The sequence below is a fragment of the Salmo trutta genome, chromosome 23 (assembly GCF_901001165.1).
Source record: "Salmo trutta chromosome 23, fSalTru1.1, whole genome shotgun sequence".
NCBI lineage: Eukaryota > Metazoa > Chordata > Actinopteri > Salmoniformes > Salmonidae > Salmo > Salmo trutta.
The window spans coordinates 29,991,922-30,110,832 of record NC_042979.1 but is presented as its reverse complement, the minus strand read 5'-3'; the positions used below and the strand labels follow the sequence as shown (position 1 = coordinate 30,110,832).

The 118,911-nt window shown below is 45.2% G+C and overlaps 2 protein-coding genes across 2 annotated transcripts; both read right to left on the bottom strand.

The window, feature by feature from the left end:
* Positions 1–62,607: 62,607 nt before the first annotated feature.
* On the bottom strand, positions 62,608–70,231 carry LOC115159767 (versican core protein-like). Its single transcript, XM_029709806.1, has 8 exons — positions 70,018–70,231; positions 69,324–69,437; positions 69,121–69,234; positions 66,999–67,157; positions 66,189–66,271; positions 64,095–64,239; positions 63,302–63,484; positions 62,608–63,189 (listed from the first exon to the last, which is right to left on the bottom strand). The coding sequence occupies exons 3-8, from the start codon at positions 69,185–69,187 to the stop codon at positions 63,062–63,064; spliced, it is 765 nt and encodes a 254-aa protein (XP_029565666.1). The 5' UTR covers positions 69,188–69,234; positions 69,324–69,437; positions 70,018–70,231; the 3' UTR covers positions 62,608–63,061.
* A 467-nt stretch (positions 70,232–70,698) lies between these two features.
* Positions 70,699–111,839, bottom strand: LOC115160293 (versican core protein-like). The gene is made up of 11 exons (XM_029710656.1): positions 111,654–111,839; positions 108,758–108,829; positions 105,995–106,384; positions 104,266–104,440; positions 104,025–104,152; positions 103,630–103,923; positions 91,776–93,149; positions 74,286–74,464; positions 74,068–74,146; positions 70,914–71,520; positions 70,699–70,747 (listed from the first exon to the last, which is right to left on the bottom strand). Exons 2-11 carry the CDS (start codon positions 108,816–108,818, stop codon positions 70,699–70,701), a joined length of 3,336 nt encoding a protein of 1,111 aa, XP_029566516.1. The 5' UTR covers positions 108,819–108,829; positions 111,654–111,839.
* Positions 111,840–118,911: the final 7,072 nt, after the last annotated feature.

Below are 118,911 nucleotides of genomic sequence, written 5' to 3'. Positions count from 1 at the left end.
CTTTGCTGCACAAACAAGTGGTTTCTCTTTACAGTACTTTGAAAATGTACACTACCGGTCCAAAGTTTTAGAGCACCAACTCATTCCAGGGTTTTTCTTTATTTTTACAATTTTCTACATTGTAGAATAATAGTGAAGACATCAAAACTATGAAATAACACATATGGAATCATGTAGTAACCAAAAAGTGTTAAACAAATGAAAATAGATTTTATATTTGAAATTCTTCAAATAGCCACCGGTTGCCTTGATGACAGCTTTACACACTCTTGGCATTCTCTCATCCAGCTTCATGAGGTAGTCACCTGGAATGCATTTCAATTAACAGATGTGCCTTGTTAAAAGTAAATTTGTGGAATTTCCTTCTTAATGTGTTTGAGCCAATCATTTGTGTTGTGACAAGGTAGGGGGGTATACACAAGATAGCCCTATTTGGTAAACGACCAAGTCCATATTATGGCAAGAACAGCTCAAATAAGCAAAGAGAAATGATAGTCCTTCATTACTTTAAGACATGAAGGTCAGTCAATGCGGAACATTTCAATAACTTTGAAAGTTTCTTCAAGTGCAGTTGCAAAAACCATCAAGCGCTATGATGAAACTGGCTCTCATGAGGGCCGCCACAGGAAAGGAAGACCCAGAGTTAACTCTGCTGCAGAGGGTAAGTTCATTAGAGTTACCAGACTCAGAAATTGCAGCCCAAATAAATGCTTCACAGAGTTCAAGTAACCGACACATCTCAACATCAACTGTTCAGAGGAGACTCCATGAATCAGGCCTTTATGGTCGAATTGCTGCAAAGAAACCACTGCTAAAGGACACCAATAATAAGAAGAGACTTGCTTGGGCCAAGAAACACGAACAGTGGACATTAGACCAGTGGAAATCTTTCCTTTGGTCTGGAGTCCAAATTGGAGATTTTTGGTTCCAACCGCCGTGTCTTTGTGAGACGCAGTGTGGGTGAACAGACGATCTCCACATGTGTATTTCCCACCGTAAAGTGTGGGGGTGCTTTGCTGGTGACACTGTCTGTGATTTATTTAGAATTCAAAGCACACTTAACCAGCATGGCTACCACAGCATTCTGCAGTGATACGCCATCAAATCTGGTTTGCGCTTAGTGGGACTATTATTTGTTTTTCAACAGAACAATGACCCAACACACCTCCAGGCTGTGTAAGGTCTATTTTACAAAGAAGGAGAGTGATGGAGTGCTGTATCAGATGACCTGGCCTCCACAATCCCCCAACCTCAACCAAATTGAGATGGTTTGGGATGAGTTGGACCTCAGAGTGAAGGAAAAGCAGGTAACAAGTGCTCAGCATATGTGGGTACTCCTTCAAGACTGTTGAAAAAGCATTCCAGGTGAAGCTGGTTGAGAGAATGCCAAGAGTGTGCAAAGCTGTCATCAAGGCGAAGGCTGGCTATTTGAAGAATCTCAACTAAAAAATATATTTTGATTTGTTTTAACACTTTTTTTGGTTACTATATGATTCCATATGTGTTATTTCATAGTTTTGATGTCTACTATTATTCTACAATGTAGAAAATAGTAAAAATAAAGAAAAACCCTGGAATGAGTAGGTGTTCCATAGCGTTTGACCGGTACTGTATATTTCTACCTAATTCTATCAAATAATGAACCTAAATTAACCCAATAATTAACCCACGTCTGTGAAATTAAGTATGTCTACAGTTCTCGAAAATGTACTAAAAATAATGTGAACATTGTTAAAATATAGATAAAATCTTGTTTTTGTCTTCATATTGGGGGTTATTATGTAGCTATGTGCAGGTGCACATATTTTCTATCGATCTCAAACATTCAGGAAAATGTTTAGTTAAAGCTTCTCAACCTGCCACTGATGTTAGCCTCAGCACATTCTTTAGGAAGGGTTGCTTCAAAACCCAGATGAAGCCACTCCTTGATTAAAAAGCATTCTCAATGTAGAATCTCCATTGGAAGTGTGTGTTAGTCCAGGAATCGGCCTAATCTGGGTCTGGGAGATCTAAGACTGCAGAGTCAGCATGTATAGACAGAGCAGAAGCTGGACCGCTGCCTCTTCTCCCTACAGACAGTTTTATATGATGTCAGATATTATTACTGAGAAGACATAGGAAACCCACCTAGAAGCACAACTTCTGACTTTGAAAGTCACCTTTGTTCTATGTTGCCAGGTTGCAATACAAATAAAATACTAATTGATGATATCAGTAGACTACAAGAGGGCAGAGCCCCACAATAGGTTATAGACTAACCAACAGCCTGATGCTATCCTACTCACCTAACTCATCAGAGATACAGTATTGTTTTCATTCTATTTTATTTTTCTTCATCCTCAAAATTGTCTGTAATGTAAAAATCTGCAATTTACCTGTACCTCAGATTTACCACACCCATTATCATAGTTTGAATGGGATTCTGAGAATGTTGTATAATTTGATTACAACAATATAGGTCTGCTCCATGCAATATCCACTTCAATCATATGTTTTGTGTCCGTTTTATCAACAGAATAAGGACTTTTCATCTCAATAATGTAATAGTGTATTTGAGTGAAGGTCCCTGGATGATTTAGTTATGTGGGTGCCATGTTGGATTGTGTTCTTTAAGTGAACTTTATAACACTACTAACCACATGGCAGTGGGTCGTGAACTCAGATATTTGGCGTCAGTAGGCCTAATCCAGACACAAGGACGGCTTTCTGAGGTGAATGTTTGGACGCTCAAGGCTCCAGGCAGCAGAAGACAATGTTTCTTACCGGAAGGAAGGAAGCTAACGTAAATAAACATGTATTTTCCCGCACAGGCAATGAAATGAAAAGGTATTTGTATTTTGCAGAACAATATACAGGCTCTTTACTTTTAAACCAGCCTCTGTGGGGTTTGTTTGACTCCCATGACTCCTGTTTGTGTTCCTCCAGCATCTCACAAACTCCACAGCACCACATTCAGACTGCATCTGGTGTACCTGGGCCGTATCCACAAAGCATCTGAAGAGTATGAGTGCTGATCATACTGAATAAGATTATATGGACAGATCCTAGATCAGCACTCCTACTCTGAGACGCTACGTATGTGGATATAGACCCAGGTTTCACTGATGGTTGTCACACAAGCAGACACTCAAGGGAAATGGAAGTTCTGATACACCTCACTCAACTTCTCATGCTTTCTCTCATCCTCTCATCCCCTCACTTACCCTTTCTATCCTCCCTTACCCCCTTTGTCCTCTCACCCTCACTCACCCTGTCAGTCCTCTTTCTCAACCCTGAGAATTGTTGGATATTTCTATTCAACTGTTCTGCAGAGGGAGCCATAACCACAGCGTCCATTACATTACTGTAGCAAAATGACATAACCACAGGAACCGTCCAATACATTACTGTAGCAGTAGGATATAACCACAGGAACCGTCTAATACATTACTGTAGCAGTAGGACATAACCACAGGAACCGTCCACTACATTACTGTAGCAGTAGGCCATAACCACAGGAACCGTCCATTACATTACTGTAGCAGAATGACATAACCACAGGAACCGTCCATTACATTACTGTAGCAGAATGACATAACCACATGAACCGTCCACTACATTACTGTAGCAGAATGACATAACCACAGGAACCGTCCACTACATTACTGTAGCAGAATGACATAACCACAGGAACCGTCCACTACATTACTGTAGCAGTAGGATATAACCACAGGAACCGTCCACTACATTACTGTAGCAGTAGGACATAACCACAGGAACCGTCCACTACATTACTATAGCAGTAGGATATAACCACAGGAACCGTCCATTACATTACTGTAGCAGAATGACATAACCACAGGAACCGTCCACTACATTAGTGTAGCAGTAGGATATAACCACAGGAACCATCCACTACATTACTGTAGCAGTAGGATATAACCACAGGAACCGTCCACTACATTACTGTAGCAGTAGGACATAACCACAGGAACCGTCCACTACATTACTGTAGCAGTAGGACATAACCACAGGAACCGTCCATTACATTACTGTAGCAGAATGACATAACCACATGAACCGTCCACTACATTACTGTACCAGTAGGACATAACCACAGGAACCGTCCACTACATTACTGTAGCAGTAGGATATAACCACAGGAACCGTCCACTACATTACTGTAGCAGTAGGATATAACCACAGGAACCATCCATTACATTACTGTAGCAGAATGACATAACCACAGGAACCGTACACTACATTACTGTAGCAGTAGGATATAACCACAGGAACCGTCCACTACATTACTGTAGTAGTAGGATATAACCACAGGAACCGTCCACTACATTACTGTAGCAGAATGACATAACCACAGGAACCGTCCACTACATTACTGTAGCAGTAGGATATAACCACAGGAACCGTCCATTACATTACTGTAGCAGTAGGATATAACCACAGGAACCATCCATTACATTACTGTAGCAGAATGACATAACCACAGGAACCGTCCACTACATTACTGTAACAGTAGGACATAACCACAGGAACCGTCCACTACATTACTGTAGCAGTAGTACATAACCACAGGAACCGTCCACTACATTACTGTAGCAGTAGGACATAACCACAGGAACCGTCCATTACATTACTGTAGCAGTAGGACATAACCACAGGAACCGTCCACTACATTACTGTACCAGTAGGACATAACCACAGGAACCGTCCACTACATTACTGTAGCAGTAGGATATAACCACAGGAACCGTCCATTACATTACTGTAGCAGTAGGATATAACCACAGGAAGCGTCAACTACATTACTGTTGCAGTAGGATATAACCACAGAAACCGTCCACTACATTACTGTAGCAGTAGGATATAACCACAGGAACCGTCCACTACATTACTGTACCAGTAGGACATAACCACAAGAACCGTCCATTACATTACTGTAGCAGTAGGATATAACCACAGGAACCGTCCACTACATTACTGTAGCAGTAGGATATAACCACAGGAACCGTCCACTACATTACTGTAGCAGAATGACATAACCACAGGAACCTTCCTCTACATTACTGTAGCAGTAGGATATAACCACAGGAACCGTCCACTACATTACTGTAGCAGAATGACATAACCACAGGAACCGTCCATTACATTACTGTAGCAGAATGACATAACCACAGGAACCGTCCACTACATTACTGTAGCAGAATGACGTAACCACAGGAACCGTCCACTACATTACTGTAGCAGTAGGACATAACCACAGGAACCGTCCACTACATTACTGTAGCAGAATGACATAACCACAGGAACCGTCCACTACATTACTGTAGCAGAATGACATAACCACAGGAACCGTCCATTACATTACTGTAGCAGTAGGATATAACCACAGGAACCGTCCACTACATTACTGTAGCAGAATGACATAACCACAGGAACCGTCCACTACATTGCTGTAGCAGTAGGATATAACCACAGGAACCGTCCACTATATTACCGTAGCAGTAGGACATAACCACAGGAACCGTCCACTACATTACTGTAGCAGAATGACATAACCACAGGAACCGTCCACTACATTACTGTAGCAGTAGGATATAACCACAGGAACCGTCCACTACATTACTGTAACAGTAGGACATAACCACAGGAACCGTCCATTACATTACTCTAGCAGTAGGATATAACCACAGGAACCGTCCATTACATTACTGTAGCAGAATGACATAACCACAGGAACCGTCCACTACATTACTGTAGCAGAATGACATAACCACATGAACCGTCCACTACATTACTGTACCAGTAGGACATAACCACAGGAACCGTCCACTACATTACTGTAGCAGTAGGATATAACCACAGGAACCGTCCACTACATTACTGTAGCAGTAGGACAGAACCACAGGAACCGTCCACTACATTACTGTAGCAGAATGACATAACCACAGGAACCGTCCACTACATTACTGTAGCAGTAGGACATAACCACAGGAACCGTCCATTACATTACTGTAGCAGAATGACATAGCCACAGGAACCGTCCACTACATTACTGTAGCAGTAGGACATAACCACAGGAACCGTCCACTACATTACTGTAGCAGTAGGACATAACCACAGGAGCCGTCCACTACATTACTGTAGCAGTAGGACATAACCACAGGAACCGTCCATTACATTACTGTAGCAGAATGACATAGCCACAGGAACCGTCCACTACATTACTGTAGCAGAATGACATAACCACAGGAACCGTCCACTACATTACTGTAGCAGTAGGACATAACCACAGGAACCGTCCATTACATTACTGTAGCAGAATGACATAGCCACAGGAACCGTCCACTACATTACTGTAGCAGTAGGACATAACCACAGGAACCGTCCACTACATTACTGTACCAGTAGGACATAACCACAGGAACCGTCCACTACATTACTGTACCAGTAGGACATAACCACAGGAACCGTCCACTACATTACTGTCGCAGTAGGACATAACCACAGGAACCGTCCATTACATTACTGTACCAGTAGGACATAACCACAGGAACCGTCCATTACATTACTGTAGCAGTAGGACATAACCACAGGAACCGTCCACTACATTACTGTAACAGTAGGACATAACCACAGGAACCATCCATTACATTACTGTACCAGTAGGACAGAACCACAGGAACCGTCCACTACATTACTGTAGCAGTAGGACATAACCACAGGAACCGTCCATTACATTACTGTAGCAGTAAGACAGATCCTCTAAGAACCTTTTGTAGAATCTTTTGGGCTTCATTTTTTAGCTACCCCCCATTATTATTATTCATAATATTACGCATGACAATAACACAATGTTTTAGTTCTCAGTGTTCAGTATTTATTATTCTTACTTCTCAGTGTTTATTATGATTTTAATGGAATAGCAGAATAAACAAATCTAAATATACATTTTTACATTTACATTTTAGGCATTTAGCAGACGCTCTTATCCAGAGCGACTTACAGTAGTGAATACATACATTTCATGCATTTTTGTTTTTGTGCTGGCCCCCGTGGGAATCGAACCCACAACCCTGGCGTTGTAAACACCATGCTCTACCAACTGAGCCCAGCAGAGCCCCAAGTCCAATGGGTTTATCCTCTGGCCTGTTGATGTTAATGTGTTGATGTTGTCCGTATCCATAACCAGAATGATTTTGCAGTGCATGGTGACCGAACATGTTTCCTGTCATATTCATTAGAGGTGTAGGAAGGGTGAAGTCTGTGAATCCCAAAAATAGTCATTTTACAGATGATGCACGCGACAGAAATCCTACCCTGGTTTTGGTGGTCAGTGTGAAAAAAACCCGGACAGGAAGATCACGTCAGTGACTCAACCCACTCAAGTGACGCACCCCTCCTAGAGACAGCATGGAAGAGCACCAGTAAGCCAGTGACTCAGCCCCTGTAATAGGGTTAGAGGCAGAGAATCCCCGTGGAGAGAGGGGAACCTTTTGGGGGCAATTTTCAGTCCTAAGAACCCTAAGGTTCTTTGAAGATCTTTGAGGATCTTAGAAGAACCCTTGTTTAACCCCAAATTTGTGTATCAGCTTTTCATACCGCATCCCACCCACACCCTCTGTCTTAATGTCCGATGCCCACCCGCTACCGCAAGAACTGGTCCTAAACCCAGCAACGTTATTTTAGACGGAAGTGATGCAGCTCACTTGCCATGGTCGCAGCAATTTTGTGCCCTAGAATAGGCTATATCAAATGCCCAAAAATGACTTACATTTTTTTTTAATAACCAGAGATTCTCATATGGTCCATTAAATTAGGTTATCTGTATTACTGGGCTATATCAGGCCATAGCCGTGGGAAGTAGGGGTGCTGAGGTTGCTGCAGTAGTTGACTTCGCCTTTACTAGTCCTGTATTAGCAGACCTTTACTAGTCCTGTATTAACAGAACTTTACTAGTCCTGTATTAGCAGACCTTGACTAGTCCTGTATTAACAGACCTTTACTAGTCCTGTATTAGCAGACCTTTACTAGTCCTGTATTAGCAGACTTTTACTAGTCCTGTATTAACTGACCTTTACTAGTCCTGTATTAACAGAACTTTACTAGTCCTGTATTAGCAGACCTTGACTAGTCCTGTATTAGCAGACCTTTACTAGTCCTGTATTAGCAGACCTTTACTAGTCCTGTATTAGCAGACCTTTACTAGTCCTGTATTAACAGACCTTGACTAGTCCTGTATTAGCAGACCTTTACTAGTCCTGTATTAACAGACCTTTACTAGTCCTGTATTAACAGACCTTTACTAGTCCTGTATTAGCAGACTTTTACTAGTCCTGTATTAGCAGACTTTTACTAGTCCTGTATTAGCAGACCTTTACTGGTCCTGTATTAACAGACCTTTACTAGTCCTGTATTAACAGACCTTTACTAGTCCTTTATTAGCAGACCTTGACTAGTCCTGTATTAGCAGAACTAGTCCTGTATTAGCAGACCTTGACTAGTCCTGTATTAGCAGAACTAGTCCTGTATTAGCAGACCTTTACTAGTCCTGTATTAGCAGACTTTTACTAGTCCTGTATTAGCAGACCTTGACTAGTCCTGTATTAGCAGACTTTTACTAGTCCTGTATTAGCAGACTTTTACTAGTCCTGTATTAGCAGACCTTTACTAGTACTGTATTAACAGACCTTTACTAGTCCTGTATTAGCAGACTTTTACTAGTCCTGTATTAGCAGCCTTTTACTAGTCCTGTATTAGCAGACCTTTACTAGTCCTGTATTAGCAGACTTTTACTAGTCCTGTATTAGCAGACCTTGACTAGTCCTGTATTAGCAGACCTTTACTAGTCCTGTATTAACAGACCTTTACTAGTCCTGTATTAGCAGACTTTTACTAGTCCTGTATTAGCAGACCTTGACTAGTCCTGTATTAGCAGACTTTTACTAGTCCTGTATTAGCAGACTTTTACTAGTCCTGTATTAGCAGACCTTTACTAGTCCTGTATTAACAGACCTTTACTAGTCCTGTATTAGCAGACTTTTACTAGTCCTGTATTAGCAGACTTTTACTAGTCCTGTATTAGCAGACTTTTACTAGTCCTGTATTAGCAGACCTTTACTAGTCCTGTATTAACAGACCTTTACTAGTCCTGTATTAACAGACCTTTACTAGTCCTGTATAAGCAGACCATGACTAGTCCTGTATTAGCAGACCTTTACAAGTCCTGTATTAGCAGACTTTTACTAGTCCTGTATTAGCATACTTTTACTAGTCCTGTATTAGCAGACTTTTACTAGTCCTGTATTAGCAGACCTTTACTAGTCCTGTATTAGCAGACTTTTACTAGTCCTGTATTAGCAGACCTTGACTAGTCCTGTATTAGCAGACCTTTACTAGTCCTGTATTAACAGACCTTTACTAGTCCTGTATTAGCAGACTTTTACTAGTCCTGTATTAGCAGACCTTTACTAGTCCTGTATTAGCAGACCTTTACTAGTCCTGTATTAACAGACCTTTACTAGTCCTGTATTAGCAGACCTTTACTAGTCCTGTATTAACAGACCTTTACCAGTCCTGTATTAACAGACCTTTACTAGTCCTGTATTAGCAGACCTTGACTCGTCCTGTATTAGCAGAACTAGTCCTGTATTAGCAGACCTTTACTAGTCCTGTATTAGCAGACTTTTACTAGTCCTGTATTAACAGACCTTTACTAGTCCTGTATTAGCAGACTTTTACTAGTCCTGTATTAGCAGACCTTTACTAGTCCTGTATTAGCAGACCATGACTAGTCCTGTATTAGCAGACCTTTACTAGTCCTGTATTAGCAGACTTTTACTAGTCCTGTATTAGCAGACCTTTACTAGTCCTGTATTAGCAGACTTTTACTAGTCCTGTATTAACAGACCTTTACTAGTCCTGTATTAGCAGACTTTTACTAGTCCTGTATTAGCAGACTTTTACTAGTCCTCTATTAGCAGACCTTCACTAGTCCTGTATTAACAGACCTTTACTAGTCCTGTATTAACAGACCTTTACTAGTCCTTTATTAGCAGACCTTGACTAGTCCTGTATTAGCAGAACTAGTCCTGTATTAGCAGACCTTGATTAGTCCTGTATTAGCAGAACTAGTCCTGTATTAGCAGACCTTTACTAGTCCTGTATTAGCAGACTTTTACTAGTCCTGTATTAGCAGACCTTTACTAGTCCTGTATTAGCAGACCTTTACTAGTCCTGTATTAGCAGACCTTTACTTGTCCTGTATTAGCAGACTTTTACTAGTCCTGTATTAGCAGACCTTTACTAGTCCTGTATTAGCAGACCTTTACTAGTCCTGTATTAGCAGACCTTTACTAGTCCTGTATTAGCAGACTTTTACTAGTCCTGTATTAGCAGAACTAGTCCTGTATTAGCAGACCTTTACTAGTCCTGTATTAGCAGACTTTTACTAGTCCTGTATTAGCAGACTTTTACTAGTCCTGTATTAGCAGGCCTTTACTAGTCCTGTATTAGCAGACCTTTACTAGTCCTGTATTAGCAGACTTTTACTAGTCCTGTATTAACAGACCTTTACTAGTCCTTTATTAGCAGACCTTGACTTGTCCTGTATTATCAGACCTTTACTAGTCCTGTATTAGCAGACTTTTACTAGTCCTGTATTAGCAGACTTTTACTAGTCCTGTATTAGCAGACCTTTACTAGTCCTGTATTAGCAGACCTTTACTAGTCCTGTATTAACAGACCTTTACTAGTCCTGTATTAACAGACCTTTACTAGTCCTGTATTAGCAGACCTTGACTAGTCCTGTATTAGCAGAACTAGTCCTGTATTAGCAGACCTTTAATTGTCCTGTATTAGCAGACCTTTACTAGTCCTGTATTAACAGACCTTTACTAGTCCTGTATTAGCAGACTTTTACTAGTCCTGTATTAGCAGACCTTTACTAGTCCTGTATTAGCAGACCTTTACTAGTCCTGTATTAGCAGACCATGACTAGTCCTGTATTAGCAGACCTTTACTAGTCCTGTATTAGCAGACTTTTACTAGTCCTGTATTAACAGACCTTTACTAGTCCTGTATTAGCAGACCTTTACTAGTCCTGTATTAACAGACCTTTACTAGTCCTGTATTAGCAGACCTTGACTAGTCCTGTATTAGCAGAACTAGTCCTGTATTAGCAGACCTTTACTAGTCCTGTATTAGCAGACTTTTACTAGTCCTGTATTAACAGACCTTTACTAGTCCTGTATTAGCAGACTTTTACTAGTCCTGTATTAGCAGACCTTTACTAGTCCTGTATTAGCAGACCTTTACTAGTCCTGTATTAGCAGACCATGACTAGTCCTGTATTAGCAGACCTTTACTAGTCCTGTATTAGCAGACTTTTACTAGTCCTGTATTAGCAGACCTTTACTAGTCCTGTATTAGCAGACTTTTACTAGTCCTGTATTAACAGACCTTTACTAGTCCTGTATTAGCAGACTTTTACTAGTCCTGTATTAGCAGACTTTTACTAGTCCTCTATTAGCAGACCTTCACTAGTCCTGTATTAACAGACCTTTACTAGTCCTGTATTAACAGACCTTTACTAGTCCTTTATTAGCAGACCTTGACTAGTCCTGTATTAGCAGAACTAGTCCTGTATTAGCAGACCTTGATAAGTCCTGTATTAGCAGAACTAGTCCTGTATTAGCAGACCTTTACTAGTCCTGTATTAGCAGACTTTTACTAGTCCTGTATTAGCAGACCTTTACTAGTCCTGTATTAGCAGACTTTTACTAGTCCTGTATTAGCAGTCCTTTACTAGTCCTGTATTAGCAGACCTTGACTAGTCCTGTATTAGCAGACCTTTACTAGTCCTGTATTAGCAGACCTTTACTAGTCCTGTATTTGCAGACCTTTACTAGTCCTGTATTAGCAGACCTTGACTAGTCCTGTATTAGCAGACCTTTACTAGTCCTGTATTAACATACCTTTACTAGTCCTGTATTAACAGACCTTTACTAGTCCTTTATTAGCAGACCTTTACTAGTCCTGTATTAACAGACCTTTACTAGTCCTGTATTAGCAGTCCTTTACTAGTCCTGTATTAACAGACCTTTACTAGTCCTGTATTAACAGACCTTGACTAGTCCTGTATTAGCAGACCTTTACTAGTCCTGTATTACCAGACCTTTACTAGTCTTGTATTAACAGACCTTTACTAGTCCTGTATTAGCAGACTTTTACTAGTCCTGTATTAGCAGAATTTTACTAGTCCTGTATTAGCAGACCTTTACTGGTCCTGTATTAACAGACCTTTACTAGTCCTGTATTAACAGACCTTTACTAGTCCTTTATTAGCAGACCTTGACTAGTCCTGTATTAGCAGAACTAGTCCTGTATTAGCAGACCTTGACTAGTCCTGTATTAGCAGAACTAGTCCTGTATTAGCAGACCTTTACTAGTCCTGTATTAGCAGACTTTTACTAGTCCTGTATTAGCAGACCTTGACTAGTCCTGTATTAGCAGACTTTTACTAGTCCTGTATTAGCAGACTTTTTTTAGTCCTGTATTAGCAGACCTTTACTAGTCCTGTATTAACAGACCTTTACTAGTCCTGTATTAGCAGACTTTTACTAGTCCTGTATTAACAGACCTTTACTAGTCCTTTATTAGCAGACCTTGACTAGTCCTGTATTAGCAGAACTAGTCCTGTATTAGCAGACCTTGACTAGTCCTGTATTAGCAGAACTAGTCCTGTATTAGCAGACCTTTACTAGTCCTGTATTAGCAGACTTTTACTAGTCCTGTATTAGCAGACCTTGACTAGTCCTGTATTAGCAGACTTTTACTAGTCCTGTATTAGCAGACTTTTACTAGTCCTGTATTAGCAGACCTTTACTAGTCCTGTATTAACAGACCTTTACTAGTCCTGTATTAGCAGACCTTTACTAGTCCCGTATAAGCAGACCATGACTAGTCCTGTATTAGCAGACCTTTACAAGTCCTGTATTAGCAGACTTTTACTAGTCCTGTATTAGCATACTTTTACTAGTCCTGTATTAGCAGACTTTTACTAGTCCTGTATTAGCAGACCTTTACTAGTCCTGTATTAGCAGACTTTTACTAGTCCTGTATTAGCAGACCTTGACTAGTCCTGTATTAGCAGACCTTTACTAGTCCTGTATTAACAGACCTTTACTAGTCCTGTATTAGCAGACTTTTACTAGTCCTGTATTAGCAGACCTTTACTAGTCCTGTATTAGCAGACCTTTACTAGTCCTGTATTAACAGACCTTTACTAGTCCTGTATTAGCAGACCTTTACTAGTCCTGTATTAACAGACCTTTACTAGTCCTGTATTAACAGACCTTTACTAGTCCTGTATTAGCAGACCTTGACTAGTCCTGTATTAGCAGAACTAGTCCTGTATTAGCAGACCTTTACAAGTCCTGTATTAGCAGACTTTTACTAGTCCTGTATTAACAGACCTTTACTAGTCCTGTATTAGCAGACTTTTACTAGTCCTGTATTAGCAGACCTTTACTAGTCCTGTATTAGCAGACCTTTACTAGTCCAATATTAGCAGACCATGACTAGTCCTGTATAAGCAGACCTTTACTAGTCCTGTATTAGCAGACTTTTATTAGTCCTGTATTAGCAGACCTTTACTAGTCCTGTATTAGCAGACTTTTACTAGTCCTGTATTAACAGACCTTTACTAGTCCTGTATTAGCAGACTTTTACTAGTCCTGTATTAGCAGACTTTTACTAGTCCTGTATTAGCAGACCTTTACTAGTCCTGTATTAACAGACCTTTACTAGTCCTGTATTAGCAGTCTTTTACTAGTCCTGTATTAGCAGACTTTTACTAGTCCTGTATTAGCAGACTTTTACTAGTCCTGTATTAGCAGACCTTTACTAGTCCTGTATTAACAGACCTTTACTAGTCCTGTATTAGCAGACCTTTACTAGTCCCGTATAAGCAGACCATGACTAGTCCTGTATTAGCAGACCTTTACAAGTCCTGTATTAGCAGACTTTTACTAGTCCTGTATTAGCATACTTTTACTAGTCCTGTATTAGCAGACTTTTACTAGTCCTGTATTAGCAGACCTTTACTAGTCCTGTATTAGCAGACTTTTACTAGTCCTGTATTAGCAGACCTTGACTAGTCCTGTATTAGCAGACCTTTACTAGTCCTGTATTAACAGACCTTTACTAGTCCTGTATTAGCAGACTTTTACTAGTCCTGTATTAGCAGACCTTTACTAGTCCTGTATTAGCAGACCTTTACTAGTCCTGTATTAACAGACCTTTACTAGTCCTGTATTAGCAGACCTTTACTAGTCCTGTATTAACAGACCTTTACTAGTCCTGTATTAACAGACCTTTACTAGTCCTGTATTAGCAGACCTTGACTAGTCCTGTATTAGCAGAACTAGTCCTGTATTAGCAGACCTTTACAAGTCCTGTATTAGCAGACTTTTACTAGTCCTGTATTAACAGACCTTTACTAGTCCTGTATTAGCAGACTTTTACTAGTCCTGTATTAGCAGACCTTTACTAGTCCTGTATTAGCAGACCTTTACTAGTCCAATATTAGCAGACCATGACTAGTCCTGTATTAGCAGACCTTTACTAGTCCTGTATTAGCAGACTTTTACTAGTCCTGTATTAGCAGACCTTTACTAGTCCTGTATTAGCAGACTTTTACTAGTCCTGTATTAACAGACCTTTACTAGTCCTGTATTAGCAGACTTTTACTAGTCCTGTATTAGCAGACTTTTACTAGTCCTCTATTAGCAGACCTTCACTAGTCCTGTATTAACAGACCTTTACTAGTCCTGTATTAACAGACCTTTACTAGTCCTTTATTAGCAGACCTTGACTAGTCCTGTATTAGCAGAACTAGTCCTGTATTAGCAGACCTTGATTAGTCCTGTATTAGCAGAACTAGTCCTGTATTAGCAGACCTTTACTAGTCCTGTATTAGCAGACTTTTACTAGTCCTGTATTAGCAGACCTTTACTAGTCCTGTATTAGCAGACCTTTACTAGTCCTGTATTAGCAGACCTTTACTTGTCCTGTATTAGCAGACTTTTACTAGTCCTGTATTAGCAGACCTTTACTAGTCCTGTATTAGCAGACCTTTACTAGTCCTGTATTAGCAGACCTTTACTAGTCCTGTATTAGCAGACTTTTACTAGTCCTGTATTAGCAGAACTAGTCCTGTATTAGCAGACCTTTACTAGTCCTGTATTAGCAGACTTTTACTAGTCCTGTATTAGCAGACTTTTACTAGTCCTGTATTAGCAGACCTTTACTAGTCCTGTATTAGCAGACCTTTACTAGTCCTGTATTAGCAGACTTTTACTAGTCCTGTATTAACAGACCTTTACTAGTCCTTTATTAGCAGACCTTGACTTGTCCTGTATTAGCAGACCTTTACTAGTCCTGTATTAGCAGACTTTTACTAGTCCTGTATTAGCAGACCTTTACTAGTCCTGTATTAGCAGACCTTTACTAGTCCTGTATTAGCAGACCTTTACTAGTCCTGTATTAGCAGACCTTTACTAGTCCTGTATTAACAGACCTTTACTAGTCCTGTATTAACAGACCTTTACTAGTCCTGTATTAGCAGACCTTGACTAGTCCTGTATTAGCAGAACTAGTCCTGTATTAGCAGACCTTTACTAGTCCTGTATTAACAGACCTTTACTAGTCCTGTATTAGCAGACTTTTACTAGTCCTGTATTAGCAGACCTTTACTAGTCCTGTATTAGCAGACCTTTACTAGTCCTGTATTAGCAGACCATGACTAGTCCTGTATTAGCAGACCTTTACTAGTCCTGTATTAGCAGACTTTTACTAGTCCTGTATTAGCAGAACTTTACTAGTCCTGTATTAGCAGACTTTTACTAGTCCTGTATTAACAGACCTTTACTAGTCCTGTATTAGCAGACTTTTACTAGTCCTGTATTAGCAGACTTTTACTAGTTCTCTATTAGCAGACCTTCACTAGTCCTGTATTAACAGACCTTTACTAGTCCTGTATTAACAGACCTTTACTAGTCCTTTATTAGCAGACCTTGACTAGTCCTGTATTAGCAGAACTAGTCCTGTATTAGCAGACCTTGATTAGTCCTGTATTAGCAGAACTAGTCCTGTATTAGCAGACCTTTACTAGTCCTGTATTAACAGACTTTTACTAGTCCTGTATTAGCAGACCTTTACTAGTCCTGTATTAGCAGACCTTTACTAGTCCTGTATTAGCAGACCTTTACTAGTCCTGTATTAGCAGACTTTTACTAGTCCTGTATTAGCAGAACTAGTCCTGTATTAGCAGACCTTTACTAGTCCTGTATTAGCAGACTTTTACTAGTCCTGTATTAGCAGACCTTTACTAGTCCTGTATTAGCAGACCTTTACTAGTCCTGTATTAGCAGACTTTTACTAGTCCTGTATTAACAGACCTTTACTAGTCCTTTATTAGCAGACCTTTACTAGTCCTTTATTAGCAGACCTTGACTAGTCCTGTATTAGCAGAACTAGTCCTGTATTAGCAGACCTTGATTAGTCCTGTATTAGCAGAACTAGTCCTGTATTAGCAGACCTTTACTAGTCCTGTATTAACAGACTTTTACTAGTCCTGTATTAGCAGACCTTTACTAGTCCTGTATTAGCAGACCTTTACTAGTCCTGTATTAGCAGACCTTTACTAGTCCTGTATTAGCAGACTTTTACTAGTCCTGTATTAGCAGAACTAGTCCTGTATTAGCAGACCTTTACTAGTCCTGTATTAGCAGACTTTTACTAGTCCTGTATTAGCAGACCTTTACTAGTCCTGTATTAGCAGACTTTTACTAGTCCTGTATTAGCAGACTTTTACTAGTCCTGTATTAGCAGACTTTTACTAGTTCTCTATTAGCAGACCTTCACTAGTCCTGTATTAACAGACCTTTACTAGTCCTGTATTAACAGACCTTTACTAGTCCTTTATTAGCAGACCTTGACTAGTCCTGTATTAGCAGAACTAGTCCTGTATTAGCAGACCTTGATTAGTCCTGTATTAGCAGAACTAGTCCTGTATTAGCAGACCTTTACTAGTCCTGTATTAACAGACTTTTACTAGTCCTGTATTAGCAGACCTTTACTAGTCCTGTATTAGCAGACCTTTACTAGTCCTGTATTAGCAGACCTTTACTAGTCCTGTATTAGCAGACTTTTACTAGTCCTGTATTAGCAGAACTAGTCCTGTATTAGCAGACCTTTACTAGTCCTGTATTAGCAGACTTTTACTAGTCCTGTATTAGCAGACCTTTACTAGTCCTGTATTAGCAGACCTTTACTAGTCCTGTATTAGCAGACTTTTACTAGTCCTGTATTAACAGACCTTTACTAGTCCTTTATTAGCAGACCTTGACTAGTCCTGTATTAGCAGACCTTTACTAGTCTTGTATTAGCAGACTTTTACTAGTCCTGTATTAGCAGACTTTTACTAGTCCTGTATTAGCAGACCTTTACTAGTCCTGTATTAGCAGACCTTTACTAGTCCTGTATTAGCAGACCTTTACTAGTCCTGTATTAGCAGACCTTTACTAGTCCTTTATTAGCAGACCTTTACTAGTCCTGTATTAGCAGACCTTTACTAGTCCTGTATTAGCAGACTTTTACTAGTCCTGTATTAGCAGACTTTTACTAGTCCTGTATTAGCAGACCTTTACTAGTCCTGTATTAGCAGACCTTTACTAGTCCTGTATTAGCAGACCATTACTAGTCCTGTATTAGCAGACCTTTACTAGTCCTTTATTAGCAGACCTTTACTAGTCCTGTATTAGCAGACCTTTACTAGTCCTGTATTAGCAGACCTTTACTAGTCCTGTATTAGCAGACTTTTACTAGTCCTGTATTAGCAGACTTTTACTAGTTCTCTATTAGCAGACCTTCACTAGTCCTGTATTAACAGACCTTTACTAGTCCTGTATTAACAGACCTTTACTAGTCCTTTATTAGCAGACCTTGACTAGTCCTGTATTAGCAGAACTAGTCCTGTATTAGCAGACCTTGATTAGTCCTGTATTAGCAGAACTAGTCCTGTATTAGCAGACCTTTACTAGTCCTGTATTAACAGACTTTTACTAGTCCTGTATTAGCAGACCTTTACTAGTCCTGTATTAGCAGACCTTTACTAGTCCTGTATTAGCAGACCTTTACTAGTCCTGTATTAGCAGACCTTTACTAGTCCTGTATTAGCAGACTTTTACTAGTCCTGTATTAGCAGAACTAGTCCTGTATTAGCAGACCTTTACTAGTCTTGTATTAGCAGACTTTTACTAGTCCTGTATTAGCAGACTTTTACTAGTCCTGTATTAGCAGACCTTTACTAGTCCTGTATTAGCAGACCTTTACTAGTCCTTTATTAGCAGACCTTTACTAGTCCTGTATTAGCAGACCTTTACTAGTCCTGTATTAGCAGACTTTTACTAGTCCTGTATTAGCAGACTTTTACTAGTCCTGTATTAGCAGACCTTTACTAGTCCTGTATTAGCAGACCATTACTAGTCCTGTATTAGCAGACCTTTACTAGTCCTTTATTAGCAGACCTTTACTAGTCCTGTATTAGCAGACCTTTACTAGTCCTGTATTAGCAGACCTTTACTAGTCCTGTATTAGCAGACTTTTACTAGTCCTGTATTCGCAGACTTTTACTAGTCCTGTATTAGCAGACCTTGACTAGTCCTGTATTAGCAGACCTTTACTAGTGCTGTATTAGCAGACTTTTACTAGTCCTGTATTAGTAGACTTTTACTAGTCCTGTATTAGCAGAATGATTTAACCTTCTGTAGAGCCGCCCCAAAAAACTGAACAGCCGCAATATATCTCAATTTGTTAAATAAATCGTGCATGGATTGTATTGCAATGCTGGCGTGGTAAAATAATCCAATCCAGTTTAATGAATTACAGTGTCGGCTAATCCAAGTGTAGGCTATGACACAATGTAAATGGAGAAGAAGCCTTAACGTTGTCAGCGGCAGATCAAAAAAGCTGCACAAAGTCTCCGGGTGAAGAAGGAGTTGTACATGGTGCTGTCATTCAAGGTCCTTTATTTACCCTGTTTGTAATGAGCACAGGAAGGTTACATGTTGGCTTCTGCTCAGATGGATGAATCCAGCTGGGAAAACATGCAGCATACAGACACCACGGCTACAGATCTACCACAGATCTTACTTGTGGTGGTGTATTGCTACTTTGTTAGGTGAGGGAGCGCAAAAAAATATGTAAATGATGTCATCATTTCCTCAATCAAAGTTTGTACTGACAGATGTTGCCTATTGAATAGCTTATCATTACAGGGCTCTCCAGCCCTGTTCCTGGGGTGGTACAGTGCAGTAGGGTTTCACTCCAACCCCAGTTGTAACTAACCTGGTCCATCTTATAAACTAGTTAAGTATTAGAATCAGGTGCACTAGATTAGGGTTGGAATGAAAACCTACATGATGGCAGCTCTCCAGGAACAGGTTGGAGATCCCTGTTATAAAATATGTATAAGATGCATCCTCCAATTGCAACGTCTGCCTATGCCCACACATGTTGTCTCAAGAAAATGTTATATTTTGAATACCCTTTCTGGACAAAAAGAGTATGGCATGTACTACTATTTATGTCCGGACAGTATCAGATACATGGCCTACATTATAGTAAGACAGAGGGGAGCTGTTTCACTCACTGGGATGCTTTCTCAGGTGAGAGAGTTTCAGCAGAGAGGAAGAGGCGAAGCGTGAGGGCTCACTTTCGACAGAATCTGTCCAGAGTAAGCCAACGTGTTTCTATGAGCATGATATGCAGACCTAAGCTTGTAGCCTGCCTGACACCTTGATCACACCTACAGCGTCATTGCGCAAAATGTTACACAGCATCATCTGGATATGTGTGCAACAAAAGTTCAACATTCTGCTACCATTTCTGTCAAGCCGTCTACACAGACAGTTTGACGCATACATTTGATAAATCCAACGTATGAACAACACAGAACGCACTGCAACTGCCTCCGCAACGCAATGCTGCAAGGCAAACGCAGCGTTCCATTAGAAATGAATGCAGAATAGTGTGGTTGGTGTGATCGAAGCGCTACCCCTTTGGGACAGCTATTCCCACTGTTAGGGCGGAGACAGGAGGATCTCCTCATTATACAGATCTCTGCTTTCAGCTTCTTGTGAATTGGAAAGGAAAGTTGGCGTGTGCACAGTGCACTGTTAGGATGCTGGCTTCCCCTAAAGTACATTGAGGTTTGGACTAAATTATATAATTACTCCAAATAAATAAAAACATTCAGAATACTTCACCAGAGGGCATGTGACTTAGCCACAGAGGACCATTAGCTTATTTGAAAAAAAATCTTCTTGATTGTTTCCACTCACGAGCATGTATGACTGTGCTTATTTGGGAGCCCGCAATTTGGGCAGCGGCGTGGCAATATGTGTAGTTGATTGAGTTGCAGCTGTCAGTGAAAATAATCTAAAATATGTATGACGATAATGTGAGTAATGTGAGTATATCTGAGTATAACTTAAAATGCTGCAACAACAAGAATTTGTTTCATTGTCTGAATTGTTAGTCCTATGATAGATGTTTTAGTTTTTTATCAATTCCCCATTACATATGTCATCAGTAGGCATAGTAAATCTACCTTTAATCACATTTGGTCATTTGGTTACATACATTTCTGTTAATACATGTATTAATTACAGTCATTTACCATTCTCATTTTCAGGGTGGAAACGTTCTTTGCAGAGTTCACAATCTGCTACACTTGATTTCTCTGTCCTGGTAATGTTGAGGGAGCGTGCCTGACTATGCAAAGAAGTAGCCTACCTGGTCTGCTGCTTGTAAATGTGTTAAAGTGCCCATTTGGCAATGTCTGATTGTCTTAACTAACCACGTCCACGACTAATAAGCTGAGGGTCTCAGTCATTTGTTCTTCACCTCACACAGTAAGAACCAATTTATGCTTGAGCACCATATGGTTAGTGTTACGCAATAATAACAACAATTGTGGAGGCACGCAGAGGCCAAATTGAGCTCAGTACAGCATCGCCATGCACTTCTCAAATGTTGTAACAATGTGGAGGGCTCCATATAGCTCTGCATTGACATGATTGGTTGACGGTAGGTGAGGGCGGGAGATCCTGTATAAACACAAACTCACTTCCTTGCCAACTTCCTTCACAACAGCTCTGTACTGCTTAACGAAGTGCTAGTAATAATACCCTGACTTCTGCAGAGACCACATCACCATAAATGCTGCACGGCCAATGTGTGAGAGAGAAAAATATCATGATCTGATGATCCCATATATCCATTGAAACAAACATCATAAAAAACAGCTGCTGTCTCATAGCTCACTGGCGCTGGAATAGGTCCCTGGAATATAATAGCAGATTTGATCCAATGTTGCAAGTTCGCTAGCAATAGCTCAAGTCAAGACAGGTAGAAAGGGAGTCAGACAGGCGGAGTAGAGAGATGAAAGAAACGTCATTTTCATCAGGATATTTTCTACTGTTTTTTGTTGTTGTCGGCTTTAGGCCTGAACAAAAATACAAACACAACATGCAACAATTTCAAAGATTTTACTGAGTTACAGTTCATATAAGGAAATAAATGAATTAGGCTCTAATCTATGGATTTCACATGACTGGGCAGGGGTGCAGCCATGTGTAAGCCTGGCAGGGCATAGGCCCACCCACTGGGGATCCAGGCCCTGCCAATCAGAATTTGTTTTTTCCCCCACAAAAAGGCTTTATTACAGAACCCCCCTGCACATTTAAAGTGGCCTTTTATTGTCCCCAGCACAAGGTGTACCTGTATAATGATCATGCTGTTTAATCAGCTTCTTGATATGCCACACCTGTCAGGTGGATGTTTTGTTTTGGCAATGGAGAAATGCTCACTAACAGGGATGGAAACACATTTGTCGACAACATTTGAGAGAAATATGCTTTTTGTGCACATGGAACATTTCTGGGATTTTTTATTTCCGTTTTTTGAAACATGGGACAAACACTTTACATGTTGCGTTTATATTTTAGTTCAGTCTATTTTACTTAGTTGATGATGGAAGTTATAGGCTCACTGGAACACCAATTAATCTATTTACATGTCCTAATAATTCAAAAGATTGCACAGAAAACCAGGTGTTTTAATCAGTGTATGCTTACTTCGATGATGACCTTACACCAATTAAGATGAGTACAGTGTTAACATGTCCAATAATCAGGTTAATATCTAATTATTAGTGTAAATGTAAATGTGCTCCATGACTATTGCATAATCTGCCTATTGCCAAAATCAGTTTAAAGTCAAATTATTAGTGTGCATGTAAACATATTAAATGAGCTTCCCCAAACTGCATATGGTCTACTAACACTCTTTAAAAAAAACCGAATGTGAACGTGCTTGCACACACAGGCGGTCCTGTGAAAAAAACGTGCCCGTCTATGCAAATCAAAGGCCTATCCAACTGATTCGTTCTGGCGCCGGCCCTGGCTCCCTCCCCAACTACTAAGGGTCAAAGTTTCGGACAGCCAAACAGCCTTCTCAAAGCACAAAGTTCCCTTAAATAATCCTAGAATTTGAAAGGGGACATCTCATAGACATCATAAAAGAAAAGTTACAACACAACATTATGTGAGTGTTAAGGTATTTTATGGCTGTTTTACAGACAGAAAATGTAATCCAACATTAGCACTGAAATGGTATTTATTAATACTGATATTACAATATTGATTGTAGTAACATATACTGTATCTGATACAAAGCAACAACAAGAGACATAATACTTGTGTTTCGCTCGGTCTGTTTGGGTGTAAAATCAAAAGGTTGGAATCAGGTGTTGGGATGGACTGAAGCATTTTGCCCTCATCTTGCTGAGGTCAGGGAGCTTGATGCAGTTATCTAAAGGAGTCTAACCCTAACCATAGCCCTACCACTGACCATAGCTTAACATCCACATCATGTATTTCTTATATATTTTTATTTTCATTAAGTTCATCTTATTTGATTTATGTTTTTATTACAATGTCTTATTTTATTGAGTTCATCTTTTTCCTTTCTTTATTTTCAACAATAAAGAGCAAAACAGAAAATAACAAACACATATGATACAGAACATAATAATTTCCAAACAGTTACACATCCCGGTTTAACCCTAACCCTGGACTCAACCACAACCCTAACCCTGGACTCAACCACAACCCTAACCCTGGACTCAACCACAACCCTAACCCTGGACTCAACCACAACCCTAACCCTGGACTCAACCACAACCCTAACCCTGGACTCAACCACAACTCTAACCCTGGACTCAACCACAACCCTAACCCTGGACTCAACCACAACCCTAACCCTGGACTCAACCACAACCCTAACCCTGGACTCAACCACAACCCTAACCCTGGACTCAACCATAACCGTAACCCTGGACTCAACCACAACCCTAACCCTGGACTCAACCACAACCCTAACCCTGGACTCAACCACAACCCTAACCCTGGACTCAACCACAACCCTAACCCTGGACTCAACCACAACCCTAACCCTGGACTCAACCACAACCCTAACCCTGGACTCAACCACAACCGTAACCCTGGACTCAACCACAACCCTAACCCTGGACTCAACCACAACCCTAACCCTGGACTCAACCACAACCCTAACCCTGGACTCAACCACAACCCTAACCCTGGACTCAACCACAACCCTAACCCTGGACTCAACCACAACCCTAACCCTGGACTCAACCACAACCCTAACCCTGGACTCAACCACAACCGTAACCCTGGACTCAACCACAACCCTAACCCTGGACTCAACCACAACCCTAACCCTGGACTCAGCCACAACTCTAACCCTGGACTCAACCACAACCCTAACCCTGGACTCAACCATAACCCTAACCCTGGACTCAGCCACAACCCTAACCCTGGACTCAACCACAACCGTAACCCTGGACTCAACCACAACCCTAACCCTGGACTCAACCATAACCCTAACCCTGGACTCAGCCACAACCCTAACCCTGGACTCAACCATAACCCTAACCCTGGACTCAACCATAACCCTAACCCTGGACTCAACCACAACCCTAACCCTGGACTCAACCACAACCCTAACCCTGGACTCAACCACAACCCTAACCCTGGACTCAACCACAACCCTAACCCTGGACTCAACCACAACCCTAACCCTGGACTCAACCACAACCCTAACCCTGGACTCAACCACAACCCTAACCCTGGACTCAACCACAACCCTAACCCTGGACTCAACCATAACCCTAACCCTGGACTCAGCCACAACCCTAACCCTGGACTCAACCACAACCGTAACCCTGGACTCAACCACAACCCTAACCCTGGACTCAACCATAACCCTAACCCTGGACTCAGCCACAACCCTAACCCTGGACTCAACCATAACCCTAACCCTGGACTCAACCATAACCCTAACCCTGGACTCAACCACAACCCTAACCCTGGACTCAACCACAACCCTAACCCTGGACTCAACCACAACCCTAACCCTGGACTCAACCACAACCCTAACCCTGGACTCAACCATAACCCTAACCCTGGACTCAACCACAACCCTAACCCTGGACTCAACCACAACCCTAACCCTGGACTCAACCATAACCCTAACCCTGGACTCAACCATAACCCTAACCCTGGACTCAACCACAACCCTAACCCTGGACTCAACCACAACCCTAACCCTGGACTCAACCATAACCCTAACCCTGGACTCAACCATAACCCTAACCCTGGACTCAACCACAACCCTAACCCTGGACTCAACCATAACCCTAACCCTGGACTCAACCATAACCCTAACCCTGGACTCAACCATAACCCTAACCCTGGACTCAACCATAACCCTAACCCTGGACTCAACAACAACCCTAACCCTGGACTCAACCATAACCCTAACCCTGGACTCAACCATAACCCTAACCCTGGACTCAACCACAACCCTAACCCTGGACTCAACCATAACCCTAACCCTGGACTCAACCATAACCCTAACCCTGGACTCAACCACAACTCTAACCCTGGACTCAACCACAACCCTAACCCTGGACTCAACCATAACCCTAACCCTGGACTCAACCATAACCCTAACCCTGGACTCAACCACAACCCTAACCCTGGACTCAACCACAACCCTAACCCTGGACTCAACCATAACCCTAACCCTGGACTCAACCACAACCCTAACCCTGGACTCAACCACAACCCTAACCCTGGACTCAACCATAACCCTAACCCTGGACTCAACCATAACCCTAACCCTGGACCCAACCACAACCCTAACCCTGGACTCAACCACAACCCTAACCCTGGACTCAACCATAACCCTAACCCTGGACTCAACCATAACCCTAACTCTGGACTCAACCATAACCCTAACCCTGGACTCAACCACAACCCTAACCCTGGACTCAACCATAACCCTAACCCTGGACTCAACCACAACCCTAACCCTGGACTCAACCATAACCCTAACCCTGGACTCAACCATAACCCTAACCCTGGACTCAACCATAACCCTAACCCTGGACTCAACCACAACCCTAACCCTGGACTCAACCATAACCCTAACCCTGGACTCAACCACAACCCTAACCCTGGACTCAACCATAACCCTAACCCTGGACTCAACCATAACCCTAACCCTGGACTCAACCACAACCCTAACCCTGGACTCAACCACAACCCTAACCCTGGACTCAACCACAACCCTAACCCTGGACTCAACCACAACCGTAACCCTGGACTCAACCACAACCCTAACCCTGGACTCAACCACAACCCTAACCCTGGACTCAACCACAACCCTAACCCTGGACTCAACCATAACCCTAACCCTGGACTCAACCACAACCCTAACCCTGGACTCAACCACAACCCTAACCCTGGACTCAACCATAACCCTAACCCTGGACTCAACCATAACCCTAACCCTGGACTCAACCATAACCCTAACCCTTTTTCACAATGGGGTTTCTTCATTCAACTACAAACACTGAACAATAAAAAAATGCTTTACTATTCAATCCTTTACTTTGTTAATGTTTAAAAAGTAAGTATAAACATGACACAGTATGCCTGTGCAGTTTGATTCATGAAAATATACAAATAGAAAAAACTGAATGACTGTAAGGGCTGTCGTCGTAATAAAACCAAGGTGCAGCGGAGGATGTGTATTCATTTTGAATATTTAATAAAATGAACCACTATAAACAAAACACTAAACAGCAACGACAGCAAACAGTCCTGTCTGGTCAAAAATGAATGAAACAGAAAACAACCAGAAACAGTTCTGTCAGGAAAACACACTAACAGAATACAATCACCCACAAAACCACAAAGGAAAAGTAGGCTACTTATGTGTGACTCCCAATCAGCAACAACCCTCTACAGCTGTACCTGATTGGAAGCCACACGGCCAAAATAAACGAAACAAACCAACCTACACACTTCTCTTCTGCCACGTCCTGACCCAACTACACCCTCTACTGGTCAGAACGTGACAATAACACATAATACGTGACATAAATAGAATATTGAAACACTTGAAACATTACAGGACATTTTTCATAATGATGTTAAAACCTCTTGAGGATACAATCCCAATAACGGGATTGGTTGGACAACAACCAGTGAGATAGCACGGAGCGATATTCAAAACAAAATTATCTCAAAATTAAAATTCAAGTATTATACGGCATTTTAAAGATACTCTACTCGTTAATCCAATCACATTGTCCGATTTCAAAAAGGCTTTACGGTGAAATAAAAACATTAGATTATTTTAGCATAGCACCTCAGCAAAAAAAAAAGCACGATAGCCATCACAAAACCAGATATACAGCTAAAATGAAGCACTAACCTTTGACAATCTTCATCAGATGACACTCCTAGGACATCATGTTAGACAATACATGCATTTTTTTTTCGATCAAGTTTATATTTATATCCAAATACCCCATTTTTACATTGGCGCGTGACGTTCAGAAAATGTTTTCTCCCCATAACCACTGGTGAATAGGCACATTTAATTTACGGAAGAACTCATAAACATTGAAAAAATATATAACAATTATTTAAAGAATTAGAGATAATCTACTCCTTTATGCAACCACTTTGTCAGATTTCAAAATAACGTTACGGAAAAAGCACATTGTTCAATATTCTGAGTACAGAACTTAGCCTTCAATGCTAAGCTATAAAATGTCATGAAAACAAAAATGTAAATTTCGGAATTTAAACTTAAATTAAGGTTCGGCATAAGGTTAGAAGTGTGGGTTAGGGTTAAAATCAGATTTTAAGACTGTAGCTCAGTTGGTAGAGCATAGCGCTTCCAACGCCAGGGTTGTGGTTTCGATTACTAAATTAGTAAAAAAGTATGAAAATGAATGCACTCACTACAGTGTGTCGCTCTGGATAAGAGCGTCTGCTAAAATGTAAAAATGGGCAGGGTTTGTGAATTTGTTAACTAGTGACGAACATTAGAGGGTTTATGCTATCATCCAGCATGATGCCGTCTTCAAATTTTAGTTAATCATCTCTAAGTTCTAAAACTGTTTCAATTCAATGAAGAAGACCGATCCAGCCAGCAGATGGTCGGGATGTTTTTTAATTATAGTCATATTATTGCTCTCAGCTGTAAAGATTTAACAGTGCGTACCAATATTAGCTTCTCTTATCTCTTTGGACCCATTCCCATGAGTAAAATTGCTTCGATGACAAATCGTCTCAATGCCTTTCCATCCCCCCTGACAAAACAAATGCAGCTAACAGGTTGTAATTTACAGTCTGAGAAGAGAGAATCATTGTCCCCTGCTGGTCAATGTTGGGCACTGCAGTAAATTTACAAATCAGAAAGTCAGACATACCATGTAAGGGGCTGGGAGTAAAGGCTGAGTTTGGGTACAGGGGGACAGGGCTGGGAGTAAGGGCTGAGTTTGGGTACAGGGGGACAGGGCTGGGAGTAAAGGTTGAGTTTGGGTACAGGGCTGGGAGTAAGGGCTGAGTTTGGGTACAGGGGGACAGGGCTGGGAGTAAGGGCTGAGTTTGGGTACAGGGGGACAGGGCTGGGAGTCAGGGCTGAGTTTGGGTACAGGGGGACAGGGCTAGGAGTAAGGGCTGTAAGTATGGGAGGCTGGGGGGCAGAGTTAAGGCGTCTGCATGCGTCCCAGCTGAATTTTTTTTGTAGTGGCTTCCTTTCGTCTTGACCATAGCCACTGCCCAAGCCTGAAGCGGGTTTGTTTCGGACGCATACAGTCCACATTTGAAGTTCCCAAGCGGCCAAAACATTCAATGAGATCCAGGGATATGGTTCAACAAAAATATTTATTCTTCTTATATCTAACAAAAAATGCTTCTCAAATCAACTTAAAGCAGAGATTACTTGATGTGAAAAATACATAATATGGCCTGTTTGTGTTTGTTTGTTTGTGTCTGTCTGGTCAAAAGGCTATACCACTCCCCCGTCCAGCTAGGTCTCCCCCGAAGGTCCAACTTCTTGCCTTTATCCTGTCACTAACACACTTACCACAGTACGATGAATGGGCAAGAGGGGGAGCTAAAAACTAAGTACACTAATAACAAAGGAATATATCTCAATCAGGTAAATATAAATCATAAAGGTATGTACCTAATATTTCATCCTATATATTCATATATTTACACACGTACATGGAGTTCTGTATGTTCTGTCTTTTATAGAAATATGTCCAAATCGGCACTAACAACAATATTTCTGACGTTTAAAACAAAATTTGGGGGGGATTTTGTACGTTTAAAAAAAATGGGATTAACAATTTCCCTGTGTATATTTTTGGTATAGAGATGTAGCCTAGTGTTAATAACTGAGTGTAATTTATTTGGGGTTGTTTTGAAATGAACTATTGTATTTTATACCCAAAGTCTATGATTTGGCTTTGCTAATTCCGGTTCACTGTCAAATTCCTCCCCAGTCCTCTGCATGGTAGTATTGCTTAGTTAAGCTTCTGTAATAGTCACAGTCCCCTTTCCAGAGGGAAGACAACCCTTCTGTTGATCAAATCCACACTATCTTATTTAAAACCATTACAATCTGCAAGGGCACTTACAGACAGTATCCATGTAAGGACCTTAAGTTATTCAAGAGCTTACTTTCCAAAAAAAAAGTTTAAAAAAGTAAGCAAAAAAAAGGCATCACAACCATATACTCTTTTGGTTCAGTTAGCTTTATATTTTGTTTTAGTATGACTATTTTCAGCAAGTTTATACTGTGACATTCTGCACAATTGTGTCATGTGGTAGCCCCTGGCAACAGTGTTTTACCCTGTGCATCCTCAAACCCAAAAAGTATTTTCTGACCCAGCTGTAGATGTGCAGTATAGCAGCAAGACATTAACTAGAGAGATTCTTTTGTAATGTTTTTATTTTGAGTACAAAATATACAAGTGATGCTAATTCTTATGTTTTACAAGCAGATATTTAAAGTTGCATTTGATTTCCACTGTTTGTTTTTAGGTGAATTGCCTGAATTACGACTAGACATTTTTGTTTACAGCTAGATCTGCCATTCTCTATCTAGACAAATGACCATGTCATCTTAGAACAGGGGTGGGCAACTTCAGTCCTCGAGGGCCTGATTGGTGTCATACTTCTTCTCCATCCCTAGCAAACACAGCTGATTAATCAAATTGCATTATAAACTGAAGATCATGATTACGTGAGTATTGGAGTCAGGTGTGTTAGCTGGGGCTGGGGCAAAACTGTGACACCAATCAGGTCCTCAAGGACTGGAATTGCCCACCCCTGTCTTAGAAGGTTACTCCTGATTTGTCATTAACTATTTCGCATTGAGCCCCATTCAGTGAAACAGTTCATTCAGCCTTTCATTTACTGCCTTTAAAAAAAACATAGCTGAAATGGCTGACTTGCTTAAACAAATATGGTTTCTAATGACAATTGAGATGTACAAACTATGACATAAGTGGACGACAAGCGGATAAAATGCAATTCGTAATTTCGATTAAGACATTAATGAGCGAGCTAGGACAGACATAGTCAATATACAAAATGGCACTGATAGAGAGGGCAGCCATGCTTCTAGCCCCGAGGCAACTTTGCAGTGTTATTTCTTACATTGTTAGCCAAGACATTTTAGTGTGTTATAACATACAGCCGGGAAGAAGAAGGGCGGGGGTGTATGTTTCATGATTAACTACACATGGTGTGATTGTGATCACATACAGGAACTCAAGTCCTTTTGTTCACCCGACCTAGAATACCTCACAATCAAATGCCGACCATATTACCTCCCAAGAGAATTATCTTCGGTTATAGTCACAGCCGTGTATATTCCCCCTGTTACACCTGTTCAGTGTGCATATACATATGATATGATCTGGTGCAACCAATTACCTTCAGAAGTCACATAATTAGTTAAATAAAGTCCACCTGTGTGCAATCTAACTGTCACATGATCTGTCACATGATCTCAGTAAATATACACCTGTTCTGAAAGGCCCCAGAGTCTGCAACACCACTAAGCAAGGAGCACCACCAAGCAAGCGGCACCATGGAGACCAAGGAGCACTCCAAACAGGTCAGGGACAAAGTTGTGGAGAAGTACAGATCGGGGTTGGGTTATAAAAAAATATCATAAACTTTGAACATCCCACAGAGCACCATTAAATCCATTATTAAAAAATTGAAAAATATGGCACCACAACAAAGCTGCCAAGAGAGGGCGGCTGACCAAAACACACGGACCAGGCAAGGAGGGCATTAATCAGAGAGGCAGCAAAGAGACCAAAGATAACCCTGAAGGAGCCGCAAAGCTCCACAGCGGAAATTTGAGTATCTGTCCATAGGACCACTTTAAGCCGTACACTCCACAGAGCTGGGCTTTACGGAAGAGTGGCCAGAAAAAAAGCCATTGCTTAAAGAAAAAAATAAGCAAACACGTTTGGTGTTTGCCAAAAGGTATGTGGGAGATTCCCCAAACATATGGAAGAAGGTACTCTGGTCAGATGAGACTAAAATTGAGCTTTTTGGCCATCAAGGAAAAACAAATGTCTGGTGCAAACCCAACACCTCACATCACCCCGAGAACACTCTCCCCACAGTGAAGCATGGTGTTGGCAGCATCATTCTCAGGGGATGTTTTTCATCGGCAGGGACTGGGAAACTGGTCAGAATTGAAGGAATGATGGATGGCGCTAAATACAGGAACATTCTTGAGGGAAACCTGTTTCAGTCTTCCAGAGATTTGAGACTGGGACAGAGGTTCACCTTCCAGCAGGACAATGACCCTAAGCATACTGCTAAAGCAACACTCAAGTGGTTTAAGGGAAAACATTTAAATGTCTTGGAATGGCCTAGTCAAAGCCCAGACCTCAATCCAATTGAGAATCTGTGGTATGACTTAAAGATTTCTGTACACCAGCGGAACCCATCTAACTTGAAGGAGCTGGAGCAGTTTTGCTTTGAAGAATGGGCAAAAATCCCATTGGCTAGATGTGCCAAGCTTATAGAGACATACCCCAAGAGACTTGCAGCTGTAATTGCTGCAAAAGGTGCCTCTACAAAGTATTGACTTTGGGGGGGTGAATAGTTGTGCACGCTCAAGTTTTCTGTTTTTTTGTCTTATTTCTTGTTTGTTTCACAATAAAAATATTTTGCATCTTCAAAGTGGTAGGCATGTTGTGTAAATCAAATAATACCAAAAATCTATTTTAATTCCAGGTTGTAAGGCAACAAAATAGGAAAAATGCCATGGGGGGTGAATACTTTCGCAAGCCACTGTAGCTCCCTACAGAGGGCCAGAGAGGGATGGGGCCTACTCAGGGAGAGGGGGGCCAACACCCGGAGAAGAGGGCCGACCCCTGCCGACCCCCTACCCTCGACCCCCTAGGCGGCATCACTACATCCACCCTGCTCTCTTCACCAGGAAGAAAGGGGGGAGACGGCCAGAGAGGGATGGACAAAACCAGGGAGGGGGGTCAGACCACCGGAGAGAGGGCCCGGCCCCTGCCCGTGGCCACCAGGGGGTTCTACTAAATTCCCCCAGGGAGCCAGAGCCGACCCCCGGACAGGTGGTCCGACCCCCGCTGTAGCCACTTCATCCAGCCAGCTCCCTGCCCCAAGGAGAAGAGGGGAGAGTGCCCAATGAGGGCCAGCAGGAGGCGCCACTTCATCCGGCCAGCTCCCTGTTCCAAGGAGAAGAGGGGAGAGTGCCCAATGAGGGCCAGCAGGAGGCGCCACTTCATCCGGCCAGCTCCCTGTTCCAGCTGTAGAGATGAAGAGTAATGGCATATTTTTATAGGCACTAACTCCGCCATGATTCGTTCGACAGCCTAGGGGTAATGAATGCCGTTTTTGTAGGTTTTTGGGGATTATCGCTGAAAATTACTTATTTGGTAAATACAGGTTTAGGAAATGATTTACACTTTGTTCTATGAGATAATCTTCATCAGCTAATGTCACTTTGAGTGATTTTCTTTAAGCATTTATGCCTATAACGCACATAAAGGCTTCATAATTCCTAAAGGTCATGTTATATATGACTGATATTATCTCGTATAAGATCTCCTAAGCCCGTCTTAACTTCAGACCTTATTTTTGGCATTCATATTTCTACCATTATTACATTTACATTTTATTAATTTAGCAGACGCTCTGGTAATATTTTACTAAATACATATACTGGGACATCTTTTAGCACTTTCCTCACAGTAACACACATTTTCAGTCCTTATTAGTCATATTACACCAACTATTTATTAATTTATGCCCTGAAAAATCTATTCAGTTCCTCCACATTGAAATGAATGGGGCCAATTTGAAAAAAGGCTGTTGTAACTGATTTTACATTAAGTCTATGATGACTCTATGAAACTTTTCCAATGGGTCTCCTTGTTCTCTGGGAGGTTTGGTATCCTGTTGGTCCAATTAACCAATGCCAGTGATCCACATTTAGCTACCTCCTATAAGTGATTATCATACCAAAACATAACCCACAGACATGGACCTTAATGAAAATTGTCATTAGACTTTGCTACGCCAAAGTGGGAAAATGTGTGAAATTTGGCCCTCTGGGCCATGGACTAATTTGGGATGCATACTGTGTCTTCAATCATTTTGTAATCCATATTTGGCTCTTGTAGTGTTTTTTATGCTATTTTTATTATGTTAATTCAGAATGTATTATTTTATTTTCTACTGTGAGCAATAAAACCAAATTCTGTTGTTATTGATATCAGAAAAGGGTCAAACTGACTGATTGACTGACTGACTGACTGACTGACTGACTGACTGACTGACTGACTGCGCTACACAGACTCCGTGTGATGACAAACAAATGTCATTCTAGAGCTCAATGCCACGAATACAGTTGATCTTATTTAATTTCTATACATCAACAATTTTTCCTCTGAAGTAACAAGCTATAAGACCAAGTGAAAACAAATACCTTCCATCGTTTATTCATTATTTTATTGAAACAATATGTTCCTCCAGTCTTCGTGTTTAATAGAGATTTCCTACTCATTCTAATGACACTATACATCCACTAGATGTTTTGTTTTTTACTAAAGTACCTACTTTTCCAAAACCCCATCTGTTTGATTGTTAGATGAATGTATTAATAGTCACTACCCTTTCCAAGACACAAAGCCTGGATGAAAAGATTGTTTCTACAAAGGAATTCATTGAGGAAGCTGCAGTGGAGGAAGGACCGGGGTCATTCCAAAGCCCATTTATTCTGGAACAGAATAATAAATCATATCATATTTATGTAGCACATTTCAGACATGAATGCAACACAATGCACTTCACAGGAAAAAACTATGAAAAAAAACATGAAATATTTACTACACAAGAAACATAAGAGGATAAACAACATCAAAAGAATAACAATTTAAAACAAAAGACTAAAAAAGCACCCCAAGGTAAATGCACACCTGTTTAGTGTGCATTTACAGGTGATTAGAACACTTGTTATTGTAATTTCTCCACGTGTTCATTACACCTGTTCAGCCTATTGGGTAAGGAATGGAGTTTTTGTAGTTGTTTTTTGAAAATTGCTGAAAACAACTTATTTGGAAGCTAACGTCACATTTTGGGATTTTTTTAAAGCATTTATGTATTGAAAAATCGCACATAAACGCTTCATAATTCATAAAGGTATTTTTTTTCATTTTAATTAGCTATCCATAATTTTTCCTTGTCTGAAGTATTAAGGTAAATATCAAGTATATATATATATATATAAAGAATATTTCACTTTCCATCCACCAGATGTCACTATACTTTCCAAACCACAAAGGCTGAATTGAAATGTTTTCTAAAAAGGAATTTATAAACTGTTACGGAGGCAGGACCAGGGTGCACAACATTTGAGATAAATAAGGTTCTTGTGCGTATGGAAAATGTCTAGAATCTTTTATTTCAGCTCATGAAACATGAGACCAACACTTTACATGTTGTGTTTATATTTTTGTTCAGTATTGTATATACATCCGTGTGAAAATGTGATGCAAACTGAGACGTCACCACTCTAGTTGGTAATCCAATGTTTTGAAAATAGCTGCCTATCCACCGATCCAGTACATAACATGTGAAAATGGCGCTGGGGAAGAAGGCTGATGTTTTACGTATTCCTAACCAATTGTGTTTTTTTGTTCGTTTCTTTGCATTGTTTGAAACCATTTTTTTAAAACTTATTTTCTACAAATGTTGCTGCTACCATCTCTTATGGCGAAAATAAATTCTGGACATCAGAACTGCGATTACTCACCACGAACTGGCATAATCCTTTTTTTCCTTTAATGAGTCCGACGAGCCCGACGTGAATGATGTACTTCTTTCTCGGGAACAGGCCCAGATCCCCATCATTTGCGTGAAGAGAAGACGGAGAAAAAGGGTCCGGAGGGCGGGCTGCCTTCTGAGAATTCGTAGGCAATCAAATAAACTCCCCCTTCCTTCCATTCTGCTAGCAAACGTGCAATCTTTGGAAAATAAAATTGATGACCAATGCGGAACATTAAACTACCAACGGGACATTCAAAACTCTAATATCTTATGCTTCACAGTTTCGATGGCTGAACGACGACATTATCAACATAGGACAGCAGCCTCTGGTAAGACAAGGGGCAGCGAACTATGTATTTTTGTAAATAACAGCTGGTGCACGATATCTAAGGAAGTCTCAAGGTTTTACTCGCCTGAGGTAGGGTATCTCATGATAAGCTGTAGACCACACTATCCACCTAGAGAGTTTTCATCTGTATTTTTCGTAGCTGTCTACATACCACCACAGACTGATGCTGGCACTAAGACGTCACTAAATGAGCTGTAGTCTACCATAAGCCAACAGGAAAACGCTCACCCAGAGGCGGCGCTCCTAGTCAGACCGCCTTTACTCCAGACACAGAGACACAGAGAAAGCTCTCCCTCGCCCTCCATTTGACAAATCGGACTATAATTCTATCCTCCTGATTCCTGCTTACAAGCAAAAATTCAAGCAGGAAGCACCAGTGACTCAATCAATAAAAAAGTGGTCAGATGAAGCAGATGCTAAGCTACAGGACTGTTTTGCTAGCACAGACTGGAATATGTTCCGGGATTCCTCCGATGGCATTGAGGAGTACACCACATCAGTCATTGGCTTCATCAATAAGTGCATCGATGACGTCGTCCCCACAGTGACCGTACGTACTGTACGTTCCCATTGACAGACAGTCATCTCTCCCTCAAAGTGCCAGAGTGTCTCTCCTTATCTCTGACTGTGTGTCCTGTCCCCCATGTGTGTTAAGAGATAATTAAATCACTCAAATCCCTAAAATAACAACATCTGTCAGTACAAGCTATTTCTCTCTTTTTGTTTGAGAGCCCATGGTGTAAGCTGGTGAAATGTAAGAGTGTGAGTTGAGCACTGAAGCTTACCTTAAACTCTGCCCATGATATTAGGCTATTAACATGGTAAGAGCATCATAACAAGGTTATGGTTACCTGCACCAAACTCTGCTTTGCACAAACTCTGCTTGACAGATCAGAACATTACAGAGCTCTGAAAACAATACTGTCTGTACCATACCTGTGAGCCAGAAGATGGGCTTTTAGCCAGATTGTTGTTGAAGAACTAAATCTATATAGCATTGTTGAAAGTAGAAAGTCAGGTACCCAAGCTAACATTCAACTACAGTACATAGAAACATCATTCTGGCACAATTGGATATTTCAGTCCGATACCAACAGTAAATCAAGAATACGTTTAATTGATGTTCTGAAGATGACTGACTTTAAATAAACATTTATGAACATTTATAGCTTTCATCAGAAGTAACTACACAAACAATAATTTATTATTATTTACGCTTTCAGTAAATTCCAGCGGCTTGACCCAATCCTAGTCAATTAATCCAATAGACAAATATCCCACTCACTCCAAATGCATAACAGAACACCAGAAGTAGTGATACTGTTGACTTTTCTCTTTATCTCAATGACCTCATTTATATTCCTCATGTCTGTCAAATCAAATCAAATCGTATTGGTCACATACACATGGTTAGCAGATGTTATTGCGAGTGTAGCGAAATGCTTGTGTTTCTAGATCCGACAGTGCAGCAGTATCTAACAGGTAATATCTAACAATTCCACAACAAAACCTAATATCTAACAAATTCCACAACAAAACCTAATACACACAATCTAGTAAAGGAATGGGATAAGAATATATAAGTATAAAATATATGGATGAGCAGTGACAGAGCGGCTAAGATGCAATAGATAGTAAAGAATAAATAGTGAAGGATACAGTATACAGTGAGGGAAAAAAGTATTTTATCCCCTGCTGATTTTGTACCTTTGCCCACTGACAAAGAAATGATCAGTCTATAATTTTAATGGTAGGTTTATTTGAACAGTTAGAGACAGAATAACTAACAGAATAAATAACAAAAAAATCCAGAAAAACGCATGTCAAAAATGTTATAAAATGATTTGCATTTTAATGAGCGAAATAAGTATTTGACCCCTCTGCAAAACATGACTTAGTACTTGGTGGCAAAACCCTTGTTCACAGAGGTCAGACGTTTCTTGTAGTTGGCCACCAGGTTTGCACACATCTCAGGAGGGATTTTGTCCCACTCTTTGCAGATCTTCTCCAAGTGATTAAGGTTAAGGCTGTGCGTTGTGCAGACCCTACCACCGTCTGAAGAGCCCTGCGTTTGTGGGCGGTGCACTTGCCGTACCAGGCGGTGATACAGCCCGACAGGATGCTCTCAATTGTGCATCTGTAAAAGTGTGTGAGGGTTTTAGTTGACTATCCAAATTTCTTCAGCCTTTTGAGGTTGAAGAGGCGCTGCAGTGCCTTCTTCACCACACTGTCTGTGTGGGTGGACCATTTTGTCCGTGATGTGTATGTCAAGGAACTTAAAACTTTCCACTGCTATCCCATCGATGTGGATAGGGGGGGGGGCTCCATCTGCTGTTTCCTGAAGTCTACAATCATCTCCTTTGTTTTGTTGATGTTGAGTGAGAGGTGGTTTTCCTGACTCCACACTCCGAGTGCCTCGTCATTGTTGGTAATTAAGCCTACTACTGTTGTGTCGTCTGCAAACTTGATGATTGAGTTGGATGCATGCATGGCCACGCAGTCATGGGTGAACAGGGAGTACAGGAGGCGGCTGAGCACGCACCCTTGTGGGGCCCCAGTGTTGAGGATCAGCGAAGTGGAGATGTTGTTTCCTACCTCTCAGCCTCCAGTATTTATGCTGCAGTAGTTTATGTGTCGGGGGGCTAGGGTCAGTCTGTTACATCTGGAGTATTCTCTTGTCTTATCCGGTGTCCTGTGTGAATGTAAATATGCTCTCTCTAATTCTCTCTTCTCTCTTTCTTTCTTTCTTTCTCTCGGAGGACCTGAGCCCTAGGACCATGCCTCAGGACTACCTGGCATGATGACTCCTTGCTGTCCCCAGTCCACCTGGCCATGCTGCTGCTCCAGTTTCAACTGTTCTGCCTGCGGCTACGGAACCCTGACCTGTTTCACCGGACGTGCTTGTTGCACCCTCGACAATTACTATGATTATTATTATTTGACCATGCTGGTCATTTACGAACATTTTAACATCTTGACCATGTTCTGTTATAATATCCACCCGGCACAGCCAGAAGAGGACTGGCCACCCCTCATAGCCTGGTTCCTCTCTAGGTTTCTTCCTAGGTTTTTGGCCTTTCTCAGGAGTTTTTCCTAGGGAGTTTTTCCCAGCCACCGTGCTTCTTTCACATGCATTGCTTGCTGTTTGGGGTTTTAGGCTGGGTTTCTGTACAGCACTTTGAGATTTCAGCTGATGTACGAAGGGCTATATAAATAAATTTGATTTGATTTTACCTTCACCACCTGGGGGCGGCCCGTCAGGAAGTCCAGGACCCAATTACACAGGGCGGGGTTGAGACCTAGGGCCTCAAGCTTAATGATGAGCTTGGAGGGTACTATGGTGTTGAATGCTGAGCTGCAGTCAATGAACAGAATTCTTACATAGGTATTCCTCTTGTCCAGATGGGATAGCATCTGTAAAATGTAAAATGTAAAATGTAAATAGGGCAGTGTGCAGTGTAATGCCGATTGCATCGTCTGTGGACCTATTGGGGCGGTTGGCAAATTGAAGTGGGTTTAGGGTGACAGGTAAGATGGAGGTGATATGATCCTTGACTAGTCTCTCAAAGCACTTCATGATGACAGAAGTGAGTGCTATGTAGGCAGCAGCAGTTTTCTTTTTGTAGTCCGTGATTGTCTGTAGACCCTGCCACATACATCTCGTGTCTGAGCCGTTGAATTACGACTTCACTTTGTCTCTATACTGACATTTTGCTTGTTTGATTGCCTTACGGAGGGAATAACTACACTGTTTGTATTCGGCCATACTCCCAGTCACCTTTCCATGGTTAAATGCGGTGGTTCGCGTTTTCAGTTTTGTGCGAATGCCACCACCTATCCACAGTTTCTGGTTAGGGTAGGTTTTAATAGTCACAGTGGGTACAACATCTCCTATACATTACTTATAAACTCACTCACTGAATCAGCGTATAGTTCGATATTATTCTCTGAGATATTATTACTTATTATTGTTAAGGTGTTAAGGATGCCACTTCATGTCTGAGAGCCAGTGTTAGACTTCAACATGCTCGGGGGTAAATATGGAAACATCTGAGGGCTCAGAGACTCAATCCTCTCATGATGGACACTTTGGGCTGCCAAGCTCTTATCAGGATAACAACTAGAGATGCTCAGCGGTGTATAAATTAATACAGTTGTTTTTCAGCCACTAGGGGGTGCTCTGGTGAAGCCCACGGGGGAAAAAATATATTGTTTAAGTGAACTGGGGAGAGGAAGAAAAATGAACAAAAAGTGCTGTAAACTGCTGTTACATGTGCTGACATGACTAAAAGTCAAGGAAACAGTACCTTTCGCATTGTAGTTTATATTATAATCTCTTAGAAAGGGTAACATGCGTCTCTCTGATGTGAGACTGAGTGGCTCCACTATGCCCAGGGTCTGTGGCCCCTCGTCTGACACACACACACACACACACACACACACACACACACACACACACACACACACACACACACACACACACACACACACACACACACACACACACACACACACACAGGACTCTTGTTAAAAGCACCAACGTGGAGGAAACACCTGGTTAAACAAATATTGGAGCTGTGTGTGTGTGTGTGTGTCTGTGTGTGTGTGTGTGTGTGTGTGTGTGTGTGTGTGTGTGTGTGTGTGTGTGTGTGTGTGTGTGTGTGTGTGTGTGTGTGTGTGTGTGTGTGTGTGTGTGTGTGTGTGTGTGTGTGTGTTTTAGCAACAGAAGAACACAACGTGTCCAAGTTTTTCTTGGTGGAGAATCAAGAACAGGAATGAAGGATCTTTTGTGGTTCAGCTTCCACAGCTTCAACATATGCTTTTAGTAGTAGACTACTGCTCCTTTTATTGAGCAAATTAACCTGATTAATAAAATATGGATTATTCTAACATTATTATAACAACATCATTATTTTTTTAAATGTTTTATTTCACCTTTATTTAACCAGGTAGGCCAGTTGAGAACAAGTTCTCATTTACAACTGTGACCTGGCCAAGATAAAGCAAAGCAGTGTGACAAAAATAACAACACAGAGTTACACATAAACAAACATACAGTCAATAACACAATAGAAAAATCGATGTACAGTGTGTGCAAATGTAAAAGAGTAGGTAGGTAAGGCAATAAATAGGCCATAGAGGTGAAAATAATTACAATTTAGCAATTAACACTGGAGTGATATATGTGCAGATGATGATGTGCAAGTAGAAATACTGGGACGCAAAAGAGCAAGAGGGTAAGTAATAATATGGGGATGAGGTAGTTGGGTATGCTATTTATAGATTGGCTGTGTACAGGTACAGTGATCGATAAGCTGCTCTGACAGCTGATGCTTAAAGTTAGAGAGGGAGAGTTTTGCAATTCATTCCAGTCATTGACAGCAGAGAACTGGAAGGAAAGGCGGACAAAGGAAGTGTTGGCTTTGGGGATGACCAGTGAAATATACCTGCTGGAGCACGTGCTATGGGTGGGTGATGCTATGGTGATCAGTGAGCTGGGATAAGGTGGGGCATTACCTAGCAAAGACCCACTTTGGGTCAAGACCCATACTTTAAGAAAGGCTGTTCTGGTGAATCTGGTGTCTCTGGTGTCCTCAGCTGTCTTTAGAGACGACTGTTACAACATCCCATCTCTACTATAGTAGATGCTACTGGTACTAGCATCTACGAAACCCACCCAGTCCTTCCGTCACAGACCCAGGTTGGATCCTTTGCGTATACTGAAATGAATACAGAAATGCCCCATTCAAGACTAAATAAACCACCCAGCCCAGCCTTAGTCCTCCAGTAACAGCATCTATGTTCTGTTTGAGCCACGTACTGCACTGTACATTTTTCCAGCGGTTTTTTATTGATCTATTAACCACAGAAGCAAGTGAGAGGACTGGTGAAACACCTACAGACTGTTACATCAGAACGTACCTGTCTATTAACATATCTGGACGCACAGGAACCTGACATACCGTATGTTTATTTTCCTACAGACATGAACATAACCTAAAACTTAATCTCATCCCAGACTAATTGCTACCCCATGTACCCTGTAGGTCTGGCAGAGATGATTATTCTCAACCACACATAAACCTGACTATGTTCAATCTCTAACATAAACCTGACTATGTTCATTCTCTAACATAAACCTGACTATGTTCATTCTTTAATCACCAACAAGCTATCATGGTCCAAACACACTAAGACAGTCGTGAAGAGGGCACGAGAAAGCCTATTCCCCCTCAAGAGACTGAAAAGATTTGGCATGGGTCCTCAGATCCTCCAAATGTTCTACAGCTGCACCATCGAGAGCATCCTGACTGGTTGCATCACTGCCTGATATGGCAACTGTTCAGCCTCCGACTGCAAGTCACTACAGAGGGTAATGCGTATGGCCAAGTACATCACTTGGGCCAAGCTTCCTGCCATCCAGGACCTCTATATCAGGCGGTGTCAGAGAAAGGCCCTAAAAATGGTCAAAGTCTACAGTCACCCTAGTCATAGACTGTTCTCTCTGGGACCGCACGGCAAGAGATATCGGAACGCCGAGTCGAGGTCCAAGAGGCTTCTTAACAGCTTCTACCCGCAAGCCATAAGACTAGGTCTACACGGACAAGTTCTGGCCTGGTTTAGATCTTATCTGTCGGAAAGATATCAGTTTGTCTCTGTGGATAGTTTGTCCTCTGACAAATCAACTGTAAATTTCAGTGTTCCTCAAGGCTCCGTTTAAGGACCACTATTGTTTTCACTATATATTTTACCTCTTGGTGATGTCATTCGAAAACATAATGTTAACTTTCACTGCTATTCGGATGACACACAGCTGTACATTTCGATGAAACATGGTGAAGCCCCAAAATTGTCCTCCCTGGAAGCCTGTGTTTCAGACATAAGGAAGTGGATGGCGGCAAATGTTCTACTTTTAAACTCGGACAAAAAATGAGATGCTTGGGCTAGGTCCCAAGAAACAGAGAGATCTTCTGTTGAATCTGACAATTAATCTTGATGGTTGTACAGTCGTCTCAAATAAAACTGTGAAGGACCTCAGCGTTACTCTGGACCCTGATCTCTCTTTTGACGAACATATCAAGACTGTATCAAGGACAGCTTTTTTCCATCTACATAACATTGCAAAAATCAGAAACTTTCTGTCCAAAAATAATGCAGAAAAATTAATCCATGCTTTTGTCACTTCTAGGTTAGACTACTGCAATGCTCTACTTTCTGGCTACCCGGATAAAGCACTAAATAAACTTGAGTTAGTGCTAAACACGGCTGCTAGAATCTTGACTAGAACCAAAACATTTGATCATATTACTAGCCTCACTACACTGGCTTCCTGTTAAGGCAAGGGCTGATTTCAAAGTTTTACTGCTAACCTACAAAGCATTACGTGGGCTTGCTCCTACCTATCTTTCCAATTTGGTCCTGCCGTACATACCTACACGTACGCTACGGTCACAAGATGCATGCCTCCTTACTGTCCCTAGAATTTCTAAGCAAACAGCTGGAGGCAGGGCTTTCTCCTATAGAGCTCAATTTTTATGGAATGGTCTGCCTATCCATGTGAGAGACGCAGACTCGGTCTCGACCTTTAAGTCTTTATTGAAGACTCATCTCTTCAGTAGGTCGTATGATTGAGTGTAGTCTGGCCCAGGAGTGTGAAGGCGAACGGAAAGGCACTGGAGCAACGAACCACCCTTGCTGTCTCTGCCTGACTGGTTCCCCTCTCTTCACTGGGATTCTCTGCCTCTAACCCTATTACAGGAGCTGAGTCACTGGCTTACTGGTGCTCTTCCATGCCGTTCCTAGGAGGGGTGTGTCGCTTGAGTGGGTTGAGTCACGGATGTGATCTTCCTGTCCGGGTTGGCGCACCCCCCTCCTTCAGTTGTGCCGTAGTGGAGATCTTTGTGGGCTATACTCGGCCTTGTCTCAGGATGGTAAGTTGGTGGTTGAAGATATCCCTCTAGTGGTGTGGGGGCTGTGCTTTGGCAAAGTGGGTGGGGTTATATCCTGCCTGTTTGGCCCTCTCCGGGGGTATTGTCGGACGGGGCCACAGTGTCTCCCGACCCCTCCTGTCTCAGCCTCCAGTATTTATGCTGCAGTAGTTTATGTGTTGGGGGGCTAATTTCAGTCTGTTATATCTGGAGTATTTCTCATGTCTTATTCGGTGTCCTGTGTGAATTAAAGAGAGAAAGAAAGAAAGAAAGAAAGGAAGGAAGAAAAAAAGAAAGAAAGAAAGAGAATTAGAGAGAGCATACTTACTTTCTTTCACTCTCTCGGAGGACCTGAGCCCTAGGACCATGCCTCAGGCCTACCTGGCCTGACGACTCCTTGCTGTCCCCAGTCCACCTGGCCATGCTGCTGCTCCAGTTTCAACTGTTCTGCCTGCGGCTATGGAACCCTGACCTGTTCACCGGACGTGCTACCTGTCCCAGACCTGCTGTTTTCAACTCTCTATAGACAGCAGTAGCGGTAGAGATACTCTGAATGATCGGCTATGAAAAGCCAACTGACATTTACTCCTGAGGTGCTGACTTGTTGCACCCTCGACAACCACTGTGATTATTATTATTTGACCCTGCTGGTCATCTATGAACATTTGAACATCTTGGCCATGTTCTGTTATAATCTCCACCCAGCACAGCCAGAAGAGGACTGGCCACCCCTCATAGCCTGGTTCCTCTCTAGGTTTCTTCCTAGGTTCTGGCCTTTCTAGGGAGTTTTTCCTAGCCACCGTGCTTCTACACCTGCATTGCTTGCTGTTTGGGGTTTTAGGCTGGGTTTCTGTACAGCACTTTGTGATATCAGCTGATGTAAGAAGGGCTTTATAAATACATTTGATTGATATGTAAACATTATATATAGTGGCATTGCTTAAATGACTAGTGATAGATTTATTACATCCAATTTTTTATTATTAAAGTGGCTAGAGATTTGAGTCAGTATGTTGCCAGCAGCCACTCAATGTTAGTGATGGCACTTTAACAGTCTGATGGCCTTGAGATAGAAGCTGTTTTTCAGTCTCTCGGTCCCAGCTTTGATGCACCTGTACTGACCTCGCCTTCTGGATGATAACGGGGTGAACAGGCAGTGGCTCGGGTGGTTGTTATCATTTTTGGCCTTCCTGTGACATCAGGTGGATGAAGGTGTCCTGGAGGGCAGGTAGTTTGCCCCCGGTGATACTTTGTGCAGACCTCACTACCCTTTGGAGAGCCTTACGGTTGTGCGCGGAGCAGTTGCCGTACCAGGCGGTGATACAGCCCGACAGGATGCTCTCGATTGTGCATCTGTAAAAGTTTGTGAGTGTTTTCGGTGACAAGCCAAATTTCTTCAGCCTCCTGAGGTTGAAGAGGTGCTGTTGCACCTTCTTCACCATGCTGTCTGTGTGGTTGGACCATTTCAGTTTGTCCGTGATGTGTACGCTGAGAAATTTAAAACTTTCCACCTTCTCCACTACTGTCCCGTAGATGTGGATAGGGGATGCTCCCTCTGCTGTTTCCTGAAGTCCACGATCATCTCCTTTGTTTTGTTGACGTTGAGTATGAGGTTATTTTCCTGACACCACACTCCGAGGGCCCTCACCTCCTCTCTTTAGGCCGTCTCATTGTTGTTGGTAATCAAGCCTATCGCTGTAGTGTCATCTGCAAACTTGATGATTGAGTTGGAGGCGTGCATGGCCACGCAGTCATGGGTGAACAGGGAGTACAGGAGAGAGCTGAGAACGCACCCTTGTGGGGCCCCAGTGTTGAGGATCAGCGGGGTGGAGATGTTGTTTCCTACCCTCACCTCCTGGGACCATCCCGTCAGAAAGTCCAGGACCCACTTGCACAGGGCGGGGTCGAGACCCAGGGTCTTAAGCTTAATGACGAGTTTGGCGGGTACTACGGTGTTAAATGCTGAGCTGTAATCGATTAACAGCATTCTTACATAGGTATTCCTCTTATCCAGATGGGTTACGGCAGTGTGCAGTGTGATTGTGATTGCGTCATCTGTGGACCTATTGGGGCTGTAAGCAAATTGGAGTGGGTCTAGGGTGACAGGTAAGGTGGAGGTGATATGATCCTTTACTAGTCTCTCAAAGCACTTCATGATAACAGAAGTGAGTGCTACAGTGCGATAGTCGTTTAGCTCAGTTACCTTAGATTTCTTTGGAACAGGAACAATGGTGGCCCTCTTGAATCATATGGGAATAGCAGACTGGGACAGGGATTGATTGAATATGTCCGTAAACACACCAGCCAGCTGGTCTGAGCATGCTCTGAGGACGCGGCTAGGGATGCTGTCTGGGCCGGCAGCCTTGCGAGGGTTAACACGTTTAAATGTTTTTTATGACATTGGCTGCGGTGAAGGAGAGCCCGCATGTTTTGGTAGTGGGCCGTGTCAGTGGCACTGTATTGTCCTCAAAGCGAGCAAAGAAGTTGTTTAGTTTGTCTGGGAGCAAGACGTTGGTGTTCGCGACAGGGCTGGTTTTCTTTTTGTAATCTGTTGAATTGCAACTCTACTTTGTCTCTATACTGACGCTTAGCTTGTTTGATTGCCTTGCAGAGGGAATAGCTACACTGTTTCTATTCAGTCATGTTTCCGGTCGCCTTGCCATGATTAAAAGCAGTGGTTCGTGCTTTCAGTTTTGCGCGAATGCTGCCATCAATCCACGGTTTCTGATTGGGGAAGGTTTTAATAGTCACCGTGGGTACAACATCACTGATCCACCTGCTAATAAACTCGCTCACCGAATCAGCGTATACATCATGTCACAGGATCCAACGAAAGTGGCGCACCTCCTCGGTCGGGCGGCGCTTGGCGGTCATCGTCGCCGGCCAATTAGCTGCCACCGATCGTTGTTTCTGTGCCTTTTAGTTTTGTCTGTCTGTTCCGCACCTGTTTTGTGTCTGTCATTAGTGGGGGCTTATTTAATGTGTGTTTTCAGTTGGGATTTTTGTGCGGGATTGTTTATTGTCCACTCAGGACGGTGGGAGGTATTTTGGGTACGTTGTGTTTTCGTCAAAGGATTTACCGGGCTGCGCTCCTTGCCTTTTGTGCCGTGGAATATATATTTTTTGTGTTTTATGGGAGAGTGTTTCTCCCAGGCAAACTTTGTGTAGCGCCCTGTGCTTTTCGGCCTTTGTGTGTTAGTTAATTAAAAGACACTCACCTCCAGCACCTCTGTCTCCTGCATCTGATTCCGCCTCTACACCAGTCCAAATCAGTCGTGACACATCAATGCTGTTGTCTGAGGCTATCCGGAACATATTCCAGTCCACGTGATCGAAGCAATCTTGAAGCGTGGAATCAGATTGGTCAGACCACAGAGACGTGTCACTGCCCACCAACCACAAACGGAGGATAAAATGGACCAAGCTGACCTCAGAATACCTCAAAGAGGTGTGTTTCTACAAGAACCAATGTCATAAAATAGACCAGGGTAAAACTTGAATCAAACCTCCTTTTCCATCCATATAATGCAGGACTTTTAGTCAGAGTCAGATACTCTACAGGTCTGGTCAAAAGTATTGCACTATGGGGGATAGTCTGTCATAAAAGAGACCAGGAAGTATCCATTGGTGCCAACTGATGACATCAATTTCAATTCATTCTTCATCTTGTTCTAGGTGGATGTGTTCGTTGCCATGGGTTTCCACAAGCGGAGTTACGGACGTTTCCATGGACACGTCTACTTACAGGACTCGGCTCCTACCGATGCGTCGCTGGTCATCACAGAGCTCACACTGGAGGATTATGGGAGATATAAGTGTGTGGTCATCGACGGGATGGAAAACGGAACAGGTGTGGTGTCTCTGGACCTGCAAGGTAACACACACATGGATGCTCGTAGACACTCACACACACAGACACTGAAAGTATGCCCTCACACAGCATTTAAAATGCACTCCGATCACTTTTCAGGTATGGAAATGTTTGACTAACTCTTTGGGAGAACCATCATTTTAAGTGACTGGGCTGTGGTAAAGTGACTGTGTCAACTCCACAGCAGCCTGTCCTTGTCTAGCTGGCCCAGGGTTCTGGCTATATATAGCACCACGTGCTGAGACTACCCAGGAGGACTGTCAGGGGCACACACACACACACACACACACACACACACACACACACACACACACACACACACACACACACACACACACACACACACACACACACACACACACACACACACACACACACACACACACAGAGTCAGGCCAGAGTAATGGAGTTCATCAATTAGATTTCCATTCCTGGCTCTCCTCCATGGGACAGGGTATAAATCCATACATCAGCCAGCCAGACCTGCTTTATTATATATGAGAATGATCACCCATTGCCAATCTAAAGCCTGGAGTTACAGGCCTACAGCCACCACACACGAACACAACACTGGAATAGAAATAGTAGGATTTGATAAAAGGCTATAAGGTAATGGGGGGTTTAGCTATTACAGTTTCTTTTTTTACAACTACTGTTTTGTTTAAAGAGAGATTAAGTGAAGACATAAAACCGAAGCAAATTGATGTTTTATTTATTGCTGTTATGGCATTGATTTTCTCCTCTCTCTTCCCCATTTCCCTCTCTCTCTCTCTCTTCTCCTCTCTCCTCTCCCTGTTATCGTCTACCCCTACTTCCCTGAGCTGGGTCGTTACAACCTGAACTTCTTTGACGCTGAGCGGGCGTGTCGCGATCAGGACTCCATCATGGCGTCATTTGACCAGCTGTATGAGGCTTGGCATTGGGGTTTGGACTGGTGCAACGCAGGGTGGCTGAGTGATAACAGGGAGAGGAGAGAGGAGAAGAGAGGGAGAAAGAGGAGAAAATCAATACCATAACAGCAATACACACATTGAGAACCTATTACATTTACAAAGAGAAGGAGAGAGAGGGGGATGTGGTAGAGGAGATAGGAGAGAGAGGGGGATGTGGTAGAGGAGATAGGAGAGAGAGGGGGATGTGGTAGAGGAGATAGGAGAGAGAGGGGGATGTGGTAGAGGAGATAGGAGAGAGAGGGGGATGTGGTAGAGGAGATAGGAGAGAGAGGGGGATGTGGTAGAGGAGATAGGAGAGAGAGGGGGATGTGGTAGAGGAGATAGGAGAGAGGGAGGTCGTGTGGAGGAAGTTAGTGGTATCACTAAAACTGTGATGTTTTCTTTTTAGATACTGTAAAACACGAGGTGTGAGACAAAATCCATGTTTTTTTTATAATCTGGGACCTGAAATTGTACGGGCATAGTTTACGCATATTTAAGGTAAATGTTATTTAATCTGTTATTTCTATGCAGGAACAGAAAGGGAGGGAGGGAGGTAAAGATGATGTCACACATTCCCAAAGTGACATTGTTAGTGGATTATTCATGCCATACCCCAAAGGACGTACTTGGACTGAGAACAACCTGGTACAACTTCTGTTAATTGGACTGATACCTTTGGGCACTTACCTGTTCTGTGCAATTAAACCTAGGACAACAAAATAACAACACTATTTACACAAAAACTAAACGCAAAGATGGCGTAGATCAAGCTATTATTATATTACAGAAAGCAACTACTCTGAGTGTACAAAACATTAGGAACACCTTCCTAATATTGAGTTGCACCCCCTTTTGCCCTCAGAACAGCCTCAATTCGTTGGGGCATGGATTATAAGGTGTCGAAAGCGTTCCACAGGGACGATGGCCCATGTTGACTCCAATGCTTCCCACTGTCGTCAAGTTGGCTGGATGTGGACCATTCTTGATACACACGGGAAATGATTGAGCATGAAAAACCCAGCAACGTTGCAGTTCTTGACACACTCAAATTGGTGTGCCTAGCACCTACTACCATAACCCGTTCAAAGGCACTTAAATATTTTGTTTTTCCCATTGTATTGCTCAATTGTCTCAAGGAAAAAATGTTTTACCTGTCTCCTCCCCTTCATCTACACATCTACACTCATCTACACTGAAGTGGATTTAACAGGTGACATCCCTAAGGGATCATAGCTTTCACCTGGTCAGTCTATGTCATGCGTCAGTGTATAGCACAATGAAAAGCCTGTCTACTGTCCACCTTTGCAGGGTGCTACAACAGTGTCATGTACTTCATCATCATTTTGAGGAGTTTATTTTATAATGTGTGGACCAAACATCAGTCTCATCATAGAAACGGATAAAAAGGAGAAGGCAACCATTAGCATTGTTTCAGTTTTCAAATATGAATGTGTAGAATGTGATTATCTAGAATTGTACTTCTGTTTATGAATATCTTTTGATATATAAATATTAACATTACGGTTTTATTTTCTATGCTATCCCAGAGTTTCATGATCAGTCAAAGGGCTAAAGTGTTGAAACTAACCCCAGAAACATAAAAACAAGGAAAACCAAATACAAATGTTGCACTGAACACTGTGTTTATGTCAGAAGACTTACGGTGGCCTAGAAGGGACAGGGTAAACAGTATTAAGTCCTAAGCAGCAACACAAAATGCCTGGCAATAGAGTACTGTGCCACTGGGTAGTATCGTGACATGCAGACCTGCAGTATAATCATTATGTAAGACACTAGTTTCTGTGCCTCTATGTATGGCTTAGCCTCTAGTGTCTAGAAACACAAGGCAAGCATCTGAGCTTGTATGCACTGCAGATAAGTAAAATAAATACTTGCAGTGTAATTTCACATTTCTTAAAACAAAACAAAAAAACAGATATTTTTTACACAAATAATTTCTTAGAGGGAATGAGTAGACCCAGTGATATCTATGGAGCTGGTTGTCTGAACAGTGACAGGCTGTTAGCAAGCTAACGATGCTAAGTTAGTCTGCATGCCTGAAGCCGATCGAGCTGCATTAACACAGAGCCTGCAATACCCTCACTCATCACTAGTAGAGCAGCACTCTCTAGACTAGACCATGAATGGGCCAGAAAATCACCCCATTTAAGGGTAGAGGATATAGTAGGAGGATAGGGTAGGGGATATAGTAGGAGGATAGGGTAGGGGATATAGTAGGAGGATAGGGTTAGGGGATATAGCAGGAGGATAGGGGTAGTGGATATAGCAGGAGGATAGGGGTAGAGGATATAGTAGAAGGATAGGGGTAGAGGATATAGTAGGAGGATAGGGTTAGGGGATATAGTAGGAGGATAGGGGTAGTGGATATAGCAGGAGGATAGGTGTAGATGATATAGTAGGAGGATAGGTGTAGAGGATATAGCAGGAGGATAGGTGTAGATGATATAGTAGGAGGATAGGGGTAGTGGATATAGCAGGAGGATAGGGGTAGTGGATATAGAAGGAGAATAGGGGTAGGGGACATATTAGTAGGACAGGGGAAATGATATAATAGGTGGATACGGGTAGATTATATAATAGGAGGATAAGGGTAGTGGATATAGCAGGAAGATAGGGCTAATACTATATCCTCTACCCCTATCCTCCTACTATATCCTCTACCCCTATCCTCCTACTATATCCTCTACCCCTATCCTCCTACTATATCCCCTAACCCTATCCTCCTACTATATCCCGTACCCTATCCTCCTACTATATCCCCTAACCCTATCCTCCTACTATATCCCCTACCCCTATCCTCCTACTATATCCCGTACCCTATCCTCCTACTATATCCCGTACCCTATCCTCCTACTATATCCCCTAACCCTATCCTCCTACTATATCCCCTACCCCTATCCTCCTACTATATCCACTACCCCATCCTCCTACTATATCCCGTACCCCATCCTCCTACTATGTCCCGTACCCTATCCTCCTACCACTATCATCCCACTATATCCTCTACCAGTATCCTCCTACTATATCCTCTATCACTATAGTCCCACTGTATCCTCTACCACTATCCTCCTACTATATCCTCTACCCCATCCTCCTACTATATCCTCTACCACTATCCTCCTACTATATCCTCTACCAGTATCCTCCTACTATATCCTCTATCCCAAGGGCCCCTACTATATCCTCTACCACTATTCTACAACTTTATTCTCTATCCCTATCCTCCTACTATATCCTCCACCCCTATACTCCTACTATATCCTCCACCCCTATCCTCCTACTATATCCCCTAACCCTATCCTCCTACTATATCCTCTACACCTATCCTCCTACTATATCCCCTAACCCTATCCTCCTACTATATCCTCTACACCTATCCTCCTACTATATCCCATACACCTATCCTTCTACTATATTCCCTACCCCTATCCTCCTACTATATCCCCTAACCCTATCCTCCTACTATATCCCCTAACCCTATCCTCCTACTATATCCTCTACCCCTATCCTCCTACTATATTCCCTACCCCTATCCTCCTACTATATCCCCTAACCCTATCCTCATACTATATCCCCTAACCCTATCCTCCTACTATATTCCCTACCCCTATCCTCCTACTATATCCCCTAACCCTATCCTCCTACTATATCCCCTAACCCTATCCTCCTACTATATCCTCTACCCCTATCCTCCTACTATATTCCCTACCCCTATCCTCCTACTATATCCCCTAACCCAATCCTCCTACTATATCCTCCTACTATATCCCCTAACCCTATCCTCCTACTATATCCCCTAACCCTATCCTCCTACTATATCCTCTACCCCTATCCTCCTACTATATCCTCTACCCCTATCCTCCTACTATATCCCCTAACCCTATCCTCCTACTATATCCCCTAACCCTATCCTCCTACTATATCCCCTAACCCTATCCTCCTACTATATCCCCTAACCCTATCCTTCTACTATATTCCCTACCCCTATCCTCCTACTATATCCCCTAACCCTATCCTTCTACTATATCCCCTACCCCTATCCTCCTACTATATCCCCTAACCCTATCCTCCTACTATATCCTCTACCCCTATCCTCCTACTATATCACCTAACCCTATCCTCCTACTATATCCTCCACCCCTATACTCCTACTATATCTCCTACCCCTATCCTCCTACTATACCATCTACCACTATCCTCCTACTATATCCTCTACCCCTATCCTTCTACTCTATTCCCTACCCCTATGCTCCTACTATATCCTCTATCCCTTTCCTCCTACTACATCCTCTACCCCTATCCTCCTACTATATCCCATACCCCTATCCTCCTAGTATTCTTCCTAAAGGGCTCTACTATATCCCCTACCCCTATCCTTCTACTCTATTCCCTACCCCTATGCTCCTACTATATCCTCTACCCCTATCCTCATACTATATCCTCTACCCCTATCCTCATACTATATCCTCTACCCCTATTCTCCTGCTATATCCCCTACCCCTATCCTTCTACTCTATTCCCTACCCCTATGCTCCTACTATATCCTCTACCCCTATCCTCATACTATATCTTCTACCCCTATCCTCCTACTATATCCTCTACCCCTATTCTCCTACTATATCCTCTACCCCTATCCTCCTACTATATCCTCTACACCAAGGGCTAATACTATATCCCCTACCCCTATCCTCCTACTATATCCTCTACCCCTATCCTCCTACTATAGCACAGCACAGAAAAAAAATGTATGAAATTCTATGAAATGTATGCATTCATTACTGTAAGTCGCTCTGGATAAGAGCGTCTGCTAAATGACTAAAATGTAAATGTATATCCCCTACCCCTATCCTCCTACTATATCCCCTACCCCTATCCTCCTACTATATCCTCTACACCTATCCTCCTACTATATCCTCTACCCCTATCCTCCAACTATATCCTCTACCCCTATCCTCCTACTATATCCTCTACACCTATCCTCCTACTATATCCTCTACCCCCATCCTCCAACTATATCCTCTACACCTATCCTCCTACTATATCCGGTACCCTATCCTCCTACTATATCCCGTACCCTATCCTCCTACTATATCCCGTACCCTATCCTCCTGCTATATCCTCTACCCCTATCCTCCTACTATATCCTCTACCCCTATCCTCCTGCTATATCCCCTAACCCTATCATCCTACTATATCCCCTAACCCTATCCTCCTACTATATCCCCTAACCCTATTCTCCTACTATATCCTCTACCCCTATCCTCCTACTATATCCGGTACCCTATCCTCCTACTATATCCCGTACCCTATCCTCCTACTATATCCCTTAACCCTATCCTCCTACTATATCCTCTACCCCTATCCTTCTACTATATCCCTTAACCCTATCCTCCTACTATATCCTCTACCCCTATCCTTCTACTATTTCCCCTAACCCTATCCTCCTACTATATCCTCTACCCCTATCCTCCTACTATATCCCCTAACCCTATCCTCCTACTATATCCCCTAACCCTATCCTCCTACTATATCCCGTACCCTATCCTCCTACTATATCCCCTACCCCATCCTCCTACTATATCCCGTACCCTATCCTCCTACTATATCCTCTACCCCTATCCTTCTACTATATCCCGTACCCTATCCTCCTACTATATCCTGTACCCCATCCTCCTACTATATCCCGTACCCTATCCTCCTACTATATCCTCTACCCCTATCCTTCTACTATATCCCGTACCCTATCCTCCTACTATATCCCCTACCCCATCCTCCTACTATATCCCGTACCCTATCCTCCTACTATATCCTGCACCCCATCCTCCTACTATATACCGTACCCCATCCTCCTACTATGTCCCGTACCCCATCCTCCTACCAAATCCTCTACCACTATCCTCCTACTATATCCTCTACACCTATCCTCCTACTATATCCTCTACACCTATCCTCCTACTATATCCTCTACCCCTATAATCCTACTATATCCTCTACCACTATTCTACAACTTTATTCTCTATCCCTATCCTCCTACAATATCCTCCACCCCTATACTCCTACTACATCCTCCAACCCTAACCTCCTACTATATCCCCTACCCCTATCCTCCTACTATATCCTCTACCCCTATCCTCCTACTATATCCCCTACCCCTATCCTCCTAGTATTCTTCCCAAAGGGCTCTACTATATCCTCTACCACTATCCTCCTACTATATCCCCTAACCCTATCCTCCTACTATATCTTCTACCCCTATCTTCCTACTATATCCCCTAACCCTATCCTCCTACTATATCTTCTACCCCTATCCTCCTACTATATCCCCTAACCCTATCCTCCTACTATATCCTCCACCCCTATACTCCTACTATATCTCCTACCCCTATCCTCCTACTATATCCCCTAACCCTATCCTCCTACTATATCCCCTAACCCTATCCTCCTACTATATCCCGTACCCTATCCTCCTACTATACCATCTACCACTATCCTCCTACTATATCCTCTACCCCTATCCTTCTACTCTATTCCCTACCCCTATGCTCCTACTATATCCTCTATCCCTATCCTCCTACTATATCCTCTACCCCTATCCTCCTACTATATCCCATACCCCTATCCTCCTAGTATTCTTCCTAAAGGGCTCTACTATATCCCCTACCCCTATCCTTCTACTCTATTCCCTACCCCTATGCTCCTACTATATCCTCTACCCCTATCCTCATACTATATCTTCCACCCCTATCCTCATACTATATCCCCTACCCCTATCCTCATACTATATCCTCTACCCCTATCCTCCTGCTATATCCACTACCCCTATCCTCCTACTATATCCTCTACCCCTATTCTCCTGCTGTATCCTCTACCCTTATCCTCCTACTATATCCTCTACCCCTATTCTCCTGCTATATCCCCTAACCCTATCCTCCTACTATATCCTCTACCCCTATTCTCCTACTATATCCTCTACCCCTATCCTCCTACTATATCCTCTACACCAAGGGCTAATACTATATCCCCTACCCCTATCCTCCTACTATATCCTCTACCCCTATCCTCCTACTATAGCACAGCACAGAAAAAAAATGTATGAAATTGTATGAAATGTATGCATTCACTACTGTAAGTCGCTCTGGATAAGAGCGTCTGCTAAATGACTAAAATGTAAATGTATATCCCCTACCCCTATCCTCCTACTATATCCCCTACCCCTATCCTCCTACTATATCCTCTACACCTATCCTCCTACTATATCCTCTACCCCCATCCTCCAACTATATCCTCTACACCTATCCTCCTACTATATCCGGTACCCTATCCTCCTACTATATCCCGTACCCTATCCTCCTACTATATCCCGTACCCTATCCTCCTGCTATATCCTCTACCCCTATCCTCCTACTATATCCTCTACCCCTATCCTCCTGCTATATCCCGTACCCCATCCTCCTACTATATCCCCTACCCCTATCCTCCTACTATATCCTCTACCCCTATCCTCCTACTATATCCGGTACCCTATCCTCCTACTATATCCCGTACCCTATCCTCCTACTATATCCCTTAACCCTATCCTCCTACTATATCCTCTACCCCTATCCTCCTACTATACCCCTTAACCCTATCCTCCTACTATATCCTCTACCCCTATCCTCCTACTATATCCCCTAACCCTATCCTCCTACTATATCCCCTAACCCTATCCTCCTACTATATCCTCTACCCCTATCCTCCTACTATATCCCTTAACCCTATCCTCCTACTATATCCCCTAACCCTATCCTCCTACTATATCCCCTAACCCTATCCTCCTACTATATCCCGTACCCTATCCTCCTACTATATCCCCTACCCCATCCTCCTACTATATCCCGTACCCTATCCTCCTACTATATCCTCTACCCCTATCCTCCTACTATATCCCGTACCCTATCCTCCTACTATATCCCCTACCCCATCCTCCTACTATATCCCGTACCCTATCCTCCTACTATATCCTGTACCCCATCCTCCTACTATATCCCGTACCCCATCCTCCTACTATGTCCCTTACCCCATCCTCCTACTATATCCCCTAACCCTATCCTCCTACTATATCCACTACCCCATCCTCCTACTATATCCTCTACCACTATTCTACAACTTTATTCTCTATCCCTATCCTCCTACAATATCCTCCACCCCTATACTCCTACTACATCCTCCAACCCTAACCTCCTACTCTATCCGCTACCCCTATCCTCCTACTATATCCTCTACCCCTATCCTCCTACTATATCCCCTAACCCTATCCTCCTACTATATCCCCTAACCCTATCCTCCTACTATATCCCCTAACCCTATCCTCCTACTATCCTCTACCCCTATCCTCCTACTATATCCTCTACCCCTATCCTCCTACTATATCCTCTACCCCATCCTCCTACTATATCCCCTACCCCTATCCTCCTAGTATTCTTCCCAAAGGGCTCTACTATATCCTCTACCACTATCCTCCTACCATATCCCCTACCCCTATCCTCATACTATATCCCCTAACCCTATCCTCATACTATATCCTCCACCCCATCATCCCACTATATCCTCTACCCGTATCCTCCTACTATATCCTCTACCACTTTAGTTACACTGTATTCTGTATCCCATTCACCTACTATAACCCCTACCCCATCCTACTACCTTATCCTCTATCCCCGTCCTCCTACTATATCCTCTACCCCAAGGGCTCCTACTATATCCTCTACCCTTATCCTCCTAGTATCTCCCCTATCCCTATCATCCTGCTATATCCTATTCCCATATCCTCCTACTACATGCTATTCCCCTACTCTGCTACTATATACTCTAACACTTTCCTCCTACTATATCCCCCACCCCTATCATCCTACTATATCATCTACCCGTATCCACCTATTATATCATTTTCCCCTGTCCTACTAATAATGTCCCCTACCCCTATCCTCCTGCTATATCCACTACCCCCTTGGTGTAGAGGATATAGTTGGAGGATGGGGTAGAGGATATAGTAGAAGGATAGGTGTAGGGGATATTGTAGGATGATAGGGGTAGAGGATAGTAGGAGGATAGGGTACGGCTTATAGTAGGAGGATAGGGTTAGGGGATATAGTAGGAGGATAGGGTTAGGGGATATAGTAGGAGGATAGGGTTAGGGGATATAGTAGGAGGATAGGGTTAGGGGATATAGTAGGAGGATAGGGTAGAGGATATAGTAGGAGGATAGGGTTAGGGGATATAGTAGGAGGATAGGTGTAGAGGATATAGTAGGAGGATAGGGGTAGAGGATATAGTAGGAGGATAGGGGTAGAGGATATAGTAGGAGGATAGGGTTAGGGGATATAGTAGGAGGATAGGGTTAGGGGATATAGTAGGAGGATAGGATTAGGGGATATAGTAGGAGGATAGGGGTAGAGGATATAGTAGGAGGATAGGGTTAGGGGATATAGTAGAAGGATAGGGTTAGGGGATATAGTAGGAGGATAGGGTTAGGGGATATAGTAGGAGGATAGGGTTAGGGGAAATAGTAGGAGGATAGGGGTAGAGGATATAGTAGGAGGATAGGGTTAGGGGATATAGTAGGAGGATAGGGTTAGGGGATATAGTAGGAGGATAGGGTTAGGGGATATAGTAGGAGGATAGGGTTAGGGGATATAGTAGGAGGATAGGGTTAGGGGATATAGTAGGAGGATAGGGTTAGGGGAAATAGTAGGAGGATAGGGGTAGAGGATATAGTAGGAGGATAGGGTTAGGGGATATAGTAGGAGGATAGGGTTAGGGGATATAGTAGGAGGATAGGGTTAGGGGATATAGTAGGAGGATAGGGTTAGGGGATATAGTAGGAGGATAGGGTTAGGGGATATAGTAGGAGGATAGGGGTAGAGGATATAGTAGGAGGATAGGGTTAGGGGATATAGTAGAAGGATATGGTTAGGGGATATAGTAGGAGGATAGGGTTAGGGGATATAGTAGGAGGATAGGGTTAGGGGATATAGTAGGAGGATAGGGTTAGGGGATATAGTAGGATGATAGGGTTAGGGGATATAGTAGGAGGATAGGTGTAGAGGATATAGTAGGAGGATAGGGTTAGGGGATATAGTAGGAGGATAGGGTTAGGGGATATAGTAGGAGGATAGGGGTAGAGGATATAGTAGGAGGATAGGGTTAGGGGATATAGTAGGAGGATAGGGTTAGGGGATATAGTAGGAGGATAGGGGTAGGGGATATAGTAGGAGGATAGGGGTAGAGGATATAGTAGGAGGATAGGGGTAGGGGATATAGTAGGAGGATAGGGGTAGAGGATATAGTAGGAGGATAGGGTTAGGGGATATAGTAGGAGGATAGGGGTAGGGGATATAGTAGGAGGATAGGGTTAGGGGATATAGTAGGAGGATAGGGGTAGAGGATATAGTAGGAGGATAGGGGTAGGGGATATAGTAGGAGGATAGGGTTAGGGGATATAGTAGGAGGATAGGGTTAGGGGATATAGTAGGAGGATAGGGTTAGGGGATATAGTAGGAGGATAGGGTTAGGGGATATAGTAGGAGGATAGGGTTAGGGGAAATAGTAGGAGGATAGGGGTAGAGGATATAGTAGGAGGATAGGGTTAGGGGATATAGTAGGAGGATAGGGTTAGGGGATATAGTAGGAGGATAGGGTTAGGGGATATAGTAGGAGGATAGGGTTAGGGGATATAGTAGGAGGATAGGGTTAGGGGATATAGTAGGAGGATAGGGTTAGGGGATATAGTAGGAGGATAGGGTTAGGGGATATAGTAGGAGGATAGGGGTAGAGGATATAGTAGGAGGATAGGGTTAGGGGATATAGTAGAAGGATATGGTTAGGGGATATAGTAGGAGGATAGGGTTAGGGGATATAGTAGGAGGATAGGGTTAGGGGATATAGTAGGAGGATAGGGTTAGGGGATATAGTAGGAGGATAGGGTTAGGGGATATAGTAGGAGGATAGGTGTAGAGGATATAGTAGGAGGATAGGGTTAGGGGATATAGTAGGAGGATAGGGTTAGGGGATATAGTAGGAGGATAGGGGTAGAGGATATAGTAGGAGGATAGGGTTAGGGGATATAGTAGGAGGATAGGGTTAGGGGATAAAGTAGGAGGATAGGGTTAGGGGATATAGTAGGAGGATAGGGGTAGAGGATATAGTAGGAGGATAGGGGTAGGGGATATAGTAGGAGGATAGGGGTAGAGGATATAGTAGGAGGATAGGGTTAGGGGATATAGTAGGAGGATAGGGGTAGGGGATATAGTAGGAGGATAGGGTTAGGGGATATAGTAGGAGGATAGGGGTAGAGGATATAGTAGGAGGATAGGGGTAGGGGATATAGTAGGAGGATAGGGGTAGAGGATATAGTAGGAGGATAGGGTTAGGGGATATAGTAGGAGGATAGGGGTAGAGGATATAGTAGGAGGATAGGGTTAGGGGATATAGTAGGAGGATAGGGGTAGAGGATATAGTAGGAGGATAGGGGTAGAGGATATAGTAGGAGGATAGGGGTAGAGGATATAGTAGGAGGATAGGGTTAGAGGATATAGTAGGAGGATAGGGTTAGTGGATATAGTAGGAGGATAGGGGTACCAACAGACACATGCAGGCCCTCAGTAATGTACGTGTTTCCAAACGTGGGGGACGTTTGCATAAGTCTTTTCCTGCCAGTTTGAGGAATTACAGAAGTCTTTTCGTGGTATTACTGTTCTGTTCCTTGATCTTGTTACTGAAAAATGTCTTCCAAAGCAGCAGATTGTTTTAGAAGCTGGATGACGTCATGGGGGTGGTTGGTTTGCTGGCGGCGTTTCCTATTTTCATGCAGGTTTCCAGAGCAAAGGGCTATTTTCATGTCCCCCAACCAGCCTTCAGCTGTTGCCAGGACATTCAGCAGGGCTGGACTGACAGACAGACAGGAAAGATAGACTCATTCACTTTGTGAGAGTATGTCATCACTCTAAGCATTAGACATTAGAATGCATCCCCACTCTGTGAAATAAAGTACAGTGGCTCCCTCTGTTGGTAATCAATACTTATTGCAGGTAAAGACAATATTTGTCTAATTTTCAACAAGCTCCAGTGTATGTAATGACTAATCTTCTGCATTGAGATATGAAGCGAGAGAACATTGATACACATGGATAAAATCTGTTATAATATTTTTATTGCACACACAGCAGAAGTTGCGATGGAGCAGAGGATGGTGTATAGGTACATTATTAGTGGGTCTTTGGCAACATACACAACATAAACATAAAAACAGTCTAAGTATTCTCTGATAAATCACATTCCCTCTGCCTCCTCCGATACAGTATCCCCAACACTCTCTGGGTAGAAACAGACATGGATGATAAAACAAACAGAATGTATGAAAGCAGTAAACAAAGAAGACAAATGCAGCAGAATCCTCTAACTGAGGAACAGCGATATTAGCCGATAAACTTTCAATACAGTCTCCTCTTTGTACTGTTGTTCATGCTTAATCAGGAGCAATTGATTTATACAGATATTTTACGGGCGATAGTAACAGGATATACTGAAGAAGTATTTGAGCTATTTTATGGGGACCAATAATGTTCCTTACGTAAAAAGGAAGAATTTGTATTTCTAAAAGGTCATAGTTCAAGTGTCTTTGAGGTTGTGTTACTCTGCTTAGATGTGCCTGGACAGGTATTTTACGTATCAGCCAACAAATTCATATGTTACAGCAATCTGGTGCCTAACGGCGCCGTCGATGATCTGGCACGCATCCATTGGTTGATACATGCATTGTCTGAGCAGGGGAACACGACCTGAGTGTTTCTCAAAGTTGGTTCTGTTGAGAGCAGTGTGTGGTCATTCTTGGGTACAGTTGGTTCTGTTGAGAGCAGTTTGTGGTGATTCTTGGGTACAGGTCAACCCCCTGCCCAGCTCGGTAACAGCTCAGATATCTGGATTGTATAACTTTACTAAACAGGTTGTGTGCAACATAAAGAACTGAAAGGCAACATAATGTAAGATAAGGTACTTTCTCTGCAAGGTACAACAAGACAGATTTCTGTAAACAGCAAAAGAAGTCATTGTTGTAAAAATCACTTCAGTTCTCATGACCTTTAACAGTATCACAGTCCATTCATAGGTGGAACATATACAATAAATTAAATGGATATGTCTTCATATATAACTTTTATCCTCTATCTTATGAGTCAGGTCTCTAGCCACAGCACACGCCCACCCACATACCTGACATGCATTATACTCTATATTTTCCTCTTTATCATTGTTTACATACTGTTTTTTTTAAACACACCCTTTTAAAAACATTATCTTTACGATGAAGGTATTACTGATGTTTTTGAATACGCTGGAGAGCCACTGCAGGAGGTGACTGTCACAGATATCAGGTCTATGCTCCATATGTTAACAGTCACTTGTCATGAACAACAATTGCACTTCATAGTGACTTTTTCATTGACCAAAGATAGTGATAAACATGTGGCTAATTTTTTTATTTTTTTTACATAAAATGAATTCACATGACATACTGCCTGTATGCACAATATTGAATCAAGTCTACACTGAGTATACAAAACATTAGGAACACCTGCTCTTTCCATGACATAGACTGACCAGGTGAATCCAGGTGAAAGCTACAGTATGATCCCTTATTGTTAAATCCCCCTCAATCAGTGTAGATGAAGGGGAGGAGACAGGTTAAAGAAGGATGTTTAAGCCTTGAGACATGGATTGTGTATGTGTTCCATTCAGAGGATGAATGGACAAGACAAAAGTTTTAAGTACCTTTGAACAGGGTATGATAGTAGGTTCCAGGTGCACTGGTTTGTGTCAAGAACTGAAACGCTGCTGGGTTTTTAACACTCAACAGTGTTTTCCGTATTTATCAATAATGGTCCACTACCCAAAGGATATCCAGCCAACTTGACACAACTGTGGGAAGCATTGGAGTCAACATGGGCCAGCGTCCATGTGGAACGCTTTCAACACCTTGTAGAGTCCATGCCCAGTCAAATTGAAGCTGTTCTGAAGGTGGGGGTTGTATATGAGAACAATCAACTTCTATCTTCCATTCTGTGAGCAGACAATGTGGAATGATTCATATAAACCTTCATAACTTGCTGATGTGATTATGTGAATGCTCATTATTCCAAATAATAAACTAGGGTCTCTTTCACTGGAATAATTGCAAACTTGTCACCAGGGCACAGGCAGACATTCTAGTAGTGAGCCAAATATATATTTTATATGTCTTTCAGTGGATTATTTCTCAGGAAAAAGAAACATTTTCAGAAAGCATTGGATTGAGATGTGTCCCTCTAGAGCAGGCACAGAAAAGGATTGAGATGTGTCCCTCTAGAGCAGGCACAGAAAAGGATTGAGATGTGTCCCTCTAGAGCAGGCACAGAAAAGGATTGAGATGTGTCCCTCTAGAGCAGGCACAGAAAAGATCTCCTGTTCTAGAGATGGACACTGTTGCTGTATTAACCATGAAGGCACTGTGTGTTGTTGTAGGAAGAATCAGATGTGATCTGGGGAGATTTCGCTAAGCAAGATCAAGATCAAGTTAGCCAACTAACTTCAAAAATATTCTGAAACTTAATTTGTCCTAGTTGAATTTGAAATTGACTCAATACTCTGTGTAACAATGTTTATTAAACCTGTGTTTTATCAGAGTTTATCAGAGTTAGCTTGCTGATTATGCCTTGTGAAATACCCCATGGCCCTATCCAGAGCCACAGCTATACATATTTCTAAATAGTTCTGAATGTATGTCTATGGGTCTGGCCCTAGCTAGCCCCTTTGATCCGATCTGACTTGGTCTGGGATTAGTACATTACTCAAAATGATAGAAATCCCAGTTGGAAGAGTCCTGGAATCAGGAGGGAATAAGCAGGAAATTCAGAATCCTCCATCCAGGATTTCTGGAAATGTTGGAATTTTGGGAATTTTGCAACCTTATCTGCGCTTTTAAGGACTGACCAGAGATCAGATTAGTGTTGATGTCTCATCTCTCTCTGGCTCTGTTGCTGCTGGTTACGGCTGCCCTGACGTTGCTGGTTGTAGTTCTTCTGTTGGTCTTGGTTGTTTTAATTATTGTATTGTTGGTTTTGATAGTTGTATTGTTGGTTTAGATTGTTGTGATTGTACTGATTCTGGTTATGATTGTGATTATCGGTACGTTGCCTAGAAACGAAAGACTTCTGGTAGGTAGCGGCTGAAAAAATAAAAGGAGAGATTGTTAATGTCGTTGCATCAAGGCCCTGATTAGTTGGTGGCTGTAGTCAGTTCTGGTTGTCATTGAGACAGCGGAAATGGAAGGTACTCACGGCTCATACAGGTGATCTTGGGGCTGTCCCATTGGCCATTGTCACGGCAGCGGATGGTAGGGACATGTCTCTGTATGAAGCCGTTTTTACAGTGGTAACGAACCAGTGTGTTGATCTCATAACGAGGCTTCATAGAACCAAACACACAGGCATCCTTCACTAATGGGGGCTGGCTGCAAGAGACTGGAGGGAGGAGAGAGGACAAGGGTAAGGTGTGTGTGTGTGTGTGTGTGTGTGTGTGTGTGTGTGTGTGTGTGTGTGTGTGTGTGTGTGTGTGTGTGTGTGTGTGTGTGTGTGTGTGTGTGTGTGTGTGTGTGTGAGAGAGTGCATGTCTGGGTAGCCATTTGATTAGCTGTTCAGGAGTCTTATGGCTTGGGGGTAGAAGCTGTTAAGAAGCCTCTTGGACCTAGACTTGGCGCTCCGGTACTGCATGCCGTGCGGTAGCAGAGAGAACAGTCTATGACTAGGGTGCCTGGAGTCTTTAACAATTTTTAGGGCCTTCCTCTGACACCGCCTGGTATAGCGGTCCTGGATGGCAGGAAGCTTGGCCCCGGTGATGTACTGGGCCGTACGCACTACCCTCTGTAGTGCCTTGCGGTCGGAGGCCGAGCAGTTGCCATACCAGGCAGTGACGCAACCAGTCAGGATGCTCTCGATGGAGCAGCTGTAAAACCTTTTGAGGATCTGAAGACCCATGCCAATTCTCTTCAATGTTTTTCAACGAGGAAAATTGAAATTTGGTTTACTTTCTGAATTGACTGGAATTGAACTGGAATTGACCCATTTGTGTTACCTGTGCCCTTCTTGCAGGTGAAGGTGAGGTGGTAGTTGCAGGGTACATCGTTCCACTGTCCTCCCTCGTGCCAGATCATCACCACACAGTCCTCTCCAGATTGGAAGAAACTGTCTGGCTGGTTGGGACGCCAGTGCTCATATTGCTGCAAACAAACAATCACACACTCTCAGCATCACCAAAGTTTAGACCTTTTTACTACAGTCATATTCACTAGCAGCTTAACAGCTCCACAGTTACCCTGATAGCTCACACAGCCCTTACTGTATAAGATCATCATTCACAGTAATGTAGTCACTGTATAACACAGAGTAGGAATCTCATTCATCACTAGCCACTATAGGAACCAGATGACAGTACCTTTTAACAAGCCTATCAGTTTATACACAAGTTTCCTTTGTTAACCCTGCTTTTCTGTAAGCTGTCAGAAGCTTTACTAACGAACAGCCTCTAGAGGAAAGAACCCAGTGGGGACTCCTGTGACAGAATAGTGCTGCGGTGGCATTAGCATGTGGCTGTAATACACAAAGAGGTCATACGGGGGCGCTATTGCTCCATCTCAGTGAGCCAGACCTAACCAGATGTTTAGCTAACCCCCGACCACCAGCACCACCCTCTGGCATGGGGACAGGGGGAATTCTCCCAATTTTCCCCGCCTCCCCCTTCTCTTCTTTAGGATCTTTTTGTTGCAGTGTCCCTGGTTCAAATGGCTACAACTATGCATTAATGCATGTTAACTAAAACACACACATGTACACTTAGAACTGAACAAGGTTGTGTCTTGCAGTACTGAGCGATAACGCCGTTAAAAAACAACATTGTTTCAACAGTATCATCTGTGTCTCTCTCTTGTGGCTGTGTGTGCGCAGCAACACACACACACACAAACACACACACTGTCCTTACTCCATATCTCAGCTCACACTTCATACAGAGAAAACAGACATTCTCTGCTTAGTATGTGTGTGTATGTGTTAAAATCATCTGTAACACCCATATCACATCATATCATACACTACATGGCCAAAAGTATGTGGACGCCTGCTCATCGATTGTCTCATTCCAAAATCATGGACATTAATATGGAGTTGGTCCCCCCTTTGCTGCTATAACAGCCTCCACTCTTCTGGGAAGGCTTTCCACTAGATGTTGGAATATTGCTGCGGGTACTTCCTTCCATTCAGCCACAAGAGAATTAATGAGGTCGGGCACTGATGTTGGGCGATTAGGCAGTCGGCGTTCCAATTCATCCCAAAGGTGTTCGATAGTGTTGAGGTCAGAGCTCTGTGCAGGCCAGTCAAGTTCTTCCACTAACTGTTGCTACAAAGTTGGAAGCACCTAGCATGAACAATGAGGGGCCTAGCCCGAACCACGAAAAACAGCTCCAGACCATTATTCCTCCTCCACCAAACTTTACAGTTGGCACTCTGCATTCGGGCAGGTAACTTTCTCCTGGCATCCGCCAAACCCAGATTCGTCCGTCGGACTGCCAGATGGTGAAGCGTGATTCCACTGCTCCAGAGTCCAATGGCGGTGGCGACCTTTACATAACTCCAGCCAACGCTTGGCATTGCGCATGGTGATCTTAGGCTTGTGTGTGGCTGCTCGGCCATGGAAACCCATTTCATGAAGCTCCCAACGAACAGTTATTGTGCTGACGTCGCTTCCAAAGGCAGTTTGGAACTCGGTAGTGAGTGTTGCAACCAAGGACAGACGATTTTTACACGCTACGCATTTCAACACTGGGCGGTCCCGCACTGTGAGCTTGTGTGGCCAACCACTTTGCGACGTTTCCACTTCACATTAACAGCACTTACATTTGACCGGGGCAGCTCTAGCAGGGCAGAAATTTGACGAACTGACTTGTTGGAAAGGTGGCATCCTATGACGGTGCCACGCTGAAAGTTACTGAGCTCTTCAGTATGGCCATTCTACAGCCAATGTTTGTCTATGGAGATTGCATGGCTGTGTGCTGGATGTTATTCACTTGTCAGCAACGGGTGTGGCTGATATAGCCAAATCCACTCATCTGAAGGGCTGTCCACATACTTTTGACCATGTAGTGAATCTTATCAGGGGATTTTCTCCTGTTACCATGATGCTGCCGTCTGTCCAGCGGAAGTCTCTCTCAAACATCTTGTCGTTCAGACCGATCCACTGGTAGTCATGGCCCAGACCTGGGGGTAAGAAACAACAGTTAGGACTGCATCTGTCTAACTCTACAACAACAAATCACAAATACATTTTAAGATGTATGAATCACCAGCTTCCTGTTCCCAAAGGCTGCTTTCTAAGCCCCAAAACACTGCCGATCTCTCCCTCTTTCCCCCTTTCTGGTTGAATCAACGTTGTTTACACATAACTTCAACCAAAGATTCTATGTGATGACGTTGAATCAATGTGGAAAGCTGATTGGATATTTTTGTCACCCAACTTTTAAATCCAATGACATGGTGAAATGTGTTGATTTTACGCTGAATTCACGTTAGCTGACAACTCAACCAAATGTTTATCAAAACTAGACGTTGAGCAGACGTTTGTGCCCAGTGGGTAGTTTGCGGTGTGTGTATGAATGATACAGACCAAATCAGAAGGGGTACTTACTGTACAGTAGGTAAGCAGCCCTAGGGTATGACGTGAGTCCCCCCTACTGTGAACTGTCCCCAATAAACTAGTCAGGAAAACTGTTGTCATGTGTTGTTACCACAGCCTGAGCTGCATGTTGTACAAACATCAGTCTTTTACAGTTTGTTGTGCAGACTCATCAAAACAGTTTCATTATGGAGTCCTCTGAGTGCTACATATGACACACAATATCTCTACGCTCCATACTCTCTACCCTCTGACCTCTCACCCTAACCTGTTACCTGTGACTAATGACAACCTAAGGGAGGCGGGACTTACGGTTGACATACAGCTGCTCCTCCTGTGACAGGACACTGGCTAGGTGGGCTCCTTGGACACGACACTCTCTCTCGGCAGCGTCCCATGTCCGACGGTGGGTGATGTACTTATAACAATGGCTCTCGAACTTCTGCCAGCCATACTCACACACCTCCGTGTCTGGGGGAGAGAGAGGAATCGACGATTAACAGAGGAATCAATGGCTAACAATATCCACAGAGATGAAGCAAATTGCACAAAATTAGGGGAGAAGAGAGAGAAACAGAGAGCGAAAGAGATAGAAACCGAGTGAGAGAGTTAGAGAGAGAAACTAAAACGAATGGTGGACTGTGAAAGAGAAAGAGCTCCAGCTGGTTTAGAAAGGTCTCTGACTGAATGAGCTCACAGACTCACAGTTGGAGCCCATTATCCACTTTGGAAACCCTCACAAGTTCCCCTGTTCTCTAGGCCAAACACACACACACACACGCACACACACAAGCTTGCACGCTCTCATGCATTCACCCACATTGATCCACCTGTGCAAGTCGAGAATAGAAGAGCATGCTACTGCATTAAGGGACTGTAGCTCCATACTGAACCCTCTTTGTAGTTTTGGGACTGTGCAAGATTTGTGTATGTTAGTGGGTCCACAATGCTATGTCAGATAACCATGATCCAGCATGCTGCTGGCTTGGATGAGCTGTTGTCATAGAATTCGAATTCTGAATAGTTGTTTAGACTAGTTCCATTCTTCTAGAAGTTTATTCTGAGTGTTCTACTGTAGAATGGGTCTGTTTTGCTTGTTTCCCGTGGGTCTTGTTGCTAAGTTCGTTGCTAGGGAATGACCAGTTTTATTCATATCGTACAGGCTGAACAGGCAGGTGTTTGTTACGTCATCATTTATAATGTCTAGAGAAACATGCAAACATTATAAAGGGTTATAGCAAGACTGGTTGACTGAGCATGTCTGTGGTGTGTATCAGGTGGGGGGTTATGGGCCGGCAGGTGGCCTAGCGGTTAGAGCACTGGGCCAGTAACTGAAAGGTTGACCATTTGAATCCCTGAGCCAACAAGGTGAAAAATCTGTCTTTCTGCCCGTGAGCAAGGCAGGTAACGCCCTCTCAGATTCAGAGGGGATGGGTTAAAGGAGGAAGTTTCAGTTGGACCTTGAGTGCAATTGACAATGAAATTACTTTTAATCAAGGCCTCAGGGTGCGTCTATCATCAGCGAGCTTCAGATCACCTTTATTAACTTATCATACCCCCGTCACTGGCTACACACACACATACAGGCTCACACACACACACACACACACACACACACACACACACACACACACACACACACACACACACGCGCTTACATACACACGCTCACACACACACACGCTTACATACACACATACTCACACACACAAACACAAACATACCCAAACTTGTCAACGAGCAGCTCTGTATTGGATAAAGAGTTGATTTGGTCCATGCCACTGGTTAGTACAGCCTGCATTGATCCAGTTCCCTACAGCTGCAACATCTTTCTAATAAAATAATGGACTGATTCTGTCCTTGCTCTCTCTCCTCTGGCCCACTAGCATCAGAACACAGCTGTGGCTCTCCAGGTGTGGCTGTCAGTGTGTTTGTTTAGCATGACATGTGTGTATGTACTGTTACAGATACAGTACGAGGTGAATGCACATGTTATTTGGTGTATGCATGTGAGCATGCATGTATGTACAGTATAGTTGCTGAGTAAAAGCAGCAGTACTGGGGATGAAGCTGGAACTAATCTAGTGTGCAGCCAACGCCCAGCGTTACGGGATATCCAGGGAGCACAGACATGACTCACTGTGTGTGTGTGTGTGTGTGTGTGTGTGTGTGTGTGTGTGTGTGTGTGTGTGTGTGTGTGTGTGTGTGTGTGATGCACCCTATACACAGCCGTAGTCAACCTTGGACAATGGTGTTCTCAGCCTGATCCAGAGAATGGAGTCTGTTTACTGACTAAATACGACCAAGAGCTGGCAGTTCCACTAGAATCATTTACCACTTTTGGACAGAACTGTGAGTTGTCTTGAAAGGCTGCCTCTTTTTTGTAAAAGCTTTGATGAGGGTTTTAAAGCAGCTGCACTGGTGTGTGTGTTACCTTGTTCACAGAGCTGTCCTGCGTAGCTGGGCAGACACACACAGCTGAAGGAGTTGACTCCGTCCATACAGGTGGCTCCATTAGCACACGGGTTGGACTGGCACTCATCAACATCTACACAAATGACATAGAATATAATATAACTGTGTGTGTGTGTGTGTGTGTGTGTGTGTGTGTGTGTGTGTGTGTGTGTGTGTGTGTACCTGTCTCGCAGTGCTGTCCGGTGTATCCAGGTACACATACACAGATGCTGGCGTTGCCTCTCTGGGAGCAAGATGCTTTGTTCAGACACACATTCACCGTGCACTGCTGCAAAGCTGAGACAGACACACACATATCATCATAATTATCATCCTCATCATCACAGTAGTTATCATTAGCATCATTGCAAAGTTAACATCGTCATCGCTATCATTGTCATCATCATCAGCATCATTGTCATTAAGAACATTATTATCATCATCATCAATAACATTATTATTATCATCAAGAACATTATTTTCACCATCAATAACATTATTATTATCATCAATAACATTATCATCATCAATAACATTATTATCATCATCAATAACATTATTTACATCATTAATAACATTATTATCATCATCAATAACATTATCATCATCAATAACATTATTATCATCATTAATAACATTATTATCATCATCAATAACATTATTATTATCATCAATAACATTATTATCATCATTAATAACATTATTATCATCATGAATAACATTATTATCATCATCAATAACATTATTATCATCATTAATAACATTATTATCATCATTAATAACATTATTATCATCAACGTTCAACAACAACCAATGGCCATGATGACGTCATACACCCATCGTTAAACATTGAATAGGCTCTGAGATTTACACCTACGTCTGACATCGACGGTCTGGGCCTCGATGTAGTAGTCAGTTCCTGTTTCAGGATGATAGGTGGACTGGGGTTCCTCAGGAACAGGGGGACTGGCCTCCAGCAGAGGAGAACCATTCACACGGTCATAATCCACAAACTCCTCTCCGTCAGGCAGGAGGGTCTGGGTGGTCAGGGCCCAGTCAGGGATGGGGCGGGAGGGCCGGGCAGGAGGTGGAGTGGAGGGGTGGGTGGGAAATGAAGTGGAGGGGTGGGCAGGAGGTGGGGTGGAGGAGTGGGTGGGAGGTGGAGTGGAGGAATGGGTGGGAGGTGGAGTGGAGGGATGTGCAGAAGGTGGAGTGGAGGAGTGGGTGGGAGGTGGAGTGGAGGGATGTGCAGAAGGTGGAGTGGAGGAGTGGGTGGGAGGTGGAGTGGAGGGATGTGCAGAAGGTGGAGTGGAGGAGTGGGTGGGAGGTGGAGTGGAGGGATGTGCAGAAGGTGGAGTGGAGGAGTGGGTGGGAGGTAGAGTGGAGGGATGTGCAGAAGGTGGAGTGGAGGAGTGGGTGGGAGGTGGAGTGGAGGGATGTGCAGAAGGTGGAGTGGAGGAGTGGGTGGGAGGTGGAGTGGAGGGATGTGCAGAAGGTGGAGTGGAGGAGTGGGTGGGAGGTGGAGTGGAGGAGTGGGCAGGGTGTGTGTGTGTTTGGTTCAGGTGCTGTGTGGTCTTCTGATCTGTGGTAGAGAGGCTGGTTTGCTCCTGGTGGTGGGTGGTGGGGAATCTAGGGTGAGAAGGTTGTTTGGTTTGCTCTGTAGTGTGTGTGGAGTGATCTCCATCGTGTGTTGGATGCTGGGTGGTTTGTGTAGTGGGGTATTTGGTATGATCCTTAGTGTATGTGGAGTGATCCCTATGGTGTGAGGCATGCTGGGTGGTTTGGTCCTTCCCATGTGTAGGTGGGTATCTGGTCTGATCCTCAGTATGAGTCCAGAGGTCTTTATCCTGCGTGGTAGGCTGCAGGGGGTAGTCTGTGTGCTGTGTAGAAGAGTCTATGTGATGTGCAGTGCGGTCTCCTACAGTCCCTCCTGCCTGGGCTGGTCTGGCTCCTGGTCTGGCTCCCGGTTCGGGTGTAACTGTCACCTGTCCCTCCACCCCAGGCCCCACCAGGGGAGCCTCAATGGCTCCAGGGCTGCCAGGGCTGGTGATTCTGGGGTCTTCAGGTGGGTACACCTCCTGGGCCGAGCCTTCCTCTTCTGTCGACGTAGACCCCTCAAAGTCTCCTACCTCGGTCTGAGAGGGAGTTTGTGTGTCTTTGGTGTAAGTGTAGTGTGTGTGAGATGGGGTGTGTGTGACGCTCTCCGCCCCTCCAATCTCTGTCTCGTCCGTGACCACACCTGGTTGGCTATCTAAGGCTGGGGTGGGCCGGGTGTCATCTGTTGAGCCCTCCTGGGTATGGCCACCCGACCCATCCATGTCCTCATAGGGGGAGATGCCATCTGGGGAAGTATCGGGGGAACCAGGGGATGAGGCTGAGACTGGGGAAGAGACTGGGGAAGAGCCTGGGGAAGAGACTGGGGAAGAGACTGGGGAAGAGACTGAGGAAGAGACTGAGGAAGAGACTGGGGAAGAGACTGGGGAAGAGACTGGGGAAGAGACTGAGGAAGAGACTGGGGAAGAGACTGGGGAAGAGCCTGGGGAAGAGACTGGGGAAGAGACTGGGGAAGAGACTGGGGAAGAGACTGAGGAAGAGACTGGGGAAGAGACTGGGGAAGAGACTGGGGAAGAGACTGGGGAAGAGACTGAGGAAGAGACTGGGGAAGAGACTGGGGAAGAGACTGAGGAAGAGACTGAGGAAGAGACTGGGGAAGAGACTGGGGAAGAGACTGGGGAAGAGACTGAGGAAGAGACTGGGAAGAGACTGAGGAAGAGACTGAGGAAGAGCCTGGGGAAGAGACTGGGGAAGAGACTGAGGAAGAGACTGGGGAAGAGACTGAGGAAGAGACTGAGGAAGAGACTGGGGAAGAGACTGGGGAAGAGACTGGGGAAGAGACTGAGGAAGAGACTGAGGAAGAGACTGAGGAAGAGACTGGGGAAGAGACTGGGGAAGAGACTGAGGAAGAGACTGGGGAAGAGACTGAGGGAGAGACTGAGGAAGAGACTGAGGAAGAGACTGGGGAAGAGACTGGGGAAGAGACTGGGGAAGAGACTGGGGAAGAGACTGGGGAAGAGACTGAGGAAGAGACTGGGGAAGAGACTGAGGAAGAGACTGGGGAAGAGACTGAGGAAGAGACTGGGGAAGAGACTGGGGAAGAGACTGAGGAAGAGACTGGGGAAGAGACTGGGGAAGAGACTGAGGAAGAGCCTGGGGAAGAGACTGGGGAAGAGACTGGGGAAGAGACTGGGGAAGAGACTGAGGAAGAGACTGGGGAAGAGACTGGGGAAGAGACTGGGGAAGAGACTGGGGAAGAGCCTGGGGAAGAGACTGGGGAAGAGACTGGGGAAGAGACTGGGGAAGAGACTGAGGCTGAGACTGGGGAAGAGACTGGGGAAGAGACTGGGGAAGAGACTGGGGAAGAGACTGAGGAAGAGACTGGGGAAGAGACTGGGGAAGAGACTGGGGAAGAGACTGGGGAAGAGACTGGGGAAGAGACTGGGGAAGAGACTGAGGAAGAGACTGAGGAAGAGACTGGGGAAGAGACTGGGAAGAGACTGGGGAAGAGACTGAGGAAGAGACTGAGGAAGAGACTGGGGAAGAGACTGGGGAAGAGACTGGGGAAGAGACTGGGGAAGAGACTGAGGCTGAGACTGGGGAAGAGACTGGGAGAGACTGTGAAGAGACTGGGAGAGCCTGGGAAGGAGACTGGGGAAGAGACTGGGGAAGAACTGAGGAGACTGGGGAAGAGACTGGGGAAGAGACTGAGGGAAGAGACTGGGGAAGAGACTGAGGCTGAGACTGGGGAAGAGACTGAGGGAGAGACTGAGGAATGAGACCTGGGGAAGAGACTGAGGGAAGAGACTGAGTAGAGACTGGGGAAGAGACTGGGGAAGAGACTGAGGGAGAGACTGAGGAAGAGACTGGGGAAGAGACTGGGGAAGAGACTGAGGGAAGAGACTGGGGAAGAGACTGGGGAAGAGACTGGGGAAGAGACTGGGGAAGAGACTGGGGAAGAGACTGGGGAAGAGACTGGGGAAGAGACTGGGGAAGAGACTGAGGAAGAGACTGGGGAAGAGACTGGGGAAGAGACTGAGGAAGAGACTGGGGAAGAGACTGGGAAGAGACTGAGGAAGAGACTGGGGAAGAGACTGGGGAAGAGACTGAGGAAGAGCCTGGGAAGAGACTGGGAAGAGACTGGGGAAGAGACTGGGGAAGAGACTGGGGAAGAGACTGGGGAAGAGACTGGGGAAGAGACTGAGGAAGAGACTGGGGAAGAGACTGGGGAAGAGACTGAGGAAGAGACTGGGGAAGAGACTGGGGAAGAGCCTGGGGAAGAGACTGGGGAAGAGACTGGGGAAGAGACTGGGAAGAGCCTGGGGAAGAGACTGGGGAAGAGACTGGGGAAGAGACTGGGGAAGAAGGGTTGTTTCTTTGGAGCTCTCTGTCTTTCCTCCTGTCTGTGTCCTCTCTCTGTTTGTATATCTGTCTGTGACTGAAGTTGTGTGTCTGTCTGTGACTCTGTATGTGTCTGTTTCTCTGTCTCTGTCTGTGTCTCTGTAGGTGTCTCTGTCTGTGTCTCTGTCTGTGTCTCTGTCTGTAGTAGTGTCTCTGTCTGTAGTTGTGTCTCTGTCTGTAGTTGTGTCTCTGTCTGTCGTTGTGTCTCTGTCTGTCGTTGTGTCTCTGTCTGTGTCTCTGTCTGTAGTAGTGTCTCTGTCTGTAGTTGTGTCTCTGTCTGTGTCTCTGTCTGTGCCTCTGTCTGTGTCTCTGTCTGTAGTTGTGTCTCTGTCTGTGTCTCTGTCTGTGTCTCTGTCTGTGTCTCTGTCTGTAGTAGTGGACTCTCTGGTCTCTCCAGTATGAATGACTCCATAGTCAAAGGGAGTGAGGCTCTTCTCCTCCTCATCATGATCCATCTCTTCTCCCAGTTCACTGTGGACTGGTGTGGCCGTCTCAAACTGGTCTCCTCTCGCCTCCTGCTCCTTCCCTGGCAGCTCTGGCTCCAGAGTCACCTAAATGAATGAATTCATTTTCATGTTCCTGTTGTGTCACTTTATGCAACCCATCCTGATTATGCTTTTCTACTTCCATTGTCCTTGAAAGAGAGGCTGAATATATCTCACAAATCTAGTCAACCACAGTAAATCTGACCTGGTGTTTCCCGTTGATGAAGCTTAGCGTTGGGGGGAGAGTGATGGGATGGATACTGTCAGAGTCCTCGCTGCCCTGGATGGCCTCAGTCTGGATGAATGGGAAGGCTGGGATGAGCGGGGACTGGAAATCTCCATTACCCCCTAGAGGCTGGCCAAGGATCTGCAGGATGTGGTCCACTGGAAACACAGAAGCAAGACAGGGAGAAGTCAGAGAGTGTGTGTGTGTGGGTTGGTTCTATCCTAGTGGGAACCCACAAGAATAGTAAAACAAGAAAAATTCTCCCTTGTGACATTTTCCACGATGTTGATGTGCTTTCTTGCATGGTGGGGGGGGGGGTCTGATTCCAGAAGTTGCTCATTTGACTGCTACATAAAATACCAGCCCCTCGTAGCACGCTTGGACAGCCTCTGATATACTGTGATACTTATATTTGGCAGTCTCAGCCACATTCATAGGCTTGCAGTACGTGGCCTCCAGACCAAAGCAAAGCAGTTGGCTAGGTACTGCTCTGTTTCAGCTGTTAGGGGCAGCCTAGCTGTTTGGAGAAGAAGGAGGTTTCTTTAGCTGTCAGTGTCCATGTATACAGGGACCTTTGAGAGGTTTGGATACCTGTTGAAATCTACATTGTGGATCCAAATAAGGGTGTGTGTGTGTGTGTGTGTGTGTGTGTGTGTGTGCACGCATCAGGACCTGCAGATCCTGCAGATTAAGGTCTACCAGAAACACCATGGGGAATCCCTCATGCACATTGCTGATAAATGATAATTGTTTCAGCACTGCAATACCATCCACAAAGAGTGAATAGTGTCTGCTGTGTGTTGGCTACGACTGGGTCGATCCGAGCCAGACGTATTACTGGAACAAGGCAGGTTTGTGTGTCTTCATTAGATCTTTATGGTACACATGGAACATATATCGTGGGAACGGGTGCAAGGGGGAAGCACATATGGACAGGCAGCACTAAACCTGAGGTTAGTTATATCTCTGGGGACAAATAAAAAAACGTGACGAGATGGTATAAATAAATCTCTTCATCTCTGTGTGTGTGTGTGTGTGTCTGTGTCTGTGTGTGTGTGTGTGTGTGTGTGTGTGTGTGTGTGTGTGTGTGTGTGTGTGTGTGTGTGTGTGTGTGTGTGTGTGTGTGTGTGTGTGTGTGTGTGTGTGTGTGTGTGTGTGTGTGTGTGTGTGTGTGTGTGTGTATATCCGGCCTAGCGGTTAAGAGCGTTGGGCCAGTAAACTAAAGGTCACTGGTTCAAATCCCTGAGCCGACTGGGTGAAAAATCTGTCGACATGCCCTTGAGCTCCTGTAAGTCCCTCTGGATAAGAGCGTCTAATAAATTACTTAAATGTGTGTGTGTGTGCGTCAGACTTACCCATCTTAATAAAACCCACTCCCAACCTAAAGAGGTGTCCAATTGTGACCCTGAATCAAAAAGATCTACTATATGTGAAACAGGAAGTGTGAACCATAATACTATATATTTCAATTTCTCAATTTCCTCTAAGGTAGAAACAGTAGGACTATAACCCACTTAAGAACTGAGCTCTTATTGAGTTACTGGGTGAAATGTTACCTAACTTACTGGATCCAATATACAATATGCCCTTTAATAATAAACAATAGCCATTCATAAATGTTCTACCTTGGATGGGGGTAGGGGAGCAGGGTCGACTCACGCACATCAAAGGGGAAAGGGAGAGAGGCACGGGGACGGGGGAGTTAGGGGGGATGAAGGTTGGAGAAGGAGGGAGTAATTAGTTGACAATGATACATCGCTGATTGATCTAAAAGAGGCTCTGCCATTTGTTTAAGTTTCTTTAAGTTTCAAGTTTTATTGGTCGTAATGTACATGATACACATGGTATACACCATCCAACGAAATACTTACTTGTAGTGTGTGTGTGTGTGTGTGTGTGTGTGTGTGTGTGTGTGTGTGTGTGTGTGTGTGTGTGTGTGTGTGTGTGCATGCATGCCTGTCTTTCTCTCTTTTTCGCTCTCTCTGGAGGACCAAGCTAAGACCAACAGATTCTGTTTGTGCAGAATGTGATGTGTTGCATGTAAACTGGTGTTGCTTGTAAATGGACACGGGTGATAATGATACAACTTCTCTATTAAAACAAGACCTAAAACACCTAGAAAGCATCCAGAGCTCAAACTCGTCAAGCCACACATTTCCCCAAGGCCTGACTGCAAGCACGCACACACACACACACGCAGCTAAATGAGGTCAGCCCTGAATGTAAAAATGCTCCCACAGATCCTGAAGTCCTACAGCAGCCAAGGCTTCCTGACATGACAGATCTCAGAGACCCCTCGTAAATGTTTCTTGGATGGTAATCTGGAGATATGAATATATTATGGAGATGTATCAGGTCAGTTTAGGTCACAGTTGTCCAGCAGTAGCCTGCTTTAAGAGTGGTCACTGTCTCCTTCCTGTCCATGGCGCACACACTCTTTAACAGTGTGTCCTGTATACTCTCTTTCCATGTGATCTCTCTCTCTCTATTCTGTCTGCCTACAGAGCATCAATAGAAGCAGGCCACTGTGGGTACAGCGAGTACAGAGTCCTTCAGCACACAGTCACCCACAGAGACTCAGAATATTAGAGTACACAACATAAGTTATTAAAGTCACTTCTCTAACCTCTCCATCCTCTCTCTACCTTACTGCAGTCTCTAACCTCTCCATCCTTTATCTACCTTACTGCAGTCTCTAACCTCTCCATCCTCTCTACCTTACTGCAGTCTCTAACCTCTCCATCCTCTCTCTACCTTACTGCAGTCTCCAACCTCTCCATCCTCTCTCTACCTTACTGCAGTCTCTAACCTCTCCATCCTCTCTCTACCTTACTGCAGTCTCCAACCTCTCCATCCTCTCTCTACCTTACTGCAGTCTCTAACCTCTCCATCCTCTCTCTGCCTTACTGCAGTCTCTAACCTCTCCATCCTCTCTACCTTACTGCAGTCTCTAACCTCTCCATCCTCTCTCTACCTTACTGCAGTCTCCAACCTCTCCATCCTCTCTCTGCCTTACTGCAGTCTCCAACCTCTCCATCCTCTCTCTGCCTTACTGCAGTCTCCAACCTCTCCATCCTCTCTCTACCTTACTGCAGTCTCCAACCTCTCCATCCTCTCTCTGCCTTACTGCAGTCTCTAACCTCTCCATCCTTTCTCTACCTTACTGCAGTCTCTAACCTCTCCATCCTCTCTACCTTACTGCAGTCTCCAACCTCTCCATCCTCTCTCTACCTTACTGCAGTCTCCAACCTCTCCATCCTCTCTCTGCCTTACTGCAGTCTCTAACCTCTCCATCCTCTCTCTGCCTTACTGCAGTCTCCAACCTCTCCATCCTCTCTCTGCCTTACTGCAGTCTCTAACCTCTCCATCCTCTCTCTACCTTACTGCAGTCTCCAACCTCTCCATCCTCTCTCTACCTTACTGCAGTCTCTAACCTCTCCATCCTCTCTCTACCTTACTGCAGGCTCTAACCTCTCCATCCTCTCTCTGCCTTACTGCAGTCTCCAACCTCTCCGTCCTCTCTCTACCTTCCTGCAGTCTCTAACCTCTCCGTCCTCTCTCTACCTTACTGCAGTCTCCAACCTCTCCATCCTCTCTCTGCCTTACTGCAGTCTCCAACCTCTCCATCCTCTCTCTGCCTTACTGCAGTCTCCAACCTCTCCATCCTCTCTCTACCTTACTGCAGTCTCCAACCTCTCCATCCTCTCTCTACCTTACTGCAGTCTCCAACCTCTCCATCCTCTCTCTACCTTACTGCAGTCTCCAAACTCTCCATCCTCTCTCTGCCTTACTGCAGTCTCTAACCTCTCCATCCTCTCTCTACCTTACTGCAGTCTCCAACCTCTCCATCCTCTCTCAACCTTACTGCAATCTCCAACCTCTCCATCCTCTCTCTACCTTACTGCAGTCTCCAACCTCTCCATCCTCTCTACCTTACTGCAGTCTCTAACCTCTCCATCCTCTCTCTACCTTACTGCAGTCTCTAACCTCTCCATCCTCTCTCTACCTTACTGCAGTCTCCAACCTCTCCATCCTCTCTCTACCTTACTGCAGTCTCCAACCTCTCCATCCTCTCTCTACCTTACTGCAGTCTCCAACCTCTCCATCCTCTCTACCTTACTGCAGTCTCCAACCTCTCCATCCTCTCTCTACCTTACTGCAGTCTCCAACCTCTCCATCCTCTCTCTACCTTACTGCAGTCTCTAACCTCTCCATCCTCTCTCTACCTTACTGCAGTCTCTAACCTCTCCATCCTCTCTCTACCTTACTGCAGTCTCCAACCTCTCCATCCTCTCTCTACCTTACTGCAATCTCCAACCTCTCCATCCTCTCTCTACCTTACTGCAGTTTCCAACCTCTCCAACCTCTCTCTGCCTTACTGCAGTCTCTAACCTCTCCATCCTCTCTCTACCTTACTGCAGTCTCCAACCTCTCCATCCTCTCTCTACCTTACTGCAGTCTCTAACCTCTCCATCCTCTCTCTACCTTACTGCAGTCTCCAACCTCTCCATCCTCTCTACCTTACTGCAGTCTCTAACCTCTCCATCCTTTCTCTACCTTACTGCAGTCTCTAACCTCTCCATCCTTTCTCTACCTTACTGCAGTCTCTAACCTCTCCATCCTCTCTCTACCTTACTGCAGTCTCCAACCTCTCCATCCTCTCTTTACCTTACTGCAGTCTCCAACCTCTCCATCCTCTCTCTACCTTACTGCAGTCTCTAACCTCTCCATCCTCTCTCTACCTTACTGCAGTCTCTAACCTCTCCATCCTCTCTCTACCTTACTGCAGTCTCTAACCTCTCCATCCTCTCTCTACCTTACTGCAGTCTCTAACCTCTCCATCCTCTCTCTACCTTACTGCAGTCTCTAACATCTCCATCCTCTCTCTACCTTACTGCAGTCTCCAACCTCTCCATCCTCTCTCTGCCTTACTGCAGTCTCTAACCTCTCCATCCTCTCTCTACCTTACTGCAGTCTCCAACCTCTCCATCCTCTCTCTACCTTACTGCAGTCTCTAACCTCTCCATCCTTTCTCTACCTTACTGCAGTCTCTAACCTCTCCATCCTCTCTACCTTACTGCAGTCTCCAACCTCTCCATCCTCTCTCTACCTTACTGCAGTCTCCAACCTCTCCATCCTCTCTCTGCCTTACTGCAGTCTCTAACCTCTCCATCCTCTCTCTGCCTTACTGCAGTCTCCAACCTCTCCATCCTCTCTCTGCCTTACTGCAGTCTCTAACCTCTCCATCCTCTCTCTACCTTACTGCAGTCTCCAACCTCTCCATCCTCTCTCTACCTTACTGCAGTCTCTAACCTCTCCATCCTCTCTCTACCTTACTGCAGGCTCTAACCTCTCCATCCTCTCTCTGCCTTACTGCAGTCTCCAACCTCTCCATCCTCTCTCTACCTTCCTGCAGTCTCTAACCTCTCCGTCCTCTCTCTACCTTACTGCAGTCCTCCCACCTCTCCATCCTCTCTCTGCCTTACTGCAGTCTCCAACCTCTCCATCCTCTCTCTGCCTTACTGCAGTCTCCAACCTCTCCATCCTCTCTCTACCTTACTGCAGTCTCCAACCTCTCCATCCTCTCTCTACCTTACTGCAGTCTCCAACCTCTCCATCCTCTCTCTGCCTTACTGCAGTCTCCAACCTCTCCATCCTCTCTCTGCCTTACTGCAGTCTCCAACCTCTCCATCCTCTCTCTACCTTACTGCAGTCCTCCAACCTCTCCATCCTCTCTCTACCTTACTGCAGTCTCCAACCTCTCCATCCTCTCTCTACCTTACTGCAGTCTCCAACCTCTCCATCCTCTCTCTACCTTACTGCAGTCTCTAACCTCTCCATCCTCTCTCTACCTTACTGCAGTCTCCAACCTCTACATCCTCTCTCAACCTTACTGCAATCTCCAACCTCTCCATCCTCTCTCTACCTTACTGCAGTCTCCAACCTCTCCATCCTCTCTCTACCTTACTGCAGTCTCTAACCTCTCCATCCTCTCTCTACCTTACTGCAGTCTCTAACCTCTCCATCCTCTCTCTACCTTACTGCAGTCTCCAACCTCTCCATCCTCTCTCTACCTTACTGCAGTCTCCAACCTCTCCATCCTCTCTACCTTATTGCAGTCTCCAACCTCTCCATCCTCTCTCTACCTTACTGCAGTCTCCAACCTCTCCATCCTCTCTCTACCTTACTGCAGTCTCTAACCTCTCCATCCTCTCTACCTTACTGCAGTCTCTAACCTCTCCATCCTCTCTCTACCTTACTGCAGTCTCCAACCTCTCCATCCTCTCTCTACCTTACTGCAATCTCCAACCTCTCCATCCTCTCTCTACCTTACTGCAGTTTCCAACCTCTCCAACCTCTCTCTGCCTTACTGCAGTCTCTAACCTCTCCATCCTCTCTCTACCTTACTGCAGTCTCCAACCTCTCCATCCTCTCTCTGCCTTACTGCAGTCTCTAACCTCTCCATCCTCTCTCTACCTTACTGCAGTCTCTAACCTCTCCATCCTCTCTCTACCTTACTGCAGTCTCCAACCTCTCCATCCTCTCTCTAACTTACTGCAGTCTCCAACCTCTCCATCCTCTCTCTACCTTACTGCAGTTTCTAACCTCTCCATCCTCTCTCTGCCTTACTGCAGTCTCCAACCTCTCCATCCTCTCTCTACCTTACTGCAGTCTCCAACCTCTCCATCCTCTCTCTGCCTTACTGCAGTCTCTAACCTCTCCATTCTCTCTCTGCCTTACTGCAGTCTCCAACCTCTCCATCCTCTCTCAACCTTACTGCAGTCTCCAACCTCTCCATCCTCTCTCTACCTTACTGCAGTCTCCAACCTCTCCATCCTCTCTCTACCTTACTGCAGTCTCCAACCTCTCCATCCTCTCTCTACCTTACTGCAGTCTCCAACCTCTCCATCCTCTCTCTGCCTTACTGCAGTCTCTAACCTCTCCATCCTCTCTCTACCTTACTGCAGTCTCCAACCTCTCCATCCTCTCTCAACCTTACTGCAATCTCCAACCTCTCCATCCTCTCTCTACCTTACTGCAGTCTCCAACCTCTCCATCCTCTCTCTACCTTACTGCAGTCTCTAACCTCTCCATCCTCTCTCTACCTTACTGCAGTCTCTAACCTCTCCATCCTCTCTCTACCTTACTGCAGTCTCCAACCTCTCCATCCTCTCTCTACCTTACTGCAGTCTCCAACCTCTCCATCCTCTCTCTACCTTACTGCAGTCTCCAACCTCTCCATCCTCTCTCTACCTTACTGCAGTCTCCAACCTCTCCATCCTCTCTCTACCTTACTGCAGTCTCTAACCTCTCCATCCTCTCTCTACCTTACTGCAGTCTCTAACCTCTCCATCCTCTCTCTACCTTACTGCAGTCTCCAACCTCTCCATCCTCTCTCTACCTTACTGCAAGTCTCCAACCTCTCCATCCTCTCTCTAGCCTTACTGCAGTTCCCAACCTCTCCATCCTCTCTCTACCTTACTGCAGTCTCCAACCTCTCCATCCTCTCTCTACCTTACTGCAGTCTCTAACCTCTCCATCCTCTCTCTACCTTACTGCAGTCTCCAACCTCTCCATCCTCTCTACCTTACTGCAGTCTCTAACCTCTCCATCCTTTCTCTACCTTACTGCAGTCTCTAACCTCTCCATCCTTTCTCTACCTTACTGCAGTCTCTAACCTCTCCATCCTCTCTCTACCTTACTGCAGTCTCCAACCTCTCCATCCTCTCTTTACCTTACTGCAGTCTCCAACCTCTCCATCCTCTCTCTACCTTACTGCAGTCTCTAACCTCTCCATCCTCTCTCTACCTTACTGCAGTCTCTAACCTCTCCATCCTCTCTCTACCTTACTGCAGTCTCTAACCTCTCCATCCTCTCTCTACCTTACTGCAGTCTCTAACCTCTCCATCCTCTCTCTACCTTACTGCAGTCTCTAACCTCTCCATCCTCTCTCTACCTTACTGCAGTCTCCAACCTCTCCATCCTCTCTCTGCCTTACTGCAGTCTCTAACCTCTCCATCCTCTCTCTACCTTACTGCAGTCTCCAACCTCTCCATCCTCTCTCTACCTTACTGCAGTCTCTAACCTCTCCATCCTTTCTCTACCTTACTGCAGTCTCTAACCTCTCCATCCTCTCTACCTTACTGCAGTCTCCAACCTCTCCATCCTCTCTCTACCTTACTGCAGTCTCCAACCTCTCCATCTTCTCTCTGCCTTACTGCAGTCTCTAACCTCTCCATCCTCTCTCTGCCTTACTGCAGTCTCCAACCTCTCCATCCTCTCTCTGCCTTACTGCAGTCTCTAACCTCTCCATCCTCTCTCTACCTTACTGCAGTCTCCAACCTCTCCATCCTCTCTCAACCTTACTGCAGTCTCTAACCTCTCCATCCTCTCTCTACCTTACTGCAGGCTCTAACCTCTCCATCCTCTCTCTGCCTTACTGCAGTCTCCAACCTCTCCATCCTCTCTCTACCTTCCTGCAGTCTCTAACCTCTCCGTCCTCTCTCTACCTTACTGCAGTCTCCAACCTCTCCATCCTCTCTCTGCCTTACTGCAGTCTCCAACCTCTCCATCCTCTCTCTGCCTTACTGCAGTCTCCAACCTCTCCATCCTCTCTCTACCTTACTGCAGTCTCCAACCTCTCCATCCTCTCTCTACCTTACTGCAGTCTCCAACCTCTCCATCCTCTCTCTGCCTTACTGCAGTCTCCAACCTCTCCATCCTCTCTCTGCCTTACTGCAGTCTCCAACCTCTCCATCCTCTCTCTACCTTACTGCAGTCTCCAACCTCTCCATCCTCTCTCTACCTTACTGCAGTCTCCAACCTCTCCATCCTCTCTCTACCTTACTGCAGTCTCCAACCTCTCCATCCTCTCTCTACCTTACTGCAGTCTCTAACCTCTCCATCCTCTCTCTACCTTACTGCAGTCTCCAACCTCTACATCCTCTCTCAACCTTACTGCAATCTCCAACCTCTCCATCCTCTCTCTACCTTACTGCAGTCTCCAACCTCTCCATCCTCTCTCTACCTTACTGCAGTCTCTAACCTCTCCATCCTCTCTCTACCTTACTGCAGTCTCTAACCTCTCCATCCTCTCTCTACCTTACTGCAGTCTCCAACCTCTCCATCCTCTCTCTACCTTACTGCAGTCTCCAACCTCTCCATCCTCTCTACCTTATTGCAGTCTCCAACCTCTCCATCCTCTCTCTACCTTACTGCAGTCTCCAACCTCTCCATCCTCTCTCTACCTTACTGCAGTCTCTAACCTCTCCATCCTCTCTACCTTACTGCAGTCTCTAACCTCTCCATCCTCTCTCTACCTTACTGCAGTCTCCAACCTCTCCATCCTCTCTCTACCTTACTGCAATCTCCAACCTCTCCATCCTCTCTCTACCTTACTGCAGTTTCCAACCTCTCCAACCTCTCTCTGCCTTACTGCAGTCTCTAACCTCTCCATCCTCTCTCTACCTTACTGCAGTCTCCAACCTCTCCATCCTCTCTCTGCCTTACTGCAGTCTCTAACCTCTCCATCCTCTCTCTACCTTACTGCAGTCTCTAACCTCTCCATCCTCTCTCTACCTTACTGCAGTCTCCAACCTCTCCATCCTCTCTCTACCTTACTGCAGTCTCCAACCTCTCCATCCTCTCTCTACCTTACTGCAGTTTCTAACCTCTCCATCCTCTCTCTGCCTTACTGCAGTCTCCAACCTCTCCATCCTCTCTCTACCTTACTGCAGTCTCCAACCTCTCCATCCTCTCTCTGCCTTACTGCAGTCTCTAACCTCTCCATTCTCTCTCTGCCTTACTGCAGTCTCCAACCTCTCCATCCTCTCTCAACCTTACTGCAGTCTCCAACCTCTCCATCCTCTCTACCTTACTGCAGTCTCCAACCTCTCCATCCTCTCTCTGCCTTACTGCAGTCTCTAACCTCTCCATCCTCTCTCTGCCTTACTGCAGTCTCTAACCTCTCCATCCTCTCTCTACCTTACTGCAGTCTCCAACCTCTTCATCCTCTCTCTACCTTACTGCAGTCTCCAACCTCTCCATCCTCTCTCTGCCTTACTGCAGTCTCTAACCTCTCCATCCTCTCTCTGACTTACTGCAGTCTCTAACCTCTCCATCCTCTCTCTACCTTACTGCAGTCTCCAACCTCTCCATCCTCTCTACCTTACTGCAGTCTCCAACCTCTCCATCCTCTCTCTGCCTTACTGCAGTCTCCAACCTCTCCATCCTCTCTCTGCCTTACTGCAGTCTCCAACCTCTCCATCCTCTCTCTGCCTTACTGCAGTCTCTAACCTCTCCATCCTCTCTCTGCCTTACTGCAGTCTCCAACCTCTCCATCCTCTCTCCGCCTTACTGCAGTCTCCAACCTCTCCATCGTCTCTCTGCCTTACTGCAGTCTCCAACCTCTCCATCCTCTCTCTGCCTTACTGCAGTCTCCAACCTCTCCATCCTCTCTCTACCTTACTGCAGTCTCCAACCTCTCCATCCTCTCTCTACCTTACTGCAGTCTCCAACCTCTCCATCCTCTCTACCTTACTGCAGTTTCCAACCTCTCCATCCTCTCTCTGCCTTACTGCAGTCTCTAACCTCTCCATCCTCTCTCTACCTTACTGCAGTCTCCAACCTCTCCATCCTCTCTCTACCTTACTGCAGTCTCCAACCTCTCCATCCTCTCTCTGCCTTACTGCAGTCTCCAACCTCTCCATCCTCTCTCTACCTTACTGCAGTCTCTAACCTCTCCATCCTCTCTCTACCTTACTGCAGTCTCCAACCTCTCCATCCTCTCTCTGCCTTACTGCAGTCTCCAACCTCTCCATCCTCTCTCTACCTTACTGCAGTCTCCAACCTCTCCATCCTCTCTCTACCTTACTGCAGTCTCCAACCTCTCCATCCTCTCTCTGCCTTACTGCAGTCTCTAACCTCTCCATCCTCTCTCTACCTTACTGCAGTCTCCAACCTCTCCATCCTCTCTCTACCTTACTGCAGTCTCTAACCTCTCCATCCTTTCTCTACCTTACTGCAGTCTCTAACCTCTCCATCCTCTCTACCTTACTGCAGTCTCCAACCTCTCCATCCTCTCTCTACCTTACTGCAGTCTCCAACCTCTCCATCCTCTCTCTACCTTACTGCAGTCTCTAACCTCTCCATCCTCTCTCTGCCTTACTGCAGTCTCTAACCTCTCCATCCTCTCTACCTTACTGCAGTCTCTAACCTCTCCATCCTCTCTCTACCTTACTGCAGTCTCCAACCTCTCCATCCTCTCTCTGCCTTACTGCAGTCTCCAACCTCTCCATCCTCTCTCTGCCTTACTGCAGACTCCAACCTCTCCATCCTCTCTCTACCTTACTGCAGTCTCCAACCTCTCCATCCTCTCTCTGCCTTACTGCAGTCTCTAACCTCTCCATCCTCTCTCTACCTTACTGCAGTCTCCAACCTCTCCATCCTCTCTTTACCTTACTGCAGTCTCTAACCTCTCCATCCTTTCTCTACCTTACTGCAGTCTCTAACCTCTCCATCCTCTCTACCTTACTGCAGTCTCCAACCTCTCCATCCTCTCTCTACCTTACTGCAGTCTCCAACCTCTCCATCCTCTCTCTGCCTTACTGCAGTCTCTAACCTCTCCATCCTCTCTCTGCCTTACTGCAGTCTCCAACCTCTCCATCCTCTCTCTGCCTTACTGCAGTCTCTAACCTCTCCATCCTCTCTCTACCTTACTGCAGTCTCCAACCTCTCCATCCTCTCTCAACTTTACTGCAGTCTCTAACCTCTCCATCCTCTCTCTACCTTACTGCAGGCTCTAACCTCTCCATCTTCTCTCTGCCTTACTGCAGTCTCCAACCTCTCCATCCTCTCTCTACCTTCCTGCAGTCTCTAACCTCTCCGTCCTCTCTCTACCTTACTGCAGTCTCCAACCTCTCCATCCTCTCTCTGCCTTACTGCAGTCTCCAACCTCTCCATCCTCTCTCTGCCTTACTGCAGTCTCCAACCTCTCCATCCTCTCTCTACCTTACTGCAGTCTCCAACCTCTCCATCCTCTCTCTACCTTACTGCAGTCTCCAACCTCTCCATCCTCTCTCTGCCTTACTGCAGTCTCCAACCTCTCCATCCTCTCTCTGCCTTACTGCAGTCTCCAACCTCTCCATCCTCTCTCTACCTTACTGCAGTCTCCAACCTCTCCATCCTCTCTCTACCTTACTGCAGTCTCCAACCTCTCCATCCTCTCTCTACCTTACTGCAGTCTCCAACCTCTCCATCCTCTCTCTACCTTACTGCAGTCTCTAACCTCTCCATCCTCTCTCTACCTTACTGCAGTCTCCAACCTCTCCATCCTCTCTCAACCTTACTGCAATCTCCAACCTCTCCATCCTCTCTCTACCTTACTGCAGTCTCCAACCTCTCCATCCTCTCTCTACCTTACTGCAGTCTCTAACCTCTCCATCCTCTCTCTACCTTACTGCAGTCTCTAACCTCTCCATCCTCTCTCTACCTTACTGCAGTCTCCAACCTCTCCATCCTCTCTCTACCTTACTGCAGTCTCCAACCTCTCCATCCTCTCTACCTTACTGCAGTCTCCAACCTCTCCATCCTCTCTCTACCTTACTGCAGTCTCCAACCTCTCCATCCTCTCTCTACCTTACTGCAGTCTCTAACCTCTCCATCCTCTCTCTACCTTACTGCAGTCCTCTAACCTCTCCCTCCTCTCTCTACCTTACTGCAGTCTCCAACCTCTCCATCCTCTCTCTACCTTACTGCAATCTCCAACCTCTCCATCCTCTCTCTACCTTACTGCAGTTTCCAACCTCTCCAACCTCTCTCTGCCTTACTGCAGTCTCTAACCTCTCCATCCTCTCTCTACCTTACTGCAGTCTCCAACCTCTCCCTCCCTCTCTCTGCCTTACTGCAGTCTCTAACCTCTCCATCCTCTCTCTACCTTACTGCAGTCTCTAACCTCTCCATCCTCTCTCTACCTTACTGCAGTCTCCAACCTCTCCATCCTCTCTCTAACTTACTGCAGTCTCCAACCTCTCCATCCTCTCTCTACCTTACTGCAGTTTCTAACCTCTCCATCCTCTCTCTGCCTTACTGCAGTCTCCAACCTCTCCATCCTCTCTCTACCTTACTGCAGTCTCCAACCTCTCCATCCTCTCTCTGCCTTACTGCAGTCTCTAACCTCTCCATTCTCTCTCTGCCTTACTGCAGTCTCCAACCTCTCCATCCTCTCTCAACCTTACTGCAGTTTCTAACCTCTCCATCCTCTCTCTACCTTACTGCAGTCTCCAACCTCTCCATCCTCTCTCTGCCTTACTGCAGTCTCTAACCTCTCCATCCTCTCTCTGCCTTACTGCAGTCTCTAACCTCTCCATCCTCTCTCTACCTTACTGCAGTCTCCAACCTCTTCATCCTCTCTCTACCTTACTGCAGTCTCCAACCTCTCCATCCTCTCTCTGCCTTACTGCAGTCTCTAACCTCTCCATCCTCTCTCTGACTTACTGCAGTCTCTAACCTCTCCATCCTCTCTCTACCTTACTGCAGTCTCCAACCTCTCCATCCTCTCTACCTTACTGCAGTCTCCAACCTCTCCATCCTCTCTCTGCCTTACTGCAGTCTCCAACCTCTCCATCCTCTCTCTGCCTTACTGCAGTCTCCAACCTCTCCATCCTCTCTCTGCCTTACTGCAGTCTCTAACCTCTCCATCCTCTCTCCGCCTTACTGCAGTCTCCAACCTCTCCATCCTCTCTCCGCCTTACTGCAGTCTCCAACCTCTCCATCGTCTCTCTGCCTTACTGCAGTCTCCAACCTCTCCATCCTCTCTCTGCCTTACTGCAGTCTCCAACCTCTCCATCCTCTCTCTACCTTACTGCAGTCTCCAACCTCTCCATCCTCTCTCTACCTTACTGCAGTCTCCAACCTCTCCATCCTCTCTACCTTACTGCAGTTTCCAACCTCTCCATCCTCTCTCTGCCTTACTGCAGTCTCTAACCTCTCCATCCTCTCTCTACCTTACTGCAGTCTCCAACCTCTCCATCCTCTCTCTACCTTACTGCAGTCTCCAACCTCTCCATCCTCTCTCTGCCTTACTGCAGTCTCCAACCTCTCCATCCTCTCTCTACCTTACTGCAGTCTCTAACCTCTCCATCCTCTCTCTACCTTACTGCAGTCTCCAACCTCTCCATCCTCTCTCTACCTTACTGCAGTCTCCAACCTCTCCATCCTCTCTCTACCTTACTGCAGTTTCTAACCTCTCCATCCTCTCTCTGCCTTACTGCAGTCTCCAACCTCTCCATCCTCTCTCTACCTTACTGCAGTCTCCAACCTCTCCATCCTCTCTCTGCCTTACTGCAGTCTCCAACCTCTCCATCCTCTCTCTACCTTACTGCAGTCTCCAAACTCTCCATCCTCTCTCTACCTTACTGCAGTCTCCAACCTCTCCATCCTCTCTCTGCCTTACTGCAGTCTCTAACCTCTCCATCCTCTCTCTGCCTTACTGCAGTCTCTAACCTCTCCATCCTCTCTCTACCTTACTGCAGTCTCCAACCTCTCCATCCTCTCTCTACCTTACTGCAGTCTCCAAACCTCATCCATCCTCTCCTTCTGCCTTACTGCAGTCTCCTAACCTTCTCCATCCTCTCTCTGCCTTACGAGCAGTCTCTAATAACTCTCCATCCTCTCTATCTACCTTACTGCAGTCTCCAACATCGCATCCTCCTCCCTATCCCTTACTGCAGTCTCCACCTCTCCCATCCTCTCTCTACCTTACTGCAGTCCTCAACCTCTCCATCCCTCTCCTCTGCCTTACTGCAGTCTCCAACCTCTCCATCCCTCTCTGCTCTCCCCTGACTGCAGTCTCCACACATCTCCCTTCCTATCTCTGGCCTACTGCAGTCTCACCTCTCCAATCCTCTCTTACCTTACTGCAGTCTCCTAACCTCATCCCAGCCTCTCTCTACCTTTACTGCAGTCTCCTAACCTCTCCTATCCTCTCTCTCTGCTCTACCTTACTGCAGTCTCCTAACCTCTCCATCCAGCTATCTGACTTACTGCAGTCTCCTAACCTCTCCATCCTCTCTCTACCTTACTGGCAGTCTCCAACCTCTCCATCACTCTCTACTGCTTACGGCAGTCTCCAACCTTCTCCATCCTCTCTCTGCCTTACTGCAGTCTCATAACCTCTCCATCCTCTCTCTGCCTTACTGCAGTCTCTAACCTCTCCATCCTCTCTCTGCCTTACTGCAGTCTCCAACCTCTCCATCCTCTCTCTGCCTTACTGCAGTCTCCAACCTCTCCATCCTCTCTCTGCCTTACTGCAGTCTCCAACCTCTCCATCCTCTCTCTACCTTACTGCAGTCTCCAACCTCTCCATCCTCTCTCTGCCTTACTGCAGTCTCTAACCTCTCCATCCTCTCTCTGCCTTACTGCAGTCTCCAACCTCTCCATCCTCTCTCTACCTTACTGCAGTCTCCAACCTCTCCATCCTCTCTCTGCCTTACTGCAGTCTCCAACCTCTCCATCCTCTCTCTGCCTTACTGCAGTCTCCAACCTCTCCATCCTCTCTCCTGCCTTACTGCAGTCTCCAACCTCTCCATCCTCTCTCTGCCTTACTGCAGTCTCCAACCTCTCCATCCTCTCTCTGCCTTACTGCAGTCTCCAACCTCTCCATCCTCTCTCTACCTTACTGCAGTCTCCAACCTCTCCATCCTCTCTCTACCTTACTGCAGTCTCCAAACTCTCCATCCTCTCTCTACCTTACTGCAGTCTCCAACCTCTCCATTCTCTCTCTGCCTTACTGCAGTCTCTAACCTCTCCATCCTCTCTCTGCCTTACTGCAGTCTCTAACCTCTCCATCCTCTCTACCTTACTGCAGTCTCCAACCTCTCCATCCTCTCTTCCTTACTGCAGTCTCCAACCTCTCTCTGCCTTACTGCAGTCTCCAACCTCTCCATCCTCTCTCTGCCTTACTGCAGTCTCCAACCTCTCCATCCTCTCTCTGCCTTACTGCAGCCTCTAACCTCTCCATCCTCTCTCTGCCTTACTGCAGTCTCCAACCTCTCCATCCTCTCTCTACCTTACTGCAGTCTCCAACCTCTCCATTCTCTCTCTGCCTTACTGCAGTCTCTAACCTCTCCATCCTCTCTCTGCCTTACTGCAGTCTCTAACCTCTCCATCCTCTCTACCTTACTGCAGTCTCCAACCTCTCCATCCTCTCTACCTTACTGCAGTCTCCAACCTCTCCATCCTCTCTCTGCCTTACTGCAGTCTCCAACCTCTCCATCCTCTCTCTGCCTTACTGCAGTCTCCAACCTCTCCATCCTCTCTCTGCCTTACTGCAGCCTCTAACCTCTCCATCCTCTCTCTGCCTTACTGCAGTCTCCAACCTCTCCATCCTCTCTCTGCCTTACTGCAGTCTCCAACCTCTCCATCCTCTCTCTGCCTTACTGCAGTCTCTAAGCTCTCCATCCTCTCTCTGCCTTACTGCAGTCTCTAACCTCTCCATCCTCTCTCTGCCTTACTGCAGTCTCCAACCTCTCCATCCTCTCTCTGCCTTACTGCAGTCTCCAACCTCTCCATCCTCTCTCTGCCTTACTGCAGTCTCCAACCTCTCCATCCTCTCTCTGCCTTACTGCAGTCTCCAACCTCTCCATCCTCTCTCTGCCTTACTGCAGTCTCTAACCTCTCCATCCTCTCTCTGCCTTACTGCAGTCTCCAACCTCTCCATCCTCTCTCTACCTTACTGCAGTCTCCAACCTCTCCATCCTCTCGCTGCCTTACTGCAGTCTCCAACCTCTCCATCCTCTCTCTGCCTTACTGCAGTCTCCAACCTCTCCATCCTCTCTCTGCCTTACTGCAGTCTCCAACCTCTCCATCCTCTCTCTGCCTTAGTGCAGTCTCCAACCTCTCCATCCTCTCTCTGCCTTACTGCAGTCTCCAACCTCTCCATCCTCTCTCTGCCTTACTGCAGTCTCTAACCTCTCCATCCTCTCTCTACCTTACTGCAGTCTCCAACCTCTCCATCCTCTCTCTGCCTTACTGCAGTCTCCAACCTCTCCATCCTCTCTCTACCTTACTGCAGTCTCCAAACTCTCCATCCTCTCTCTACCTTACTGCAGTCTCCAACCTCTCCATCCTCTCTCTGCCTTACTGCAGTCTCCAACCTCTCCATCCTCTCTCTGCCTTACTGCAGTCTCTAACCTCTCCATCCTCTCTCTACCTTACTGCAGTCTCCAACCTCTCCATCCTCTCTCTGCCTTACTGCAGTCTCCAACCTCTCCATCCTCTCTCTACCTTACTGCAGTCTCCAAACTCTCCATCCTCTCTCTACCTTACTGCAGTCTCCAACCTCTCCATCCTCTCTACCTTACTGCAGTCTCCAACCTCTCCATCCTCTCTACCTTACTGCAGTCTCCAACCTCTCCATCCTCTTGTGTTTATCTCTACACCATGTCACTAGAGTCAACAGTAAACTCTCACCTGTTTGGTTCTTGTCATGCACGTTGACGATGATGAGGTGGAAGGGTGGTTTGGTGGGAGATGCCTCATGAGGGATCGCCACCGATTGGTCCACGCTGTATGATTCCGTGGCTCCTGGTATGCTATGGGCTGTTGTTCTAGAGCTCTGACCCTCCTCCTCCTTGTAGACCACAGCAGGCTCTCTGTCCCAGCCTGGTTGGCCCTGCTCTGGTGTGACCAACCCTGGACGTCCTGGGTAACCTGGTTGTCCTGGGCGTGAAGGGTCTGATCCCATCCCTGTCCCGGCCATGAAGCCCTGTGTAGGAATCACTACTACCCTGTCCTCCCCCTCACTTCCCCCATCACTACTGCTCCCCTCCCCACTCCCACTGCTCTCCCCTCTGCCTGAGCCTATCTGAGTCTCTCCCTCTCCCACCCGGTCTCCCCCCTGGTTGATGTCGAGGTGGGGGTGGATGGGCTGGGAGCGGGTGGTGGGGTGAGGGGGCAGCTGCATAGGGAACAGGGTATCACCCCTGCTTGGGACTGACTCTACCATGGTTAGGTCTGGGCCAAAGTCATCCACGTCATTCTCAGGGAACAGAGTGGTACCAACAGAGGAGTCTGGCTTTCTGCCTGTAGTTCTGTCTTCTGTAGTTCTGTCTTCTGTAGTTCTGTCTTCTGTAGTTCTGTCTTCTGTAGTTCTGTCTTCTGTAGTTCTGTCTTTGTCTATTGTCGTGTAGTCAGTGGTGTGATGTTTGTGTTTGGTGGTGTGTGTTCTGTCAGTAGCTGTGTGATGTCTGTCTGTGCCTGTATAAGCTGTCTCATGTGGTCCACCTGCATGCTGACTTCTGTCTTGGTCTGCAGTAGTCTGGTGTGGTCTGTCTGTGGGGTGAGGTTTCTCTGTAACTGTGTGAGTTGGGTCTGTAACTGTGTGGTCAGTTCTGGCTGTGTGAGTTCTGTCTGTAACTGTGTGGTCAGTTCTGCCTGTGTGAGTTCTGTCTGTAACTGTGTGGTCAGTTCTGCCTGTGTGAGTTCTGTCTGTAACTGTGTGGTCAGTTCTGGCTGTGTGAGTTCTGTCTGTAACTGTGTGGTCAGTTCTGCCTGTGTGAGTTCTGTCTGTAACTGTGTGGTCAGTTCTGGCTGTGTGAGTTCTGTCTGTAACTGTGTGGTCAGTTCTGCCTGTGTGAGTTCTGTCTGTAACTGTGTGGTCAGTTCTGGCTGTGTGAGTTGGGTCTGTAACTGTGTGGTCAGTTCTGGCTGTGTGAGTTCTGTCTGTAACTGTGTGGTCAGTTCTGCCTGTGTGGTAGATGGCATCAGGTTTGTCTGTAGCTGTGTCTGTCCTGCGAGCGTCTGTGGTCGTCACAGGTCCAGGAGTGGTGATCTCTGGTTCCTTCCCTGCAGAGACAGAGACGGGAGATGCTTAGCTGTGGTCACAACACCTTTAACAGGAAAATATACCCCCACCTGAGATAACAGTCAAGATACAGTAATGTTCCAGAAAAACCATGGGGGTCAGATGAGGGTTAGATGGGGGTCAGATAACCAGATGAACCATGGGGGTCAGATGAGGGTTAGATGGGGGTCAGATAACCAGATGAACCATGGGGGTCAGATGAGGGTTAGATGGGGGTCAGATAGCCAGATGAACCATGGGGGTCAGATGAGGGTTAGATGGGGGTCAGATAACCAGATGAACCATGGGGGTCAGATGAGGGTTAGATGGGGGTCAGATAACCAGATGAACCATGGGGGTCAGATGAGGGTTAGATGGGGGCCAGATAACCAGATGAACCATGGAGTTCAGATGAGGGTTAGATGGGGGTCAGATAACCAGATGAACCATGGAGGTCAGATGAGGGTTAGATGGGGGTCAGATAACCAGATGAACCATGGGGGTCAGATGAGGGTTAGATGGGGGTCAGATAACCAGATGAACCATGGGGGTCAGATGAGGGTTAGATGGGGGTCAGATAACCAGATGAACCATGGGGGTCAGATGAGGGTTAGATGGGGGTCAGATAACCAGATGAACCATGGGGGTCAGATGAGGGTTAGATGGGGGTCAGATAACCAGATGAACCATGGGGGTCAGATGAGGGTTAGATGGGGGTCAGATAACCAGATGAAACATGGGGGTCAGACGAGGGTTAGATGGGGGTCAGATAACCAGATGAACCATGGGGGTCAGATGAGGGTTAGATGGGGGTCAGATAACCAGATGAACCATGGGCGTCAGATGAGGGTTAGATGGGGGTCAGATAACCAGATGAACCATGGGGGTCAGATGAGGGTTAGATGGGGGTCAGATAACCAGATGAAACATGGGGGTCAGACGAGGGTTAGATGGGGGTCAGATAACCAGATGAACCATGGGGGTCAGATGAGGGTTAGATGGGGGTCAGATAACCAGATGAACCATGGGCGTCAGATGGGGGTCAGATGGGGTCAGATGTTCGATGCTGTGCCATAGTAAATAAAAAACGAAGAAGAATCTGAACGTTAACAGAGAATGCTAAACATGGTGTTGTGAGAATCAAAACGGTGTCAGCTCACAGCAACAGGCTGTAAAAGGCAATCCAACTCAGAGAGTTTTATTTTTAAAGAGAGACGTCAGCCGTCAAGAATAAACCAGTGGAAGTGTCAGTGCCAGTGGTGTCAGTCTGTCAGGATAATAATCCTCTCTCTCTAACTGCCAGGAGGTCTGTATTTTTAGACAGCATGGTGTCTGAACTGTGTTAAAACGTGCTGTTTTACAACTGTACACCTCCAACCTCCTTTTTCCCTTGGGAGATTCTTTGGCATAAGCACACACACACACGCACACACACACACACACACACACACACACACACACACACCCTTTTGGCTTCACATAACCTGCTATGTTTCAACACTGGAACACATCTTAAGCCAACATGTTAGCACTCTCTCTTTTCTAGCCTTACCCAAAGTCTTTACATTGTCTGCCCATATAATTCACCCACAGGCTGTCTGTGTAAACCACAGAGAAATATGAGTTTGGCATCCAACAACATCTGTGGACCTCTAGTAAATATTTACACACACACACACACACACATGCACACACACACACACACATGCACACATACACACGCACGCACGTGCACGCACGCGCACGCACGCACACACACACACACACACACACACACGGGCCTTATTAACCTTATTGACACACGGTAATGACATAATTATGTTTAATGTATATATTCCATTTCAGCACCCCACCTCCTCTCAAAATGTTGAGGCCATGTATAGATGAAGGAGCTGGGACCCCCCCCTCCCTTACCCCTTCTCGCTCCCTCTCTCTCTTTCCCAACCTTTCGCTTTCTTTTTCTCTTTCTCTCTCTCTGTCGTTCACTCCCTCTCTCCATCACTTTATCTTCCTCTACACCCCCACCCCCCTCTTTCTCTCTCTGTGTGTGAGTGTTGGGGGCGTTTATAGCTGGCATTACTCTGAGCAGAGACCCTCAGGGGAGTTAGTTAGCCTGCTCACTCACACTGTGAGGGGACCAGCTCCTGCTTAGCTCCAGCCCAGGTCTGATGTCATGTGTTTGGCTGGGCCAGGCCATCTGGTTGGCTGGGCTGCAGTCTGTCCCCTGTCCCTATATCCATGTCACGTCCACTGTGCATGAGGCAGCTCACATATACTGTACGTTCTGAGCTGTATAAATCACTACCACTCTGTCAGAGACCTTACTGTTTCAGGTGATTTACATGGGAATTATGGCATGGATTTCATTTTCTGGTATTTTAGAAACCAGTAGATTGCAACATAATATTTTGTTCCTGGAAAAAGAAGGTTGCAAGTGCGTAAATCTATTCTGATCATGATGATGATAATGATACTCCTGGGCAAGTAAGACTTGCCTGCTCGCTCTCCTACTCAGTATCTCTCTCCCTCCTCTTTTGCTTTCTCTCTCGTTACACTCTCTCTCTGGGAAGGGGCCAGCTGTAGTGCATTAGGGACCTGTCCTGTTTCTGTCTTAGAGAGCATGAGTTGGGTTTTCCCCTCGTAAAAAACACACAGCCCCAAATGTGAGGAACAGGAGAGAGATAGAGTTAAACAGAGCCCTATTTCTCTGCAGAACTCATCCACCTTGCAACACCACACTATATACTTGGGTTCCTAACTGTAACTGGGTCTCTGCTGCGACCCACCTACAGTTTTTAAAGTTTTCTAGTGGCCCAACAAATCAGAGCCATGTTTCGAGCCAGGATCCAGTCTTAAGCCCCGACTCTTAAAGAACTGGCCTTAACCGACCATGTTGGAGACATTGGGCTAAATCAGCCATGGAGTTGGAGACTGTAAGGTAGGGAGAGGGTTGAAGAGGTAGGGGAGGTTGGAGACTGCAGTATGGCAGGGAAGCAGGGACAAGAAGGGGAGGTTGGAGACTTGGAGACTGCAGTAAGGCAGAATAATGGGAGGTTGGAGACTGCAGACAACAGCAAGGAAAGTAGAGGAAGGTGATGTTGGAGACTGCAGTAAGGTAGAGAGAGGATGGAGAGGTTGGAGACTGCAGTAAGGTAGAGAGAGGATGGAGAGGATGGAGACTGCAGTAAGGCAGAGAGAGGATGGAGAGGTTGGAGACTGCAGTAAGGTAGAGAGAGGATGGAGAGGTTGGAGACTGCAGTAAGGTAGAGAGAGGATGGAGAGGTTGGAGACTGCAGTAAGGTAGAGAGAGGATGGAGAGGTTGGAGACTGCAGTAAGGTAGAGAGAGGATGGAGAGGTTGGAGACTGCAGTAAGGTAGAGAGAGGATGGAGAGGTTGGAGACTGCAGTAAGGTAGAGAGAGGATGGAGAGGTTGGAGACTGCAGTAAGGTAGAGAGAGGATGGAGAGGTTAGAGACTGCAGTAAGGTAGAGAGAGGATGGAGAGGTTAGAGACTGCAGTAAGGTAGAGAGAGGATGGAGAGGTTGGAGACTGCAGTAAGGCAGAGAGAGGATGGAGAGGTTGGAGACTGCAGTAAGGCAGAGAGAGGATGGAGAGGTTGGAGACTGCAGTAAGGTAGAGAGAGGATGGAGAGGTTGGAGACTGCAGTAAGGTAGAGAGAGGATGGAGAGGTTGGAGACTGCAGTAAGGTAGAGAGAGGATGGAGAGGTTGGAGACTGCAGTAAGGTAGAGAGAGGATGGAGAGGTTGGAGACTGCAGTAAGGCAGAGAGAGGATGGAGAGGTTGGAGACTGCAGTAAGGCAGAGAGAGGATGGAGAGGTTGGAGACTGCAGTAAGGCAGAGAGAGGATGGAGAGGTTGGAGACTGCAGTAAGGTAGAGAGAGGATGGAGAGGTTGGAGACTGCAGTAAGGTAGAGAGAGGATGGAGAGGTTGGAGACTGCAGTAAGGTAGAGAGAGGATGGAGAGGTTGGAGACTGCAGTAAGGCAGAGAGAGGATGGAGAGGTTGGAGACTGCAGTAAGGCAGAGAGAGGATGGAGAGGTTGGAGACTGCAGTAAGGCAGAGAGAGGATGGAGAGGTTGGAGACTGCAGTAAGGTAGAGAGAGGATGGAGAGGTTGGAGACTGCAGTAAGGTAGAGAGAGGATGGAGAGGTTGGAGACTGCAGTAAGGTAGAGAGAGGATGGAGAGGTTGGAGACTGCAGTAAGGTAGAGAGAGGATGGAGAGGTTGGAGACTGCAGTAAGGCAGAGAGAGGATGGAGAGGTTGGAGACTGCAGTAAGGCAGAGAGAGGATGGAGAGGTTGGAGACTGCAGTAAGGTAGAGAGAGGATGGAGAGGTTGGAAACTGCAGTAAGGCTGAGAGGATGGAGAGGTTGGAGACTGCAGTAAGGTAGAGAGAGGATGGAGAGGTTGGAGACTGCAGTAAGGTAGAGAGAGGATGGAGAGGTTGGAGACTGCAGTAAGGTAGAGAGGATGGAGAGGTTGGAGACTGCAGTAAGGTAGAGAGAGGATGGAGAGGTTGGAGACTGCAGTAAGGTAGAGAGAGGATGGAGAGGTTGGAGACTGCAGTAAGGCAGAGAGAGGATGGAGAGGTTAGAGACTGCAGTAAGGTAGAGAGAGGATGGAGAGGTTGGAGACTGCAGTAAGGCAGAGAGAGGATGGAGAGGTTGGAGACTGCAGTAAGGCAGAGAGAGGATGGAGAGGTTGGAGACTGCAGTAAGGTAGAGAGAGGATGGAGAGGTTGGAGACTGCAGTAAGGTAGAGAGAGGATGGAGAGGTTGGAGACTGCAGTAAGGTAGACAGAGGATGGAGAGGTTGGAGACTGCAGTAAGGTAGACAGAGGATGGAGAGGTTGGAGACTGCAGTAAGGTAGACAGAGGATGGAGAGGATGGAGACTGCAGTAAGGTAGAGAGAGGATGGAGAGGTTGGAGACTGCAGTAAGGCAGAGAGAGGATGGAGAGGTTGGAGACTGCAGTAAGGTAGAGAGAGGATGGAGAGGTTAGAGACTGCAGTAAGGTAGACAGAGGATGGAGAGGTTGGAGACTGCAGTAAGGTAGAGAGAGGATGGAGAGGATGGAGACTGCAGTAAGGTAGAGAGAGGATGGAGAGGTTGGAGACTGCAGTAAGGCAGAGAGAGGATGGAGAGGTTGGAGACTGCAGTAAGGCAGAGAGAGGATGGAGAGGTTGGAGACTGCAGTAAGGCAGAGAGAGGATGTAGAGGTTGGAGACTGCAGTAAGGTAGAGAGAGGATGGAGAGGTTGGAGACTGCAGTAAGGTAGAGAGAGGATGGAGTAAGTCTGGGAGTATGGGGTGATACAGTAAGGCAGGGAGTATGGGGTGATACAGTAAGGCAGGGAGTATGGGGTGATACAGTAAGGCAGGGAGTATGGGGTGATACAGTAAGGCAGGGAGTATGGGGTGATACAGTAAGGCAGAATGTATGGGGTGATACAGTAAGGCAGAATGTATGGGGTGATACAGTAAGGCAGAGAGTATGGGGTGATACAGTAAGTCTGGGAGTATGGGGTGATACAGTAAAGCAGAGAGTATGGGGTGATACAGTAAGGCAGAGAGTATGGGGTGATACAGTAGGTCTGGGAGTATGAAGTGATACAGTAAGTCTGGGAGTATGAGGTGATACAGTAGGTCTGGGAGTATGGGGTGATACAGTAAGTCTGGGAGTATGAGGTGATACAGCAAGGCAGAGAGGATGGGGTGATACAGTTAGGCAGAGGGTATGGGGTGATACAGTAGGTCTAGGAGTATGGGTGATACAGTAAAGCAGGGAATATGGGGTGATACAGTAAGGCAGAGAGTATGGGGTGATACAGTAAGGTAGGGAATATGGGTTGATACAGTAAAGCAGGGAATATGGGGTGATACAGTAAGGCAGGGAATATGGGGTGATACAGTAAAGCAGGGAATATGGGGTGATACAGTAAGGCAGGGAGTATGGGGTGATACAGTAAGGCAGGGAATATGTGGTGATACAGTAAGGCAGGGAATATGGGGTGATACAGTAAAGCAGGGAATATGGGGTGATACAGTAAGGCAGGGAGTATGGGGTGATACAGTAAGGCAGGGAGTATGGGGTGATACAGTAAGGCAGGGAATATGTGGTGATACAGTAAGGCTGGGAATATGGGGTGATACAGTAAGGCAGGGAATATGGGGTGATACAGTAAGGCAGGGAGTATGGGGTGATACAGTAAAGCAGGGAATATGGGGTGATACAGTAAAGCAGGGAATATGGGGTGATACAGTAAAGCAGGGAATATGGGGTGATACAGTAAAGCAGGGAATATGGGGTGATACAGTAAAGCAGGGAATATGGGGTGATACAGTACGGCAGGGAGTATGGGGTGATACAGTAAGGCTGGGAGAATGGGGTGATACAGTAAGGCTGGGAGAATGGGGTGATACAGTAAGGCTGGGAGAATGGGGTGATACAGTAAGGCAGGGAGTATGGGGTGATACAGTAAGGCAGGGAATATGGGGTGATACAGTAAGGCTGGGAGAATGGGGTGATACAGTAAGGCTGGGAGTATGGGGTGACACAGTAAGGCAGGGAATATGGGGTGATACAGTACAGCTGGGAGTATGGGGTGATACAGTAAGGCAGGGAATATGTGGTGATACAGTAAGGCTGGGAGTATGGGGTGATACAGTAAGGCTGGGAGTATGGGGTGATACAGTAAGGCAGGGAGTATGGGGTGATACAGTACGGCTGGGAGTATGGGGTGATACAGTAAGGCTGGGAGTATGGGGTGATACAGTAAGGCAGGGAGTATGGGGTGATACAGTAAGGCAGAGAGTATGGGGTGATACAGTAAGGCAGAGAGTATGGGGTGATACAGTAAGGCTGGGAGTATGGGGTGATACAGTAAGGCTGGGGGTATGGGGTGATACAGTAAGGCAGAGAGTATGGGGTGATACAGTAGGTCTGGGAGTATGGGGTGATACAGTAAGGCTGGGAGTATTGGGTGATACAGTAAGGCAGGGAGTATGGGGTGATACAGTAAGGCAGAGAGAATGGGGTGATACAGTAGGTCTGGGAGTATGGGGTGATACAGTAGGTCTGGGAGTATGAGGTGATACAGTAGGTCTGGGAGTATGCAGTGATACAGTAGGTCTGGGAGTATGGGGTGATACAGTAGGTCTGGGAGTATGCAGTGATACAGTAGGTCTGGGAGTATGGGGTGATACAGTAGGTCTGGGAGTATGAGGTGATACAGTAGGTCTGGGAGTATGGGGTGATACAGTAGGTCTGGGAGTATGCAGTGATACAGTAGGTCTGGGAGTATGGGGTGATACAGTAGGTCTGGGAGTATGGGGTGATACAGTAGGTCTGGGAGTATGGGGTGATACAGTAGGTCTGGGAGTATTGGGTGATACAGTAGGTCTGGGAGTATGGGGTGATACAGTAGGTCTGGGAGTATGGGGTGATACAGTAAGGCAGGGAGTATGGGGTGATACAGTAAGGCAGGGAGTATGGGGTGATACAGTAAGGCTGGGAGTATGGGGTGATACAGTAAGGCTGGGAGTATGGGGTGATACAGTAAGGCAGAATGTATGGGGTGATACAGTAAGGCAGAGAGTATGGGGTGATACAGTAAGTCTGGGAGTATGGGGTGATACAGTAAAGCAGAGAGTATGGGGTGATACAGTAAGGCAGAGAGTATGGGGTGATACAGTAGGTCTGGGAGTATGAGGTGATACAGTAAGTCTGGGAGTATGAGGTGATACAGTAGGTCTGGGAGTATGGGGTGATACAGTAAGGCTGGGAGTATGGGGTGATACAGTAAGGCTGGGAGTATGAGGTGATACAGCAAGGCAGAGAGGATGGGGTGATACAGTTAGTCTGAGGGTATGGGGAGATACAGTAGGTCTAGGAGTATGGATGATACAGTAAAGCAGGGAATATGGGGTGATACAGTAAGGCAGAGAGTATGGGGTGATACAGTAAGGCAGGGAATATGGGTTGATACAGTAAGGTAGAGAGTATGGGGTGATACAGTAAGGCAGGGAGTATGGGGTGATACAGTACGGCAGGGAGTATGGGGTGATACAGTAAGGCTGGGAGAATGGGGTGATACAGTAAGGCAGGGAGTATGGGGTGATACAGTAAGGCAGGGAATATGGGATGATACAGTACAGCTGGGAGTATGGGGTGATACAGTAAGGCAGGGAATATGTGGTGATACAGTAAGGCTGGGAGTATGGGGTGATACAGTAAGGCTGGGAGTATGGGGTGATACAGTAAGGCAGGGAGTATGGGGTGATACAGTACGGCTGGGAGTATGGGGTGATACAGTAAGGCAGGGAGTATGGGGTGATACAGTAAGGCAGAGAGTATGGGGTGATACAGTAAGGCAGAGAGTATGGGGTGATACAGTGAGGCTGGGAGTATGGGGTGATACAGTAAGGCTGGGGGTATGGGGTGACACAGTAAGGCAGAGAGTATGGGGTGATACAGTAGGTCTGGGAGTATGGGGTGATACAGTAAGGCAGGGAGTATGGGGTGATACAGTAAGGCAGGGAGTATGGGGTGATACAGTACGGCTGGGAGTATGGGGTGATACAGTAAGGCAGGGAGTATGGGGTGATACAGTAAGGCAGAGAGTATGGGGTGATACAGTAAGGCAGAGAGTATGGGGTGATACAGTAAGGCTGGGAGTATGGGGTGATACAGTAAGGCTGGGGGTATGGGGTGATACAGTAAGGCAGAGAGTATGGGGTGATACAGTAGGTCTGGGAGTATGGGGTGATACAGTAAGGCAGAGAGTATGGGGTGATACAGTAGGTCTGGGAGTATGGGGTGATACAGTAGGTCTGGGAGTATGCAGTGATACAGTAGGTCTGGGAGTATGGGGTGATACAGTAGGTCTGGGAGTATGGGGTGATACAGTAGGTCTGGGAGTATGGGGTGATACAGTAGGTCTGGGAGTATGCAGTGATACAGTAGGTCTGGGAGTATGGGGTGATACAGTAAGGCTGGGAGTATTGGGTGATACAGTAAGGCAGGGAGTATGGGGTGATACAGTAAGGCAGAGAGTATGGGGTGATACAGTAGGTCTGGGAGTATGGGGTGATACAGTAGGTCTGGGAGTATGAGGTGATACAGTAGGTCTGGGAGTATGCAGTGATACAGTAGGTCTGGGAGTATGGGGTGATACAGTAGGTCTGGGAGTATGCAGTGATACAGTAGGTCTGGGAGTATGGGGTGATACAGTAGGTCTGGGAGTATGAGGTGATACAGTAGGTCTGGGAGTATGGGGTGATACAGTAGGTCTGGGAGTATGCAGTGATACAGTAGGTCTGGGAGTATGGGGTGATATAGTAGGTCTGGGAGTATGGGGTGATACAGTAGGTCTGGGAGTATGGGGTGATACAGTAGGTCTGGGAGTATTGGGTGATACAGTAGGTCTGGGAGTATGGGGTGATACAGTAGGTCTGGGAGTATGGGGTGATACAGTAGGTCTGGGAGTATGGGGTGATACAGTAGGTCTGGGAGTATGCGGTGATACAGTAGGTCTGGGAGTATGGGGTGATACAGTAGGTCTGGGAGTATGGGGTGATACAGTAGGTCTGGGAGTATGGGGTGATACAGTAGGTCTGGGAGTATGGGGTGATACAGTAGGTCTGGGAGTATTGGGTGATACAGTAGGTCTGGGAGAGGAAGGGAGTGGGCCATTGTCTTTCCAGATGTGATATAAAGTAAATAGACATGTCCAACATGATAACACAATAAAAGCTTTAAACACTTTGTGGGCCAGATCCTAACATAGAACACATGCCCGTAACTTTAACTATTACATAAATCATGCATTGATATCAACGGGAGATGTAGGAATAAATGTGGGTTACATGCATATTTCTTAAGTCTTTTGCTGTAAAAGGACTTTCATGTGACACTGCCCTCCTCTCCCCCCTTTTTGTCTCTCTCGCTCTTTCTCATTCTACTCCTCCCTCATTCCCTTCATATCTCACTTTCTCTCTCCCCATCCCCTCCTCGCTCTCTCTACTGAGATGTGATCTGCCCCCCCAGGCTTGGCCATTTAGACAACCCTCAGCAGGAAGTGAAAACAGGGTGAGAGTTCATCCTCACACAGGACGGGTCATAACTCATTGAGCCTGAGAGAAACTCAAGCTGCATAAATATCCCTGGTGATACTCCCCTGCCAAGTCTGCCTGTCTGTTACTACAATAGAGGAGCAACTCTCTCACTTTTTCTCTCTGTCTTTTCTCAAGAGATTATGTCTCCTCTCTCGCCCTTTCTCCTCCTCCTCCCTCTCTTTCTCGTTATCCTCCTCCTCTTCACTTTCTCCCTCCTCATCCTCGTCCTCCTCCTCTTCCTTCCTATCCTCATCAGCATTAATGTAATTGCCATTGTCATCATTATCTTAGCAGCAGCGACAGCAGCTTCAGTAACAGTGGTGGTAATAGTATTGCAGTAGTCTTACCCTTGAAACAGAAAGCTCCATGTCTGTCAATAGGGTTGGGGAAGCCTGACTGGTCAGGGAATCGGTACAGGGTCCGGACCCCCAGCAGCCCTCCTCCACACTGGGGCCTGGGGACGGAGATGGGGTAGCGGACGCTGCCGTCTGACAGCCAGCCGTAGTCACAGCGATCCAGTCCTCCACGCCACGCGGCAAACAGGTTACCAGGGGAGGCGAGCACCGCCCCCTGCCTCTCACACTCATGCTTGGCCTGGCGAAGGGTCAGCTTGTAGCTGACAGGGGCGTAGAACACCTCACCTACAGTACAGGGGAGATATATACTCACTTTACCCAAAGAGGCACACGCTGATATAGCTTTAGCTCACTATCAAGAAACACCAACAATAACACTCCCTCACCGTGTAGTTTGTCTACATAGCAGTAGACGTCATAGGTCTCTTTAGGGTCTCTGAGCCCATACGTCCTGATCCCAGGTCTGTGCTTCATATCGCCCATGCAACCAGGACGGGGCTTCGTGATTGGGTATCTACAGGGAAGAGAGAGGGAGCATGGGAAATGTAGTCTTCATTACAAACTCTGACAGGACGGAGGTATCCCTGAGATGGGTATATCAGTTGAGAGCTCAGGTAACACACACACCTGACAGTCTGGTCGGCTATCCATCCGGCGTCACACTGGTCCAGTCCGTCCTCGAAGGCGACGGTCAGCTGTTCGGCTGTAGCGATGGTGGCCCCGGCAGCGAGACACGCGTCAATGGCCCCAGGGAAGGACAAGGTGTAACGACTAGAGCTAGATCTGTAGTGAAACACCACACCTGGAGGGACAGAGACAGGAGTTCAGTCTGTGTGTGTGTGTGTGTGTGTGTGTGTGTGTGTGTGTGTGTGTGTGTGTGTGTGTGTGTGTGTGTGTGTGTGTGTGTGTGTGTGTGTGTGTGTGTGTGTGTGTGTGTGTGTGTGTGTGTATCTTCTAAGTTCATAAGAGTTGATCATTTTTTCCTCCAGGAAGCTGGCTCCAGTTATAGAGTTGACCAGTAGATTGACGTGCAGTAAAGGGACAGTTGTTAGTGTGATAGAGCAGTCTCTGTCTGTTGCCTAGTGAACAGAGACTGAACAGGGGCTGTATCTACACACACAAAGGCTGTACTATATCAACAGGCTGTTGTTCATCTCTAATGTGGAATCTATGATAATCTGGGCTATTTAGGGGGTCTCTCCTTTTGAAAGATACCCAGCTTGAATGCCACACACAGTAGTACATTGTAACCCCACCACCCCCCAAAATGAGCTACATAACACAATGTATAGCACAAATCTATCAGAGCAGAATGTTTAGAACACAGGTTTGTATGTTTAGTGAACAATACTACATGTGTAGAACCAGCTCACATCAGCATGCTACCCAGAAAGACTCAGAGAGGGAGACCTGGAGACAATCTGTGGTTGTGTTTACTCTGGCACAGCTAATGGACACTTGACTGCCGTGCTGTGAAACATGGTGATACTAGCTACTGTAGACTACTGATTAATTTGTCAGATGAGGGATACATTTCTAGGTTAATTTCTCAGGAGTACTCTGTCTCAGTCTCTCTCCCTCTCTTAGTGTCCTTGGCCAGAAGAGACCAAAGAGCAGACCACCTCTACCTTATCCTCAGAAGACCTACACCAGCCCTGTAGGTCTGCACAGATCAGATCCAGCATGAGGTAATGTGTTACAACCAGAGTAACATAGCAGTACTCCCAGGGCAGAATACACAATCATGTTTCTCCATCTACGTATGCAGACCTGCTAAATGTTTCAGCCAGCCATCTGCTCTGCCTCACACATCACAGTCCCGGTCTGAATCTCCTGCCATCTGAGCAGGTAATGATGGAGCTGAGTCACTAACACCGGTCTCCAGGTCTCAAGATGTACAAGACCGTCCTCCTCCTGGAGTTCTACAACACCACTGTCTGCCAGTTACTTCCTCAGTCTAGCGATGATGACTTGGCCTGCTGCTCAGCTCCGCTGTCCAAGAAAGCTATCTGCACTATTCCACCATAATAAGGCTGATACATGACCACACCGTGGCACCTTTACACACTAACTAAAGGCTCCCTATGGACCAGCATGTCTGAGTGGGAATAACAGGAAACAGTTAGTATTAGAGAGTTTCACATTATTTATATTACCCAACAACTACTGGAACTAATGACAAAAGCGCATGTACCACCCCTACGTAAAATGTATGCACGCATGACTGTAAGTCGCTTTGGATAAAGGATTCTGCTAAAATGGCATATATTATGTTATTTACACATTCTAATGGGCGAAATGTGTGTGTGAGTGTGTGCTACTGTGTGTGTCTGCTACCGTGTGTGTGTCCACTCACCACTGACATTGAGATGAACAGTATCCTGGGTGTCCTCCATCCCATGCATGACTTCGCAGCGATAGAGTCCAGCGTCGCTAGCCCTCAGGTCGACAACGATCAGCGAGGCATCCCCTACCTCCTGGGGGTGGCTGGGCACAGACACCCTTCCCCTGTACTCCTGCCCCACCTTGATCACTCCTCCATGGGCCACCAGCACCACACGCTCCCCATCTCCCTCCAGCTTGCTCCACTTGATCCTTAGCTGGTCCTCTGGGCCCTGGGTGCTAGGGGTGAGTGTGGGGGTGTGTGTGGTGGGGGTGATGGAGAAGTGGCATGGGAGCACCACCCTGCCAGCCAGAGAACCACTAACGGGGGCAGCCTTCTCTACCGTCATCCTCCATGATGGATCTAAAGACAGAGAAAGAGGGAGTTACTATCTAGCCATGCAAGTAAGGACACAAGTGTCTATATTATCAAAACTGATGAGCAAGTATATGAGGTTTGGGGTCATGGCTAGGGGTCGGGGTTAAAGGTCATCGAGTGAGACTCTAGGTCAGGGGTTAATAGTTAAACTGACTACAGCATGAGCATGTACAGTTATATCAGGTCAGATAGCACACAGGGTGGATGGGTGTAACTCAGGACAGATCACCTGCAAGTCACTAAATGACAAAGAGCAGACAGATACACAGAGCATGGTTTTAGTTTGTGAATGGGTTTAGTTTGTGAATGGGTTTAGTTTGTGAATGGTTTTAGTTTGTGAATGGGTTTAGTTTGTGAATGGGTTTAGTTTGTGAATGGGTTTAGTTTGTGAATGGGTTTAGTTTGTGAATAACTTTAGTTTGTGAATGGGTTTAGTTTGTGAATAGGTTTAGTTTGTGAATAACTTTAGTTTGTGAATGGGTTTAGTTTGTGAATAGGTTTAGTTTGTGAATGGGCTTAGTTTGTGAATAGGTTTAGTTTGTGAATGGGTTTAGTAGAGGGTTGTGTGTGGTGCGGATGGCTTACAGTGTGATTAATCCAACCCCAGATGTAGGTACAGTAATTGGAAGCATGTGTGTGTGCAGGGTTGGAGAGTAATTGATTACATGTAAACTGATTACAAAAATGTTATCAGATTACAGTAGTGCTTTTTCTTTTTCTTCAACATTAAATGTATTCTGAAATAGTTACATTAAAATGATTTTAGAGCTTTTTAATGGAAATTTCACAGCCAAGAATAGTGAACTTTCAATTGCAAACATATAAAACATATTCCATTGTCTTTGTCAGGTCTACATTAGGTAGACATCAATAAAAAAAATATTATAAAATAATAAAATATTTCAGTTGTGTATATTACTTAGTTTTTATTTCATGACTTAATCATTTTGAATTCCTTAAAGTCATCTTGTCACGTCCTGACCAGTAATAGGGGTTATTTGTTATTGTAGTTTGGTCAGGACGTGGCAGGGGGTATTTGTTTTATGTGGTTCGGGGGTTATGTGTATGCAGAGGGGTGTTTTATTTATGTGTTCCGGGGTTTTGGTGTATGTTCTTGTTTTGGTTTTGTAGGTTTTTCTAGTTTGTATATTTCTTTGTTGGTCTGTGTGGCTCTCGATCAGGAACAGCTGTACATCGTTGTTCCTGATTGAGAGTCATATATAGGGAGATTGTTTTCACCTGGTTGATTGTGGGTAGTTGTATTTGCACTGCTGTTAGTTTAGCCTGAAAATCTGTTAGCTGTCATTTATTGTTTTTCCGTGTTCGCTATAATAAATATAATTATGAGCACGCAACCCGCTGCGCCTTGGTCCCCTTCTCTCTTCAACGACGGCCGTGACTCATCTTTGTTCAGGCAGTAGCAGCCAGCCAGACAACCAGACAACGTTATCTCTGTGCTCCCCACACTGTACTGTCTTTAGTCATACTATTTAGCTAGCCTGCCTAAGTATGCTGCAGAGCTGTATGACAAAATCCTTTTACTAGTAAATAAGGCATACATTCACGAACTGTCTCGGTCCCTCTCGTTGTTGTGTTGAGTACATTCCTCTCTCATCCAGTGGAATTACCATGTTTCTGCGCAGAACTAGGTTGAATATTTTCTTAATGAAAACTACAATTTCAGCCCAGCATCCCACATAGTTCTTGACTTGATTTCTCTCGTGAATTATTTGATTTCTCTCTAGAGAAACGGTGCGTTGGACTCACAAAAAATGAACTAAAGTTGGTCAATTGTTGTTTAATAACCCAAAAAATGTTTTAAAAAACATCTCAGTACCAAATTACTGATACTTTTGAAAAACTAGATGATTACTTCTTGGATTACTTTTAAATTCAGAAAGAATTTTTGCCGAAAAAAATACATTGACACCTTTCCGTTTTCTCAATGAAGATGAAAACTGGCACAAGTCTAAGTTTGTTCCACCAGAGCAAGTCTGACCACAAGTCAGAGGCCACCAGGATGATACCAAATGTGTTTGATGGATCATTTCTGTCTCCTTCTAATGCCTCTTAAGGGGAAAGTAATCAGAAAGTAATCAGATTACGTTACTGAGTTTGGGTAATACAAACGTTACGTTAATGATTACAATTTTGGACAGTTAACTAGTAACTAACAGATTACATATAGAAAGTTACTTAACCAACCCTGTGTGCATGTCTTGAGGATTGAGAAAGATGAATGGAGCTGCGTGAATGTCTCTTTCTGCTTTTGTGTAAACCTAATGACCTGTTTCCAGTTTGTCATTGAGAAAACACACACACGCATACACACACACATACACACACAGCAAGACTCACCTTTTTCAGCTAAAGCAGAACAGAGAAACATCAGCCAGAGCAGGTGCCTGAGATGTAACATCTCTATAGAACCTGTGGAACCAATACACACTGAGTTCATCACATCAAAATGATCATGAATGACATACAGTATATACCTACTTTAACATAAACTGTAGCAATTAAGGGGGGAAATCCAGAGTAGGACCTAGACTAGTGACTCTACCTGTGCACACATGCACACACTCCAGGGGCCTCACCTTGCATGGCCCTATTGAAACAACTATGCACAGTCCGTTTTTACTACAAGTACTGATCAAGTCTGAGCAAGTGACATACTGTCGACTGATGTAAGTAATCAAATCAAAGTTTATTTGTCACGTGCGCCGAATACAACAGGTGTAGACATTACAGTGAAATGCTTACTTACAGGCTCTAAACAATAGTGCGGAAAAAAAGGTATGTGTGTGTGTGTGTGTGTGTGTGTGTGTGTGTGTGTGTGTGTGTGTAGGTAAGTAAAGAAATAAAACAACAGTAAAAAGACATTTGAAAATAAGAGTAGCAAGGCTATATACAGACACCGGTTAGTGAGGCTGATTGAGGTAGTATGTACATGTAGATATGGTTAAAGTGACTATGCATATATGATGGACAGAGAGTAGCAGTAGTGTAAAAGAGGTGTTGGTGGGTGGCGGGACACAATGCAGATAGCCCGGTTAGCCAATGTGCGGGAGCACTGGTTGGTCGGGCCAATTGAGGTAGTATGTACATTAATGTATAGTTAAAGTGACTATGCATATATGATTAACAGAGAGTAGCAGCAGCATAAAAGAGAGGTTGGGGGGGGGGGGGCACACAGTGCAAATAGTTTGGGTAACCATTCGGTTACCTGTTCAGGAGTCTTATGGCTTGGGGGTAAAAACTGTTGAGAAGCCTTTTTGTCCTAGACTTGGCACTCCGGTACTGCTTGCCATGCAGTAGTAGAGAGAACAGTCTATGACTGGGGTGGCTGGGGTCTTTGACAATTTTTAGGGCCTTCCTCTGACACCGCCTGGTGTAGAGGTCCTGGATGGCAGGCAGCTTTGCCCCAGTGATGTACTGGGCCGTTCACACTACCACCTGAAGTGCCTTGCGGTCGGAGGCCGAGCAGTTGCCGTACCAGGCAGTGATGCAACCGGTCAGGATGCTCTCAATGTTGCAGCTGTAGAACCTTTTGAGGATCTCAGGACCCATGCCAAATCTTTTTAGTTTCCTGAGGGGGAATAGGCTTCGTCGTGCCCTCTTCACGACTGTCTTGGTGTGTTTGGACCATTCTAGTTTGTTGTTGATGTTGACACCAAGGAACTTGAAGCTCTCAACCTGCTCCACTACAGCCCCGTCGATGAGAATGGGGGCGTGCTTGGTCCTCCTTTTCCTGTTGTCCACAATCATCTCCTTTGTCTTGATCACGTTGAGGGAGAGGTTGTTATTCTGGCACCACCCGGCCAGATCTCTGACCTCCTTCCTATAGGCTGTCTCGTCGTTGTCGGTGATCAGGCCTACCACTGTTGTGTCGTCTGCAAACGTAATGATGGTGTTCGAGTCGTGCCTGGCCATGCAGTCGTGGGTGAACAGGGAGTACAGAAGGGGACTGAGCACTCACCCCTGGGGAGCTACAGTGTTGTGGATCAGCGTGGCAGATGTGTTGTTACCTACCCTCACCACCTGGGGGAGGCCCATCAGGAAGTCCAGGATCCAGTTGCAGAGGGAGGTGTTTAGTGTCAGGGTCCTTAGCTTATTGATGAGCTTTGAGGGCACTATGGTGTTGAACACTGAGCTGTAGTCAATGAATAGCATTCTCACATAGGTGTTCCTTTTGTCCAGGTGGGAAATGGCAGTGTAGAGTGCAATAGAGATTTCATCATCTGTGGATCTGTTTGGGCGGTATGCAAATTGGAGTGGGTCTAGGGTTTCTGGGATAATGGTGTTGATGTGAGCCATTACCAGCCTTTCAGTAGACTATGTACTTAACATGATTATTTTTGTTTAGCCTTTGTGTTGAAATGCCTACATGCTAAATTTACTACAAGCTACTTCACTTCACTATGGTGTTGAAAAGTAAAACGCAAAAACACAGAGCTAGGAGCCGTATTGTCTGACAATGCAGAGTGGTGCTGTTCTGGAACAGGGGAACCAATGGACAAGAGACTCATGACTATAAAAGCTACAGCCACTAAGTAGGATCATGGAAGTAATAAAAACTTTGTTGGGACACTGCGTTGAGTCGTATTGGAACAATCAAAACAGCTTTGACAAGCAGGGACATCTCTCCAGCAGCTCCGTGGAAAATGGCTAAACACACACACACCTGACTGAAGCTAAGGGCAATGAGGACAATTTCACTCCAGATGTCCCTTCGCGCAATTGGACAACTGTGACGCGCGCCACTCAGAGGCGTCCCTGAAACAGAAATGATAAATTCGCTTGCCTCTCTATCGTCTACAGCAGCAGCTGTGCTGAAAAGGTTATACGTTGTCGATCACTGTAAATGGCCTGGCCATTAAAGCGCTAACCCCTGCTGTGAGATCTGCTAATGGAGCTGTTGTAGGCTATAGATCCTCGATCATTGTGAGAACGTTCCTCAAGCTGACCACCCAAACACCTCTCTCTCTCTGAATGCCCGTGGATATACAGTATAGACGGTGATAAATCACAGCAAGCAAAGCGTGAAAAGTGTCAATGAGCAGACATCAATGTGAACCATCATCTACAACTGAGGCCTTGTTACGAAAACGTCCACTGCAAATCGACTCATATGCTACGGAGAAAACGGCAGTTTATTAAAAAGTAATAATAAGACTACCCTTACTTAGCCTATGATAAATGACAACAGGCATACATAGAAAAGCAATTCAATCAAGCAACGATAATATCCTACCTTGGGTCCAGATATCCACCAAGTAAGTTTTCGATCAAGTTTCCAAAGATCCCGGATTTTAGTTCCAGAACCAGACTAATATACGTTCTAGTTCCAGCTGTACAGAGCTCTCTTCTCTCCTCCGAGCGCTGTCTTCTCGGACATCAGCTAGGAGTCTCCTCCACTCTGCCCCGGCTTCAAGTTCAAATCCACCTCACACCCACTACTGTTATCCGTCACCAGCTAAAGGAGGGGCGCACATGCCCTACACCCCAAAGTCGATACCGCCCCTTATCATAAAACACAAGGAGTTAGAGCGAGAGAGAGAGAGAGAGATGGGGTTGCCTAAAACAATTTATTCTCCATAAATTCAAATGACTCAGTAGCGCACCCAGGCAGAATCCCAACAAAATAAGTTACCGGTAATCATTTCACAATGTTTTCAATGTCCTCCGGGATGCGATATAAAGGATGCCATATAAGATAACTGTCTTTCCAGCATTGTCTGTGTGTAGCCTCCCCGAAACAGATAATTATCAAACCACAGTTAACATACTAGAGAACACAACAGCCCCTGTTATATTTGATCTTAGCCTTCACTTTAATTCACTGTATTAGAGTTTCATACACATATAGCATTACATAAAGAACTGACACTTCTGTTCATCATGTTAAAATAAGCACACTGAGCTTTAGCTCATGTTTGTTCATCTTGAGGATACAAATATCCCTTACATTATTATAAATGATGCCATTGGTAAACAATGGTACAGTATGAAAAAGACTTATTCACTTCTGTGTATTTAACAGTCTATTTGACATCCTCTGTAATTCTGTCAAGTAGTTTCAGTGATAGAGGATGGCACAGGGTGGAGAGATGGAGGATAGAGCTTTTCTGTAGAGCTAGTGGGCTTTAGTTCCAGCACTGCCATTACACCTGACCCAGCTTGTCAGGGTCCTTATGATGAGCAGCTGATTAGTACCAGGTGTTGGCCACCCCTGTGTAGAGGGATAGAGAGACAGAGAAAGCAAGGGATGGAGGATAGAGAGGGAAAATAGTGAGTGATAGAATATCCCAATTTGCTCCCTTCCCTTTCCCCTTGGCCCTGGCCCTTTGATGTCTGCAGATGTGGAAGGTGGAAGGAATGTGGTGGAAGCTCCATCACTACACTGCTTATACCTTTCCACATCTTGTAGATTTACAAACATCGAAGGATTAATTAGGGCTAAGGGGAAGGGAGAGAGCTGGGACCGGCTGATAGAGTGACAGAGAAGTAAGTGATGGAGGATAGAGAGATAAAAGGAGTGAGGGATAGACAGAATTTGATGGAGGAGTGAAAGGTCAGTACTCAGAGTCAGGACTGACATCAGTAGAACGCTGGAGAGCCTGATCCTCATTGGTTGCTGCCTTGGACGATGATGGGGGTCCCTCCTGCCAACACACACACTAAAACGTCAGTATAATCCAAGCAGTAAAACAATGTACTGGTATTTATTGCATGTACTGCATCAGAGCAATGAGAGTGTACTGGGTTCTTTTTTTTCCTCGAACCATGGCTGTATGAAAAACCACATTGGAATGTATGCTACTGAGATTCAAGTGCAGGGAAGGAGGGGGAACAGGTCATTGGGCTAATGAAGCAGGTTTACAGCCTGGTCTCCATGTGGAAACAGGAAGTGTGTATCAGGTGACCTGTTAGGCAGGACTGGAAACACATGGGCAAGTTGAATACCTGTGTGTGTGTGTGTGTGTGTGTGTGTGTGTGTGTGTGTGTGTGTGTGTGTGTGTGTGTGTGTGTGTGTGTGTGTGTGTGTGTGTGTGTGTGTGTGTGTGTGTGTGTGTGTGTGTGTGTTAGGGAAAACGGGGGCAAATCAAACACCAGCTTCACTCACCCGCTGAACGACCTACATCAAACAGAAGACAGTAGTGTGATTGACTACAGTCGGTCTGACACCACAGGTTGGCTTGTTAAAGGGTTAAACCTTTATACATTTTTACAAATTTATATCAGGTTTTCACTACATTTAAAAAGGTGTGTTGCTTGCTTCGATTTAAAGTACTATAGTTTCCACAAATCAATCATTTATATTGGGGGTGACGTTCTCCAGCATAGTGTTACTCATCCTGAAACACTCAGAGACTCACACACACACGCACGCACGCACGTACGCACGCACGCACGCACGCACGCACGCACGCACGCACGCACACACACACACACACACACACACACACACACACACACACACACAAACCATTAACACTCCCCCCCAAAAAGTTCAAACAAAACATGTGAACCATTTTCACACACTTTGAGCTCTCTCCTGTGTGGAAACAGTGTGTCAGTAGTTGGGAGCAGTTTACTCTGTGTGTCTGTAACATACTACAGTGACTGCTAATGAGTAAATAGGTTTGATACACACCACTTTAACAGAGCTATTAGTTATAATGCTGAACTAACAGCAAAACATAACATCACTGTCACAACAAACTCCTCACATCCTTCACCATATAACAGTCCCCTTGTTAAACACACCAATGTTAATGAGGGGTAGCAGTTTAGATAGAACTGGCACTGTTGTCATTGTGTGTGCGTGTGTGTGTGTGTGTGTGTGTGTGTGTGTGTGTGTGTGTGTGTGGTGTGTGTGTGTGTGTGTGTGTGTGTGGTGTGTGTGTGTGTGTGTGTGTGTGTGTGTGTGGTGTGTGTGTGTGTGTGTGTGTGTGTGTGTGTGTGTGTGTGTGTGTAGACTAAATAAGCACTCTTGATTTGTTCCCTACTGAAGGTTCAGAAGGAAGGAGGGAAGTAGAACCATGGCTACTGCGTTGTCACTACGTCACTATGCAGATGGAACATGGAAGTCGCTAATACTCTGGTAAAAGAGGGAGATAGAGAGAACGTAGAGAAAGGGAGGGAGAGAGAGAATAGAGGACATGGGAGGTTAGTTCTCTCACCTCAGGTGTATTGGTTTGAAGGAGCTCTATTTGACCTCTAACACAGGTGCCCTCCCAGTGGCTCCCACTAAATCATATTTTTAACAAGGCTCACCTCTGACCTTTGGCCTCTGACTGACTGGCCACTGAGTGTGTGTGTGTTTGTTTGTTTGTTTGTGTGCGTGCGTAGTGTATGAAGAGAGCAAAGCCATTCAACTTGTTATAAATCATTATCACCAATATGAACACATTTAAACTCCTGAAAGTAGTTAAGCAAGGTGAGATTACACAGGCATAGGGGAGTGCATGGAGAGGTGAGAACAGTAGAATACGGATGGACACACATACATACAGGTGGTCCTGGGACACATCAGTAACCCCCTCCAGGGTAATGTTGCTGTATGAAACAGAAGGGAGTACTGACTGATGTAAACACAGGTCCGTCTCTGAGCCTCAGATGGAGGAGGTTAGTGTGTGTGTGCCAGGTATTGTTTACAAATCTACGCAAACCAGTCACATGCAACCACACACAGCGCTGTATCAATACTAGGTCTTGTAGCGATTATCAGTGCTTATGGTTTGCAGAGCTTGTGTGTGTGTGTGTGTGTGTGTGTGTGTGTGTACTGCAGTCTAACTTAAACCAGAGAGGGTCAGTTTGTCATGGGAAAATCAGCCAATGCACAGCAGAACTGTAAACTGACAAATGCATTCTCTTGAACTAGTATAAAGCCTTTAACACAAGGACATGACAATAATACCCTGTTTTACATAATGTCTTATTATGAGAGCTACCAGTGACTCTCAGTCTGCTCAGCCTCCTTAGCTTTACCCAGAATCTGCTCATAATATCCAACGTCTTCACAATACTTTATTTATCATATTTCTACTACTGTACATTGTATTTTAGTTCCACTGTTTCTACACACAACATATTTCTTTTAATACATTGGATTCTTGACATAGCTTACTCTAATACACTGAGTGTACAAAACATTAAGAACACCTGCTTTTTCCATGACAGACTGACCAGGTGAAAACTATGATCCCTTATTGGTGTTACTTGTTAAATCCACTTCGATCAGTGTAGATGAACGGGAGGAGACAGGTTAAAGAAGGATTTTTAAGGCTTGAGACAATTGAGACATGGATTGTGTAGGAGTGACATTCAGAGGGTGAATGGGAAAGACAACACATTAAGTGCCTTGAACGGGGTATGGTAGTAGTAGTTGGCAGGCTCAGCCACACCGGTTTGAGTCAAGAACTTCAACGCTGCTGATTTTTCACGCTCAACAGTTTCCCATGTGCATCAATAATGGTCCACCACCCAAAGGACATCCAGCCAACTTGACACAACTGTGGGAAGCATTGGAGCCAACATGGGCCAGCATCCCTGTGGAACGCTTTTGACACCTTGTAGAGTCCATTCCCTGACGAATTGAGGCTGATCAATTTGATGTTATTTTAATGGACCATTTTTTTTGCTTTTCTTTCAAAAACAAGGACATTTTTAAGTGACCCCAAACTTTTTAACGGTAGTATATGTGCAAACCTCTAAATAATACACGGGATGAGACCCGTAAAACAAGTGCACAATAACACGCAGCATGGAAGCCGATACAACAGCACAGGTACTCACACACCCAACGGACATTATAACAATAACCCACAAGGACAATGGGAAACATATTTGTGCCCTCTGTTTCCCATTGTCCTTGTGGGTTATTGTTATAATGTCCGTTGGGTGTGTGAGTACCTGTGCTGTTGTATCGGCTTCCATGCTGCGTGTTATTGTGCACTTGTTTTATGGGTCTCATCTCGTGTATTATTTAGAGGTTTGCACCTCGCTATTATGTATTCCGGCGCCTGTCTCCAATCATTATACAATGTGACATATAGATTGCATTTGATTACTGCTACTGTGCTATTTGGGTTGCTAATCAAATTTGTCCCACCGTTCTTGGTTTCTTGCCTTTTTCCCCCAATACATTTGAATTGTTTGACATTTTACTGCATTGTTAGGAGCTAGTAACACAAGCCTTTTGCTGCTCCCGCTATAATACCTCCTAAACTGTGTATAAGACCAATAAACTCTCATTTGATTTTCTAACCATCAGACATACAAGCAGATGACTAGACCAGCTGTTAAATCAACACCAGACTGCCAGGCTGAGAAATCAATCAGAGCAGAGAGCAGCAGTTAGAACATGGCTGCTTCAGGTCTTATTGTGTTAACAGTTATTTCTCCTGGGGTACCAGCCTCCTCATGACCAGCTGGACCGCCTGAAGCTACCATATGTGTGTGTGTGTGTTTGTGTGTGTGCGTGTGTGTATTCTGTGTGCATGCATTTGAGTGTGCGAGTATGTGCGTGAGTCTGTGTGTTCCAGTCTAAAACACAATCAGCATTACCATAAAGCCAGAGAGCCTGCAGGAGACCAGGTGTTTTCTACAGGTTGTCCTCCACCATACTGCAGGAGAGCAGGTGTTTTCTACAGGTTGTCCTCCACCATACTGCAGGAGACCAGGTGTTTTCTACAGGTTGTCCTCCACCATACTGCAGGAGAGCAGGTGTTTTCTACAGGTTGTCCTCCACCATACTGCAGGAGAGCAGGTGTTTTCTACAGGTTGTCCTCCACCATACTGCAGGAGAGCAGGTGTTTTCTACAGGTTGTCCTCCACCATACTGCAGGAGACCAGGTGTTTTCTACAGGTTGTCCTCCACCATACTGCAGGAGAGCAGGTGTTTTCTACAGGTTGTCCTCCACCATACTGCAGGAGACCAGGTGTTTTCTACAGGTTGTCCTCCACCATACTGCAGGAGACCAGGTGTTTTCTACAGGTTGTCCTCCACCATACTGCAGGAGACCAGGTGTTTTCTACAGGTTGTCCTCCACCATACTGCAGGAGTGGAAAATATGACCGCAGCTGATGGGGTGAGTTCAGGAACGGCTGAGCGAGCAGCTACAAAATGGAGAGACTATGGACCAATAAAAACACTGTTCTGTTCAGTTGAATCTCCTCTCCTTCTCCCCTCCTCAGGACTAGGAGGTAGTGTCATTATGTCTTCTTCCTCTGTCACTGCATGACAGCCACAAGCAGATCCATGACACCAGGAACGATGTCACACAGTTAAGTGTGTGGTGACAGAATGCGGAATAAGAGATCATTAAGAGCTAGCCTCTTTAATGACATTTGGTATTAATTAGGAACCCCATTAGCCACCGCAAAAGCATCAGCTACTCTTCCTGGGGTCCACATGAAACATGAACAATTAGATAGTACAGAACATTATTAGTCAAGGACTGAAATAGATACATTTAAAAAAATCACACAGTGTACATATCAGTACATACACACAATACTGTATATAGGTCTAATACTGTATATAGGTCTGAATACAGTACAGTGCAAATTACAATACAATATATATAAAATGGCTGTGTCTCTTCACAGTCCCCTTTGTGCAGTAAGGTGTTCTTTTATCTGTTTTTTAAACTGGTTTAATGCTAGTTTGAGTTACCTGGGGTGGCAGAGAGTTCCATGAAGTCATGGCTCTATTTAATACTGTGCGTTTCCTAGCCTCTGTTCTGGACCTGGGGACTGTGTCTTGTGTTGTAGCGATGAGTGTCCGAACTGTGTGCCAACTGCTTGAACAGACAGTTTGGTACCTTCAGCACATCAATTCCTCACACAAAGACCAATTGTGATGAAGTCAATCTCTCTTCAACTTTGAGCCAGGAGAGACTGACATGCACGTTACTGACACTTTCTCTCTGTGTACATCTACAGCTGAAGTCGGAAGTTTATATCCACTTAGGTTGGAGTCATTAAAACTCGTTTTTCAACCGCTCCACAAATATCTTGTTAAACAAACTATAGTTTTGGCAAGTCGGTTAGGACATATACTTTGTGCGTGACAGAAGTAATTTTTCCAACAATTGTTTACAGACAGATTATTTCACTTATAATTGAATGTATCACGATTCCAGTGGGTCAGAAGTTTACATACACTAAATTGACTGTGCCTTTAAACAGCTTGGAAAATTCCAGAAAATGATGTCATGGCTTTAGAAGCTTCTGATAGGCTAATGGACATAATTTGAGTCAATTGGAGGTGTACCTGTGGATGTATTTCAAGGCCTATCTTCAAACTCAGTGCCTCTTTGCTTGACATCATGGGAAAATCAAAAGAAATCAGCCAAGACCTCAGAAAAAAATGTAGACCTCCACAAGTCTGGTTCATCCTTGGGAGCAATTTCCAAATGCCTGAAGGTATCACGTTTATCTGTACAAACAATAGTACGCAAGTATAAAGACCATGGGACCACGCAGCCGTCATACCGCTCAGG

Excerpts from the sequence above, each read along its gene's own strand:
- LOC115159767 (XM_029709806.1), bottom strand. The coding sequence starts at position 69,187 with ATGGACGGAGTCAACTCCTTCAGCTGTGTGTGTCTGCCCAGCTACGCA. Across the intron at positions 67,158-69,120 it reads AGGACAGCTCTGTGAACAAG|ACACGGAGGTGTGTGAGTAT; the intron begins GTAACACACACA and ends TCTCTCCCCCAG. Across the intron at positions 66,272-66,998 it reads GGAGCAGCTGTATGTCAACC|GTCTGGGCCATGACTACCAG; the intron begins GTAAGTCCCGCC and ends TCTTACCCCCAG.
- LOC115160293 (XM_029710656.1), bottom strand. The coding sequence starts at position 108,818 with ATGTTACATCTCAGGCACCTGCTCTGGCTGATGTTTCTCTGTTCTGCT. Across the intron at positions 106,385-108,757 it reads TTCTGCTTTAGCTGAAAAAG|ATCCATCATGGAGGATGACG; the intron begins GTGAGTCTTGCT and ends CTCTGTCTTTAG. Across the intron at positions 70,748-70,913 it reads GGGAAGGACCAAACCACCCA|GAGCAAACCAGCCTCTCTAC; the intron begins GCATGCCTCACA and ends ACCCACCACCAG.